This window comes from Centropristis striata, chromosome 10, assembly GCF_030273125.1.
Source record: "Centropristis striata isolate RG_2023a ecotype Rhode Island chromosome 10, C.striata_1.0, whole genome shotgun sequence".
Taxonomy (NCBI): Eukaryota; Metazoa; Chordata; class Actinopteri; order Perciformes; family Serranidae; genus Centropristis; species Centropristis striata.
The window spans coordinates 11,978,082-12,122,260 of NC_081526.1; the positions used below are offsets into that span (position 1 = coordinate 11,978,082).

Below are 144,179 nucleotides of genomic sequence, written 5' to 3' on the forward strand. Positions count from 1 at the left end.
TTCATTTATTCTTCAGAGTACCAGATCACCCAGGAAACTCAAACCATTCCCCTGCTCTTTTAAATTTTCTTTTTTTCTTAATGATAGTTGACTATGGAGAATTTGCGGACCATTGATGTATTTACAGCTAACAACTTGCAACTACAGATGCTGCTCGTTTCTTTTTCTCTCTTTATGCTCTAATAACACAAATATTTTCTTCACATTAAATAAGCTGTTTACAGCAGAGATAGCCAAATCTGCTGCCGTCACAGCTAACATGAAAGGCAAACCCCTGGTGAACCGCAAGCAGGAGACAAGCGTGTAGCCCGCCAGCATGTTTGTCACGCTTAGCCTCGCTTTTCTGTGTGGAAAAAGTACTAGCTTATGTGAGTTTAGATCCTGGTTTACGGTCACTTAACAGCAGATGCTGTCCTTTTAATGAACCACATACTGTATATTTAGCAATGTGTGCTGAGCAAGGAAAGCTATACAATGATTAAGCTGTATCATAACCTTGTGTCAGCATTAGGTCGGGAGAGCTGTACTAGTAGTGTTCTTAAAACAAGCTGCTGAGGGCTGTGATACAGGTTTTACCGTAACAGAACTTACAAGTCTTTCATCCTGAGCGTCTCTCTGCCACAGCAGGCCCATTAGGCTTCATGATGCAGTGTGCAGTAATTGGTATTTCTGTTGGTAAGCAGCTTCTTTATCCCGGAGCTGAGCCTCACACTGTGCTGGAGACTGTCTGATATCAGAGCTGCTGAAAACACATGACTGAACCTGTACAGTGAGCGACGTATCACTCAGATAAACACCTCGGAGGATGAACAAACTCCAATACCCACAAAATTCAATCACACTTTTTTGTCTGAAGAGATATGGCTTGTTTTTTTTGCTCGACATCCTGCTGCACCCATTCAACCCTTCTGTGAATGATAAGTATGGAGCGACAATCCCTCAACCCAAAGGATAATGGCTGTTGCATATTCAAGCATACTCAATAAGATGACCCTAACACAGCTAAAGGGAAGTTCATGAATTAAATTTGTAAATGCTCTGTGTCATCAAATTTGGCGGTTCAGCTTGCACAAATGGCAAGAGGGGGTTGCCCCTTTGATGTGGTAATAAGCTGTTTTGATTTCTGTGTGTCAAGCATGTTTTAACGGTGAGAGGCATTCCCAACAGCTACTACTTCAAAATCAATTAAAACTATTTTGCTTACAGCCCTGCCTGGTTCAAAAGAAGGGGGAAAAACTCACTACTCCTCTTACTATTAAACACACATTCACAGTCATTTGGAGAATGTAGTCCAAGAAGAGCATAGATATGGAGCCCGGGGAAGTTAGAGTAAGTCCTGGATTCAGATAGCTCAGCTGCAATGTTATCTTTACTTCACGTGCTGTTCACAACTGGCTTGAAGTAAAGGATGCATGCATGGGACGTGGGCCAACTGGGCCAATGGTGTTTTTGCAGAAATATGCATAATGCATTCAACTTATTCATGAGTGTATTTGCAATGTTTAGAATGATTGCATGTACGGTGAGTTTGTTGTTGCCAAAGGGGTATAAGCAAGTCTCAAGTATATCCTTCTCACAAAACCCAAAAAGGAAAAAAGTGATTTTTAATATAAAGGCTTAATCCACTTTTGATTGTTTTGCATCACGGTCTAGCTAATGCTCATTAGTCATGCAATCCAAGCTAAATCTATCAACAACAATCTGACTCATTACTTCCCTGAACTTCCTGTAGCATTTACAAGACCTTGAACTAATATCCCCTGGAACATTTAATATACTCGAACAAATAGAACATGACTCGTTGACTCCAAATATCCCATTGATTTAAAATGATATCTTTCTTCGCTAATGGAAGTCTCGTTACCAACAAAAGCAACTTTCCAAACAGTAATTATTTTCCTCTGCAGCATTCGGGACTAAAGGTTGAACCCAAAAAATCAATACGAGCCATAAGAATTATTTCTCGTTTCATGATGCAAGACGAAGATGTCAAGACTTGCAAAATGTTGCATGTTATGATTCTTACTGAGGGAACGAGGGTCCTCTATTGCACAAGTGCTCACAGTAAGAAGGGAGTGTGCGGCGTGGTCGTCTGCAGGTCCACACATGTTGATATTTTGCAGCTTCTTTCTGTCTTTGGAATTGTGTTTTTTTCCAGCAAGACAGCCAGTCACCAGGAGTAAAGATACAGCACCGTGTACCTCTGTTTATGAGTGCTGAAGGACATGAAAAGCCCACATGAATGTTGGTGAGATGAAAAAAGAGAGCAGGCTCAAAGGCATGTTGGGCAAAGTGTTTTTTCATGGGACTGCTAGCATGAGATAGCATTTGCATCAGAGGCTGTGTTTTCTGTAGCAGGTGTATGTGGGTCCCAAACTGCTGTGTGCGCTCGTGTCTCTCTTTGTGTGTGTGTGTGTGTGTGTGTGTGTGTGTGTGTGTCCGCGCGGATGAATATGCAAGTATGTTTGTTTAAGAAAGTGAAGTGCATGACTCAGCCCGAGGTAGGAAGGCAGCTCATGTTTCTTCTGTTTGGCAGGCAGCAGAGATAAGATCAGACTGGCCCAATCATATATGAAGCCCTGGGCTTTACCTCTGCTAAACAACACACACACAACCGGCTGAGAAATCTTTATCTGGGCGCTCGCATTTCCCATCTGAATAGTTTGATGAAGTGTCAGTGGACAGATTGCCTTGATCTAAATGGAAACAATGGAATAACACCTTCTATTGTCAGTTGTCCTTTTCCGTGATAACACTTTGGTAAAACAAGTAGATAGATAGAAAGATGGATGGATGGATAGATGGATAGATAGATAGATAGATAGATAGATAGATAGATAGATAGATAGATAGATAGATAGATAGATAGATAGATAGATAGATAAATGGATAGATAGACAGACAGACAGACAGACAGACTCCTAGACTCCTACATTAACAGCACCAATATATTGTGTGACTTATTACCATCAAAACCTCAATGTGACCTTTAAGAGGATTTAATACTTGTGTCCTGGAGACGGTAGCACTCTCAGTTGTCTCGTCTCAGATTTCACTGCCAGTGATCATGTCACGTAGGTTTCTCGGCAGCGGTGCTGCAGAGACACAACCAAATAACGTCTTGGCCTTGCAAAGTTGTTATTATTTAGATTTTCAGAGGTTTAGGAGATTCCCCAAGGACAGGACATTGTGAGAGAAGTATTTGGAGATTAATGGAACTATATTTGCTGCATAATGGAAACCATACATATTGCATTGTGGTGTTTGAATACAAGTTAAAGGTCACACATTGTAAAAAGTGACATTTCAATGTCTTCTTTGATTATGAATAAGATCTAGGTGCTATATCAGTACTGTTAAAGTATCAGAACTCTCAATCCACAGAGAATGCACAGTGTCCATATCCAAATACTGTGCCCTTATACAAGCCGTCAGGACTTCCATAAGGCTGTGATGCCATAACTATACTATAGGTAGGAAGTGCCACGACAGTAAAGTGACAGTCATTTCCTTGCTGCAATGGTGGCGCAGAGACTCCGAAAGCACAGATGCAGAAGATCTGGAAAAACTGACCAATCAGGGCTTTTATAGGAGGAAGGATTAGCTTGCAAAGCATGGCTATTTTCTTTCTTACTTAGAATTAGGTGAAAAGATTGATAGCACACTCATCAGTATGCTAAGTAATGTATGAAGCTACGCTAACAGCTTAGCATGAAGAGTGGAAGAAATATTTTGCTCAGCAAATTAACCCAATATATCACATTTGTTTTTACATTCCAGTTTTGGAAATAAATTGTTGTTATCGTTTTTTTTGTTTTTTGTTTGTTTTTTACTTTATTGGATCACAGTGAGCTGCTTTTTAGGAATGCACCTGACCACTGCCTAAAGAAGTTGGTTACTGTATAGAACCATTCTGCTTTCCGTTTTGTAACTGGCTGTGTAAATCTCACACACTTTAATAATCTGTATGCTGCAGCTAAATGGCCATTTAGCAGCAGCTTTTATATATAAATGTCTCCTTGGGCTGGTTCCTTGCTATCTGCATACATTCAAGTGTAGAAACCAAAATCAGTATGGCCTGCACTCTCATAATATTCTACAGAAGTTGGTCCCCAAGGTTAGAACAGAACTAGAAGAAAAAGCTTCACTGCCTCCTCCTCCTGGAATAATGTACAGAATGAAATGAAATGATCAGAGTCGATTACTATGAATGAATTTAGGACACTTTTAAAGGATTGAGACAGTTTCACTCTTGGTCAGTGAGATTGCTTCTACATTTTTCACCAACATATTGATTGAAAAATGGTACTTATTTAGAACTTATAATTGTTTTCTTCCTTTGTTGCATTTTAACTGGATATTGGGCTCAGTCATTTGTTGTGTGTGGCAGTTGTTTTTATGTATTTGTATTGTTTGTGTTCACTGCTGTAATGATGTTTATACTGCCCTCTTGTCCTGGTCACAAAAAGTAGATTTTAATCTCAAGGGAGCTTTAATTCGGTTAAATAAAGGATATATATTAACTTCTATGGCTTGTATCCCAGTGTATGTTGGGCCTGGCTGCACCTCCATTGTGACACTGACATGTTAAAGGCAAGATGAGAAAAAAACTGACCTTCAAGCTCACTGTAAGGGAGAAGTGATGTCCATTTTGTTAATTATGAGCCATTTTTCAATAAAATAATTGCTACTGAATGCCCTTGCTTTCAAAAGAAACCCATCTTTTTTCCCCCACTTTCACACACAAACTCTATGTCTGACACAAGTTTGACCAATTTACTAATTAGTACTCTAATGGCCACTCTCATTTAATACACATCACATTAAAATCACTGCATGTATATAAGTGCTAAATTTGCAAAAACAGCGCAATAGACTTTCAGTTAATTAACACTCGTTGTTCAACAACAACAGACAGTGTGAATAAAGTGTGAATAAAATGACAGGATTAAAAAAATAAAAATAAATAAATAAATTTAAAAAAATAAAAATAAATATATATATATATATATATATTATATTTTAGATCTAATTTATTTTAGATTGTCTTGAGAATTCCTTCCTTTTGATCATCTCATGCAACTGCAACAACCTATAATAACGTTGTAAAAATAATGGTTTGGAGGGCTGGAAGTTGACTCCAAAAATCTACCCCTGAGGTTAAAGTAATCCAATAATAAAAGCATATAGTAATCCTATGATTACTGTTAAATACCTTTCATATCACATCAAGCAGTGTCAGACCTGTGTTCAACATTTGTCAGGAGCACGTTGTGAACCCAGGCTGGATATAATGGATGTTGTATAGTTGTGTTGTGTGGGGAATAACAGACATGTTCCCGGCTCTAAACCTGAGATCTTGGTTGAAATGCCTTTTAACTGCTACAATTAAAGTCACAGCTACCCTGTAATTTCTCCAGACTTCTCTGACACCTTAGTAAAATGAAGCAGCCAGTGGTGGTGGATGTATTTGGATCCTGTACCTCAGGAAAAATACAAAAGAATCTGCATCAATATGTACTTAAAGTATCAAAACTAAAAGCATTTGTTATGCAGAATGGCCCCACTTAGATTGTTATTAATATACAGTGCTTAACAAATGTATTAGACCACTGGTTTACGCCTAAATTAACAGCATTAGTAATTACCAAAATATAATTATTATTGTTATCCATGAATTTTCAAATTTACTGTTTTACAAAGAAAACTGTCAAAATAGTAAAGCACATTATTATTTCTTGATTAAGATTATCAAATTATAGTTATTTACTTACATTCCTGAACAGAAAAATTAGTTTTAGTGGTTGAACGTGGGTATAAAAAGGTGAATTCAGTTTGTTATTTGCCAAATAAATAACAATAACATTTTAAGTTTCAAACAAGCTTTTGAAAGATTTCTAAAATATCTGGTTTCTCGTTTTTATATCAGGTGGTCTAATACATTTGTTAAGCATTGTATATTCCAAAATATATTATTTTATTATTATTATTGGTGCTGCAACATAAGCAGCGTTTTACTGTTGTCTAGTTAGGGCTTATTTTAACCTTTTTTCCTTCACATTTTTCACATTAAATCTTGACCTGAAAAGGTAGTAACTAAAGTAACTAAAGCTGAGCTGGTAGCTAAATGTAGTGGATTTAAAAAGTACAATATTTGCCTCTTAAATGTGGTGGATAGAAGTATAACATTAAATGTGGAAATACTCAAGTAAAGTACAATATCGTACTTAAGTACAGTACTTGAGTATATGTACTTAGTTACATTCCACCACTGGAACCAGCACAGTACAACCCACCAAAAAAATGTCATCATATTCCTCAGTTTAGTAGTTCAAGTAAATGAAGTTATGTAGTGAAACAATGTAAAAGTAAAACATACAGGTGAAGACAAGCAAGCATCAGCATTTTGAGTGACAAATAATATCATGTTCTATTAGGATTAATACAATTCCCCATGCAGTGCCCTCCTTTTGTTCCCAGCCTGAATAATGCTGTGATTCATTAATCTAGTGGTGTATTAACTGTGCCTCCAAAAGCCTTTCTTTGCCCACGTACTTCCTCTTCCAGCCATGAGTCATGTCAGCTTTACATGGGTGTGTGGCGAGAATTACCTTGTTCTGCATACACAAAACAAAAGCTCCAGTAAGTGTGACCATGAAAAGCAAATGATGTTTTCCAGCCTGGAGTTGATAGATAGCATCTGCTTTGTTGTTGTTACCCAACAGCAAAAAAAAAAGGACAAGCCTGTACCTGCGAGGGATGATGATGAAATGTGTGCGTGTTGTGTAATGTGGTTTGTGTTTTGGGGCGTAAAGTCGAACAATCTTTGCAGTGTGTTTAAGCTCACCTTGATGCCCTTGCCATCATGAGCTATTCCCAGAGAATACAATGTGTGTGCGCGCGTTTTGTCCGGTGCATTACGGATGAATAATGCATGACACTCAGCTGTGTTTGCACGTTGGGCAACACCCACATAATCAAGATGAGACAGAAAGACAAAGACGGACAGACGGGGAGATTAATGCGACACAAATGTGTGAACCTTACAAAAATTGTTTTTAATGAAGATCCAAGATAATTAGTTCTGTCTCATTCAACGAAAGAACAAGTGCACACAGCTGTCTTTCTTCATGACACAGGAGGATTTTATCCACACTGCTGCCAAAAAACAAGCCATAATTGTATCTGACATTATTCAGTGTGGCCTGGTGGCTCTGCTGCTGACTCTGTCTGTATATTAACACCTGGAGTAACACTGTGTAATAATAACTACAGTAAGCTCAACCATGCTGGGTCATAGCATCTATTGTTTCTCAGATGTTTATGTCTTTGTTCACTTCATACAAAAGCATTTAATTGTCACATTCAAATAGCATAATCATTTGGAATTAAATAAATAGGATATTTCTCGCAACCACCTGTCAGCTAATGGTTGGAAAAATTACACGTGTTGCTTGCAGCATCAGCTCGGTTGTAATTTGGAAACAAAGGAGATTTTAAACATATATTAATGTTATTACAACCACCTGCAAAAGAGGAAGCAAAGAGAGGACATTTTCACTCCAGTGCTGTAATTATTGCAAAAGATTTGAGTTGTTGAAATCTTTTGCACATGTTTTTATTCATGAAAACTATATAGGGGTCTAGGGCAAGGTAAGTCTTACACAATAAATTGAAAAAAAAAAATTGCAGTGGAAACACATGCATGCATGCACTTACAAAAATAAACACTCATTCAGGCAAAAGTATGGGTGCATATAATTATAAAGCAATCATGGCAATCTGAGCTTTCAAGTGGAAAAGGGAAAATAAAACATGAAGGATGAGTAGTATGTAGCACAGAAATGACAAAGAAAGGGAGAGAAACGGGGTAGGAGAGGTGATGGATGGAAGTGGATACTGACAGATAGAAGGCAAAAAAAGTCATTTCATATTAATACTCTACATTAGGAGTCCATACGATGAATAATTAATCTGCTGGAAAATGTAGCGATTTGTGCTCTTGGCAGACTAATGCAATGTAAGAAAAAAAAAGTCTGTGACTATGAATGCATAAGATAAGTTTGGTGTGTGGGACTGCAAGTTTGGATAACAGATTTTTAGCTTTTGAGAGAAAAAAGCAGCTCATGACACTTCGTTTATAACGTAAAGGCAAAATTACATCTCTGACTGCACCAGCCTCGGCTGTATATAATCAAAGGTTATCTGACAATGCAGTGTGTAATCTTCCGAACTGATGTGAAGTGTGGCGTGAGAAATTGGAGTGTATTACTTTGACTGTGCAGTGACTCAGCTCACATTAAATCCTAGATAGAAGAGTGTCACTCGTGAATCTGTTTGGTCCCAGCTGGAGTGTTGCCTTCTGCCTGCTGTCTGTCAAAGTCTGTCAGTACATACAATATTTCATGTTGGCATGTGCGGCTCTATATGAGGCTTCTAACACAAGAATAATCACCCGACACATGTTCGGATTATGAGAAATGTTAGGATGTGTCTGAACTTGTTGATGGATTGCAAAGTGCACAATAGTTGTTCTCCCCTTAAGCAATGCTTTTACCTTATAACCCAGTACTCATGTTTAATTTATATGAAACACATATTGCAACATTCTTTTCTTTGACAATGAAATCTTTCACTTCATCTGCTCTGTCTTTATCTTCTGAATAATTTCTCCATCCCTCTCTGTCTTGCTTTCTCACTCCTCTTAGAATAAATCTGATAAAAGGAATTAAAAAACATTTTCTGCTGCTTTTTAAAAAGATTTCATTTAATTATTTATAATTTTCTCGTTTGTCTCAGAGATCATCTGTGCAACAGCCGGGGCTCATTGTATCACTGGATGCAGAGCTCACAGTGGGTTCACATGCCGTTCCATGCTTGTGTGGATTCACATGAAAGTTTCACGTCATTTAAAGTGACACTGGCATGTTTGCATGTGAATGTGCATGTGGCTGTGTGATAGTTGGCTCCTCACAAGCTGTGTAAAGCTGACGTACTCGTGTGAGACTAGATAAAAATGAACAGACTAGATAAAAATGAACAGAGAAATCCAATAAATCATTCATATACTTTTGGGACTTGAAAATGTGTGTATGATGAAATAAATGAACAAATCTTCCCCCTCCACGTTTGAGCCTCTCGTTGCTATACAATGTAACCTTTCTGACACCAGCTCAACACACAGTGCTGTAAGGGTGCTGAAATATTAAGATAAAAAAATAATAAATAAGTGTGCATGAAACAGTACTGAACAATTACAGAAAAAATACTGGAGAAAAAGATGTAGCTATCAACACTTTATCGAGGTGATGGACCCTGTTATGAAGTGCACACAATGCAGACTCCTCTGTTTCCATGGAGACCTATTGTGATCCCAAGCACCCACTATACTTGCAAACATTCCTGCAAAGCACTTATTTCTCAGAGCAAACATTCTTTTGGATAGTTGCCAAAAAACTGGTGTGAAGGGGTCAAAGGTGATCTCATCTTCAGTACTAACATGATGCCGGGCTCAAACAACATTGCCTTTTAGCTGCCTGCCTGCCTGCCTGTGCAAACTGTGCCATCACTTGTCCATGCAATAAGGAGTCTGTGGAGAACTGAGCTAAATTTAGTTGCAGCGATATGTAGACCAGGTGTAATGCACATGGCCTACCTAGCTGGCTCTGTATTAATTCAGCTGGGTAGACCTTTGCAGAAGCTGAACCAACAGCCCACATGCTTCATACCAGTGTCTAATCCTATTCTGCCTTACTTTTTGTTGGCAGCAATGCCTGCAAAAGCCTTTGTTTTCTCTATATAAACATGCTAAAAGCTGTCTCTCTTTCTGTTAATACCATGACATCGTTTAAGACAGAAGGAGGGGCAAAAAGATCTTTTTTTTTTCATTAACTGTTTGGGTAACTTGAGGTTATTAAAACACTGAAAACATTGTTCTTAGTACCTCAGGGCTCAGACCCACTTCACTGTTGTTTGGGAAGTTTTTTATCAGAGCTGAAATCCATGAGAAGAGCAAAGGGAGAAAAATCATTTCTACTGCGTCCAAAAAAAATGGTATTCATGTTGCATTCAGGCAGTGTTCGGAAATTCCCAGTTGATAAAGAGAATACCAGATGGGTCCATTGCAATTACTTTTTGTATGCACAGGCAAAGGCCTGCTCATTTATTTATGTATTTCAAAGGAGGGAACTTTGGGTTCCACTAACTTGGAGCTTTTTGGATTCTATATTTCTGTCCTTTCCAGAAAAGCAACGCTCCTTCACAGCTTCCCACCAAAGTGGTATTGCCTCATTGTGCTACTTTCTGTTTCTCTGCAAACTCCCATTCACCCGGTCTATTTTGAGATCCTTCTAATATTGCAGCATGGGGACATGCAAATCAATAAACCTGAGGATACGTCAAAATAATGCTCAGTTTAGCCACTTATGATGTAAATAAATGAGGGATGGAATTTGTAACTTGCAATTTCTGAAAGGTGGATTGTGATCTGTTTGGGGGGGGTGGGGTGTTTGTTCTGATATTTCCTACAGTTCCCAAGCAGAATGGCGCCTCATTATGTTGATTGCCAGTTGTGTGTGTGTGTGTGGCAGCGTGGGATAGGGGGGAAATAGGGGGTGTGAGTGATATAAAATTTCTCTATAACACACAGACTGCTGGGTAAATTATGCATGAGAAGGTGACTTTTTTGAAGACAAGTAAACACCTGAAATGAATAGTCTAGTTTTAGAAAATGTTTCTTTTCCCTGTGAAAGACCCTGTCATTCTGCACTTTAATATGCACTATAATGTCATTTTGCACCATAATGATTCATGTGAGCCTCAAAAGATGGTTAAACTTCACCCCTGCAGAAAAAAAATCTGAGAAAATTGGTAGCTTTGGAGGTTTAATTACACTCCACTTCGCTTAACCTATTCAAACTCTTGCAATGTCCTGGCCTAGAATTTAAATTCAGAAATGCAAATGTGGCCTCTCCCACAGTGGACGATGTCCCACACGACCGGGGCGTGGTCTTCTGTAGGGGGGGTGGGGGCAAACCGGGGCAGACAGGCAGCACGCTGCTAAGTTTTCAAACTGCACAGGCACAAACAAAAGTGATTTGCCAAGCAGGAAGCAGGGGAATAACCTTGGAAGAAGAAACGCGGTGGACTGTTGCTGTCTGGGACCAGATCACAGCGTTTGTCAGACAGATTATAATTAAGCAGTAGTGTTTGAACTCATGAGTAAAGCTGCTTTCTTTTTTCTTCTTATAGACATTTTTTTTGCGCATTTTGAATTAGGACAGACCGGGTCAGGTGTGCAGCTGAGAAGCCAGTGTTTGGAGTTAAGTATTCATCGATTAATCTGATTTATTGTGTCAGAGCACAAAGCCTTGTCTGCTTCATCTAGAGCGCCCGCCCATTGGGCTTTCTGCGGAGCGATAGTGGGAGATTGATTATAGTCTCCGGGATTTGCCGTGGAGAAAGCCTTGCCTGCTTGGACTGCGATTTCTCCCATCAGCGAAGAGAAAGAAAATCATAGCAAGGACTTATTTCCAGGCTGACTCCACACCGGCAGCACTCCCAGAATCCCCTCCGGACACATTTAAACCTCTTGTCTGCAATCAGGTTTTTTCCAAATACGCGCAAGTCACGCCGGACTTTTTGTCTTTTACAGAGGAGGCTGCGAGTGGGAATCGCCTCCGCAGTCTCGGATGCGTAGTAAACGGGGAGTGGGTTGGGTCGCCTAGGCGCCTTGCATACGCACACGTCGTCAGCGATAAAAGCGAGATAGGTGAGGGTGAAAGCGAGGGGAAGCGACACCCGAGGCTTTTTAATCAGGAGGACACCGGAGAGGTGAGTCGGACACTGATAAACCCGCCGGACTCACCGGGCTGTGGATTTCACACTCAAGACAAGCTGCTGCTTTTGTCGCTCGGGATTCGTAGATCTTCTTTCTGATTCAGGACCAGCGGTTAACCACATTGTCAAACCCAAACCCAGACATCCCCCCAACCTACCCTCCCTCCGCATCTGAAGGGAATATTGCAAGTGGATCTGCGGGGCAACACACAATGGCAACCGGTGCGCTCCTTCTTGCCTGTGCGCTGCTTGGTAAGTCATCTAAAGAAGCTTTTCATCTCTGTGTCGTGAATCTGTGCTTCTCTGTTTAGATCAAAGAGGCACACCTGTGTGACACTTGTGCAATGTAGTTGGAGAGCAACTAATAGTCATCATGAGTCAGGTGGAAGTAGGCTACATCGATAATCACTGCAATAATGACAGATGCCTATGAACAGCTGTGTCTGTATGTGTGTGTGTGTGCTGAACTAGGTTAATGTGATATTTGGACTTCCAGTCAGAGATTAACCCTCTACAGCCTGACCTCCTGTATTCATGAGCTCATCATAAAGACAACCTGCTATTGTTTGTATAATAGAAACATAATAGGCACACCTGACACATATCACCCAACCCCAGGCTATGAAGTCATCCAGTAGCAGCTTAGTTGTACATTAAGTCATCCCTTGTTCTCACACATTGGTAACTTACCTGCAGTTTATTGGATTTCACAGACAAACGCGAGTTGGTGCATGTACAGCCGGTGACGCTCACTGACACATACAAACACTCATACAGGCATGACTGCTGACTACACACGGTACATCCTGCCTGTGAACTGTCCCAAACAAACACCAGATGGCTTTTCTGTTCCTGGATGGGGAGGCCTGTCAGCGCTGCCGGGTGACAGAGGAGGGGGGCGGGAGTGGGAGTGGAAGTCAGCCCGTTGGAGGCCCCCACTTGGCCAAGAGGATTACCAGTCTGGGCCTTGCCTCACGTCCCCTTTCAGCACATCAGAAGTCACTTTCACTGGGATTTTGGGGGAGGCTGTGATAGACTTTTCCCAGGGATAATGTGATTGTTCCATGTACAGTAGAGAAGACTGCACACAGTCACATTTCGGATCTTATCTACAGTGTAGGCTGGATAACGGAGGGTTTTCATATTACATAATAATCATGAATCATAGGGTGAAACAGGAAGCAGTGTGAGGTGGTGAAGAACATTTCAGGTGTTGGGAAAGAGTCTTTTATGTGTGGTGTGTGTGTGGATTGCATATCAGGGATCAGGATACGTTCTGATGCTGCTATGCCATGGTGCCAGCCTTATTGGTGATATTAGACTGGCAATTTTCCCACATGTGATATGCTGCTAAAGAAATCCTCCAGAGCTGAAAAATTGGTTGATTGACAGAAAATAAACTGGCAACAATTTTGATAATTTTGAGTCATTTTGGAAGAAGCAAAAATGGCAAAATGTTCTGGCTCCAGCTTCTTAAATTGAGTCTTTCATGACTGTACAGTGACTACTTTTGGGGCTGCACTGCCGGCCAGACAAAACAAGGTGTTTAAAGACGTCATAATGGGCTCGGGGACCTTGTGATGGATGTAACATGTAGATATGACATCTTATCACTGCAGAACCACCAAGTCACCTTGACAGAAGGTGCGTCTGACTGGAAAGCAGAGGTTTAATGTGTCTCATGTATGGATACTGTGCATATATATATGGCAATTTATTGCCATATCAGTTGTTCATCACTCTCTTAGTGTGCATGTACAAGCATCTGTGTTGAATGAGTTGTCCATCTTTTGCGATCAGCTGTCTGATTCTGCCTCATGTGTCAGCTGGCACATGTTTGCACTTGCATTCGTTTGAAAAGAAGAATAAAACAAAGGCGGGTGACAGCTGTGTTAGATGGAGACTATCAGTCATTGTTAAACCCAGAGGTGCCACTTACACAATTTTTTGGCAGGCAAATTTCATATCGGGGTTATATCCGCTGCTGAGTGTGCAACCAGGTGTGAGTGGGTGCGCGTGCGTGGCACCAGGGTATATGATATAAAGCATATAAAAAGAGTTGCCTGAAGGAGCGAATGTTTATTAGCTTTACAAACAGGATGTCTTCCTTCCCCTCCTGCAGAGAGTGAGATGTCAAGCTTCTTTGTGGAGTATCACAGTGTGCTTTTTTTGGGTTGTGCTTCTGTTTGTGTAAGAGTGTGTTTGAAATTGGGAGCCAACTTAAAGTACCCAAGACGTCCCAGTTTATATAACTAAATTGAAATGTAATAAATCACGAGGCTGGCTGGTTTAACTGTGAAATGCCTGAGTGGTTTCCATTTGCTGGGCTGACAGGAGAGCAGCCTCCAGTTGACCAGGTTCAGATGAGCTGCCACTGGTCCTGTCCATAAGCTGCACTCAGAGCAGCATCACATTGTACAGAGGGGAAATCTTGAAGCTTATGTTTGACAAGATGCATATTCTGCCACCTGCAGTTATTCACGCATTTGTCATGATATGATGCTATATATATATATATATATATCTTGATCATCTCTGCCAACTCAGTGAAACAGGTGCTGTTTTCACCCTGTTCACACAACATCTGAACTTGTTATGAATGCATTTGCACAAACCTTTGTCAGATGGCTGGTGCCGAGGATAGGATGTGATAAATAATTCATACCAGTTGGCTATGAGATGGGTGTGGCAGTGGGTGTGGCCTCGTATTCAAAAGGAACAACACCAGTAGACAGAATCGCACTAAAAAGCTGCATCTTCATGTCATTATTCATCTCCTTTTTTTATGAACCCTGCAGTAGCATTTCAGTTTTTACTTTATTATTCCTTTCATCCACTGATTTCCATTTATTTCTATAGGATATAAAAACACATTGGTAGACTTTCAACATGCATCATGTCTGCATTCATTTTTTTATTATTGTGTGAGAAAAGTCACAGCAGATTTCAATTAATTGGGTGTAGACGGACTTCCTACCGGTGCTGGCAATACTTGAAAACACTTGGATTTTAATGCAAAAGTGCTTGGATTTTTATTAAAGTGCTTGAAGCTGCTTGAAATTAATGTCAAGTCTACTTACAAACGGGTGACTCATTCTGATACTCAAAACTTTGCAATGTTTCAATTTGTCACACTTCTGCAGAATGCTGTCACGAAACACAATAGCACAATAAACCCATTTAATGTGATGAAGAAGTGAATAATCAGTATACTCAGTGTACTGTATGCAAATATGTTAATTTACCACGGCTGTCAGGTGCTGGAAAGGCTTAAAAATGCACCTTGAAAATACTAGAAAATGTGAAGTTAAACTGCATTACCACACAGAAATAACAGAATATAGTGCAGACTTGATGTTTACTGTGATGACATACACAACTCGAGACTCCATACAGAAATAGATGAAAACCACTGACTTCCTCCACAGTCAAAAAAACAAGTTTAAACACTTTGGGAAAGGTCAGAAATAATATAAGCTATACATGCCTTGTAGTCAAGGAAGTAAAACTTACAAAACAATAGTATGATCTTTTAAAAGCCTCTTCCTCATCCTCCCCATTTATTTTCTGTCTCCCTGTGTACAGTAGATGTTTTCTTGTTTCCTTTCAGTCATCCTTATCTTTTACTGCGACTTTTGATGCTATTTTTGATCAGCGGCTTCAAGTCAGAAGAGGTGCCAAAACAATCGCCTGCTCCGGGCTCATTACAGTGCCATTGATTGAAAAGAGAAAAGTTTGAAGTAGTTGAAGTAATGCCATCAAACTTTGAGTATAAAGCTGGCCCTCCATAATTGGACCAATCAAATAACATGAAGGTACTTAAGAGCTCATTTCCATTTTAGGCACAACTATTGTGTCTCCCCCCCCCCCAAAAAAAAAACTTCTGTGCAGTGGAAGAAGGGCAGCACTTATAGCCACTTAAGTATAGATTTGATTGCTCGTGTGGTGCTGTGACGATTGTCACAAATGCTTGAAAGTGGTTGGAGATTGAAGAATCCCATTTTCTATTTCAGACATTCTCATTAAAATGTGTGCATTTGTTAATCTGAACAAAGTCTATAATTAACAGTGGCAGAAATCTGGGACATGGAAGTGACAACTGGATGAGCCTCACTTATTGCCATCTAGTTTTTCAATATTATGTAAGTTTAAGGAAAAGTTGATAAACTTCATTGGAATTTTAGCAACTTTAATGCTGAAGAGGAAAGAAAGCGATGAACGTCTTAGAGATTTTCGTGAACTTTTTATGGTCATGGGAAGGCTGAGGTCAACCCACAGGCATTTCAATCTTTGTCAGAATTCAAAGTTTGCATTGCCGCACCCCGGCCTCTCCTCTGCGCCAAATGAGAGGGACAGCTGGACTCTCCCGCCCTGAAATAATCGAGATTTTAGCTTGTGTGTGGTCAAGCCAGTGCGTCTTCTTGCTGTGCATCTTGAGTCAGCTGTTCCCACACCAGGAAAGCTTTCAATGCGTTTGTAAGCCTCAGCTGACATAACAGAGAGTGCAGTCTAGACAGTAAGGCAATAACTCACTGTCTGGATATCTGTATAGCTCATGTAGTGATATTTTTATAAATATATGTGGGAAAAGTTTGTCGCGTGCGCATGTGATCGTCCCAAGTTTTGTCACTCATTATTTTTTTTTGCCTGTTGTTGCCACCAGAAACAGAGGAGCCACTTCTCTCTGTTAGGGGGAAATGCAGGCTGGTGCAGCTGTCTGATTGCGGTGCTGTTTGCTCCCCCTTGTTATTTTCTGTGCCTGCTACATTCTGTACTTGCACGCACGTTTGTTTGCATCATAAGCACTAGACCCACGTCTTCGTGTATACCCATGACAAGATGCCTTTTGTGCTATTGTTTTTTCGTATCATAACATTGTTGACTCAACTGACAGAAAACAAACAATAGAAGAGCTGAAACAAGACTGTCAGCTTGGCTATCATCCACCAACTGTGCGGTAGGTTTCAGTAAATATTCATTAAAAGGATGGGTAATAGAAACACAGGCCATTCACAGGCCAGTGTCAGGACTGAGATGTTCTATTAGTCATGGATCAGTAAAGCTGGGTGTGTGATTGTGTTTGTGGAGTTTGTTGCATCAGGTGCAAGTTAAATTCTGGTACCACTCCTCATGGGGCGAGTAATCGACCTGTATTACAGACTTCACAGCCTGCCTCAGAAACTCACACCCAACTACCGCTGCAGTTTTACTAAAACCCCACTGATGTTCCCTCCGCGCTCTGTCCTCTCACAGGTGAAAAGTTAGTTTGAAAGCTGAAAGCAACTTTTCCTGCAATAAAGCTCTCAGAAGAGATCAAGGACAATTTGAGATTGAAATGACTTTATTGCTAACTGAGCGGCAAATCAAAACCTAAAGTTAGTTGTGAATAATCACAGCTAGTCTTCTCATACAGTGTCTTGTTTTTTTAATGATGATCCTCCCCCGTGACCCAGATCTGAGCTGTAGTCTCTCTTCAATCCACATGGGGAGATGAGTGACTGTGTGAAGTGAAGCAAAGTTCTAGAGGGAGACTTCCTGCCTGCCACAGTGAATCAGGAAAGTGGCTGGAGTCAGAGCAGCAGAGGCAGCGTCTGCTTTGTGTCAGATTTTTTTGTCTCCGCAGCAGCACCACCTCTGGTTTTCACTGTCAGGACTGTCCCACATTACGGCCCCCCTGCTGGGATCACATGGCTGAGCCTGCACACCTCGTCACGCCTGAGATCGTATCTCATGTTGTGTGATAACAATCCAACAACAACCCTTTAGCCACTCAGTTGGTAAACTGTTTTACTGTTCTTCTGGGCTGATTTGCATGTATCTCCTCACTCAAATGCTTCTCCTCCTCCTCCACTGAATAGCCCCTGACCTCCCTCCCCCACGCTTTTCTAAACAATACTATGCCCAGCCCACCTCCTCTTCAAAGAGCTCTAATTAGAACCTGCCTTAAAGGTTGATTCAAACCAGATATTTTCAGCATCCTTACAGCGTCAAAGGAAGAAGAATCTGTTTTTAACAGGCACATCTACCTGGGACTGTTTTACGAGCACCAGTTAAAAGACCGGCCCAGCCCCCATCCCCTTGGGATTTGGTCTGCTCCTCCTCTCCTCTGCTGCTCTGTGTTGGGAGTGATGATGACTGGCCGGCAAGAGAATTCCACTTTACTCCTCCACACACACACACACACACACACACACATACACACACAAGCACCCACAGTGCTCTGAGCTGCTGTCCTGCGGTGTAGCCACACTCCCCTGCTCCATGCTTGATCCTCCACCAGAGCATCTCCCACGTTGGTGGGATACACACCAGGCAGTGTAACTATGGCGACCATTCCACACCTGCACACCGCTGATCCATATTAAGCGGCACGCACTCTGTACCGTGCGCACGTCCGAAGGTGTGTGTGAATAAATGCCTACATGCAATTTTTTCCTCTTTTAAAAATCCTCTTACGCAATGATGAAGAGCACTTCACTCACTTTGCCATTATGTTCTGGTAATGCGCTTCTTTTCCGCTTAACACCTAAGACCAAAGAGATGCGTGTGTGTGTTTGTGTCTAATTGCTTATGCATAAATGCATGAATTTACAAGCGCATGTCTTTTACTGCCTGAGAGGCAAAATGACTGACAATGGCAGAAAAAGTCTGTTTGAAGTAGACTAATTAATAGTTAATTAGTTTCCTTTCCAATCTGCAGCTTAATGCGCAAACGTGGGAACTGATAGCAAGCTGCCAGTCATACAAAAACTAACCACTGTACATAAAGTAGATACAGCTGTCAGGCTTAATTGTGCACAAGCACAAGATGGATAATGACCGAAGATAGCTGAGTGTTTTTATAGCTTCACATTCTTTTACAACAATTAACGCAAACATTCAGTCGACTCTGCTGTAACGGCCGACAGGATATTATGAGTTTAGCTTTCTATCTTTTTCTTTTTGTGTAATCTGTGTCTGTGTGAAAGTTTTGTTAGCTGTAGATTGGAGACCACCGTGCTTTGTCATGCAGGCAGGGTGGGGGATGTGTGTGTGTGTGTGAGGAGGAGGAGGGCTGAGGTTTGAGTTTGGGCTGGGGGTTGGGGAGATGATGTTAGTGGGGTAGCAGGTGTCCTTATAGAGTTAATGGATTTGGCGAAGGGAGTAGATTGAGGCGCTTAATGCACTGGGTGTGTGTGTGTGTGTGTGCGCTCATGGGTGTGCGTGTGCGCGCTCATGAGTGTGTGTGTGTGCGTGTGCGCGCTCATGAGTGTGTGTGTGTGTGTGTGAGCGCTCATGAGTGCGTGTGTGCGTGTGTGAGCGCTCATGAGTGTGTGTGTGCGCGCTCATGAGTGTGTGTGTGTGTGTGTGTGTGAGCGCTCATGAGTGTGTGTGTGTGTGTGTGTGAGCGCTCATGAGTGTGTGTGTGTGTGTGTGTGTGCGCTCATGAGTGTGTGTGTGTGTGTGTGTGCGCGCTCATGAGTGTGTGTGTGTGTGTGTGTGTGTGTGTGGGCTGATATGAATGAACCACTTTGACACCTTTGCTCTGTCTCCTGTCTTTACCCCTTTTGTCTCCCACAGAAGATGGGATAATGGTAATCTCAATAATATAATCATTACCAATTTTAATACTAACCTAAACACTTGCTTGTGTCCCACGCACAGAAATATTTAGCAAGCAAGCCCTTGATGACCTACAGAGCTCTACATTTGACAAGATGACATTAAATCTGTAAATTACTGAAACTTTTCTACAATTGTTTTGATATCTTTCACATTTTCCTCGATATTCTCCAAATTTTAGCAAGCAGCAGGCACTGCAGGTTTGATAATTGCTCCTTTTGTCAAGTGCCTTCAATTCACTGCGCAATATTCAGTGATCTGTGTGGCAGAATTTAAGAGCAAGTTGACAGGGGCATTCATGAGGAAATTGATGGAGAGTATGATTACTTCCTGTATACAGTGCTGTATTTTCTTTATGTGCAGCTGTTGATTGATTGTTCACATTGTAACTGCTGGGTTGACTGAAATGCTTGTATTTGTTTATAGTACAGGGTTCATAAAAAGTCTTAAGTTTGAACAATGCTTAATTTTAACCGCTGTGTTTTTAGGGTCATGAATGTGCTCAAATTTGAATATACTGCTTGAAAAAATGCTCAGTTTTCAGCATAATTTCAGCATTTTATCTACACAATCACTCATGTGAACCAAATATATTTCAATATCTCAAATTAAACGTATGAATACATTCTGTAAATTTAGTTTTTTGCAATTGCATTTATAATGTGATGATAAAAGATCTAGTACAAGTGTCTGGAATTTCTTTGGTTGAGGTACATAGAAAGAGCTATAAAAGTGTTTAAAATGTATTCTCTAAAAACTGTCCTGCCTGTGATAGTACACAGCAAAAAGAGAGGTGTCAAAAAACAACACACACGGTTGTGTTGATATCATTTTGACACATGTTGTGTAGGTTTTAGCATACAATGTGTTATTTTTCTTTTCTTTTTTCCCATGCCTATGGATAAATTGACACAATACACGCGTCATCTGACGGGGGGAGAATAGTTTGTGTTTAAAAAAAAAGATAAAAATGTATATGATAGTACATGAAATAGCCTCAAGAAGAATAAAAAATAATAATATATATTAAATGAATATATATGCCTGTGAATATATCAAGTTTAAAAGTTTAACGGCCGTTTTTTTGTCATCCAATGGATTCGGATATGGTTAACACATTGAGTAGTAGTTTTTGGTAATTTTCAGTTACACATTATCAACATGTAATGTGTTAAAATGACACAATTTGTGTGTTAAAATGGCTCACACATTTATTGTGTTACATTTGACACATGTGCTGTCCCTGAGCACACTCACTACACGTGTTAAAATTCTGCACAACACGTGTTATTTTTAACACATCTCTTTTTGCAGTGTATATTATAGTATAGCATAATATTCAAGGCATTTTTTAAATTTATAAATAAGTGATGCAACTTGTTTATGTGTGTATGACCTGGCAGAGCCCGCCATCTCTCAGCCTCATGACCGTAGGCATTATACAGTCCAATGAGTTGATCTCCAACATAACATTTTTTACAGTGGCCTTTTGCACAAAGCCAAAGAGTGGCATGAGAAACGCTGCTACCCAGCTGCTGTTTCTCACCCCCTGTCTCATTGTCTAGCTGCCTCTCTGCCTTTTGAATTATTTATCCATAATAGGGTTGGTAAGAAACTGTCTTAAAGAACACACAATGTTGGGCTTTAATTATATTTATGTGTCAAGATGTCGCTGCAGTTGCACCACATGCGACTATGGTTTACTAACTGAGTTAAAGCTCTGCACGGACTCTCCCCATTGACTGCTGCAAAGCTAAGTAGCACAGTCATGCAATCAATTTCTAATAAAGTTCCAGAGTAATCATGTTTATGTTCCCTGACCTTCATGTTAGGGGACTGAGCGATACAGCAACATACAGCATTTGATAAAGTAGCTTTATAAGTAGCGTTTTATTACAAAGAAAATGTTTTGTCTGGCATCCCTAATGAGACTTTTCATAGAAAGGGTTTGAAAATGTTATTTTTACAAAAGTTCAGATGAACTGCGTGCTGATTATCTGTTCCAAATGATCACTCTCAGGATGAAACGATAAAACTCGAAAGCTGTTTTCCACTGTGGTCAAACTGGAAGGCGAAGCAGCTGAGGGTGTAGGAGGGAGGATGAAGAGGCAGCTGTTCAACAGAGAAAGGATGGATTATTATCTGCTCCTTGTTGTTGACACTATCGACGAATACTGCCAGCACCGGAAGCACAGAGGAGAAAATATGAATCAGCCCACACGGAAAAATCCCATTTGTGCTAAGCAAGCAGTGCCCCTACACTAGCTTACATTTATAGCGTAATGGCCACAGACTACAGTGTACAGTAACACAGTGACACACGCATGAATTAGCCTCAAAACCCCCCATTGTTTCCACCCTGGTCTCACCAGCTGTTATGAGCAACAGTGCAGGTGGGGTCATGACTGTTGTAGCCCAAGGGGCCCATAAATTAGGACTAGTTAGCATGGTGGGAGTGCAGGACAACACGACCCAGGTGTGGCACAAAGCAGGAGACCCAGTTTCGAGCTGTAGACATCGATTCAAGTCACAAAAATGGAGGTTTAAGACAAATCGATAGGGGATTGGATGGCTGTGAGACTTGACTTACGTTGACTTGTCTTCCTAAATGGCACCAGACTTGAAAGAAAAAATGTTCATGTGTAATGTTTAAACATGAAACAGTTTTTCCACTGTTTGGTATAAATGAATCACCTCACTTTTTTCATCAGGTGCATGGCACAACTGCGGGAAGTACCTGCAGCCTTTTCAGGTTTGTCCAGGATATCCAGTTCCAAAATATGTTGTGGGTACAACCAAAATCCCCCAAAACACCCCAGTCTAGTTGAGTAGAGCCGTGCAGTAGCATGCAGGAAAAAACTGCAATAGTAAAATCATTGTAAAGTGAATATAAAGCTGCAGGTTAGCTTAGCTTAACATAAATGACAGGAAACAGAAGAAAACTGCTAGCCTGGCTCTGTCCAAAGACAGCACGTCTTGTTCTTGGCTGCAAACACATTTCTTGATGTCTTGTTGTCAGTAGCCGTGTTTCCATTCACTTTTTTGGTGGGTATGTCACTAGAAATTAAAAAAAAATCTTTATGCTGAGCTTGGATAACCGTTTGCTGTCTATAGCTTCATATTTAGCGCATACAAATGAGAGTGGCGTCTTTCCAGCTAACTCTCAGCAAGTGTATTTCCTAAAATCTCTCTTCAAAACGGCTCTGTCCCTGTTGGGAAGAGAGGGAGGGGTGAAAGCGCTAAGCAGCATTTGCATGTAAACTCTCCAGCTCGAGGTAGTGGAGGGAGTCTCAGAGGGAGTGAAGGCGCATTACATTCATGTACCATACATGTATATGTCTGGTTTTTATGTTCTCTCGTTGCCCGCCGGCTATGATTCATGCGTTCCAAGTATGATGGGGAGTCCTCCTCATCACTGCCTCGGTGCTATTTCCTCTGCATGTATCTGTTCTCATCTTTCTAATCCTTACATATAAACCACTGGCATCACCTGGCTCTCTGTACTTGAGCCATGCAGAGATAAAATAGCGACACATCCGTATATCCACTCCATCTTCCCACTCTCTGAGCACTCCTGCGCTCTCCTGTTCTCGCTCTGATTAGAGTTGCGTGGACGTAATGGGCAGTTGTTGGAACTGTTTGTCAGCTGTTAGCGGCCTGCTGGCCTGTATAACTGGCCCTCTAATGGAAGTTGGAACACTTAGTCTCCTTTTCTCGCTGTATTTCTCCATGTCACACACACAGTGTCACACCTGTTTCCCAGTTGACAGCCTCCCAGCAGCTACAATGTATTCTCTTGAACACTGAAAATCATTTTGATTTCTCCTTCAGCACTGAAGAAACATGCAGTCTCCCTCGTCTGTCTTTTAAACCTCCCAGTTAATAGCTCTGCAGTGGATATGGGATTTGTTGAAGTATTTGAAGCCAGCTAAAGGGTCAGAGGTTGTTAATGACAGCCCCTGCTACACTGATTTTTACATTTTGACGCAGATGATGATTATCACTGCAGGAGGGACAAGGAGTGTTAAAAGAGAGAGTGAATGAGGCTTGAATTGTAATATTTGGTATCGCCTAGAGCCCATCAATCAAAGATCCAAGAATCTAAGAAAGCTGTGGGGAAGAAAGCGTGGGAAATCTCATCACTTCATTACATGGTTTACATTAGGATGACATGCTTACCCAGTGCCATGTACAAAGAGTGAGCAGCCAAATATTCAATTTCTTGCCCAAGGACAACGTGAGTTTTTCCACTGCATCAGCAGAGGCACAAATTCTCTTATGTCAAATTTAGACGAAGAAAATGAGAGGAAATTAAAGAAAAGGCAATTATAATCTTGCAGTAATATAATGAAGCACACGGAGGTTTATTTTGTTGCACCATTTTCGGCATGATTTGTATTGCACCAAGCCCATATCCTTTATGAATGTTAACGTTTCACTTACATGAAAAATGTTTCCTCTTTCTACCGCTTTCATCTTTCTCCCTCCAGTTTTCCCTCATCTTGGAATCTCTCTGTCTCCCTCACACTCGTGCTCTCTCTGGTAATGATGTTAACGGGGTCAAATGCTTTTGGGGGCCTAGAGGGAGAAAAATGCTGAGTGATTTTGGAGAATGGTTAACCAGAGCTGAAGAGTGTAGAAAAGGGGGGAAATACTCTTATGTTATTCATCTTTCTCCGGCGTTTTTCTCTCTCTGTCACACACACATGTGCAGCACATAAGTCAGTGGTGCGCTTGTATATTCACTTAGTTCTGTGCAGTTGTGTGCTGTTCAGCACCCTGGAGGCAGCTGTCGTTTTCTCTTTAGCTTCCTCCTTGTTCCTCTTTTTCCTCTCCTTCTCACCAAGCCATCTCTTCCTTTGCTCGACGCTACCTCGCTGTCTGAGAATCTTCACAAGATTTCAGATCTGTGGAATGAGTCTGAACCTCCCTTGGGGGGATAGGACATTGACTAGGTCCGTTTTTTTTAGCAATCATGTTCATAATTTATTCATATTCTGCTGGCTTTAGTTCACCCAATCTTCAACTTTCCCGGAAAGTTTTGGAGAAAAGTCTGAGGATGACAACTTGGTTTTCACCATCACTTGTGAGCGTTGCTACAAAATTTTGGTTTTGATCTGAAATCGAGTCATGCTCGGGCCAAAATTACTACCACTGATATAGTTACTTATTTTCAAAGCCAAAGCCAAAACTTAGTTTCAAGTTTTAAATATTTATCTTTATCGTTAAATATTCATGACTCGATAAGCAACACTTAAAGACGGACTACGCCCATTTTCAAAATGTATAAATGTTATTCCTATGGTTCAAAGAGTCCAAAAATGCTAGTAAACATGAACAACTCTCTCCATATTTTGAGACTGGAACTGCGCCATAGACAATGAATAGGGAAATAAATGACACTGAGAGTACCCAGGAAAATGATGTGAGTGCACATTTCACAACTGAGAACACTACAATAGAATAAAGCTCATTTGGGTATCAAAAGAAAACAAACATTCAGTGTGTCCATAAAATAAGCCTCAGAATTCACTGTGTATGGAGCAGCTCCCGACCTGATAACATCACAGGTTGGAGATTTACCTCTCTTGTTTCTGAGAGAATGGCTCATGTTCACAAATATCGATTGAACTTTCCTGGAACATATTGGAATTCTTAATTAAGGTGATGATTCACAAAGACTGTTTGGGTCAGGGCTGAAAGTCAACGTCCAGTTAGTCTGACATCGTGTTTTAAGTCCACACCAACACTGAGACATGGGTTTTGCAATGGCATTCATTATGCTGATAGAAAGTAACTTTTCTTAGTCATCAGTGATGCATATTTGTAGGTAGGGCTGGGCGATATGGACCAGAAGTCATATTCCGAAATATTTAGGCTAAATATCTATCTATCTAATATATACAATATATATCCCAATATTTTTATCGCAAAGTGAGAGCAAATGTTCAAATATAACATGTCACAAGTAGTTTTATTGGAACCATTTATTTAAGTGAACATAAATACTGTATAACTGGAGTACCTTTAAAAAAAAAAAAAAAATCAAAGCTCCATAAAGTGCATGTTTAAATAAAAAAATATCTTAAATAAAAATAGCCTATGAAATAAAATAGGCCAATCTTTTTCATAAATAAATATATTTATATGAGAAAATAACAAACATTACAAAATAATTTAATATGACAAAACCTAATAGGTGCAGCATTTATATATAAAGAAAGAAAGAAAATTGAACTGTATCGATATATGCGATATGGTCTAATTCCATATCACATTTAAAAACAATATTGATAGATTTTTTATATCGATATATCGCCCAGCCTATTTGTGGGCGCAACTGAAGGTAGACACCAAGATGGCCAGACACTTTTTTCACAAAAAAAGTTTGAACACATCCAAAGTTAAAGAGAATTTGACTGTTTTGAACCCTGTAGCCCCATGCGGCTTAATAATCACAATCATTCCCAAAACAGTTATTTTCATCAGTTTTAATAGATGCAATTGCTTATTCGCCTCTGGAAAGCATGCACCCATGAGAAAATAAAAACAAAGAGGGAGAGAGAGAGAGAGGGAGAGAGAGCGCTACAATTATTGACAATGTTGAACACTTATTTTAACAGTCTACTGAATGCACTAATTTCTGGCAAAAGAAAAATGGATAAGACGAGAGACATCCAACCCAACGATGGGATCATCATCTATCTTGATATTTTACTGTGGACCGGTCACATGCCTTTTCCGAAAACACATTGCCCATTCAGAAAACACATTGCCCAACTCTAGTTTGTGTTTCAAGATTTGATTGATGATCACCGGGCAACATCAGCAGACAGATTGTGATTAAACTGTTGCTAAATCCTGATTTGAGCACAGAAATGCATGACATCACCTTTTTCCAAATGAGTGCCCCACACACCAAAGCAGTGAGAATAAAAACAGGGAAAAACACACAAAAAGCAGCAATCTCTCAGGTAAAAAAACTCCTAACTTTGAGAAGAAACATTGTTCACATTGTTCAAGTGGATTTTCCGGGGCAGGAAAAAGAGACTTATTTACTATGAGGCAGAGCCGTGTGTCATGGTTTATGAGGTGAATGCATCATTAATCGGCCACCTGTATGTGTTCATTCCCAGCAAATCATTTGCCAAGCACAGAGCATTTCTTTTCTCTCGCTTCCATTACTTAGTCCCAGCCATGTGAAATAACTCCAGCTGATGCTCCTGTTTCATTCAATGTGACTGTGTGTTTTTCTTCTCTGAACTAACAAGGTGACCTCTGCATGCACACACAACAGACTTTTTTTTTTTTTTTTTAATCCATGCGGTCGTCGCTAGTATTAGCACTCAAAGATTTAGTTTGGTGCAGCTGTGTGAGAGGTTGATACCTTCCCTTTTGCTGCCGTTTTCTGTTTTTCTCTCTACATACATGTGTGTTTAATTAGGAATCAAAGCAAAGTGAGAGGAGGTGATGGACAGCTCGAATGTCCACATTCACACGGCTTCACACCAATGTCCTCTATATTACTTACACCCTGCAGTGTTTTTATTGTACACCTTTCTTGGTGTATAATTATCATGTGTCACAGAAGAGTGATGGTGTGAGTAGGCATGAATGCCAGTGGCCTCCCTGCTGTTTCCACTGAGAATAAGACACTGGCCACAAATGATTGGATTAGTATTTAACCCCCCTTCCACTTAGCATAATCCTCTTTGCAGCTTTCCCTGTGTGTATGTGTGTGTGTATGTGTGTGTGTTTGGAGTCATCTGCTCCCATTGCTGTGTATGCTCCAGCCGACAAACAGCAAGGTCAGTTAGAGAGCTTGTCCATGGTCATTCACCAGCATCTGACATGGGACGCATGCTTCCTGCATCCAGTCAACAAGCTAGTTTTGGAAGCGACTGACAGCAGAGATGAGTGATGAGACACAGGAGATGAAGCCGGAGAGGGTGAGGGCGGGTGGGAGAAAGACATCCGTGGTATGCAGAGATGGAGATGAGCGTTAATAATAGAAAATCCGAGGCCTTGTTGAGCAAATATGGGCACTCGGCGATCGAGGCAACGCAGCCAGACGTGAAGAAGTGGGGGAGGTTGCGGGCACAGGATTATTATGGAAGGGTGGTGGAATAGAGCGATCAGTTGAAGGTCTGCAGGGTTTGGTATGTCATTGTCAGCCTTTCTAAACAGCCTGCAGAGCGATGGGCACTTTGAAGTTTCACGGAGCTGCTTAAATCCTGCCTGAAAAGATGCAGAGAAAAGCAAGGCACAGAGAGAAGACAGGAAGAGAGAGAGAGAGAGTGGAGGGGCAGGACGAAGGGAAGGATTGATGATGGGTGAAACATGCAGGAAGGGAGTGAGAGTAATCAGAAGTAAGGAGGCAGCTTGTTTCAGGAGGATGACAGGAGACAGGCGAGCGGAGGAAAGCTCTTAGTGCACCAACACAGTATGAGTAGTATGGTTTTTTTGGGGGTATGAGTAATATATTTCCAGCAGTTCTGGATGAGTAGCTGCTTGCAACGTGAGAAGCAGTGATGCAGCTGTACGGCTCTGACCTGATCTGAGCTGGATGTGGGTAGACCGGGTGCCGCCAGATTAGCACACTGACATCACAGTGAAGAAAGACAGGGAACCAAGAGTCTGAGTCAGAATAGATGGCTGCCTCTTACCTAATGCATCCCATAATATGCCCGGCCAGATTCAGTCAGCACATTTATAGACTTTCTGTCAATCTCACATTTTAAAGTCCAGGGTGTTTGGAAGGATTTCCAATGTTAACTGACTTTTTAAAAGCCAGTGGCCAAATGTTTTGTAGGTTATGGGCTCCAGTTTTACAGCAGTGTGATCGGGCAGCATGTGTAGGTGGAAAGAGATGTGCAAAGTTACAGATTAAAGACTGAAAAAGGTGCCAGCCCAACCATATTAACTGCTGCAAACACCAACTTCCTCACAGTTAAACAGAACTTTATAATAGAACAAATAATGTTTATCCACGGCTTCTGACAGAAATTTGAGGAGGATTTTCTAAAAAGGGAGACATGTTTTCTTATAAATGCTTATTTGTTCAGTTTTATTTCAATGCCAAACAAACAAATACCCCAAACAATTAGTTTGTTCTCCATTATGGTTTTTATTTCTGTGTAAAGAAAGCATCCACAGATGCCTTTTTATTATTTAGCAGGACTGCATGAAAAATGTAAGCAGTGTGCATGTGGGAAATTATATTAAGCAGCCTACAGAATTATTAAAGAACACATTAGTTCACTCCGTTTATCATTTCAGGCCTCATAGTATTCCTAAGCGGCCATATCTGAGTTAAGTGAAAATACATGTGGTTAACATACATTACAGTTATATATGTTATTTCTACTGTGGGGTGGGTGATATGGCCAAAATCCTTCTGTCATATACATCATTTTGCATAAAACACATTCCAAACAAGTTGGGACATTGTTAAACAACACAGGATGCCTATCCTTTGTGACATATATTTAATTAATAAACATACAAAGGCCATATATTTTATGTTAAAACTGCTAAACTTAAAAAAATAATAATAATAATAATTTGATGGATTCCGTTTCGGTCAGAGCTGTTTCACCTTAACTGTACATATCACAATAAAGAAATTGTTCTGTAAATGTAATGATGAAAGGATTTAAAAAGTACCATGCATGGCTTCATATTTGGTTTTCTTTCTTTTCCTTGATTTTCTTATTTGGAACTTTCAACAAAAACAACTGCCTTACATGAGACAAAACTTTGACTTTGAGTTTTGACCCAAAGCAGTGAAACTAAAATCTTTCAAAATCGCAGCTCAAGGTTGATGAAAACAATAATTTAAACCGCCAGAGGTTTTAAGGTTAACAGGATGCCTACTCCTACTCAGTATTCACAACTTCACCTTTTCTGTCCAAATCAAATTACTTGCAGGCAGCTGGATTCACACTAGAATAACGAGATCACGTGTGATCACGGGACCTTTTCTTCTTCCACGAACAACCTTAAATAACATCTTCATTTTAAATTTGTGTCATTCTTGAGTAGAGTTTTATGATTTATATCATAATTAGTCATAAAGGGGCCCTCTTAAGGAGAAATCCAGTCATAACTATTTATTAATTTAATCAGTTTTCACTTTGGGATGCCTCTGTGACTGATTTTTTGAAATCCCATCTGAGTGAGGCCACACACTGGGTAGCAAATTATAGATTGGTGAAGATTTTTTCAGCTTATGAGTGGATTGTGTCTCAGAAAGACAAAAGACCTGAAGCTCCGAGCACAGGAAGGAACAGAAGACGTGATCTGCACACACACACACACACACACACACACACATACACACATACACACATACACATATATAGGCCTAAATGGACTTACACTAATAGCAGTGAATGAAAGGTGGGGGATGTAGTGTAAGAGAAAGTTACTATGACAGGATAGAGGATGTTGAAGTTAAAAAGCTGTTCTGGTGAATTATTAATGCCAAGTATTGTGCCCACAGACACAACATCTTACAGACTTTCCCACACACACACAAATGCGCACACACACAAACACAGCTGCAATCCCCAGTTGCTTGTGCAGACAGGAAACAGCGTAGTTGTCGCTCTGTCTGGATTTGGGGGGGGTATGTGTAAGTGCTCTGTTGTCTCCGGCCCCAATGAGAGGGATGTTTGTAGTTGTTCCCTGAATGGTGAATGCTGTGTGGGTGTGTGTGTGTTTGGTGTGTGTGAATGCCAGGGGTTGAGGCAGGAACCACATATGCTCTCTACCTAAATATAGGCTACAAAGCAACATATGGAATTGTAATAATCAGTCTTCACTGGGGGTTAAATGGTAGAGTCAGCTCTCAGTTTGATACAAATCTCAGTACATGGCTCACGGTTCAATCTACTAGTTATTAGGTTTTAATCATACATCTTTAATGTATGTCATTAAAATTCACATACTGGCATTTCAATCGTATCCACTTGTGCGTATAATTGCATAGATTTAAATTAATCATTTAATAACAGTACAGTGCTGCACATATGACATATCTTAAATACATATTGTGATGACCATTAATGACAGGAGGCAACGTTCAAAACAATGACAGCGAGGGCGATGTAGACGATGATTGACAGATGACTCACCCAATCACCTGCCAAGTAAATTTTTTTTGAAAGCGCTTGTCTTTTTCCAAACACAAAACCATCTGATGTTCTCAGAAACCATCTGGCTGCGTCACATTGCATATTTTAGGCTTCAAATCCAATTTTAAAAAACCCCACTGACTTGAAGACTGGTTATTTCACGAAAAGAACATTTTGTTGCATGACATATATATTGTCCCACAAATGCGATAAACGATATTATTGGTATTTTAAGGCAGTTGTTAGCCACTGAGAATAATATGATAGGATAATAATGGAAACACACCCTCAGGAAAAAAACGACCTGAAATGACAGCAAATGTTTATCTGTATTATTTTATTGCTGTTTACTTGGACATGACCCCAGAATTTTTTGCTAAGCTTGATCAGTCGATATTGTGATTATTATTATTATTATTAACAGGCCTATTTGAGGCGAGGGAACTAATTAACGGGCTCTAGATCTCATTCCTGCAGCACTTTTAATAATTTTTTATGACCAAACATTTTTAATTGGACAAAAGTGTTTATTATCCACTTCAAAAATACCTGCTCTCTGTACAGCTTGACGAATTTCACATACCCTGGCGCCTTGTGTTTTATCAGCTCACACTGCTCTTTCTCCTAACTCCCAGATGGCTGCCTCTCACCTCCAGTGTGATTGAGCTGCCGTGCTGTCCATGTGGTGAGGGGTTAACATGTGAGTGCGTGTAATAGCAGCGAGCGTGATTGGATGACAGCTGTTAAAAAGAGATGCTGTGAATGTTTCAAGTGGTTATCGGTGTTCAAAAAATGTGTGAGTGTGTGCGTGTGCACACCTCAACCCCGGTAAGCACTCTCCAGAATGCTTAGCTGCACATGTCACGCTGTTCCTGTGTTTCCTGGGAGATGTGGGGTGCATAAACTCTGCCAATGCTAAATATTTAAAATGCAGTTTTGTAACCCATGTTCTCTCTTTCCTCTCTTCCTTTCTTTTTTTCTCTCCCAATCTCTCTCACCTCACCTCTGTCTGCAGCCGGTGTTGCCGTGGCTCAGAGAGTTGTAACGGTGCAAAGTGGACCGCTGGTACGGACTGAGGGCTCTCATGTGACCATCTTGTGCAACGTGACGGGCTACAAAGAGGGGGTGGAGCAGGACTTCGAGTGGTCCATGTACCTGCCGTCGGCACCGGACAGGGAGATCCGCATCGTGAGCACGGCTCAGCCGAACTATGCCTACGCTGTTTATTCCCAAAGGGTCAATAATAAAGAGATCTATGTGGAGAGGCTGAGTGGCGACTCGGCTGTGCTCCACATCACCAAAGTGCAGGCCAAGGACCAGGGCCTGTTTGAGTGCTACACACCCAACACAGACGGGCGGTACCTGGGATCCTACAGCGCACGCACAAACCTCACCGGTGAGTCCTTAAGCATACACACACACACACACACACACACACACACACACACACACACACACACACACACACACACACACACACACACAAAGCACTGTCAATGTACAGATACACCACCTGTGCGTACAGATAAACCACATGTTATCACAGATGCTCATGAGGTGATGCAACACATGATTTTAAAACTATCACTGTTCTACTGATTAAGGTGTTAAACACAAAGCTAACACTAGTCAAAGGTTGCTGTATAAATTAATACAATGGGTGTTCACTAATCAGCTGTATACTGTAGCACCTTAGAAACACAAAGGTAATTCCTAGGGCTATATATGAGTTCAGAGGCTTATATTCTGATGCATGTTACTAGGGCTGCCCCCTCTTAGTTTATTTTTGACCATTAGATAGAAGATTAGTCATTTTTATGCTTCTTTCATGCTGAATGACTCATGCATGCTTCTTTGAGGAGAAACACAGTTTCCCAGACCTGTTGATCAGTGATGGTCAACTAAAATATTCTTTAGGACAGCTTTAGTTCTTACTTTATTTCCAAGGCTGGATTCATTTGAATGGGTCCCGTTGACCCATGGGCCCCTATTGACCCCTCATATTCTTTGAATCTGTATCCTCTTGCCCATCTGGTAAACAGTGTACATCTAACAGTACACATGGCAGCTTCATTATATTTTACTAAGAGCCCCAAAAAATCAACCAGCAATTATATTTTCAAATACCATCTTGCCCCAGGTTTGCATATGCACAATATAAGCCAAATGGCAATGATATTAAAAAGGTGTGAAAAGTAGATTTTGACACAGGGCCTCTTCATAAAAAGCAGGGCCTTCCTTGTGTCATTTCAGTATATTTTTTGCCTTAGTGTTTTATATAAAGAACAAATTCACAATAACATTCTCCACTTTGGGGCACATAAAGGCCTGGGGGCCCTCTGTGCTGTGAACCTGAATCTGTTGACTTGTTAAAGTAGTAGTAGTTGAATCACAGTCAGATCAGTGACGGTCACAAATAAGAAATCAATAACTAGAGGCCATCCAAAAGCTACCTGTGATCTGTGCACTCTCTGGAAGCAGTGTGATGAGAGGAAGTGTTGCACTGCGGTTTCACACAGAGTCTCACCTGTTCTTACCGGGGAAAACTAAGCTCTCTCCTATCTCTCTCAATCTCACTCACTCACTCACCCACACACACACGCACACACACACACACACACACACACACACACACACACACACACACACAAACACACACACAAACTCGCATACCTCCTTCCCACACCTACTGGATTCTTCGCTGGCCCAGAGCTGTTGCAATAACGCACTCTGTGTGTTGGCGTGATGTGTGACTGTTTCAAACAGTGGCATTAGTTTCTGTCTTCCACTCCTTCCTGATGTGTCTCTCTCTGCCACAGACGCATACAGATCTGTCCAAGAGGCCCACAGTGTTAGAGCGGGAAAAGCCACAGCTGTTAGAGAGGGAGATTCCATTCTTTTCATAACTTCGTGCCTTTATCCTCGAGATGGCTGACCTTCCTGTCAGGGTCAAAGGGCAAACCAAACGCTTTGGCTTAAAATTTGAGTTATTTGTGGCCAAGTGTGTATCACTCGTTATGTAGCACTGTGAACTAAGAAATACCAATATTATTATGCTTTCTTTAGGGTATATACCTACACAATATGTAGGCAATGGGGCCATATTCTGGTATATTCTGTTTGTAATGCCAAGCTAGGGATGGGAATAATTAATCGATGATCGATTTAATGGTCATTAAAGATTTGGTCGATCACATGGAATTTTAAATCGATCTGCATATTTTTTTAATTGTAATTTTATCTATGACTGCATATCAGTACTCACTGAACTGAAACATGGCTGAGTGTTCAGTTCTGCAGCCGTACGTGAATAAGACAATAAGCTGAGAATTAAGTTTGATAAAGCTATGGTTTGCAAACTGAAAGTTGCAATAACAATTATAAAACACAGAGAAATACAGGAGTATTAATTTGAGCAAATCTAGCTTACTGTATCAAACCTTGCTAGCATGAATTACTAAGTTTAATTTTATCCAAAACTTATTTAAACACAAAACACACTTAAATATGCAAGATTACTGTGAAAACTACCCTCATGCCTCTTCGGGGGCTAAAACATAAAACATTGAACTCATTGATGTTATCTTTACAGTTTAATCTCAGTTGATTTAGTTTTACAATTGACAGGAAGTCTTTTTTTGTCCTTTCAAAATAAAAGCGTCTGTTATCAAAACAGGCTTTTGCATAGTACTGTATATATTTCTTTTATTTTGCCCATGTATGCATGTTTTTATACATACTGGAGTATGTATAAAAAACATATCGATTAATAGATTAATTGATCGTTAACGTTATAGATAATCGAGTTGGCAGGTTTCTTCCAAACGCCCATCCCTAGTCCTAGCAGTATTGACCAATCATGTTTGAGCAGGCTTTGGTTGACCACACGTAAACAGTCTGTGTTTCTAATCAGACTGGAAACAATGACCAGCACATGGAAGAGGAAGTCTTGGTGCGGACATCCATTATCTGTTTTTATGTGCACTGGGACCTCAGATATATCATCCCTTACCCCGAGAGGATTCATTTGTCATCACACCGATTGCCAATGGGTTCCGAGTTAGAAAACAAAAGCTACTGCACGCTCAACAGATCAAAAGGCTCTGCTTTTCATTGCTATTATCAGGACCTCAGCAGTTTCATTTCCCTGTATGAGCAGCATGATCAGAATGTGGGGCAGGGCTCAGGCGCAGGGCACTGTAAAAAAGCACTGCTGATAGCACACAGTATTTATAGAAATGCATGTGAGAGCTGTGTGTGCGTGGAGGTGTTGAGGGACTGTTATCTGAGCCTTTCTGTGTCTCTAACCTCCTAACCCAGTTTCAGAGGTCAGGGGCACGCGGCTGGGCCTCTCACCTCTTTTCTTTGCTGTGCTCTTGAGTCCCTTCTTTGAGCCCCCAGCAGCTGCATGCCTCCTCAGACCGTTGTGGGCAAACAATAACTTGTCCTTCCTCCCCTCCCCCCTCCTATCCCTCTTTCCTTCCTCATCCTTCTGTCTTTTATTCTGTCATCTGTCTGTCTCCATTTATCAGCCCTGGCCTCTTTCTTTAATATGCTCTTGCTCTGTTGTACATAAAAAAACTTTGCTGATGCTGCCGTTGAGAATACTTGTCTTTCAAGGGTGATGTCAAAGGACAACCAGAAGCAGAGGAGTGTTGGAAATAAGGGGAGGAAGGATGTTAGATACGCAGAATATCTGTGTGAGTGTGTGTCTGGTGGCGTGTGGTTGGGTTAAGTGTAGGTATAGAAGGCCACACAGTAAACTGTGTCCCGAGTGCTGTATTAAAGCTTACTCACAAGTATGTATTTCGTCCATTGTCACCTTTCTGTACAAAGAGCAGGGGAAGGTTTTAATGTGGAACTTAATAGCTGCAGCCTGAGGAGGTTTCTGCACCTGGTTGCCATTTCTCCCTGATACTGTGAGGTTGTGTTTTTATGTGTTGTATTGTCTTTCAAATAGTATCTGACACCTCTGCTGTGCATGTGGTTGATTGCCTGGAAAGATGATCCCTGCTTCTCTTTGTACGGATGCTTTTGTTTGTAAGGAAACGAGTAGACAGAAAGTGTGTGCGTGTCTTTGTTACCCTCTGTGATACTAAACTTAGATTAATCAAATGAAAATGTAGCTCTGCTCAGCCCCTGAGTGCCAATACTGCCTTTGGCAGTGCAGTAATATTACACATGTGAGAAGAATAATTGGCCATCATGGCACAAATACTGTATTATGTGCACTTAATCAGGGAGTGACACAGAGATGCAGGAAAATCATTATTTTCTAATACAGAAAAGGTTAGACTTGACATTTCCATTGTTACTTTCCACCAAGACTGTGAATGGTATGAAGGCAGTGGTTTACTAGTTAAAAAGGCTGCATGTTAATGAACTATTGGCCTAGATGCTTAATGTGTATATAACCAATATTTTGAGATTAAGAATGTATTTGTTTGTATTGTAAAAATCACACAAAACCCAAAGGGAATTATCACCCACCTCTGCACTTCACCTGAGCTCTAAAAAGAGATTCATCACATATTTTAGTTTATGGGTTTACAGCCCAGAACAGAACTGGTTCAGTCTCACTGGACTCTTCAACTTCATTTCCAGCAGCTGCAGGCGGTTAAAAAACTCTAAAATCCCCAACAGCAAACAGACACAGTTAGAGACTAGCTGGTAAACATAGTGGAGCATTTAACTTTTCTGACAGATATGTCAACTCGTTACACTCCGTTTCCATCTTCAGTTTGACATTGCCTCCTCTCAAAACGATTTCCGTGGAGAGGGATTCAGTTTTCCCTAGCCAATCATAGAGACTCCATCAGCCAAGCCAGTTAGCTACTGCTTCCTGCTAACTTTAATGGGGATAAGATAATTAAATAATTTAGTGGATTTTTGGCCAGGTGGCGAGTACACTACTGGAGGGAAGTAAAGCCAAGCTACAATGTCCGATTAACAGACTGTGAAGACGTGCTTTCTATGTAAACACACAGATTGACAACACTTGACAACGCCCTTAGTCACACCCATGGTGCAGATTGGCTAACTGTTAGTCCCCGTGGCTGTGATTGGGCTGAATTCTGTTTTAACCTGTTTCATGCATGATGCCAGAAGAATCAACTCAGTGGCATGACAGATTCAAAGGTTTGAATGCAGGCAAGCATTTAGCAGCTTAGGAGGCAGATATTTGCCCGAGGAGTTGGAGGAGACCAAAAACGAAGCAAAAAGGCGGTTTCATGTTTGCACGACTTTACTAGATTGACAAATGCCTCAGTGTGGCACTTTTATTTCTATATTTCATGTGTTTTCAAATGACAGCTCTAAAGCAGTGTGAAACATTTGGATAGATTCCAAACTCCTTTTGTTTTTATCTTTGATAACAGCAATCAAAAAAGATAACACAGTGGCAGCGTTGTCCTTTAACCTTTTACCAGCTGCAGTGGCACCACAGTCTGGCGAGCCATGCAGAGACAAGCGAATCCCTCTTGTTAAATGAATTTAGTTAAATTGAAACAGCATTCTTTCCTTATTGCTTTTTCCCTGAAGCTATTATTTTTCATACACTTTTATTGTGTGTCTTTTTACAGTGGTTTGAAGTGGTTGTTTGTGCTCCACTCTCTGTGGTTAAGTGTTGTGTAAGGCATGCATTTAACCTGGGTGTTGTGAAGCTGTTTGAGGCCAAAGGTCACTTGTAGTTTCTCTGCCCACACCTCCATACTCTGATCTTGGAGATTGACTAAGCTCGGTTTGTTGCATTTAAGTGTGTGTTTCAGTGTCCTTGTTTGCACATGTATATGTGTGTGTGTGTGTTTGACTCCCACCTACACATCAGATTGCAGAAGAAAAGGACAACAGCCTGACATGCCCGTCATGGTTGTCCTTATCCTACGCACCAGCCTGTGTGCGATCGAGTCCAACAGCTAGCAGAACAACAAGCCCTCGCTGAGACAAGTATCACACTGCTCTTACTTATGAAGCTGCCTTATACCCTCACTGTCCTAGAAAACACCATAGGAGTCACCATGCTGGCAGATATACAGATACTAGCCTCCGCATTTGGCAGTAGTCATCCATTCCCAGTTCTGTAGTAACATAGTAATGGATCTGGAGAACCAAAGCCTTGGTGAATTTTCAAACCGAAGCATTCTCCCTTTTTTTTCTGTTATCCACTGCCACCGGACAAGAAAAAGGAAGAAAACGTTCATCTTCAGATGTGTGACACTAGAAAAAATTAAGTTTGGCAGCGAGTGGTTTTGAAGAAAAGGAAGTGAGATGGATGGCGCGAAAAGGCAGAGATGAGGAAATTGAAAAAGAGAGGAATGGGGACAGAAGCAGCAGTATTGGAAATGGGTAGTGGGGCGATGCTGAATAGAGTGTGTGACCAATAAATGATGAGCTCTTCCTCTCGACTCCAATGTGATTGGTTACACCTCCCCGAGGCATTACCCACAATACAACTGGCGCTATAGGGGTGCGTTTTAAATAGTCTCTGCCTGATGTGACTCCCAAGGTTAATGCAGTTACAAAAGGCCATACAAGTTCTAAATGCAATTAGCCAGCACAAATTGAGGAGACTGAGAGAGAAAGAGTCGGAAGGAAGAGGCTAGAGATGAGACCTAGGAATTTCAATTTAGGAAGAAGGGAAACATTTTGGCGAATCATTTTCAAACAAACCGCGGCAAAATACCACAATTGTCCAGTCACACTTTTCATTTTCATCATATTTATGGCCTACATTTTATTTTTTTCCGTTTTTATGGAGAACAGGAATTCGTTCTCCTAATGAAACTGTGGCCCTACTGTTAACTGGTAATCTGTGAAGCAATGCCTACCCAAGGTCAAAATACAGTTTCTGTTTTTCCATGTGTTAGTGTTTTCAAAGGGGGCAAAGACCAGGAGTGTTGGTTTTTCTTTGCATAGCTGAGCCTGTGCACTGCTAAACATACATACAGAGTGGCTGAATCATGCTTCTGCTGAGCTCAGCATAGAGTGTGTGTGTGTGTGTGTATGTGTGTGTCTGATTTGTGTCTCTCCCCTGCCTTTCTTTTTCACGAGGGAGCTGGCGCTGCCAAGTTGCACTCCTCTACTTCACTTAATGAGATAGACCGAATGTGGGGATGTCATCTCACATTCCATCTTTTACACTGGGTGACACCGGGACTCCGCCCCCCGTATCCCTCTTCTCTCTCATCATGTGAATTCAGCTCGCTCCATCAATCCAAAGCCCCGGAGTCGATCCAGTCCGGTCCCCTGCCTCGGCCTCCAGCTGGCGTTGGTCATGCAGGTATATGGGTTTGTCAATACAGCTGCTCTTTGAGCTTTATCACAGGAGAAAGGCACGAGGGTGATTGAAGCACACAGCACAAGACTGTGGAGGGACCCAGTGATTAAATAAAGACGGAGGAGGGAGGACGGGAAAGGGAAAAGATGAAAGTCTTTTTTAGTGCAGGCAAACATATGGGTGAAGCCTTGTGTTGACAAAGAGAGATATAATCGGATGTACTGAAGGAAAATAAAGTGGAGAAAGTGCAGATGAATAGACAAGGGAAGTTGTATCTCTATGTCTGTTGGTATTGATTGGGAGCAGAGGCCCGTGTGTGACTGGAGCATTTTATCTCCCTCGTCTCTCCTTGCGGTGACACTTCCAGCTCTCTCTCTCTCTGGCCTTACCATCACCTCTCAGTTTCATTTACTATTACATTCCCTTCCCTTCCTTTTGTGTATGTGTGCGAGTGTGTGTGTACTGGCTCTAAGCTGCGGACCAGGCAGGACTCCAAATGGAAAGAGATTTTATCACTATGTCTGGCTTGCCATTTCCTTGCACATCTCATCTACTTTAGCGGACAGGGCTTCCTGCTCAATAACATTACTGCCACTCGGACCCACCATACAGAGACGCGCATTTGCATCCACAGAAACACAAACAGTCACAGTCACACTGTGTAGCAAGCTGTCAGTCAAGACAGATGTCGCACCCATAATTGAGTCTGAGAGAGACGGTGCTGTAGTGCTCCCATCGGAAGACATCCTTTCTACTGAACATCACTGAAGAGGGCTTTAAAAACCCACTGTGGTAGGCAATACAACTGCTGAATAGGACATGGAGCAATGTGAATAAAACAGCGCTGTTGAACAGGGCCAACCAGACACCTGGATACTTTGTAGTCCTGTAGGGCAAGCTGCACTTTGCTCTCTGTGTGTGTAGTTTTGGACAAACGTGTGGGTTTTAGCTAAATGTGGGTGGAAAAATGAAATATATTCAAAGTTTGAAAGTTTCACACTAATCCTCATAGGGCCTCACAAAGACCGCGAGGAGAAGTGAATCAAATAACAAATTCTAATCAAGTTACAAGGAATACGTTTTGGAGGAGAAGCTATATTTTTCCGTCATGTAATCTCATTGCAAAACGACATCTGGCTCCCTGACACTAGATACTGTGATACTCTGCAGTCGCTCTTAGGTCTTGCCATCTGCTGGCCGCTTGCAGTGACTTTCGGAAGCACTAAACGGATATTTACAGGTAGTAGGCAATTTGAATATTGGACAAATCAACTGTGTGCATTGCCAAAGTCAAAGAGCACCACAATGACGAAGCTACAGGTCTTTACAGGAACTATGGTAAACATACCTGACCTCCATAAATACATTTTCAAACTAGAATGGAAAGCACACGAGGAAAGCACAGACTTCTGCCGAGGCCGAGGGTGCATACACATGCTTCTTAGAAAGGGTCCCATTGCCCATGCTGAAAAGTTGAAGCTGGAACTTTTGTGTGTTCATGAGCTTTAGGTTGTAATATGGAAACATCATGGACACTACAAAGAAGGTGTGTTGTAATCCTCTGCTCAGTCGTTAAATAATTTGAATAATATTTGCATGACAACGAAGGAAACTGATCAGGTGAGCCATGAAATATAATCAGGAAACTATTTTTTCAGATTGTTATGATACAGCAACACAAATGCCCTATCTCGAAATGTTAAGGGAAGTAAAAAATTAATCTGTGTATCACTGTGATTCAGATCTGCTCCAAAGTTGAATGTGTTCTTCCTTGGCTCATACTACACTCTTCTACCAAGTTTAATGACAATGGGACTCATAGTTACTCATTACCTCATTGGCAGAGGCAAAAAGGGATCTGAAAACAGTCAGGCACACAGACCCTGCCTGATTTACACTTAAATTAATTTGGACCTGGCCCAACTCATGACCCGGATCAGGTCGTTGATATTAGGAACCCAGTGGACCCGTGAAGACCTCTGGGTGAGGTGGCATAGTGTTTCAACGCTGCCTTTGCGCCAGATATTGCTGCTAAAGAGTAGAGTGGGCTAATTAGGGAGCTGTTAGCCATTAAACTTGAATCTAATGCTCTCCTAGCCTACAGACACACTATCAAGCATACACACTGCCTTGCAAATTTTGGTTGTTACCCTTGTGAAAATACAAATGATGTCAGATGCTCTGCATTTAGCTCATCGCCCACGCTACGGAGCTAGGCTAATGAGAAAGGATTTAATGTGCTAACAAATACGTGTGTGTGTTTGTGTGTTGGTGTGTGTTGACTGTATATGTTTATTAATGTTTATATAATGGGCTAAAGATGCGCCACTGTTTCTCTAGTTGATTTGATTAGCTTAGCTAAGCGCTAACCCTCAGGGGCCTGCTGCCTCTTCTCTGTGAGATTAACAGAACACAGCCACAGTTTGAATATGAATTCAGCATGAATATGGATGTGAATGAATGTGCTAACGAGTGTTTGTGTTCCTGTCGTTAAAATGTGCGCTAGTAAAGAGTGAAGCTTGCAGTATAATAGCCTCCAGGACTTTATGGCGTTGTGGAGTGTGGTCCAGGACTCTCACGCTGCTACATTGTTTGATGTTGGCAGCTGCTTTGAAGCTTCATCTGAGCTCAAGGGGGACAGGAGGTTCATTGTGGTTCATGCTATACATCTGATAACCTCTTTTGACACGCACACAACTACACACACAGACATCACAATCAATTTACACATTCATATGTAGCAGAACATGCATAGCTATTGGCAGTCAAGCCCTCACTCACAGCAGGTTATTCAAGCACTTAGAGATGCTGACATGTACACTCTTTTCAGTGATGTATCCAGTGCTTGGAGAGATCTGGCACTGAGTAGTTGCACCTAGGCAAATCATTTTTTTTCTTTTGCAATTCCAACTAGTGGTTGGCAGTGATGTAGCTGCTGGCTATGCAGCTGGCTATGGTCACAAGCACATAAGCTACAGTCTATTCGGCTGTGCCAGCATGCTGATTGTTGAGTATAGCAGCAAGGACGGGAAACCCTATTAAAGGAAGACCAGGCAGCATATGGGGGAGCAGGTATAAACAGCGGCACATTATGAAAGGCTGCAGTAAACATGAATCTCTTTACAGTTTATTTTAGTTGGCAGGGATATTTCAATTGTGTTTATTGGTATGCATCGTTCAACCAAGTATGTCACGTTTTTTCGGCTTGATTAGCATCTTGGCGTTCCGCTGACGTGCCAATGGGAAGTCAGTTTTTTTGGGCTTTTTTTTTTATTTTCAGCGGCTGTAGTCAGCTCAATTAGAGGGCTTTTGAGAAGATACTGACATCATATGAAACTAAAAGATCTAAAGAGTGACCTGCTATCTCCCCCTAAAAAAGCTGCCTATAATCCTCAAATTCTCAATAAGAGGGGGCAGAATGATAACTGGTTAGTCTGTTTATCTATCTGTAAGCAGAATTATAGAAAAATCACATGCCCGATGTTTGATAAAACTTGGTTGAAGAGAGTAGCATCAACCAAGGAAGAACAAATATTAGATTTAAGAGCAGATCCAATTGAAGAGGGAAATGCACATATATTATTTACACTTTTGTAAACATTGCAGTCAAAGTACCAACTTCCAAACTCAGGAAATGGGACCATCCAAGGAGCAGGTAAATGCACCATTGGCTCTTTTTGAGGTCTGCACTTTCCGAGTGCCAAACCAGTTTACCAGGCTGTTGGCATTTTGTTTACCTGCTGCACAAATTTTGTTTGCCAAATTTGAAATTGAGTGGAAACCCTAGACATTCATTTCAAACCAACACTGTGCCGGTGTGGTTTTCTTCGCTACAAGATCCAGCTACTCTTTAGAGAGTCACCACCTCCATGTCCCTTTCTTGGCATGGACCTGTCACTTAAGACCGCTGATACCAGTTTAAAGATTAGCATCGCACCCACCTCATTAGCATGCTAATCACAGCCTCATTATTTGCAATGGGAAACAGAGGTTTAGTTAAAACGTCTGATGTAATGGATTTGAGTGTGGGCTGCAGAGCTAGCCGCAGGCTGTTTTTTGAGTGCTGGTGTTGAAGCAAAAAAGTAAAAGTGGAGGAGCCTCGGAGGCTAAACTCATTTTGGTGAAGCAGCAACAAGGCAAGTAAGCTGATGACCCTCAAGCTCAGTCTCAGGGACGCAGCGCTATCTAAAATCTGTAGTGCAGAATCCAATAACACACACACACACTCACAAATATCTAAAGGCTTTAGCAAGGACTGTTGACTTTGTGTAACACACACACACACACACACACACACACACACACACACACACACACACACACACACACACACACACACACATATGCATACACAAACAGACAGAGGCATGACCGGTCCCTCCCACTCAGTTGACTGAGGGGTCGACGGCAGGCATATGTTGCCACCTGTGCCCTCTTGCCAGTGAGGCCACCTTGGGATGTGGGTAGAATGATGGGAGTAAGTCAGTCTGTGTGTGTGTGTATGTGTGTGTATGAGAAGGGGTGGGGTGGGGTTGGCATATGCCTAATTCCCCTCTGTGCTGGCAGCTCAGACAGACAGTTGCTCCCTCATCTGCTGCCCTGCTGGATGGGTGCCTGGTGATTGAGAGCTGCCCACCTCCCTCAGCTACACTCTATTTGTTTTTCTCCCTCTCCCTCAAAGACACTGTTTCTCATACACCAACACAACACACACGCACACCTGCTAATACATTGGCACCTCTGGCTGCCTTCCACACTCGGCTCCACTCAACCCCAGACTTGCAATGCGCTCTAACGAAGTGGTACTCTAGATCTTGTCATTGTGTGTTTATGCATAATTCAAAAGGCTTTAGATATGACTGTTTTCCTAGACTCCTATGCCAATGTACCTTTTTTAGGGGGAGAAGCCGTGTGGAACTGGCCAGAAGACAAGTCTTTGTACACTGATTAAAACACAGTGATATGTTTTGGTAAGGTTTACTTGCACACATACACACGCAGAAATGGTCAGATGGCTGGGGCTATAACTGGTTCTATCCTCAGGGAAGTCTTTAATTGGTCACAGTGCTTTACCATCTGGGGCTGGGGCGACGAATGGAGGGATGAAGGGAGCTCCTGTAAGGGGTATAGAGAGAGAAAAAAGAGGGGGAGAGGCAGTAAGTGCAGCACAGGGATGCAGCTTATTAGTTTTAATACTTGCACCTCCAGTAATATTAGAATCATAATATACTTGATAAATGCTGTTTATAGTGTACAAGTGGGAAGATATGTTGTGTGTGTGTGTGAATGGTTGCTGTGCTCATACAGTGCAGGTTATTACATGTTGGCATGTGTGAGTTTATGTGTGTGTGTAATGACTCTGGGGTGTGTGTTTGTGCTGATGTTGTCAGACAGAGCAGAACCCTGCACAAGTGCTAACAACCTCCAGGACAGCAGCAACGGAGAAGACAAACAGACGCACACATACAGGGGCGGCGTCTGTATGTATTTCTCTCTCCTTGAGCACAGGGTGTTTGCTGTAATTCATGTTATTTGGATACACGAGCAGACGGTAGACGGAGAATGCTAAAGAAAGCGTGTGGCAGATGAAACGATGGAGAAAGTGGGTCTGAAGCTGGGCGAAGATGAGAAGAGAAATGTAGGAAAAGAAAGAGGGAAGGCAGGGATGGAAGGAATATTTCATGTGTTTAGGCATGATGAGTAAATCTTTGATGCTCTAAAGGATTTCAGTCAACGATAGCTTTGCACACAGCTCTTCTCAAATGCTCTTAGGAAGATTTGTCTTTCATACTCCCACCTCTCTTCAGACTACCCCTCCTCTCACGCCTTGCCTTATAATCTCCCGCTTACTCTCCATCTTCCCAACGCACTCACTCAGGCTCATTTCCTGGCTGGGCCTCAGTGAGAGGTTGTGTCATATTGTGTAAACGTGTGTGTGTCTGCGTGCGTGTCTTAGTTAGTGTTAAATCCTCCTCTTCTGCCTTTGTGTAAACAGCGTCTCATATTTGAAAGCTTCTCCTCACCACGGATCCCTCTCTTATCGCAACATTCAGCCTTTAAACTCCACGTCACCATTCTCCTGCTACAATAACAAAGCCCACTCTTCACCGCTGCCCATCTTTCTTTTTTCTTTCTTCTCCCACTTTCTTTCCCTCTCCCGATCCCCCTTGTTTCGTCCAGTGAGAAAATCTGGACACATGCGTAGAAGTCTAATAAAACAAACTGTGGAGATCTGAGGAGTGATTGAAAAGCACTTTATTCCTATGCATTTATTTTTAGTCTTATTAGGGCAGAGCTATTAATTGAATTTCATTTTTGAATTATGATTTTGGCTTTCAAGGATTATGAAAGCAAGATAATTGAGATACGATTATTATTGTGGCATGTGCTGTTTTCACAATGATGCTCTTTTAGTTTTGTGTTTCTTTACAGCAGTGTGCTTTTATTTATTTTCATTCAGTTAATGACTGAAAATTGTTGAATATCATTTATGATGATCTTAAATATTTGATTTTAGGAGTTTAAGTAGGTTGTGGCAGCAACTTAAAACTTTTTTTAATCTAATTTATTTTGGTTTAATTTATTTTTATTTTATTTTTTTATATTGATTATTTGTTTAATAGTTATTTCAGTTTGTTGTGGCAGTGGATTAAACCTTTTTTTTTGGTTTAATTTATTTTTGTATTCTTTTATTATTTTTGTATATAAAGTAAATATTTAATATTTTTTCAGTAGGTTGTGGAAGTGCCCTAACATAGTTTGTCTTATTTATTTTTATATATATATTTTTAATTATTATTCATTTTCAATTTATATAAATAAAACAAGTTATTTAATTGATTTTATAATTTTTACTTTTTTAAAAATCAGTTTTTAAGTTTTTTATTAAAAGTTCAAGAAAAAGTCCACTAATAAAAAGACACATTTCAAAGTGAATTAATAATAATTATAATTTCCGTATTCACCAAAATAACAATTATTATTTTTACCATAGTCTAGCAGCCTTTATTGTTATTTGATTGAATATCATATTATACAACTAATACTTTATTTTTATTTTTCAGAAATATACGTTTTTTTAAATTCATGCTTCTCGTTGCTCAGTACAGCAGTAATAGTAAAAATACAGCCTCTGCCAGTAAGTCCTGTTATTGACCCACTGTATGTTCTTCTCCAAAAATAATGTTAATAAGCAGCACTCCCCCTTAGGACTGTGTGTGATTCAGTGATCCGGTGCAGCTGAATCACTGCTCTGAAGGAAACGTTTGGGTGAACAGAGGGGAGTACCTCAGTCACTTAAACTACTGTGTGTGTCAGAGAGCAGCTGTCCCCTCAGGCTTGACTATCTGTGTGTGTGTTTGGGTGCTTGGGTGGGTGTGTAAGAAAGAGAGAAAGAAAGAGACTGGCTGATTTTGATGTGCCTCTCCTACCTTTAGGTATAATGAGCTGTAATAGCCACAGGGGCCTAGCTCTGTCTCTCTCTCCCTCTCGCACACAGAGCAGATGTCGCTCCCTTTACTTGCTTTATTACCCCATAGGATTAAAGACTAAATGCAATAGGGTCATTGCCTGACTGACATGTAGACTGCAGGCTGGTTGTGAGTGTGATCAGCACTTGATGAAACGTGCCAGCCTGCGTTCTGAGACAGTCATGAAGAGGACGAACTGGAGGAGGAAGGAGACAGAGAAAAACAGAATAAGTGATAATTGGGTGCTGACAAGCAACTTGTCTCGCGAAAAAGAAACTCACCAGATAATGTGGTAGAGAGAGGAGGCGTGGATGGGGGGGTGGGGGGGTTGCATAGATGGAAGCTCGAATGAGGAGAAAATTGTGAGTAGAAAAATGGGACAGAGCCTGAAGAAGAATGTAAGGAGACAGGGAAGAATGCTTCAGACAGCCCTTTATTAAATGAAGAGGCCCTTTCCTTCCAGTCATTGTGACCCCTGTGTTATAGCACAGGACACACACTTACACCCACACACCCACTCAGACTGATGTTCCATTAGCCGTGGACCTCACAGCTCCTAACTGAAAATCTCATAACAGCATCTGTAAGATCTCTCATATCCTCTCACCCCTTCCCTATATCCCCACCTTATTCCTATTTTATCTCTCTTCACATTTTTAGGAGATTGGATGTGCTGTGTTATGATAGGACTGTGCAGAAGCCTCTTTGATCAGACAGGGTAGTGCGAGACATTCGCACTCATACTCCCTCACTTCACTTAAAAAGCAAATAATGGAGAAACTTGTTTTAATTAGTACCAGTTTATTTCATAAAATCGTAAAATCAAGCTGTTTGTGCTATGGGGATAAACAACTGGGAATAATCCCCAAACAGTGGTCTGTGATCCCGGTATTAAACAGCTGTTAATGCATTCACAATGTTTAAGGAGCCTGTATATTTTCGGAGAGGAAAAATTAACATCTAGCCTGTTTTGACCCGATCGCATGTGGTGGAATGTAACTAAGTACATTTACTCAAATACTGTACTTAAATACATTTTTTGAATTTACTTGTACTTGTACTTGAGTATTTCCACATATGTAACTTTATACTTCTATCCCAGTGCATTTTAGGGGTAAAAATTTTACTTTTTACTCCACTATACCGCCAGCTTTAGTTACTTTTCAGGTCAAGAATTAAAGTGAAAAATGTGATGAAATTTAAAATTATGTTCATAAAATAAACAACATTACAGTTTATTAAGCAGTTAAAATTAGCCCTACCCGCACAACAGTACAACGCTGCTAAAATGAAGGCATCAAAAATAGTAATCCAAAATATATTTGGAATATATAAAACAATCTGAGTGGGTCCATTCTGCATAATGGTACTTTTACTTTTGATACTCTAAGTACATTTATATACTAATACTTATGTAGTTATACTGAAGTAAGTTTTTAATGCAGTACTTTTACTTGCATCTGAGTAATTCTGCAATGTGGTATTAGCACTTTTACCTAAGTAAAGGATATGAATACTTCTTCCACCACTGCAGATTACAGTAAATGCAGAAATGTGTGGTTTTCCCTAATTGCATGGCGATGGTCTGACAGTTATTCCTTCAGGGATTGAAAAAGGAGAGTTACATCTCTGACATCTCATATTCACAGATGTCTTGTGGCCTTTTTAAGCATTTCCCTTCATATGACGCAGGCAGGAAGCGTGAGGAGAGGCAAGGGTTGACATGCCACACAGGCTGAAATCTAAACTGCTTCAGCCTTCAAATATGGAGATTTTTACCTCAACGTGGCTACATTCATCTGCAGAAAGAACACAGAGCTATATTTAAGACTAAATTAAGTCTAAACTAATGGATAATTTAACCAAATTCTTTGACTCTTGGTGATCTCAAAACTTATGTAATCAAGGTCCTACATTCTGCAGATACAGTAATTATTGTGCTGGGTGGGGAAAACAATGCTTGTTGCTTTTGTTACATAGATGGATGTGATATGTTAATGAACGTTTTCCGGTTATGCAAAACATCAATGTGAAAATAACTGATATGTCTCTGACAGAGCTGAGGTCTCGGTCAAAGTTAAATATCTGACAGCTTTGCAGAGTGAGAGCTGTTAGCTAGTTACAAATAATTTCCATCCACACACAGACTAATGAATGTGCCGTTACGTTTCTCAGTGTGCTTCCTCATTAAATAGTTATGTCCCAAGGCATTATCAACACTCCTACTAACAGAACTTGCTGTATGGACTGCAATTAAAAAGTCTAGTAATAACATTTGTATTTTTCAATCTAATAAACTCACACTTCACCATTGTTTTATTTTTTTTAATTGAAGGTTTTTTTAAAGGAAAGTATCAGCTGATACATTTTTTTAAATTAAATATCGCAATCTTTTCAATACCAGTGTTCATACACCTTCTTAAAGATAACATTGCAGCAGATTTCAAGCACTTTCAAGCCTTTATCATAAATTCAAATTATTACTATAAATGCACTTGTGAATAAAAAGCAGATGGTTTCCCTCATGACATGAAAAAACGCCCCTATTCATTTTGGCACCCATGTTAATCAATCTAGTTCCAGTCTGTTCCGCTCCACACTGGGTATACGACGCCAGGAAACAATAAACAAACATGGCCATGGGACCGTTTAATCTCAAATATAAAAACATTTTTGGTTTACATGAAAGATTGGGCAGATAAACGACCAGATCATGTTGAAAACTAAGCATTTTTCATGGAATATATCCACATTCCAGCATATTCCTGACCTTGGAAACATAACAGTTAAAATAAAGCATTTTCTAAACTTTCAAGACTTTGTATGAACCCTGTAATAAATACTTGGAGGTTTGTTTAACCCCTTCTTGGCTAATCATAGCTAAGCAACCACCACCTGGCACAGCGGGCCTGTCAAGCTTTGGATTTTCTCCACATGGCAGCGGTGTGCATGGGGCTCTAGTAAGAGCAGTGCACAACATTTAGAGAGCTTGAAAGGATATCAGCTTTTTTTGTAGCTTTCTAAAACCAAAACCATAAGAGCAAGACACTGGCCAGAAATAAGAAGCAAGCTTTATTCTCTGGCTATCTGAAAATGAGGATTATTGTTAAGAATTATTACACATTTGGGAGGTAAATATATAATAAATCTTTGTTGTTGCGAGGGCAGTGAAGTATAGTTAATACTTTATAAAAACTCTAAAAGTACAGTTGCAGATGTAGTAGTATTGTCTAGTACTTTAACCGTTACTGGAGAATTCTCTAAGATGTGGTCATCACAGAACTTCTTTTATAGCAAACTACAGGCCAGAGCTCCCTTTAGAGAGGAGTCAGGGTAAATATAACATTTAAAACTCCAGGGTACAGTACATTGTGGTTTACAAGAAGAACAAAAAATACTAGAATGGCGCTCAGAGAGTTTTCACTGACTTTCTAAATTCCCATTCGTGTGAATTGTCCCATTTGTAAACACATTTTTCTAAAGAATCTGAAAATACATGAATAGATCACAAAGGTCCAATCTTGCAATCTTAATGAAAGTGAAACACGGTTTCGGTACCTTCTGCATTGTGTGTACTACTCCAGTGGTCCGTGCACCCTTTCACCAAGTTTCATGAAAATTGGGCCAGTAGTTTTTTCTGTAATTCTGCAGACAAACAGACGGAAAGACAAAGAAACTGAGCCAAAAACATGACCTCCTTGGCGGCGGTAACAAACACAACAGATCCTACTAGCAACAACGACTAATGAACTAACTAACGTCTAACCACTAACGACGCTGTACCAAATCCACAAGAGAACATCTTATTAACAAACACATTATGACATCAGAATGTAATAAAGACATAATTGTTTCCCTCCATCAATACAACACACAACACCCTTTCCGTCTGTATTACATAACTCACAAATATGCAAAAACACAGAAGGAGACAGATGAAAGGAATCTTCTATCTGAGAGTCAATAAGGTCCCAGACTCATCTGATCATGTGTGTGTGTTCTATTATGGATGTACCCCCTGCTGTGGACCTAGATCCCACACCGCAAACTTCAACTCCAGTCTTCCTCTCTTTTTCCACTCACCCCTTTCTTCTCTGTTAAAGAGGGCTCCCACATGTCTCCTTTCTGGCTCCAGGGTGTGATCCGCACTCTGCCCTTTTCTTTTTTTATAGTTTTACCCCGTATCCTATCCTTATTATCAGTTATGGCTCTTGGGGATGGTTTGTAGACCTCAGTTCATCAGAGTTTGCTTTACTGGTTGCTCGTGGTGTTTTGTTTGAAGACCGGCTTGATTTTCCTGTCCCCTGAGAAAGTGCTCGCTCAGTGCTGTTCGGCAGATTTGTTTTTTGTGTATGTGTGCCCATGAATTTAGGATATCGAAGTAGTGACAAGTACATTATCTCTATATAGGCTAGAACAGAATAATACTCATCAATCTGAAGTAGTTTTTGCACTTCCTGCACAGGAAGTATTCGTGTGTATGATGCACTGCGTGATACATCAAGCGAAAGAGCACCGTCTTTTCATCTTTGTTCTTTTCTTACCTTTCCTCTTTGTCTCCATCCTCACCTTGTTCTTCTACCTCCTACTTTACCCTTCGCTCTTCCAATTTCCCAGTTGAACCACTTCATCCCTCATTCTGACTCATCAGCAGCTCTCACAGAGAAGAACAAAGGATTGGAGGATGTGAATGGGCAGGATAATGGATAATAAGTATGGAAAAGACAGGTGTAGGCACAGTTTCTGTATTTATCTCTCTTTCTATTACTTCCTGACCCAGTACGCCTGCATGTGTTCCAGGCATCCTGGGTCAGCAAGTGACGTCTGCTTAGCGATGAGGTTGGACTCACATGAAGTGGAGCTGAAGATCGCCCACACGCTCTGTTTTTCCTCTCAGCAGTACTCTCAGTTTCACAGAGTAATTAACAATAATTACCCTACTGGCTGTGCCAAATGGCCATTTGCTTTGCAGCCACACACACACACACACACACACAAACACACAAACAGAAACACTTATGGTCATTACACACTGAAACCGGTAACCATGTCAGCTGTGGCTTCACATCTGCAGTGAGAGTCAGTCGCAATTTGAATGTCAGCGTCTGTATGGCCAAAAGTATGGGGTCAGTTGTGTGGATTTGGATTCGGACGTTTTCTTGTTTTGTTCCTTAGTATCAAATCTACAGTGATATTTTATAGCATAATGCGCTTCCAAGTTTTGAAAACAGTTCTAAGTTGAACACCACAATGCCCTCATGTTGAAGGCGAGGCCCTAAAGTAAACCGCGAGATGTACAGAAAGCTGCCCTGTGTTAAAACTACAGAGTGGGCTGCATTGGTGGCGGCGTGTTGTTCAAGTTACCACTGAGAAAGTAAAAAATATGCTCCAGGAAATCCAGATTGTGTTTAAAGGTTTATCCGACTCCAAAACACTGCACAAGGGTCTTTAATACTTACAGACATTATTTTACGACTCTGGAAAGTTGTCACAACAGCAACTATTTCATAGTGAAGTAAACAGTAGAAATAAGCCATTCGTGTTACTACAGCTGGGTGTCTTTTAGAAATAACAGTACCTTTTTAAAAGTTACACTGATACTAATAGAGGTTTTTTTCTTACTTATTCAGTACCCATCATGTGAAAGGAAGCATTCAGTTGTTTAAAATGCCACAATCACCCAATTGCTATTAGAAAAATCATACAAAAAGTATTAAAGGCAGGTATCAGTCTATATCTTAAAGCTACCAATACTTAGCCCCATGTGTAAAAGCGGTTAGGTATCTTGAGTGGCCTCCTTGCTGAATGATGTGGCTGCAGAAGTCGACTCTAGTTCAACCTTTTTTACTGGATGACCCTGCATTTTTTGCCAGAGATAAGCTGGCACCCATTTACCCCAGTATGCATCCGCTCCAGTAGTGCAGCTGGAGTTACTTGGGCTGCGTTCAGACAGATTTGAGCCCAAGAGTTCCCAGATTTGGTATGGAAGAGCTTGACTGGCCTGCATGGAGCCCTGACCTCCACCCCATGAAAGAAAGATTTCTGGGATGTAACACCAACTGTAAGCCAGGCCTTATCCTCCCAACACTGGTTCCCAACCTCGCTAATGCTTTTGTGGCTGAATTGGAGCAAATCCCTTCAGCCAAAATTCTTGCGGCACTCCTTCCTTGCAGAGAAGGGAATGTTATGGCAGCACATTAATGCCTGTGGGGTAACATCTATAACTATCAGATACAGAATGGAAGGCCGCATACTTTTGACCATGTTTTATAGCTAGTAGGGTCAGCCAAACACCTCTCAAAGGAGTTCCTGTTTACTGCCTTATCATAGAGTTTGTTGCAGTATATGCCAGTGGGCAGAAACAAATTCAAATCTGTCAGAAAAGCTCCATCATGTATTTTGCGATTGTTACACACCTTTGATAACGACTCCCTCATTCTGATTGGCCAGCAGCCAGTGGAAAAAGTTTGACATTTCCAACTGAGGAGAAGCTACCACCAGACTCTCAGAGAAATAAACACAGAAACTTGCTGCACTAACGCTCACATTTAACGCTTAGGCCTTTTTAAATAGCCGCATAAACACGAACATGCACAAACACAATGAAATATCTTCTGTGTGGGTGCATACATGTGCTGTTTGTGTGGTTGAAAGGAGAGTGTGTGCTTATTTGAGCCAGAACAATCGCAGCAGTGATAACATCCAGAGGGCAGTGTGAATCTCTCCGGTTCCTCCTATCATCATCTTCTCCCATGATGAGACCACAACAGAGAGCAAAAAAAGCGTTTGGATCTTCACTCGCCGCTGCTTTTTGTTCCGTCTTTAAAAGACGTGTAACCACAAACACTTACATGTAAAAACAGTGTATGAACAAACAAACACATCCGTTTTATTTCCCATTGTTTTTTTCTTCTGCTTCTGCAACTTCAGTAGGCACAGCACAAACCTCAGAGAGATGTTCAAGGAGTGGGTGCATGCAGAAATGTACAGATCAGGCTTCATAAATTATCTTTTTCTCCTCATGCTTGTTTGCGAAATCTCTTTTCCTCCGTTTTTGTGTCCTCGTGTCCCCCACACTTCTATCCCTGTGTGACTGGACTTAAAAGGCCAGCTTGAGGGATGACAACCGTCGCTCGCTTCAGAGGGCTGAGAGAGTAGGGAAAGATCGGGAATGGAGCGAGATGAAAGCAAAAATTGCAGATGAGGTAGAGCAGGAAGAGAGTAGTTTTAAAGATTTATAAAGGATTGACAGCTTCTGTGTCAGTCAGAAAAAGCCGAACAACACAGATATATTTTTCTTCACATCCACACACGAGAATCTTGATTTCAAAATGCGAAAGATTACCTGATTCATCAGTGAGAAATGTTTTAATGGCTAGTACTTCAGAGATCCCAGTCTCTACGAATGTGATACAAGTGAGGAAAATTACTTTAAATTCCTCAAGTCCTTAAATCAAATGCATTTATTCATTTTCTAGTATTAAAAACGGGCCCATTGGGTTGTATTGAACACATGCATAGATTTTTGCAGTGGTGAAAATGAGTGGTGAGAGTGAATGTTTTTTTAATATTTAAAACCCTCTGAACCACATAACCCGGTGGTGGCAGTCTTGAAAGGCAGGTTTTACTAAAAAAATATACTTTTAACCACAGCCAAAACTGTAAAAACTGAAATTGGTGTCTGCATTTCAAATGTCCAACAGCCCTTGAACAAATCATGTTGCTGCCGTCATGAAAAATAAGCCTAAAAATAATGTTATTTCAACAAAAACACTTCATTATATAAGTCTAATTAAACATTTTGCCATAAATTATCTGTTTGCAGTTTGTACTAACCAGATTTTTAAAAGCAAACCTGGGAAGCTACGAATCACATGGTAAAAAGTCTTTGAAACTTTGACTTAAGTTGGCTGTTTACACAGAGCCAAGAGGAGAGGACAAGAGATGTTTTAAGTAGAGTCAAACTCTAACAGTTACATGTGTATAACATGTGGAGCCCCCATTGTTTTCCAATATAAGATACACTTTTGAGCCCATAGAAAATGTTGTATTTCCAGATTCCATTTTATTCTATTTCTTGTAACATGAATTATCAAAGAAATCCAACTTGCTTTTTAATAATTTATGACAACTACATTACAACTGTGTTCTACCCTACAAAGGGCATTTTTGAGTTCATCCTACTTCTAGACATGATCTTTCTGTTTCAACTGAGGTGCAGGGCTTTATATATTGCAGTGAAATACAAGGCTACTGAAAATACATCCTGACAGGAGCAAAAAACTACAGAAACTGTTTGTGGTTTAGAGGGTTAAAAAATGCATGAGGAGGCATTCCCATCACCTGTAATAGCCTTTCTCTGGTAGTTTAGCCAGGGTGGGTTAGGGAAATAAAATACTTTTATTAAAATGTCCAAAAATATTAATTTTTATCTGGCTCTCAAAAATTCATTTTCATGTCTTAGTTACTCAAGTTACCCAGGTGTAACACTCTGATAAGGATGGGAGCTAGGAAGATGGTGCAGCCACACAGCTTTTGGCTGCATTTTGTTTTGACAAAGAATGAACCCAAGTTAATTGTGTGTTTGTATTAATCCCATTGTAAAGGAAAAAAAAGTCTTAACATTCTGGTGACTGACCGTGTGCAGGTAGGCACAAAAGGCTAGTCTCATCAATGTTTTAGTCATTTATTTCAGTTAAACAGTTGTTTTTGGTTTAGGTTAGGATAAGGTGCAGGATCAGGCCTCAAGACCAAAACAGTGGTTTTGTTGGTCTTTCACAAGTTTCCGACCCTCACAGCAACTTCTATATACATATTGTATTAAAAATCCCAAAATATATACTTTCCTATTTGCAAATGTTGGTATATATTCTAAGCCAAATTTAAATGACTGTAAGCTAAATTGGTAAAGCAAAGTAAAACCCTAAAAGGAACCAAAACAAAACCTGAAAAGAGTCTTCTTTGTGTGTATTCTTTTCTTCTTATTGGTTGTTCTTAAAAGATAACATTTTCCAGTTTACAGAAACTCAAAACATAAACCGCCATCGGTCAAATGACCTACTGTCTACGTAAAACACAAGATACGTGATTAGATGTTTATAAACTCTTTTACTCTCGTAACTAGTTCTGTTAATTCTGCACATGTATGTGTTCGGGTATCTACATGGTTTATTAAGCATTTGCAGCACGATGAACGTTCAGTTGTCAATGCTGTTGCTGGCGAAGGTGTTGAGGTCAACCAGGTACAGCCAAAACTCCAACACATGGTACGTAGCGCCCCTGCCTGCCTGTTGTTCTTGGTGTGAATGGCCCTTTACTCAAAGAGGAGTAAGTGGAGCTTTCGTTTAGATTATTTTCAGCACGGACTGATGCACATTTGTTGTGATAGTGAGCGTTTACTGCAGCAGCATGGTGGATGTCCGTTTTAAAATAAAGTAGAGTGCCCCTGTTCACTGTAATGAAGAACCATTTTACCCAGTGGAGTTGGTTCATTGAAGTGCTGCAATATATTTTGGACAACATTTGAGCTCTTGGCTGCAATTCATAGTGGGATTAGTTCCTACAAGAAATATACAATATTCCCACATTTGTCTCTTAAAGGCTATACAATGTCCTCACAAGTGATGAGTGAATGTGTGTGTTTGTGTGTGTGCCAGAGAATGCCATCTCATCCTGTTCTTAATCCTTCCCAGATTGAGGTCAGTGGGGCTATTGGAGGATCTCAGTGTGTTTACAACCTCAGTGTGACCCTTGGAAATGTTGAGATTGGCTGGTGCTATCTCATTGGTTCTGTCACCCAGACATGTCTGTGTAGGGATCTGATTGGCCCAGAGGACTCGAGATGAAGTCCAAGTGTTAAACATCTCTATAAGAGAGCGGGCTGAGCGACGTGAAGAATCGGCTTGCTGTTTTTCGCACTGTTCCCCAGGTCGGCCCACAGAGGGGCTGGTGTGTGAGTGTGTGTGTGTGGGGCGGGGGGTACGGTTGTTATAGTAACTCCCGGCTGTTCTCAGAGGCCCCCAGCATCATGTGGGAGGGTTGCTATGGCAATGGCAGGTTGTAGCGTAGGTGTGTTGTTGTGGTAACAGTATGTCTGCACGAGGCAGCCGTTCATTCAGTGCTGATCAGAGAGTCGGAGGAAGAAGACTTGGCGACACCATGTCCTTAAAGGGTGGGATGTGACTCATTTATTATTTCATCTTGTCTTTTTTAGACAGAAAACCCATTAGTATCCCAGAGATACTGGCCACTAAACAGATTGATTGGTGATGTGGTTAAAATCCTGATCACAATAATTAGTAGGGATATTTTCTGATATGGGTTCGACAGATATTATCAGTTATCAGTTGACAGATAGTATCAGCTGATATTGGCCTATCAAAGAATAACAGTGTATATGCTGTCAGATATGTGCCGTTATGAAAACTTTTTTACACAATGATTAATGCAGAAAATGTTGCTCGGCATTATTTAGAAAAAGTGTTCCCTTTTTATTTTTTTTTATTGTCAGGAAATTAACTGAAACGGAACAGTAATGATGTTTGCTTGGCTTTTAATTGAATTTATTTTTATTTCATCAGTTATCTTTTATAGAATTGGCTGACAATGTAATACATTGTTTGTAAAATTTGTTTGAGAAAGTAGCTCTCTGGGTACATTTGCAGAGTGGTGAAAAAGTGCACAAGCCACGTAAAAAAGATCTATTTTTTAATTCCAGCTCAAAAAATTACTGTATCACCATATCGGTTATGGATGAATTTTCATCTAAAATCAGTATCGACATCAGTCTCCAAAATCAATCAGTTGAGCTCTAGTTTATACACTTGTAGTGCAACAGTTCAATCAGTTTTATCTGTAATTTTTTTTACATCATAAAATGAGAAAAGTTAGCTCAGTATAGTGCAGATCTCCACCAGGTTCCATCCTAAAGAAAGGGGAGTTGAAGTGTCCCTCCCCACTCCTCCACAAGATAACCAAAACAGATATTTATTCATCTCCTATCATAACCTCACAGGAATGGAATTAATCTGCAGATGCTTCGGTTCAAAATGAGACTAAACCTTTCTTTGAATGACAGTTTTTGGGCCACAGCAGAGCCAAAACTGGCCTGCAACAGACTGCCTCAGATCTGTTTTTAGCCTATAGCTGGAAATGCCTTTTTGCTACGTGAGTTTATGCAAATGATTGTTTGATTATGACTCAGCAGCAGTTAATGATGGTATAAAATGTCAATGAGAGATAAAAAAAAATTGTGAATCACCGCAACCACGAGAGGTCTTTGAGTATAAAGTCATAAATGTGCACAACAAAATATTATCCTAACGAGTCCGGCAGTTTGACAGATGGACATCACGATGCACGATCAAACTCTTCATATCTGTAAAACTTCACTTACCGGTCTTGTTTATTTTTAATTACTCAGGGAGATTTGTTGAACAATAACCTGAGATTATGATTCCACTGAAAGTTAGTGAATGGTAATATTGAGTAATGATTACCCAGCAGTTGCAACTATTAGCAGGGTTTGATTGCGCAGCCTAAACCTGTAATAAATGAAGCCTCGGTATACAAACACTAATACAAGCCCACAAAGACTCCCATGTTAGTCGTTTTATCATACCACAGACAAACAAACAAACCAAAAACAACAGAATAGATTTATTGTTGCTCCTGACTACCATCTGCCTCCCTTGCTGCTAGACTGTTTATCAAGCACTCAAGGTAATGGAGAAGTGTATTAGAGGACATATTCAGTTAGACCTTGTCAGTATTTTTAAGATGCTTCAAACTATTGCAGGAGACTGTTTGTTTATTTCTGTCTGGACGTACTGTATGCACCTCCACAATGCAGCGTCTCATTAGAGTGCCACCGTGTCTGACCCACCTGATTACCCACTTTCTTTTCCTGCCACTTCTGTTTTATAGTTGTTTCTTGCTTTGAGTGTCTTGTTAAACTCCAATAACCAGATGTCAAGCCTCCTCTCTCCGCCTCCTCCTATCTTTTTTCTCTGATCTCTCTGCCTTTGTTCCCCCCCGTTTGTTTCATTAGTGGTGTCTGTTTTCTCTGTTCTCGCAATCCCCATCTCTCAATTTTACTTATGCTCTCACACACAGACACATAAGCACATACACCGAGATGCATGTATGTACTTGCATAAAGTGCCAATTAAAAGTAAAGTCAGTCCCTTGGATTTTTTCCTGCATTAATGCATAAGCTAATCAGAGAATTTGGTCTGAGAAATGATTGGTTTCAAACATGGACAAGCGTCATTTGCCTGACATAGTAACATAAAAAAAAACATGTTTTTAGTGGGTGTTTACTTTACAGCAACTTAACCAAATGTTTCCTGCATTTGTTGATGTGTTGTGTACATTTCCACATCGACCAGGAGGAATTTTGGAGCATTTCCCTGTACAAAACCATTTCATTTTATTGATATTTCAGGAATATCTTGTTGACGTACGGATCTCTTCAGTCCATGTCACAGAATGTCATTTGATTTGAGGCCCAAATTGACCTTAATCATTCTAAAACTATGTTCCAAAGCCATTTCTTACTTTTATTCATTTCACTGTGTTGTGGTGCATTTTGGTGTAACATCTCCTAACTTTTATGAAACGCTCACTTTTTAAGTACTTGTGCAGGTGTAGGTTTGCAAAATTCCAGGAATTTTCAAAGTTGGAAACTTAACATGGGAATTAACTGTCTGGGCAAAAAAAATCCCCAGCTTAACTTCTCATGGGAAGTTTCTGGATATTTCCAGAAATTTACCAGAAATTTTCAACCCCTTTGCAAACTTGTGCACATAAATTTGGGTATCTAGAAGCCCCAACGACCCATTAGCTGTGAAAAAAACGACAGTCAGTAGTTAAGAAAACATGGGATTCAACAAGCCATCAGATGGAGCTTCCCCTTTCTATGTCACATACAGGGTCATTAGAATATAACCACCACCATCCGAGTATCTCCATCTACCTTTGAAAGCAAATTACAGAAGACTGGCCTTTTTCTGGAATAGGACCTAAAGAGACAGGCACTAGGACCAGTATATTCAGACAGACAGAATAAAAAAAAAAAGATGTATGCCTTAACATCAAAGCTAGTAAAAAACAAAAATACAACCTGAATATTAGTATAATTTGTCCCCTTTTAGGATCCAAGGAGTGGCAGCTACCCCGAAACTTGTGAACATTATTTTTGAGTGTATTGTTTTTTCAATGAGTAATGGTGGCTCAGGCCCAGAGGCAGCAAAACGACTCCAGACCGCGGTGATCACTACTCCATGCTTCACTTTAAGGATGATGTTATGTAAGGCTATTGTTTTGCTTTATTACCCAAACAAAGTGTGAGTGTTTTTGTAATAAAATATAGCCTTTTGTCTCAAATGTTAACAGAACATTGTCCCAGTAACATAATAGAAAACTCGGGTTGTAATTTGCATTGTACAATGTCATCAGTTTTTGCTTAAAGGAGAACTGTGCTTTCCGCCAACTTGCCTTTACATTAACACCATTGTTGCCCCATATTACTCTTATTGCAGAAACATAATTACATCTGTAACCCTTTAAGGGTTCTCTTACATGTTTTTAAATCTCTTTCAGTTTCTACATCTGAAGTACAAAAGCAGATGTGAATGAGGGATGGATCCAATCAGCTTTTTTTTTTGTTTCGTACAGAACAAAGTACAACTAAGAACTAACTACGGTTTAAACTCACTTATGAGGAATCCTGACTCGAGGTCATTTGTGCAGGGAATGTTTTTAGTTTAGATAGAGTGTGTTCGTCTAATAAAGTGACTTTGACTTTGTGCATAAATGCAGGTAATTTCAGAGGGTACATTTCTGGCACTCTACTTAAAATGATTGCAGGAAAAAGGGCTTTTTTTCTGCATCAATGATTAGTCATAGCAGGTGACTTGAGGAGAAGCACAGACCTCAAACATGCTGAATTGTAGTCTTCACAATGACAATCCCTTAAGAGCCTGAATAGCCAAACATCTTGACAAAGCACTCCACTAGCATAAACCCATACAAAGCACTTCAATTTTCTGGTTTCTAAGAAGGGCTCACAGTCACCACATGGCAAAGCAAGAAAGCCTCTCTCTGCATTATTTGCTCAATTCATTTTATCCCAGCCTCGCTTGAATGGTTGACTGCTGTCCATTGTGAACGCTCACGCATTGTATATTCCCTGTTTCTGAGATATTGTATATATGTGCGCCTATACATGTGTTTGTGTGTGTGGTTGCAGCATCCATAAGTAAGCAATGCAGTCTCAACCAGAGAGCTCATGCATTGCATCAGTAATAGGGAGGCAGACAGCTGAGGGAGCTAACTGACTAACATACTGGAACTTTTTAAATCATCACCTATGACCTTCTCTTTTTGGTTTTCATTAATGCCTGACATTTTGAAATCTTGGGTCCAGTGCTATTTATCAGTATCTTTCTTTTCTGCACACACTCGTACACAGCGGCGCCCTTGTATATCCAAAAATACTCCCTTAGCTTCTTTTAAAAGCTATACGTGTTTATTTCCGTCCATGTGTGGAGTTTTTCCAGACTGCTTTCTGAAATGATCACATCTTGATGTCTCAGTTTCTTCCCTGCTCTTGACTGTCCCCCTCTCTCATCTCCACTGTTCTCAACCATTCGGCTTGAAGTACGTCCTCTGTTCTCACTTGTATTGTAGATAGAAGGGCCGGGATGAATTCATTACAGCAATTTTAACTTGCTGCTTGTATATTTAGTATGTGTGATCAAAATAAGCGCTGGGGGGAAAAAGTTAAATAAAGTAGTGTGGCTGTTAAGATGGCAGTGTGGAGCTGTTATGTTTGCTATAGCAAAAACCAAATGGGATATAATCAGTATGAAAGAAGTGCCAGGGCGGTCTCTGGAGGCGTCTGGCTGTGTGAGATAGAGAAAATGTCATCAGCGCGTGATGACATGTGAAAGTCATGTATGGACGAGGAAATAGAGGGCAGTCACCTCAAAACAAAGACTTGCCTGCATTAACACCTTTTCCTCACACCGGGGAGCATATCTGATTTTGAACCACTTACAGCAGAATGCCTGTTTATTTGCACTTCCATAATAGTAGGCGTCATCAAAAATAGTCTGCTTTGTTATGGCCAGTACACCCACAACATTACATGGTGTTTGAGATTCCTTTTATAGACAGGTGCAGGGTTCATTATGCTGTTTTAAAAGGATAGTTTGGGGTTGTATGAGGGACTTATCCATACTCAGTGTATCACCTACAGGAGATGACAGCTGACACGCCTCCAGTTTGGAGAAACAGGGTGGAGTGTGGATACAAAAGCTAAGTAATGTATTGTAGCCATCTAAAAAAGTCAGAATCAGTTTAAGTTTACAATATATTTAGAATATTTCCACCACTTTACCTTGAAATCAGGCAGCTCTGTTGAAGATCATGCAGGGGAAACAGAAGCCAAAATCAACACCAGCCTCCTTTGCAAAAACAGTAAATTTACCTCACAATACAAGACAATTGTTGGGGTTCCATTGCCTTGATTAGTTACTTAGATTGTGTTATTGTGGGGCCCATAATTACACGAACTAACTGATCGAGGCAGCGAAAATGTACTGCTTTTATCAAAGGAGTGTAATGGCTTTAAAGAGAGCATCAATAATGGCTTCAGGTCCCTGTCAGAAAAGGCTGTCTGATGGAAAGTTAAAGTGAAAATAATCTAAAAATAGCATACACTCAAACTTATATTGATTTTTATTTAGGTGGGCCTTTTCGTAGGTTGTTTAAATATGCTGCTGCCTCTGTCCCCAAAGGTACATTGCTCAACTTCTGTGATTGCTTCACTAAAATGGGGCCGTGCCAACTACCATCTCATGTAGATAATACACTCATTATGGATAAGTACCTCATACCGGTCCACTTCAAAAAAGCAGAACTATACTTTTAAGGGACCAAATAACACTTTTATGGAATGAGTAATTTTACCTGCAATGCCACCTCAAATAGCCTCCCCACCGTGTCTTGACTCTGAGTGCTTATTTTCCCTCTTCTTTTCTTTCTCTTCTCAGTCATCGCTGACTCGTTGACGGTAACAGCTCCAGCCCAGACTCTATCCAAGGTGGAAGGTGACACACTACAGCTGACCTGCGAGGTGTCCCGGACCACACTGCAGCACACTCACTTATCGGTGGGTTGGTACCTGCGTTCCCCAGAGGATGCAACCGCTGCCCCCCAGGAGCTGGTCACCCTGTCAAGGGACTTTGTTCTGCGCTCCGGGGGACCGTACCGGCAGAGGATGGCCGCAGGGGACCTCAGGCTGGATAAAACCAGCGCTACGGCCTACAGGCTGACCATTCACAAGCTGCAGCCCGTGGACCAGGGCCTGCTCTACTGCCAGGCTGCTGAGTGGATTCAGGACACAGACGGCAGCTGGTTCGCCATGACCCGCAAACAGAGCGACAAGACTCAGCTGCGCATTCAGCCCACTGGTGAGTAACGGGAAGAGATTCTGTTAAACGGGAGGGGGAGAGAGGGTAAAGATGCTGCTCTGCTCTTAGGTCCCCCCTGTCCTTTTGACAGACGCACACGCACGCATGTGGGCCGGCTTCCTCTGATTGCTGATCAGTATCTCACGCTAAGCTCATTAGCTCACTAAAATGGGCTTAACTAAACCTCCACAGACTCCCCACTTTTGTATTTGTGTCTGTTTGATGGGCAACATTACAAGCACATCCGAGAATAATTTAACCAGCCCCAAACAGCGTGGGTGTTAGACAGGGGGAGACCTATGACTTCCTCATATACAATTTCCAAGGCAACGAGTGGCCTAGAAATCAGAAGCCATGAATGTTTTTTTCAATTACTCGTCGCCAACAATTACACCATTGTTTGTGCTCGAGTGCATTAGTGGGAGAAACCGTGCTGGTTTAGCGTGGTTGCCAACTCTGAAGGAGGGGATTGTCTAATGGAGGGGAGGAAGGGAATTATCATCTCAGGGAGGAATGGGACAGAGGAAGGGGAAGGGGGGGGTTGAGTAAGAAACAAGGGCTACACGATACATGCGAGACAGAAAGAGTTTGTTGTGGGGTGGATGATTGAGGAGTAGGCCTCACATGATAATGATCTAACGATCTGTCATCCCCAAGACTTGATCGACCTGAAACAAAGACGGCTTTACGACTCTTCACATGTACTCATAACCTCCCACCCGACTTGAACTCTTCATACCGGCTGCTCTGTATTCCGCGTACATAAAGCGTCTCTTTGTATGCTTCCAAGAAAGGGCCACGGAGATGGGTGATAAACCGCTTTGACATTAGCTCAATTACCAAGGCAGCACGCAGTGGCGAGTGTCTCATGCCAGTAAATCACTTCAAAGTGGAATCGTTTTGCCTTTCCCCATTAAGCATCAGATCCGCTCTGGACCAATACAACTTGATGGTGCCCCAGATAGTGCTGGGTGGATGAGAAGGAGAGAAGAAGCTCAGATGTAAAGCAGGTTTGCCAGATGAGTTTCTGCTACTTCAGGGAGGAGACAAAAGGCTCAAAGAGCTCCCCTCTCAGCACCCTTCGTCACTCTCTGTCTTCTGTGTAATCTATAATAGATGGAGGTGTTGTTACGTGACAAAGGGAATACAGCAGAGTTGTGCTGCCTCGTGCAGCTCTGAGTGTTCCAACTCGTGTGTGTATCCATTGTGATTCCTCCTTGTGTACCCACTTATTGCATGATGCGTGCACAACTTGCATACCTTTAGGCTGAACTCGTGTATTTGATGATGCACCTGTCCATGTGCATATTTGACAGACGGAGAGAGAAATTTTAGGAAGGCGATAGAGCAGCTCCTCCATTAGGCCCCTATTATAAAAGATGGAGTGGATCTCAAGACAGCCCCATCACAAGCTAATCACCCACAGCCAGCATCAGAGAGAGCAGCAACGGACAGAATCCTAATGTAACTTTCGCTCTGGGTTTATACCATCTTTCTCTTTTCTCTCACCTCCTCCCTTGTTCGCCACTCTCACATCACCTCTCATTTTCTGCAGTCATGTCTCATCACTGCATATTTTTTTTCCCTCCCTCAGACTTTCTCCATCTCCCACTTCGTCCTTATCCCTTCTGCTAGCACCACTTAGAAATAGCGCTATAACTTACCATTCATTTAATTATCGATTCATCTCCAAATTATTTTGTTGATTTATTGACGAGTCATTTGTCAATAAAATCTCAGTAATAATGAAACGTGCCCTGTGTAGAGGCCCAACTGGCATCTTCATATGGTATGTATGTTTTATCCAACAAGCCCTCCAAATGATCACAAGTGTTGTTACTACCTCAAATACGACAGACAGCATCATTTCCAAAATTAGCACCCCTATTATGGCAGGAGACCAACATGTCCCCATACCTAAACGTAATAGTTGCTGTACAAACGGTCGCAGTTCTATTAATTTTAGGAAACAAAACTACTTCTTTTAGTTTAGAATAAAAAAGTACATGTTAAGTGTTACAAAGGATAGTTAAAAATGTAAAATAAATTGACTTATCAACCTGAAGTGAGGTATTTGCGCAGTTGTTGGAACTACCGGAAGTAAAGTTACAATGCGATATCTGTAAGTTAAGAAACTGTGTAAAAAAAAAAAAAAAAAAAGTATTTGGTTTCAAATTGGACACCAACGTATTCTCGTGAAGTGATTTGTATGATTTTTTTCAAAAAACTTTTGCGGCAGATATCTGACTAAAATGCGACAGCGCAGATCACCTGGTTGAAAGTTCTGTGTTTGTTTGAACCATCCACCGCCCCGTCTGCTCTCCAAAAGTGAACCTTGTCGCTCTTTAGACTGTATCCTCACTCCCCCCTTCTGCCATCCTTTATAATTACTAACACAAACTAAATATGTAAATATGGGCTATTTGAAGCTGCTATACAAACAACCTCGGGGGACCTTCTGATATTAAGTACAGTCTCGTTTTATCCAGTCTATTCAACTGATTGTTGCAGCTCTACTTAGGACTCTTTCTTGGTGATAATTAGCTCTAAACACTAACACATGCTGAACCTGTGAGGCTGTTTTCTTTTGTATCCATCTGCGTCCTTTTCGGTTGAACTCTTCCAATAAAAAAGGACTTAATGGAGCTCCATGCTGAATGGGGACCAATTCAGGTCACAGCCCTTTTAGCTTTGCTCCCCTTCCTTCAAAATTAATTCCATTCAAATGTCATAACACAGCGTCTTGCTGTCCTTGTGGTATCAGTAAGTACTTTTTTTTCTTTATGTGCATGTTTGTATTATCCCTGCAGATTAGGGATGGACATTTGGAAGAAACCTACTAACTCGAGCATCTATAACTCTAACAATCGATCAATTAATCGATTAATTGCTATGTTTTTATATATACTCCACTCTGTATAACATGCATACATGGGCAAAATAAAAAATATATATATAGTACTATGCAAAAGCCTGTTTTAATAACAGAAGCTTTTATTTTGAAAGGACGAAAAGAGACTTCCTATTGATCGTAAAACTAACTCAAGTGAGGTGATACTGTAAAGGTAATGTCAAGGAGTTCAATGTTTTATGTTTTAGATCCCGAAGAGGCATGAGGTTAGTTTTCACAGTAATCTTGAATATTTAAGTATTTTCTGTGTTTAAATAACTTTTGGATAAAAATTTTACCTAGTAATTCATGCTAGCAAGGTTTGATACAGTAAGCTAGTTTTGCTCCAATGAATATTCTTGTATCTCTGTGTTTTATAATTGTTATTGCAACTTTCAGTTTGCAAACTGCAGCTTTATCCAACTTAATTCTCAGCTTATTGTCTTATTCATGTACGGCCGCAGAACTGAGCGATCGTCCGTGTCTTCACTGAGTACTGATACGCAGTCAGAGATAAAATTACAAATAAAAAATACACAGATCGATTAAAAATTCCATGTGATCGACCATTAATCGATCACCCCGACTGCAGATAATGATTATTTGCATCTTCAATCATAATAGTGAATATTATCACTTAATCAGCTCAGAAGGTATTCAATTACAGTAATATATAAGCTGATTCCATAATAAAAACATATATATTTTAATGTTCATTGATTGATTATTTCAGCACAAGTTGCACATTAAGACCTAGTCTGCTGTGATTTATATGCTGTTTGTATTTAAATAAAAGTCATGTCACTATATGTGTTTGTATGTCAATATTTAGTGTGTGTGTGCCTTTACATGTTTGTGTATGTGTAAACAGTGTCCCTCTCTCTCCCACTACAATGTTCCGCGGCATAACGAGCTCTATACCAACGGCAGGCTTTGAACTTTTCCACATGAGTGTGTTTCTCAGGAAGTCTGTTTAAAGTCTTTGTAATTACAGCTCGGGGCGACCACCTCACTGAGAGGCAGAGCAGCAGTCTCTGATACATACCGTGCTCATCATCCGGAAATTAATACAGCAAATAAAACTGAACTCACAGACGCACACAGACACATATACAAAAGCCCAGTCGCACATGCGCAGGCAGCAAATGTAATGTGTCCATGCTGAAGAGCCAGCAGTAGCTGTGTTTACTTTGTCTGCTCTGTCTTAGACTGTGCAGGAGGAGGATAGTGCCTGACTCTGTTTCAGACTGCTGAAGAGAATTTTAATTAGATGTGTTTTTTATTGCAGAGGTGAAACCAAGGGGGGAGAGAGAGTAGAGCTCTCTGAAAGATCAGCGTTTTACCGGAGTGATGCACCCCGTGACCCCAAGCTTCTCTAGCCTCTGTTCTCTCCCTCCCCTTTTTCTTACTGTTATTTTATTGCCCCTACCTATTCTAGACCTCCTGGAATCCCACCCCTAACACCCACCCACCCACCCACTCAATCTTCTCACTCACATTCTCTTCCAGCAGGCAGGTTCAGCTTCCCAGACTGTGGATATTAAGTAAAGGCAGCAGTGTATTGCATTTCAATTGTAGCCCACATTTCAACATCACTCTTGTTTTAGACATCAGAGAAAAGTTGTTTGGGAACATAACAAATATCACCTCCTTGAAGAGATCTCTCCCACACCTACGCTCTTTTCATTCTGCTGCTGTATTTAAAATCTAGTTCTGTATTCAAGGCTTTTGTACATTTACTGGTATTGGATAAAATCCTTATCTTGCTAAGCCACGAAGATGTGCAACATTCAAAAGGAGATTTTCTTTTTTGGGTTCATACATCATAGTTATATCACTGAATTCTTCTCATGCCATACATAACATTTTGCAGCCACCTGACATAATTTCTTATTGTTCTACTAGACATCTCTTTAACCTTGGTTGTCTCCTCTTTCCCCTACTCAGATCGGGACTTCAGCATCCAGGTGAGCACGGAGCGACGGTCCTTCACGGCCGGTGAGCCGCTGGAGCTTCGCTGCACCATTGACGCCCAGAATGTCCCAGAGCGCTTCTTCTCGGTGTCGTGGGTCTTCAGCAGCTCACCGGTGGCCGTGGTGGGCCCCAGTGCTGTGCCTGTCCTGGGCCCCGATTACATTGCACGGGAGGCGGCTGGCCACATGACGGTGCGTAAAGAGAGCCCCAATGTGCACTTGCTCAAGCTGCAGCACCTACGCCCCGACGATGCTGGGAAATACATCTGCCGCGTGACGGAGCGAGAGAAGACGCCCACGGGAGACTTCATCGACCGCAGCAAGAGGTCCCGCAATGTCCAGATCACAGTCCAGCCGCTCAGTGAGTAATAATCTGTTCACGAGGCCACTGGCTTAGTTGTCTTGTCCTTCGTTGTCAATTACACTAAGAACGATGAGCGACTCATAATAACAGTTTTATCTTCATGTAGGCAGTATGAAATGTCATGCTGTGCTCCTCTCCAGCCTCTGTCTCTCCGTCTCCCCCTCCCTCTTTCTCCAAGGTGGCCTATAACAGATAGCTGCACAGCCTCTATTGTAAACTGAGAGCAAGAGGGGAAAGGATAATGCTACTCTTATTCCTGATGTATTTTCTGTTTGAGTGGATTGCTAAGGGATGGTAATGCAGCATTATGGTCCTTCCCATTTCCTTGACTTACAGAGGGGGGAAGGGGTGGGGAGGGTAACACTATAGTAGGATAATGGAGAGCAGAAGAGTCCAGACTCAAGGAGGCTGAGCTAACAGCCATGAAATTAAAGCGTGGAGAAAGAAAAGAAGCAGAGAAAGGCGCCTAGCTCTCCAGGGCACTCTAAGTGGTTCCCCGGGCTAAATTAATGTGTTCTGCTGGGGCAGACCTCTTCGGCTGGGTTAAGCAGGGCTGGCCAGAGGGGTTGAGTCAGCCTTGGAGCTGATCAATGCAAATTGACAGTCAAAGCCCTTCTTCCACCCCTGTCAGCTTTTTCCACCAACATGGGACTGGTTATGTTATGGTTTGCATACCTATATTTGAACCATTCTGAGCATTTTAACCAAAAATAGATTATTTTGGAACCTGAAAAGTTGGTTTACAACTTTGAACTGATTTGAGCGTGTCATATTTTTCAAGTCATCATCATTAATAGCTGGTCCATGAATGTCCATGACTTTAAGCTCACAGGAAATTTAGTACGATCTGTTGTGTTGCTTCTACTGTTCACAGGGTTCGTACAGAGTCTTGAAAGTTTTGAAAATTTATTTCAAACATTATGTTTTCAAGATTAGGAATGTGCTTGAATTTTAATATTCTCTTGCTTTATTTTCATTCACACATACCTAATGCCTCATCTATACGATCACTCTTATATACCAAAAGTCTTGTGATATTTGAAATGAAACAGTTTTCCATATTTGTTTGTTGTCTCCTGGTGTCTCACACCAGAGAGCTAAGCTAGTTATTAGCCCCATAAGTCCTGTTGATCCCTACTCAAAACAACCAGTCAGAGCTAATCTAAACAGCTGGTGAAGAGTCAATATAAAGGTGCATCTCAATAAATTAGAATGTCATAGAAAAGTTTATTTATGTTCATAATTAAATTCAAAAAGTGGAAATAACACATTATGTAGATCCATTACACAGAATGAAACATTTCTTGTCTCAATTTATTTAATTTCTTCTAATTATAATGATAAAAAGGCTTACCTTTAATGAAGACCTAGAATTTAATGAAGACCTAGAATTCAATGTCTTAAAAAATGTTTAATATTGCAAAAGACCAATTTTAAAAAGTATGTTTATAATGGAAATGTTGGCCTCTGAAAGGTATGTCCATCGATATGCATTGAATACTTGGTTGGGGCTATTTGCCTACTGGAAATGGACTTTCCCATGATATTCTAATTTATAAAGATGCACCTATATAAGGCTATGGGTACAAATAATTCTGTAATTGCATCTTTTGTAATAGTTTAGATGTGATGATAAGTAAGTCTTTGAGAGTGAAATTTTTTTGGTTTAAGCACCTTGAGAGTGCTTGAAACCTGCTAAAATGTGCTTGAAACCTGCTAAAATTTGACTCTTGACAATCCCTGTGTTGACTCTCCATTTGTGACACATCCTTGATTACAATGGTTCCCATCCAAACTGGTGGAAATACAGGCTGGTTTGCTAAATCTCACCAAGTTTCCAAGAATCCTGAACAGAACCGATTTAAGATCTTCTGGTTTGGTAATAATTTGGTGGAAAAAGGGGTAAGATGGTCTTCATCTCCACCAGTCTGGATCATTCACTTCATCCTCTCTTCTCTATATACCTCCATGTCTCTTAGGAGTGGAACAGTGTGTGGAGCCAGCTGCTACCAGCATAATAAAACATAATAACCACAGAGTAGTATCTGCTCTCAAGCAGCCAGTGCTACCTTATCCTGACCGCTCTGCACCCCCTGCTAAATCAGCCCAAAACAATGGCCCCGAGCCTGCAGCAGTCTCCAGGGAACCTCTCTGTATGGGAGGTTTTGTTTTTCCAACAAAAGACCTTAATGCCCCATAAAGGATGTTTATAGGGTTTACACAGCATAATGGCCATGGTTATTGGAGGAGAACTTCCATGAAATACAGCAGAAGTGGTCGGGGAGAGGCATGTATTTGATGCCCAAACTGCCCTCTCTTGCCTGCTTTCTCACACACACACACACACACACACATACATACAATTTCAAGATGTGCTTCATTACTGTAATTGGTGGGATTGGGTGAGAGTTGGTAATAGGGTGTGACAGGGGTTAAAGTTGATGAGTCAGAGGCAGGCCGAGGTGACAGCGAAGGAAAATCAGAGGTAAACACTTCTGACAAATCAGTGTTGATGGATGAGTTTACCTTTGCAATGAGAAAGGGAGGGAGAGTTTACATGCCACACTGAATCTCTGTCATACAGATAGAAAGGACAAGTGCAAGGGTAGGACTAAAAAGAGAGAAAAAAAGGAGAAGACAGACCCTTATAGAGAGAAAATACGTTCCGAAGAAGGGGTTGGTGGTGGGGAAATTAAAAGATTAAAGTTCAGAGAGATGGAAAGTTAAAGAAAGAAAGAGCTTTCTGGAAACCAGACAGTTTTATAGGAAGGCGGATGTTTGCATCTACTTGTGTAACTGTCTTAAAACCCTCTCCTCAGTGTAAAAAAGTGATAGAATACAATATGTTCTTAGCTGTGGAAAAAAAACTATCAAGCTGTTTCAATGAAAGACAGAAAGGAAGAGGAAAAGGATGAAGGCTTTCCTTTGTTCATTTGAGCGTGATAGAAGTAAGAAGCCAGTTTATTCCATATTCCCAGAGAGCTCATGCTTATTAGGAGGGCCGGCAAACTGAGAGGGAAGCAGCAGAGCTTGGCCTGAGGGGGAGAGAAAAAAAACCTTAAGCCACATCTCCAAGAGACAGCAGCACTGGCCCCGCAGGGCTAAGAGTGCTTTTGGGTCAACCAGAGCTTCATGATGTTTGATGGACGTCGAAGTGATGAGAGTTGAGATAAAGCAGAAAAACAGAAAGGAAGAGCCAGTAAAGACTTTTATCCTCCTCTTCTGAAGGATGCTGAGCGCTGTGATCTGAGCCTTCTTCCCTGTGCCCATGTGGCCTTGGTCAACAAGCCACACAGGGTTCAGAAAGAGAATCTCAATTCACACAAACTCACCACCGTCTCCTCTGTGGCTGTCACTCTGAAGTGCCTGAGGGCAGTTACAAAACCACACTATGGTCCTCCCACACATGCACTTGCATACACATGTGTATTTCCAAACACACATGCACAGCACTCGCACAGGACTCAGTGATACTGTCCTCTCGGGACCAGGCTCAGCGATTTGTTTTATTGCCCCTGGCCTCCATGTTTTAACACAGAAAATGTGATTCTTGTTGTCTCATGAATTCAGCGTGGAGAAGGAGTTCAGATTTTGGGGAACTTTTTCTAACTCTTTTCATGTGTCTCATGCTGACCTCCATGTCTCTCTCTCTCTCTCTCTCTCTCTCTCTCTCTCTCTCTCTCTCTCTCTCTCTCTTTTGTCTTCCTTCTCAGAGAGCAACATCACAGTGTCATTGTCCAGCAACTCTTCAGAGGTCCTAGAGGGTGATGTGATCCAGTTATCCTGCTCAGTCCAGACCACTACAGGCCCCCTGTCTGTTGTATGGCAGTGGATAGACAAAGAGGCGACTGGGCCACCCGTGGAGGTGGCCAAGGTCGATCGGGATGGCACTGTATGGCACAGTCCCTCCTACAGGGAGCGCTCCAGCTATGGGGAGATCCGGGTGGAGAAGGTGCAGGCCGACACGTTTTCTCTCTCCCTGTATAATGCTTTACCTGGGGATGAGGGCGAGTACCGCTGCGCAGCCACTGAGTGGCTTCAGTCCGGCACTGAACCAGAACTCAACTGGGAGGTGATTGGAGAGAAGTCAGCCACCAAGACAGTCAGTGTCAAGACCGTTGGTAAGTTACTCCAACTTAACATAGCCTGAATATAGTGTATATTCTAATCAAGTCAGTAGGACACATTGTAGGGAATGGGAGGATGCTATGGGGCCTGCAGCTCCCCCTGCTGGCAAATGTGAAAAAAATACATTTTTACCTTTTTAAAAATATAATTTGTAACATTTCCAAATATATTTTGTTGAGTTATCAAGGTAGTAGCCACATTTGTACAATACACTTTTTGTTTTTGATTACATATTTTAAGCGGATGAAGGATTTTAGCCGTCAGACGTCCGTAGTTTATCAGAAAAACAAGCTGAGCAAACGTAAGCAGCAACTCAGCTCCAGCCCCTCTGCCAGCATGCCAGGTGGTATCAGAGAATCAGATAACCTAAACAGATTTTTTTTTACGTGAAACTGTTTCGTTCAGTTTTTTTTTACCAGTTAAAATCTCCGGGTCCATTCGTGCACAGTGTTAGCAGCAGCTCAGCCAACATGCTAAGCAACATTGGAGAAACGTTGACTTTTCAGTATTGTTTTAACTGAGAGACCCTTAGGGCAGAAAATTACATCTTGCACATTTAAATAATTTCTGATTATAAATCATTTAAAAAGTTTATGTTCAAGTGCTTGTGGATGCATTATTCAGTTATAGTTCAAGTGTGAAAAATCTGGCATATTTGAAGAAAAAACATATGGTTTTCTAATTAAGTATCCTGACATGACTGTGTGCCTTCGCCTCAGCTGAAAGTTTAGAAAGCTATTTAACATAACTCTGCAGAAACTAACATAAAATAGCATAATTATTCACTTTAAATAGTTCGAAACCAACTAAAAGAAATCTTCCATATGGATAAAAGGAACACAGTTCCCAGTAGCGATCAGGCAGCATATGCTATCTGTACATCCCCAGGTATACCAGTTCTCATGCTGCGTAAAGAAGTGGTAATCAGCCTGTATGTGCTAAGCCTGTCTGTTGAAGATGAGCAGCTGAGCTTGTTACAGGTCTGAATATCCTTGATCATATAGACCATACCGTTTATCCTGCTGTAATATTACTCCCACTGATGGTTCAGAACATGTACAACATCTTTTAGCTGATTATTCTGCACATTTACATGTAAAATGTCGAGCACATGCACGTATTGAGGGCACCCCTCTTATTGAAAATGTGTTCCCATGTGCATGGTGAGGCGTGTAAACTCCCTTGCAAGATATGATGTCTGTACACATGCACAGCAATTCAATGAGAGACATTTGGTTTGTTATATTTGCTAAAGACTAATGATCGGCACAGGCAGAACATGTAGTCCACATAGTAGAATATACCATTCTTTATTCATGCACCGCTCAGGGGAAAGAGCTATTATGACACACACACACACCCTCACACCACCTGCCACACGTCAAAAGCAGTGCTTCCGTGACACCCATCATAGACACACACACACACACACACACACACACACACCCATATGGATTAGCCAGAATTATTAGAATGGAAATGCAGCGGCAATGTGTTTCACAGTCTGTGGGTCTCCTCTGTCAGTGCTGAGTTAAGCTGAACATCCTCGGTACAGGCTGAGGAAGCCACTGGAGCGGAGCAAGCGAGGAGCTGGCAGACCAGGAGCACTGGGCTCAATACACACACACACACATCCACACACAACCAACGGATTAGCTCCCTGCAGCAGCACACAGCGGTGCTGCAGAGAAGAGATGTCAGTTTTTAAGTGGCCATTTGTTAAGTTCGGGCAACAACAGAAACATTAGTTTGAGGAACAAGGGACGCATTATGCAAATTAGGGAATAGAAGTCCGAAGCTGCTTGTCTCTTTTCAGTTACACTCCTCAACATCTCCTCTCCCTCTCCTCCATGCTTGTTGATCAAAGGATTTTCTAAATGTGCGCTGTTGTGTGACGGTCAACGTGTGTGTGTTTTACTTCGCCTCAGATTTTAGTTCTCGTTTTTCTCACTTTAGCTTCCAACTTTTATTGGACCTACACCTGTCATGCAGATGGGGAACTTTTTTCTCTGCGTTTAAGCTTTTTAATCCTCTCGTACTTTTTCCTAACTTTTTTTAGTCTTTGCGCCTAATGACTAAAAAAGGAAAAACTGAAGCTACACTTTCCTACTTTGCTTAGATTAGTTTTCACACCGACCTGTCCTCTAAGTGTACTGTTCTACAGGCCGAAGCTCAAGATACTATATATGGTCACTGTACCTTAATTTAGATCACCTTCCTTTATGGACTCCCTGTGCTCACTGACAAGTCTGGGGACATGAGAGGGATGGCCTCTGGGAGCTGTGTGTTTTTGTTGCCACGGTGATGACAAAGATGCTCGGTTGAGAGTCTTGTTTCCAGCTGATTGGCTTAAGGGGCCCTCAGGGTGTCTGGGGTAGCAAGTGTGTACAAGTAAGAAGCCTATATACGCACCCACAAGCACAAGCCAATGTATAGTAGTCTCCCACTCAATTTGAAGCACTTTACACAGGGAACGAAACAAACGCTTTCATGTTTATTCACACAAACAAAAAGACAGCGTTGTATAGGGAAAAATGGATCGGCGTGAAATCCTCTTTGCTGTCATAGAGTCATGCAGACAGTGAGGGAAATGGATGGATGCAAGAGGGGCATAGACAGGGAGATGAGAGATAGAGTGAGGGGAGAGAGTTATTGTCTATTAGAGAATTATGTCCCCAGGCAGCTGTCCCAGCAGTAGCCAAGTCTGGACAGAAAGCCATTGATTACACACCCTGAAGGACACCGGGGGTGATGACTGTCAGAGGACGAGAGAGGGTGAGGGACAGCGACGGGGCTGTTGACAAGAACATAATGGAGAAATCTGCAAAGTCTCAAGGAAATGAATTATCTGATCTGGCAAAAAAATCAGACTTTATCAACATCTTTCCATTTCACCTCCCTCTGTCTTTTTTTATGTCTGTGTATGACTATCTTTATCTCATTCAAGTTCAATCATTCAAATTCATTAAAATGCCCTGGAATAGAAATAGGTTATTAAAGGGTCATGGAGTCTCTGTCTCTCTCCCTGGCTCTCCAGCGTAGACGTATCTTGGCAATAACATATGGAGTTGGGTGAATGTTTTTAGTTTAATGAGGATAGTTTAGACTTGGCAAGGAGTTGGGCGTAGATCGAACATCGGCGCTTAGAGGAAATCTCTCCCCTGGGTTTTCTTTGTTGCATCACCCATTAATTTTGAGGCGCACTCACACAGTCAAGCATTCAAACTCATACTTAGGCACAAGCATATTGTAGTTCATGCATACACATACACATGCATAAGCTAAATTGCTGCCTTTAGGCACTTAATGGTTGAGGGAAATGCTTGTGGAGATTTAGAACTGCTTTACCATCAAGTCAGTGCACTCTAAGTAAATGCCGTCTGTATTTGTTCCAGCAGGGGGCTTTGTTCCTCTTGGTAGCCATGCTTAAAAGGAGTGTTCCTTCCTGAAACGATTATGAAACCTAACATTATTCACTGAGATTTAAGCTTTTAGAGAGCAGAATCAATCACACTGTGTTTTTATATTCGTGCAATCAGGTACTCCTTGTGTGAAGGGTTTATCATTAGTCAAATAAAAAAGGCAGGTTTTTCACACTTGTTAACATTTTCTCTCTATTTTTCCACCATCTAGAGTCCTCCTTCATGGTGTCGGCCTCATCACGGACGCCATCAGTTACCTTTGGAGACTCCTTTGACCTCCTGTGCCTGGTGAAGCCTCGTCACAACCCTCGTGTCCCCACCTCTGTCACTTGGCGCTTCATGCCGGCTGGCGCAGAGGCCGGAGACGAGGATCAGGGAGAGTTCAAAGACCTGGTGACCTTCACCCGCGAGGGCACGCTGCAGTGGGGGGAGCAGCTGCTGGGGCTGGGTACCCGCACCACGGTGGACCGATCCCACTCCAACACCAACTTCCGGTTGTCGGTGACCCGGGCAGGGCGCCGCGAGGCGGGCAAGTACCAGTGCACCGCCGTCCTGTGGAGGAAGAACTACAACAACAGCTGGAGCAGAGTAGCCAACCGCACCTCCAACCTGCTGGGCATCAGTGTCCTACAGCCAGGTAAAGCTGCATGGCTGCTTGCCAGCCAGACACACACTTAATTGGAACGGACACAGACAGACACACAAACAGGGATATACACAGATTCAGACGCACACTCACACACATACACAAGGAATGAATTCAGCAGAGCTTAGAGGATGTCTGCCTGCTCTAATTGCTCTTAGTCTCTGGTTTAGGCACTAATTGGAGTGTGTGTGAACATGTGTGTGTGAAGGCCAGGGTGGAGTCTGCTAATGGATCGTAGTGAATGGATTGCTAAATATCCCACAGGAAGGGAGAGAAAACTATGTGAAAGAGGTAGAATAGAGGGAAGCAAAGGACGGCGACAGAGAGAGTGAGAGAGTGTGATAAAGAGCGATCTGTCCTTGAACCTTTTTCCTCAGCGGAGGCATTAAACTGTCTACACCGCCCTCATTGGCCCTCTGTGCTCCACACATACACAAAGAAAAACCCATTCAGACGTGGGCCAATTAGTGGCTGAACACAAACAACAAACACACACAGACGCACAAACACACACTGGCCCAATTTAGCCCAGTCTGGTGCACCTAAACAGTATGATACTTCATTTATTCAGGTGAATGTGCCTGAGGCAAATACTCATCCTGCTGATCTGGAAAAAAAAGGAAAGAAACACTAGTGTAGTCTGGCTTTCAAAGCAATTCAGCAAAGCATTATGGTAGCTGAAGTACCAATGGGGTCCAGATTTGTTGGATTTGGCTGAAGGAATATGAGTAAGATGCGTGGGTGGGATGAGACGAAGGTTTTTATAACTTCTGAAATGTTTTTCTGTAATGTTATATTTGTAACCATGAGCGATGCATCAATAGATATGTGCTTGCTTGTGTCTTTGGCTGCCTGCGGGTCCCTTCGGCTTCCAGGTGAGGATAAGTTAGACGCTGTATTGAGTTCAGAGGCAGACCGGGGTGATCAATAACACTTTTAAATTGAGGCAGTGGAACGCAGTCACATGTACAGTATAGATAGTCTCTTGTTCCCTGCGGCTATTGATTCAGATACGCACACAACTGATGTAAACACACACTCGTACATAAGCAGTTTAGAGACAGTGCTTTCACTGACTGTGCTCTGACCTTAACCATTCATGTAGAACTCAGAGTGTCCCCGGGCACTTCAGGAGTTATTTGGAGTTCGACTTATCATCCTAAATGCTCATTTACCTCCCTCCCTCCTATTGGCATTTTACATTCTTTATCCTTAACCTGAAAAAGGACACACACACAACCACACACATTTTGCAATGGAATATTTACTCCTCCTCCCACTCGTTTTCTAACAGCGTCTCCGTGAAAAAGTGATCAGTTACCTTGGTAATGCCATCACTAACCGTGACGATGTGATCAGTTGCCGACTGGAAGCCAATCAGTAACCGTAACGGTGCGATCATTCTGTGTGTAAGGGCACTATCTCACAGAGGAGGGCGAGTGAGTAATTCCTTTATCTCATTGGTTGCCAGGGCCCGGCTCAGTCTTGGCCACGCTGCGTTCGTCTCCCCCACCTCCTGTGATTTTTTTAGTTGTGCAGTCAGACCTTCATTTAGACTGATGATTCATTTGTCAGCATGTAGGACGTCTCTCTCTGCCTCACGCCTCTCCTCCCCATCTGCTTTTTCCTTTCTGTTTTCCTAAATGTTAACCACTCCTGGCTAAATAAGCGGCTGGCATTTTCACTTCCTCTCTCAAAGAAGTGGGATAAAGGGGAGAGGGTGTAATGAGGTGTGAGCAAACACAGCATCTGACCAGATTCATAATTGAGAGACTTTAAATCATTCCAGAGGTACCTGCTCAATATGTATGAGCTACCTCACCAGCATTACGTGTGCATATACAGTATATACATGTGTGCATGCTGAAGTTCTTGCATGAATGCCCCTGCATCCGTGTGACTTGTGTTCGTCCTCTGAGAGCTTTCATATGCTTACAATGCACAAATACAGAAGCCCGCCTCACCCCTGATACCCAGCAACACAACAGCTTCTTTCAGCATTCCGATGGTCCATTACACCACCAACTTGTCTTCAGAAGAAAAGCGAGTGCCTCACATAAGAAGGTTTCAAATGCAGAGTGACGCTCCTCATTAAATTATTGGAGAACTTCAAAGCAGGGTGTGAAAACCAGCATCAGAAACAGGGCCCTTGATCCAGCATCTTAGATTAGAAGCGAAGTAGTTGGATGTTGGATGGAGATAAAAGCAGGACCAAACCCAGAAGCAGGCAGCAGGCAGCAGGTCAGCGTGACGTTTCATCACTGTGAGGTGCCTGCAGCCCAGCCCGGGCCTACTTCCTGTTCCAGGTCGTATTAGCAGCACACCGCCTGTGTCCAAGTCCCATGGGTCATATCGGAATAGTTCACAACCACATCTACACACGCACATACAATATTTTTATGTTCACTGTGAGGGCAACCTCGTGCTGGAATTATCCACCACAGATTTCATGCAGAGGAGCACAAACACCACCATGTACACACAAATATGCACTACATACACACTAGGGGGTTTACCTCCCAGAGCAAAAGTGTAATTATCGTATGGTGGAGCCCAATTCAATATTAGCCCTCACAGCAGAGAATCCCAACAAACGCACACATAAAAAAAGAAACATAAACACGCCATATACAGTTCCACATACAGTGGCAGTAATATTAGATTTCACCTGATTGAGTTTTCTCTTTGTCTCTGCCTGAAATGCAATAATGGCAAACACATGTTCAGCATGGCAGATCACCGGGGAAGCCTCAGTCTCTACAACACAATCTAATATCATCTACTCATAACTCAAACCACACACACACACACACACACACACACACACACACACTAAAACACACTCCTCATTTCTCCAACACACACACAAGAAAATGCGCAAAACTAATTATGCTGAATCTTCCCTAATGGAACCGGAGTTCAGATTAATGATGGTTTGGGGAGTTCAAGACATTTTTCTCATCATTTGAGTGTGTGCACGTGCGCATTTGCGCGCGTGTGTCTGGCATGAGGAGCGGGATATTAAGAGCGTCTGGTTATTGGCTGAGCTAGAATGATGATGGTGATGATGGAGGGGACGGGTGAGGGGGGAGGGGGGGAGGGGGGTGTCCCACTTAGAGTTTCTCCTCATTTCTCCTCGCACACCTACGCTCGCCTGGCTACCTTTCACTCACATGATCAAACATCACGATGCAGGAATGGATGCCTTTTTTTGCTTATTCTTATCCTCCTCTCTTGTTTTGCTCTCCTGTGGTTGCGCTTTGAGTTAGAGGATATATAACTCCTACTTCCTCCTACTTTATCTTGTCCTGCCATATATGCTCTCTGCCTCGCTCTTTCTCTCTCTCTGATAGTTCTTGAGGGTATCTTCCCATTTAATATGGGCTGGCACAAGCAGATGCTGCATGTACTCTCCTTTCATGCCAGTGAAGTACTTGCCACCCAGCCGTTATTGATAGCGTTGGCGCCATGGCGGTGATTGGAGATTCCTGCTTATCAGAGCATGGAAAGGAGCTGTCTATCTTCATTAAGGCCTGTCCTATCATCCTCATGTCCTCCTTTCTCAATCCCGCTCCATCTCTGTCTTTCTACATTTTGTTCTCACTCTCCCCATAAGTCTCTTTTAATGTCTTATTTCCCCTTCACTCTCACTTAGCTGCATGTTTCCCTCCCCGCACGCCCCCAGCTTCGCTCTCACTCTTGTGATTTTTCAATATTTTATAATTCCCTGCCTCCCTCCTCCTCCTCATAATTCTCTCCATTATGTTTACATTTTTCTTCAAATAGCTTCTTCACCATTGTCAGTATTTCATAAATAATAAGTATATGGCAGCCAAGCTTGTTTGCACACAATATCGGCTTAATCGCAATGTTATTGTTCGTGTCGGGGTTGTACATTTTTTCTGTGTCCTGTGTTTCGGCTGCAATGAATGTAGTTTTGGTTTGCCCACAAGCTCACCTGAGGCAGCACTCTATGTTAAGGCTGCCTGTATGTGTGCAACCTGCCTCTACATGCAAATAATCAGAATGCACTTCTGAAAAACTGGTTTTGTCTGTTGCGCACACACACATGAACACGCAGGGTCGTCATGGGTGATAAATGAAGAGCCTTTGAGGGGTGCACTGAAACAGAAAATAATTTCATAAAAGATTTTTGATTAATCACGCCTGTTCCAGACATTCAAGGTCAGGCTCCCGCCCTGTGTCTTCCTCCTCACAAGGGCAAAACCCTTTCCAACACTCCCTCACAAGAACACAGGCATATATTTCTGTCAAATCCAATCCAATCTAGGCCTCATTTCCTCGTTCAGACCAATCCGAAGACACAATGAGATTCTCTGTGTTGTGTCTCTCCATCTCTCTTAAGCACCTGTGTGTGTGTATGTGGGTGTGCGTGCATGAGTGCACCCGCGTGCTTGTGTGTCCTGCTGCTGCTGTAATTGAAGTCGTAACTCAGCTAGCTACAGTGCTGCTGTTCCCCATGTAAATCAGTGGCTAATAGTGGGAGCAGAGCAGTAGAGGCTCAGCAGTGCCGCCTCCTGAATACATACACACAGACGCAAATACACCAGCCTCTAGCCTGCACCAGCTGAATGACCACTGTTCTCTGCGGTTTAATGAGCATAATGTGTTTTATGTTTATTGGCAGTCTTGCTTTTAAACACACACACACACACACACAGAGGCAGGCGTGCACACAGATGCACGACTCCATCTGATATGTCTTTATGCTCTCCCCTCCGTGCCAGCTTCTTTTGGGCCATTAATCTCCCAGAGTTCCCCTGCCCTGACCCCCTGTCTCACCCCTCTCTTGTGCATCCGTTTTTCCGTTGGGCCAGCCTGCATCCAGCAATCACTCACTCAGACAGGCAAGCACAAAGACGGAAAATGCAGTCGGTGCATCATCGTGTTCGCACTCATGGTAGAGAATAGGAATGATATGGGTGGAGGTTGCATGTGTGTGTGTGGCTCCATCTGGGTGTGTTCAAGGCTGCCGATACATGCACAGATCCCCATAATTAGCCCAGACTTAATGATATTGTAGTGGGAGTTTGAGAGAGACGGAATGAGGAGTGGTAATATCCCTTTGACACAATGGGATCATAGTTACATCGCAGTCATTAGCATAGAAATTAGGCTCCCAGTTCGGCTTTTCAGTCGGGGGAACCCCATCGTTCATTGCCTCTGACTAGCAGCGCGTCCTGATCTATGCCCCCTGTGACAAAGGTCCAGCCAGGCGGAGGCGTGCAGCATTGTGTGCGTGTGTTGTTGTGTGTGTGCATTTGTTGAAGATGGCAAGGAGCAGCAAGCCAGGGTAAGCTGTTCTGCTGGGGATCAGGGCGTGTCTAAAGCCCTCAGTCCTGACATGCTTGGGGTCCTGGCCGTGGATTAGCCCATGGCTGTGCTAATGCTAACGCTAAAGGCGGAGCAGGCAGCCATTAAGACTATAAGTCCTCTGGAGTGGAGCTGGAGAGACTGCCTGCTGCTTTCCGAAATCCCCCCAGGAGCATGTTCTCACTTTCTGTCTTTTACATCTCTCTCATCTTTTCCAGGCTCTTTCCCTCCCCCTGCACACTCGCTCTCATTCCTCGGCTCTCTGTTGGTTGTGAATATCCGTTCAGTTTGCTGATATATCCCTTAACTCTACTATTTTTCTCCCCTCCTGTCTTCTTTAAAAAAAGTCTCATCCCTCTCTTTGAGCCTACCTTTCTACTTTTATTCATCCCTCTCATCTCTTTATGTCTCTTTTCTCCCAGTCTCCTGCCCACTCAGGCCTCCTCTAACTAAGTGGAAGCATTACATCTGTGGCCTAGTGGATAAGATGTCAGCTCAGTGGTCATTAAGTACATATTAAACCATATTTAAAAAGAGCCAAAATGTTAGGCAGAAACCCCACCAGCACCTCTACAGTTTCACACTTCATTTGGGTCTCATTAATATTCATGAAGCCACAGGTGAGGCTGCTGAATATTCATGTCAGTGTCAGGCGATTAGGCAGAATGTGATCAGGAGAGATGTAGATCACGGTAACGCAGAAGGGAGGAAAGAGGTGAGGAATGGTCAAAACAAAGGCTGTGATGGAGGGGAAATAAGAGGCAGAAATTCCAACCTTAACGTTTAAAGCCAGTCCTGTATTAAAAGACTTCACCTGGAGCAGCAGAATGAAACAGAGATGGAAGATGAATTGAATTTCCTCTCTATACAAAGAATAAAGGATTACATTCTTTGATTTACAATCTCGCGCTGTATTCTCCTCCTCTGAACACTCGGCCAAGCAGTTTCTCAGCTCCTTTGAAGTCATCCTAAAATTCTGTTATGAGCGTGTGAGTGTGTGAGATGTGGTTCGTGTGCGCTGACATGCCACAATAGCATCCTTAGCTTTACACTCCTCCTCCCCCCGGACTCAAACTTGTTTTCATCTGCTCATCAACAACAGTTGTGTGGTGCAGCTTTTGGGGTTTGGGGTGCACTTTGTTATCTGTCTTCCTTATCAAAACTTGGCTGCTGTTTGTAGCCTTTGTGTACATACCTCCACTGATAAATAAAAGGAATAAAGACAGCTTTGTTTCAACTCTGCAGTTTCTGTAGCTATTAAACAAGACAAATTGGGCACACATGGGAAGGGGGTGAGACAGAGGTTCAATGAGCCAATTAGTGACTGTACTGTGTGTGTGTGTTTGTGTGTGTGTGTGTGTGTGTGTTTGTATATGTGTGTGTCTGTGTCTGTGTGTCTGTGTACTGTAATGACACTACATGCTCAGCAAGCTACAGAAACACAAGTACCTCCAGTGGAGCTGACACAGTTAAGGGTGTGAGGTGCTCTGTTTGGACACAGCTCATACAATTACATCTACATACTATTTTTCATGCAGAGCAAAGCAGATAACTCAGTTTATTTAATCCAACTTGGTGATGTAAACAAAAAGCTCTGGCCTCCTTTAATTGCCCTTTCTATGTGGAAAATAGGATCAGGGAGGTCCTTAAATATATCACAGCCATGCTATGTTGTGCAGGGAGACAAGGTTGCCCTGGAAACCACAGTGGCAGGTGACGTGAATGAGAGGCTGTCAACACTTATTCTCAAGGTTATCAAAATTCTAATCACTTTTTAGCTTCTTCTTGATTGTACAAAGACACAGGGTTGATTCCAAATTGTTAGTTCGCGTCATTGTTTCCCTCACTTGCATGTCTTTGTTGCGTCTGAGCACCTCGTTAGACGCGAGGGAGGGATGCAAGGATGAGGAATATTCACTTTTAAACAGCATCCTTTAATGCTGTGTGAACAGCTGTATCGCCTGTTCCCTAGCTTAAAAAAATATGATACTGACCCTCTACAATTAAGTTTTCATGTTTATTGAAATTGTATTAATGTGATGATTAAATGTATCAAATCTGTGACTGCATATGAGATGTACATTTTGTGCCTTTAATAACTAGTATAGAGTGCAAACAAAATTAAGTATTTTTGTGTTTATTGAGAATTCACCAGTGGGATTTTTGCATTGGATTTTGGATCATTGTAGAAATAAGCTCTGTGCCAAACACATGTTTCTGAGGCATGTCATATATGAACACTACTTTTATGATCTTTGAAGCGCTAATGCAGCTGACCAAAGTAAAAAGCTAACGTTATGCTATAGGGAACTACTCCATGGTCACATGACTTGAACGTCACTACCGTTAGCTTCTGACGCTCTCCAACAAGCTAACCAGCCATTTGACAAGCTAGCAAAACTTTACTTTAACGTTTAATTTCCCCAACAACCACTATAGTCTCTTTAGCCACTTGTTAACAACCGCCTTTTTTAGGACACCTAAAAATTCACAAGTGGAGGTATTTAGTAACATTTTTTATGTCATATATAAAATATGTAAGATTGTGTTAACTACAGACCTTATTTTAAGGCATCTAACCAAAAACCGATTCAAAATCCTCATTGAGTTTGATAGAAGAGACCCCAGGGTGCTAAAATGCTAACCTACTTCCTGGTTTAAGAATTACATTACTCTGGCACCCTATAGGCCTACCCGTATTAAATTAGTTGCCGATAATGGTTTCCACGCAACTGTTAGCAGTTATTGTGAAGTGGAGCTTGTTCCTGAACTGCTTGTTACTTTCTTCCAGGTGTACAGCTTGGGGGATGGAGCACTTATAGCCATGCTGTGCTAACACTTAAATGCTGCACATATTGTTGCTAATCTCTGTTCTCGAAGCCTTCCCTCTCCTTGACTCCTCTGGGCGTATTTAATAGCTTTTGCCCCTTTTTTGTGAGGAAATAAAGTGACCAAAACATAAAAAGAGCAATCAAAGCAGGTGCATATAAAATGAGCATGCATCTTTATTCCCACCAGGACCCAATTTGAGTGACACATGAACTAATGCAAAGCAGTGAGAACAAGTACGGATTTGCCTTACTTTGTGGATGCACCCTTGAGGCTCATTAAAGAAACACAGTTGCACAGAACATGTGATCAAACTTAAAATAGGTATTGACAGCCTTGCTGAACACAGTACTACTATTGCTGTTGAGGGAATTCACATACATGATAAACAGGCTTGAGGGCGATGTATGATTGAATTTGCTTCCTACGATGGGTCTCTTCAAACATCTGCCCTCATCAGGGCAAAAAGAAGACACGTATCATATAGAATTTTTAGCCTGTTTTCTGCTGCTTGCATCAGCAGATGAATTGACATAACTGTAGTGTATAGCTGTGCTGAAGGAAGAATCTCAGTCTCAGAGGGAATGGACACGTGTCAGAGGATGTGACAGGCTGGTCTGTGAAGTCGCTGTTCTCTTACTGAGGCATTTCCCAGAGAAGGAAGACAGGAGGGGAGTGGAGAATTTAAGGTTGTTTTGGGACATAACAAGATAGCATTTCTCTTCCTTGTTATTTCTCTTCCGCCTCTCTGCCCATTGCTCTTTCATTTTTATTTGTCCTTCTGTCTCTGCTTGAGAGAGAACTAAGTTATGATAACTTGTAATAGCTCTTGATGCCACTTAATAGGGCTTGAATAATTAGGCTATTTTAGCTTTGAAAAGGCATTTCTGTAAACACTGATGTACGGCGGCAGCCTCCAGTTTCTTTCCTGGCTGCGGATTCAAACTTCAAATGGGAACGGCAGAGAATTGCTTTGTCCTGTGCCAATCCAATCCTGCATGGTTCCACTTCAGGAGGTTCGGAGGTAATTCTCCTGCACAAAAAAAAAAAGATTGCCAGGATTCCGCAGGGCTCGACAGTAATTCCGGATGGGGAGATTGTCAGGCTTCCTACCGAGTCTCTAGCGGGTACCCAGGCAATGATAATGACTCATTTCAGATGCTCGCCTGAAATGCCGATGCACAACAGGGTGGTCTGGTGAATGACTTGAAGCCATGCATCTTTTAAATGTAACCAAATGTGTAGATACTGTATGTATAGTGCAAATATGCAGAATTACAAACAAGCATGCGCAGCAATCTGTTGGTAAGGGTGAGGTTTTCAGGGCAGATGGCTGTGACCCTAGGCAGTCAATCAGTCAGTCAGTCATAGCAAAGCAAAGCGTGAGCTATACCAGAGGAGGGGACAAGGAATTGGAGATGCATGGGGTTGTTTAGGAGAGCAGGAGAAGCATAGAGAATGAATAATGTAGATTTTTATATTGGGTCAGATTTCGATCAGTAGCTTAATCAGAAAACAATTTTTACAAAGATATTACTGATCAAGGCTTGATATCGTTTGAAATGTGCTGCACCAATATATTAGTCTCTTTAAATATTCATCAGTTACTTTTCAAAAAATATTTATCTGTTACTTTTTCAAATCCACATGAAACAAATTCAAATGGGCATAAACTAGGGTTCACCACACTGCACTTATTTAAAAGGAAAACACATCACTTTTAAAGCTGGTTCGTCTGCTACTCCCATTATTTCCATCTCCCAAAAACAGCGGTGTAGAACACCAGGAGCAAATGCCAGGAGTTGAGTTTCATTAAAACAGAATTATGATTGGTGTGTTAACTGGTTGCCAAATGTATCAGTGCATACAAGGCCAAATTGCCTCCTAATTTACCAGACTGGTTGCTGACAAGCAATGTAGCATTTAATAGTTATTTTTTTAAACAGAGTCCAGCACAGTGCTAACTTCACATAAACTGCCCCAGGGCTGCGTTCATCACTTCCAACAAACTTCATGGAGAACAATTAAGGCAAAACAGCATCACTGAGCTGACCAAATATTATCTGGTATTAAAAAATACAAAAACACTGAATCTGTCAGCACATTAGTCACGACCAAGCCTGTTTTGACACCGGCAGATTACAGACAGCATTGTCTGTAACTGTTCAAATGACTTTAGCAGTTTAAATAATAGACACTGAACTGCCCCGCTGTCATTGCAGAAATGTGAGCCAACTACACTTCATGGACTCACAGTTGTGCGTCACTGCAGAGTGATAATAGGGGAAACACTGAAATTGATAATAAGCATTATTTTTTGGCATTGAAAAAAAAATATGTGGGCCCTGGCGGGATTTCCTTTTGGCCTGACAGCCTGCCAGGCCTACATAATTAAAGGGAAAACACTGCTTCCTAGAAAATGCCAAAATTGTCAAAACATAGGTAGGACAAGAAATGTACCCAAATAAAATTAATTTGCATCTCCAAATGGGTCAGTTTTTTTTATCAGTAATTCTGTGAGAGGCTATAAATCTGAGTAAGCATTTGGTAAATTTTGCAAAAGAAGTTTGTTTTTACCAATTATTATACATTAAATTGTATTAGAAGCTACATTAGATGGGCTCCCTGTGTAAATATATGTTTAAAGTGTCTTATGTAAAGTCATGGAAAAATGATTAGACCACCCTTGTTTTCTTCATTTTATTGTTCATTTTAATGCCTGGTACAACTAAAGGTACATCTATTTGGACAAATATAATGATAACAATGAAAATAGATCATAAGAGTTTAGGAGAAGAATTTAGGAGCTGATATCTAGCCATTTTCCATGGTTTTCTTGATAATGATTTTAGTTATTATTAAGAAAACCATGGCAAATGGCTAGATATCAGCTCTTGAATTAAAGTCTTATGAGCTATTTTTGTTATCATTATATTTGTCCAAACAAATGTACCTTTAGTTGTACCAGGCATTAAAATGAACAAGACATTGAAGAAATAGGATGGTTTAATATTTTTTTTTCCATGACTGTATGTATTGGTTGTTGTGTGCATTCACAAACAACCTCATGTGTGGGTTATTTTTGGATCAGCGCATCGATATATCTGCCAGAATTGTAAAATTTCGGTGGGAAGGGGTGACAAAATGACATTCTGCAGTTGCGTGTCTGCTTCTGAGATCAATTAAGGGAATTTGTTTCCCCAAATTGGGCTCAGCCGCAAACAACTCTTGGCTCGCTGCCAGTGTGCTAACACTAGAAAGTGCTAACAATCCAATCGTGATTGTAGATCAAAGATTGTTAAAGTTGCTGATGGTGAGGTACATACACGTGGAATTGTTCAACATTTATTCAAGCTGCGAGGTATTTGTTTGATTGTAGCTAAATACACCCTGAGATCAGCTTGTTTGAGACAAAATGGCATGGAAAATATATGACTTTATGTTTTGCGATTTATTCGGTGTGAAGTCTTTTTTGCTTTGTCACCATGTGTTTTTATACATGTAATGTTAGGCCTGTGTGTGTGTGTGTGTTTTCTACATCCTCTGTGCTGAACTAATCCTCCCCCCAAGCATTAGACAGCGGGGCCCAGGCCGCGGTCACACCTGATGTACCTGCAGCTAATCCTATCCCACAACCGATGTCACTGTAACCAATCCTGTCACAGCACTCAGGGCAGCCTCAGCTCCTTCCTGACATCTCAGTCACACCTCTCTATCATCTCCTCCCCCCTCCTATCTGCTCTCTTCCCATCCTTGTTCGACTTTATATAAATGTGTTCCTTCTTCCTTCTCTTTCCTCCTCTTTTTGGCAGACTGTCAGACCCCCTGCCCCGTTTTTGTCTTGTATCTTAGCTCATAATACCCACAGCCAAACGTTACAACCCACCCCCCCCTTCTTCTTCACCCTTGTCTCCTCTGTTGTTCTGCATCTTATCTTACATTTCTACTTTGATACCAGCAGACCTACCATCCCCTCAGCTTTGATTTGCCTGACATTTCTTCCTCCTTTCCCTTTCCCTCGTATTTCTTTCTTTCTCTTTGTCACCTGGTTCACCCGCCCACACTCCACTATCTTTTCTTGCCCTGCTGCCACCAGAAATAAACCCAGCTACAGGTCGTCTGTCACAAAACAGAAATTGCATTGTGTACCTGTCACCAGAGCTCACATTGTGCTCACCCAAAGGAATGAGTGTCTGTTCTTTTTCCTTCCCTCCTGAACCCCCTCTCTCTTTCCTAATTCTTTGCAGAGAGCAAGCTGCGAGTGCAAAAGACGAACCAGTCTCTGGCATACCTGGAGGACAGTCGCGTCAGAATCAATTGCTCCATCAGCTCCCAGACCAGCCAGGACTCCCAGCATGCTGTGCTGTGGTACGTGAGGCGTGCGACCGGGTCAGAAGCCGACGAGCTCCTGCTGAGGATTGAACGCACGGGGGCCTTCGAGTACGGCGCCTACGCGGACGAGGAGAGGCTGCGGCGCAGAGTGCAGGCCGAGAGGCTGTCGCCCCGTCTCTATGTGCTGACCCTGAACAGAGCGGAGAACAGCGATTCTGGGACATACTACTGCCTGGTGGAAGAGTGGCTGAGTGACCCAGATGGAGCCTGGTATCGACTTTCCCGGGAGTCCTCGGGGTTCACGCAGGTTCTGGTCAGACAGCCAGGTGAGCACGCGCTCTGAACTGCTGTTGTCTTAAACAAAACGCTTATTTATTCCCACTGCAGGGGAGCAGCAGCTGCCACTTTAGCCCTGCATGCTGTCCTGCTTTACATCAATTGAACATTGTTAACCCAAACCCCCCCCTCTCCCCTTCCTCCAAATTGCTTTGCCCTCACCTAGCCTCCCGTTCCCATATCCTGTGCTCAAGGCCTCAAGGCCGTCTCGCTCTGATGACCTTACACCTGCTCAGGGCAGAGCTCAGGTGGCAAAAAAATGGGTTGAAGTCATGCCAGCTGTCATATGCCACGCCAAAGGCCAGAGCCAGGCTCAGACGGAGGACCTAATCCTCTTGTCCAGTACTCAAAAACTTCCAGAACGCTTAAAGCCATGATGTACCCCCAAACCCTGACATCTCACCTCATGACAGTAATCTTAAGTACACATATCACATATCTTCTTCTGTCCTTGACTAAATTTTCCTTTCCAATCCAACGCCATGCACCTGAATGCAAATAAATAAAAACAACGCAACCTTGACACAGCCTTCTTTGTATGAATCTATTCCACACACCAGCTGAAGGTGACTTTTCTCAGACGTCTCTGAGAGCACTGTTCAGCTGCCAGGTGTCCTGTTTATAATGCAGAGTGAAATCCCTGATATGGCATCTGTTCAACTAGAACGTGAAGATCAAAACGGTTGGTCACAAGCCAGTAGGGCAAGGAAAAGGCTTGTATCTTTATGTAGATGGAGAAGCTGACAGTGCTCAAACAATTAACGGAGCTGCTGCACCCATACAAATGTAGAGATCTGGGAATATGGGCACCTTTTATTAGGCTCGATTTGGTGGCAGGCACTTTTTTTCTGTCATGCTTTAGTTTAGTTAAATCTCAAAAGTTAACACAAGGTTGTTTGTAGAGGCTCAGTTGTGGCCTCGGTTATTATTTAACACTTACTGAGGAAGGTATATTATACATGACTATATAGGTTTTTACTTTTAATGATACATAAGCTCCACATCCGATGAATAGAATATGCTGTATAAACATCATGGATATTCATTATGGTGCTAAAAAATGCATTCACCTAGGAAGCTATCCAGAAATCTGCCTGTCGGGAGGAGAGATGAGGGTTGAGTGCCAACACTCGCCTTTTTTTTCTGCTCTCCTGCTGTCTTTTCTGTTTCTCGTTTTGTTTTAACAAGAAGAGCATTCCAAACTGTGTGTGAGAGCAGCCCAAGTAAACCAGGTCTTCACTGCCATCTTTTTTTTTTAACTGCAATGAAACTGGGTCATTGTACCACCCCTGAAGGGTTGAAGCATACCCACACAGACAGAGACAGACACGCTAGCCTTGGGGTAGGATCTAACCTTGCTGGAAAGCTGAAAGACCGGTGGTAGCTGTGGGCAGCACTGTGGGATTTTTTTTTTTCGTCTTCTGTTTGCACATTTTGAAAGTTTGGTGTCCCTGTTTGCTGAAGCATTTGCTGTTGTTGTCGAGTTAATTTGAAGTTTGAAGATGGAATGCCTACCACAAGTTCCCAGAGGCCAAGTTGACATCTTATAATTGCTTGTTTTGTCTGATAAACACACCAAACACACAGCTATGTTTTAGATGTTTATCATACAAGACAGTAAAAGATTCTTTATTGATTCCCCTATTGCTTACTGACCAACTCTGTGTGTGGACAAGTAAGCCTAAAGTTGTTTAATGGTGAAAATAGTACAGCAATTATTTTTCTATGCATTTTTTCTGCCATGACTGATTCTTGATGCAAGTTTTTGCTTAAGAAATGACTCAAATGATTAGTCAATTATTTATGAAATAGTTAAAAAAATAACTGACATCTATCTACCAGTTATCTCAGCTCTAGTTCAAATAGATTCCTAAAAAGGTGCAGTTAATGTATTTTAAATTGTGATTTGGTGTTCTATTGTTTGAAAAACTGTACATTTCAATGCATCTCTTTTTTTCTCCACCACCTGTCTTTCTTATCTTCGTGGACCTCCGCAGAGATTCGATTGCAGGTAGAGGAATTAGAGTCGAACGTGACGGTGGAAGAATCTGCCTCTATCCGGCTGGGCTGTAGCATTCCCTCCCAGTCCTCCCGAGACTCCCGCTTCTCTGTGTCCTGGTATGTGGAGCGTTCCGAAGAGGATGAGGACAGCGACGATGAGGAGCAGACAGGCGAGGGAGAGAGGGAGTGCGTGTTCTCCATCGGCCATGATGCTGTTTTTGGAAACGGAAACTGCATCCCTAAAGAGGATCCGGGGCCAAATTCCCGCCTGCAGTTTGAGAGGATGACCTCTGACCAGTACAGCCTCACCATTCAAGGAGCACGGCCGACAGACGCAGGCCGGTACTACTGCCACGTAGAGGAGTGGCTACTCAACCCTCGCAATGCCTGGTACCGCCTGGCTACAAACAACTCCGGGTTCACTATTGTCAATGTAATGCAACAAGGTAAGCCCCTTCGAATAATTAACTAAATCCTTTAAGCTTCTCTGAATGCAGGTGAAATGAACACTGTGACAAAACTATACTTGTGTCAATGGCTGTCTTTTCACATTATACTGGCAATTTAAGAGCGGGGAGCTTCTCCACAGATAGCACAAGATGTAATTAACAGCTGCTTCTTTGGATGTTTCGTCTCGTAGTATATATTGTCATATTTCCCATTCCTAATAGGTCCTCAGTGTTACTGTATATGTAACTAGAGAATATTATGGGCCAATTAAGAAGCTCTCAGGTACTCTATATGTCAGGCTTGGATGATATGGCTTCCCCACTTGCAGCATTTATTTTATAGATAGGAACAAGCTCTGTTAAAAGCAGAGCGAGAACGGCCACCCACTGCGAAGCATTAAAGCTGAGTGATTAATGGTGTCAGAAGCAGTGCTTGGATCTAAAGATGTCAAACAGATTCATTCACCTGAGTCAACAAAGAGATGAATATCATTTTAACTGCACAAGGACATTATACGTGTTAAAGGAGTCATGAAAACCAGAATACAATTACAAAGTCCATTTCAGTCCACAGTGTGATAACCATCATTATAAATCGTAAACTGGTAGTTAATTAGCTTTGTTCATAGTATTCACATCGCTTACTTAAGTAATAGTCCTGCATTCAACCTTACTGAAGTAAAAGTACAAAAGTATCAGCATCAAAATGTACTTAAAGTATCAGAAGTAAAAGTACTCGTTATGCAGAATGGACCCACTCAGATTGCTATATATATTCCAAATATATTATTGGATTATTATTATTGATTATAGTATTTATGTAAGCAGTGTTTTAATTTTGTAAAGATAGGGCTCATTTTATCTACTTAGTACACTGTTATGAGGTTTAATAATACAAATAAAAAATAAATATATATATACACACACTCAAGTACAGTACCTCAAAATTGTTCTTAAGTTCAGTAAATGTACTGTAGCTACATTCCACCACTGATAAATAGGCATTATTGTAGAACACATTATAACATATCAGTATGAAATGATTTGTAAACCATCTTTTTACGTTATTTGAATAGCTATTAAGAAGTTGCAACTGAATATTATAATACCTTGTTAAATGTTTAATAAAATGACTACTAACGTTAGTTTAATTAATTATAAATGCATCATTAATTAACCATGCTTATTATGAAATCTTACAAGCAGTTTTTTCTAAGTGTTTCTTTATGATTTTACCAATTCCATCGGTGAAAAAAATGTTTAATTTGTCAATTCTCCGTCAACAGAGTCCACCCTCCAGTCAGTGGTTTGCTCCAACGACTCCCTCTTCTACTTCGTCTTCTTCTACCCCTTCCCCATCTTCGGCATCCTCCTCATCGCTCTGCTGCTGGTTCGCTACAAGAGCCGCAACAACAGCAAGAGCCAAGAAGGCAAGAACGGCGCCCCCCTGCTGTGGATTAAAGAGCCTCACCTCAGTTACTCTCCCACCTGTCTGGACCCGCCCGCGCTCAGCCTGCACCCCGGCTCCGTCGACTAAGCGAGGGTTCTTCCCCCTCTGCGTCACGCACATCGTGGATCCAGCCAACACAATGCCAGGGAGCAGATCTGGACTCCACTTTCAGACTTACTGTCGTTCACTGCTGTGTTGAATTAGTCCATCAGTTGATCAGTTTAAAAATCCCTACCCTGGTGGCTGCCTGTTTTACGTTAACAACTGTGTGTGTTTGTGTGTGTTTGTGTGTGTGTGTGTGTGTGTGTGTGTGAATGTGTGTGTGTGGACTAGAATGGGTGTGCCATGTTAGCACGATTAATTGTGTGAGTGGGAATTGAAGGACAAGAGAGTATCATGAGCCTCTCTCATTTTTGTTTTCTGTGAAATTCATAGCTGCATTTTTTTTTGTTTTTTAATACTCTGAATATTTGTCTATTTTTCAAAAGAGAAGAAAAATAAAAAAAACACCGCACACACGAGAGATCCAATCCGGGAAGAACATTTAAGAGAAGAAACTCTATAATCGACTCCGGCACTGGATGTCAGTGGATGCCAAAAAAGTCTCTATACTGATCCAAGAGCAGCCACAGCCTGGCCCACTATGTTGGTTGCCATAGTGATTCTCTGCGCCCACTGACTCCGTAGCTGATGACTTGGTTGCCAGCCTGCAAAGAGACAAAGGCAAGGACACACAAGTCTGTGTCCTAAGTGAGGATGTGTGTTTGTGTGTTGGCCCACCTGCCTCCACAATGAATTTGCCTTGGCAGACAGAAACAGGTCCTCGTGCGCCACTTAAACACTGCCAGACACTCTGGCCTTAGTGAGAGACTGCTCCGCTCTTCTCTTCTATCCTCCTCCTCCTCTCCGACAAGAGACAACAAGAGAAAGAGAGGGAGGAACGTCTCCCATGACGGAGAGTAAATGAACAGCGCTCTCCCGCTGAGGATATACGTACTTCAGCATAAAGGATTTTGTTTTTTTTCAGTGCCAAGTCCTCCTTATTTCAACGCTGTTCTCTTCAGCTAATGTTTGAAGTTTTAACGAGAGTCGGAAAGCTGATTGGTTTCTGAAGCAGATTGTAAAATATGTCTGCTTACCTCCTGCTGTGGGTTTATGGGTCTTGAGGGGCAAAAGGGCAATTTTTACACTCATGTTGAATCAGTTAATGCTTCCCTCTTAAATTACACAGTGGGGGTTATTTACTGAAATTAAATTCTTGCACATTTCTTTAAGTTGCCCAGTATGACCACTCCGTCCAAATATCAAAAGATGCATATAAGTTTTTTTTTTTTTTTAAAGATGTTTGTTAGAGCCACACTGAAAATTACTAATGTGTAGATGTGTAGTAAAACACTCTGTTATCTGCACATTATAAGAAAACAAATTGACAGGCGGGGGAGGCAAAATGTTTGACTTTTGTGTTTATTTTAAAGAATTTTCTATTTATTGTTTTTTACTACTTTGCATAGCTTTGTAAGATTTTCTTTTTGCTTTGAAATTCTCTAAGAACTGTGCTGCTTGTGTTGCCAGGCAACTGCACCAAGCAGATAATGTCAATAGCCTGTGTGTTGGCAATGTGGTAGATGTAGAAATGCTAGATTTGTCCTGCGCATTGCAGTCTGTAGCATTTCATACCAGATTGTCAAGTTTGGTCAGTGTCAAAACACTGTATATCTATACCTATAATGAACATGACTGTGGCTTTACATGTACAATAGTTGAACAGACAAGTCACACAAATGAATTCACTTAATGCTTTTTGCTTGAGTCGCGTTTATTTAGTGAAATGTGATGTATCACCTAGGTAGGATGTTTAATCAAAGACGGCTGAAACCGAACTGTCAAAACGTCTTCTAATCATGGATTCTAGCTGACGGCGTCCTCCTCGGCTCCCCTGATGCAAGGCAGAAGGGTTGAAAATTTGTGTCACCTTCCCTGGAATGCAACAGCCAGGAGAGGTGTGAAATCCTCTACCCAACCTGGGCCTAACCCTTTCACTGCCAGACTGGACATGAAAACTCTTGGAAAAACTTGTTGTCTCGACCGTGTATATTGCATGACAATACTGCAGGAGGAATTTTGATGTTTTGTAAACTTTGAACTCTTTGAGCATTGTGTTTGTGTGACAGAGCAGTGCCCAACCCCCCCTCCCCTCCCCTCCCTCCCCCTGACCGACTTCCTGAGCCAAGAGTCAACACAAAGCCCAGTCCCTCGTCATCTACAATATTTGACTGCCGATTCCAGATGCCCTTTGAAACCTGTGAAGTAATCTATTTCAAGAATGGGTGTTGTGGAGATTGTGTTTGATATTACTGCTCATAATTGTCTTTTTAATGCTTTGCTTTATGCAGCACTTCATTAAACAGATTTATGTCAAAAAAAAGTACGTACAATGATACTGACACAAGCCACCAAGTTTTGAGATTTCAACTTCCTCTACTTTTTCAAGGGTCCCGGTCCATTTTAAGCAGACCACATTATTTCACTTGGAGTGAGTTTGGTGCTTTTTAGTCAGGGGAATTGGAAATGAAATGCAAGTGCAGCGAATTCAGCTACAACAAGGTTGATCAGTGTCTTCAAAAGGAAAGGCCCATCGATTAGCTGCCAGTCTATTCATTACTACCCATGTGTTTACAAGTGTTTTAAAGCGGAACAAGGCCCCAGACTAAAGCAGCAGGCAATGGGAAAAGACAAGTATTACACACACTGAATAGTGCATGCTCTCAAGTAGTTAAGTGGGCTACATTTCGACCATCAAAGTCTTTGTCAGGCAAACATCCAGAGGAAAACAGAAACCGGAACTCCTACTATAATTACAAGAACACACATATATTTAGATAACAAAAAGCATATCCAATATCTAAGCTGCATAAATACACAGAGAGACAAAGAGCCCGACCGATATGGGATTTTTGCAACCAATACCGATTGTAGAGGGGGAAAACTACTGATATGGTGGTGAATATCATGATTTTTTGGGATTTTTTTAATGTTTAGCTGGAGTGAAGAGCTATTTTCTATGTCAATTGTGCACCAATTTTACACTAATATAACTATGCAAAGGTAAACAGAAGGCTGTTTTCCTAAGCAAAAACCTTTATGGAATATTTAACATTATTATACTTTTTTATACAATATACATACAGTGTATTACGTAGTCAACTAATTTTAAAAATAAACACAAAGAAATAAGGATAAATAGCTAAATAAACACCAGTACTGAATGTTCAGTATAAGTCAATAGCTGACCATGTAAATGTAATAAAAAATACAAATAAGATATATAACTTATTAGTACTGTATGTTCAGTATCGGTGCTATAAGTGCTGACCATTTAAATAAATAATAAATACAAATTAAATAGGTAAATAGTACTGTATGTTAAGTGTCAGCCAATTTCTTACCATTTAAATAAAAATATATATAAAATAAAATAATTATATGAAACAATATGTCTAACTTTTTCTGGATTATATGTTCTGTAAAAAGGTTTTTATATTGGTGCTTATCTGAAAACACAGATACCAGTAGATACTGATGTGTCTGTGATAATCGGTCGGGCTCTACCCAGATGGCATCTGTGCTAAAGCTGGCTCAGAGCCTATGCAAGGTATAGATAGACTGTATATTTCTGTATAATACACATTTGTACAGTGACGGAAAGATGTACAATATCGTGATTGTGCATGAAAACAGAGTTTGAGTATAGTCTTTGGTGATTTCCTCTTTGGAGGTAGAGTTGACTTTTTTTCTGTATATATCACCTATTTTTTCTCACACACGGGTGTTTGCTTATCAAAGACCTTGGTGGTCATGATATTGCCTTATTAAATTGCAAGATTAAGTGTGTGGACTACCTCTCTTTTTCCATTATAAACAGTCTTTAGCCCCCTGTGATGCTCGTGCTAGTTCAGTGCATATACATCAAAACTGCAGTAAAGCCTCTCTGTGCATTTTCTGGCCCCAGTATCACCAGGAGTAATTTATGAAGCTGTTGGAAAGCTCTTGTGTGATTTGACAGTAATGGTTGAATATGTTATTGACTTGCATTTGCATTGGCAGTAAATGCTAATAGAAGGCTGATTTCAGTTTTTCATGAGCAAAAGAAAAAAACTAGAGGAGCGTGTTTGTTGGCTGAATGATTGCCTTTTATAAATCTTGAACATTCCTAGAGATGCAGGTTGTGAAAATGGTGCCACCGAACAGCTGCTTCAGCCTCAGTGTCTAAATCACATAATCCTACACTTAATTCATGCAAAATTCATTTCATCTTTCTAGACTTGCATCAGGAAGTGCAGGGCGTTGGTGTGTGATGTCACAGCGCTGTCGCCATCATGGGGCTGTTCGCTCAAACTTTTTTTTTGTAGTGATAATATTTAAAACATCCATAGCTGCCTCCTGAGATTCCTCCCAACGGTTTGACAGTGTTGTAGCTTCGTTTTGAGGGCTGCATGTATTGGCTGTGTGCTGGCTCCAAATTTAGCTGTAAGATAGTTTGTGGTGATGTTTTCAGTTCAGCCAGTGATGCTTTATTTTCAGTGATGTATTTTTATATGACCATGGTTTGTTTATTTCTTCATTTGTTATTCAAATAGTTGCCATCGTGACCATTAAAAAGGCACTTTGCTATTGTCAGTTTATTGCAATAAAATACATTCAGTGCAACTTGCTGTTTTCCTTCCAACCTCATGCATTTTGCAGGATTTGGAGATAGATCATTAAAACAACATATCGATCCAGATTTCTCACAACAACCATGATGTACTAGCAGTACCTTTCCCCATCATCTAGTTCTGCTTTGACTCAAGGTTAATGCCCTGCAGGCCGCAGTCGGTGTTGGATTTTGACCTCTGAGCCCCTCAGCAATGTGAGGGTTTATTTACTCCGCATGTTCACTTGGGTTTGTGCGTGTGTTTGTGTGTTTTTGAGAGGGGCTGAGAGAAGGATTGGGTCAGCATGTCAGAGGATAAATGATGCTTAGAGGGCCGACTGCAAGTTAACCAGGCACTTTTTTGACAGCCTCAGCAAATCACCATCTCACCATTCATAACTCACCCAATGCAGATGTACTCTCTCACTCCTCTCTCTCTTTTAAGCACACACACACATACAACTCCCCAGCAGTAAACTGCAGTCTCGCAAAAGTCCATGGCATTCATAAACTTCTCTCCGACTCCTACTCCCATGAATTCATATTAACTCATATTGATGCACGCATACCCAATGAAGCCAAGAACAAATGCTGCCACCCGTTCCGTAAATCACGGTGCCACAGAGGGAAAACAGCATTCACTGGAAGAAAAATCATAGTTTGGTGTTTGCTTGTGGAGTTACTGGATTGTTTTTCTGGGCCGTGATGCATGCAGGTTCCCCTGAAAGAGCTTTTTGGTCGACTCTTGACAAAACAATCTGTCTTGACTGAAAGAGCCCAAACATTCAAAGAACTATTGATGCTGCTAGTGCTGATAGCAGGCACACTGATACTGCTGATGTTATTGTCAGCCAGCTCAGTCACAACTTCACAGGATGCAACAAAAAAAAACACTGAAGCCTCCCCCTTTGAGTGCTGTCTTCCTGTCCCACTTTCCCCCCTGATTTTGTTCTCCGTCTCCATTTTCTCAAGAGCACACACCCTATGAGGGAAGATCTGTTTTGCATAAAAGTAAGCAACACTCACGAATCCATAGTCCTCGCTGAGGCGGATGCAGACACCAGAGGGCACACATGGGCAGACAGTACTTAACGATCCAGAGCAGCAGGGCAGCAGTCAGGCAAATAGATTATGATTTATTACCAGTGAGGGAAGAAGCGCAGAAGAGAATGCAAGGACAGGAAGTGTCTTCTACTGCTTTCACTGTTTCACTGTGGTGGGCTTCAAAACATTGTTACAAGGACAGAGAGAAAAATCTATTAAGATTGATGCAGATCAACCAGTGGTGGGTGGCTAATAGGGCCCACATCCTAGACCTTCATTGAATAAGACTGACATTAAAAGAAATACTTTAAAATATAAAGTAGTATAAAAGTGAGCAAGGTTTTCTTAGTGAGTCAAATGTATAATCTGCAATAAATTGTAGATTCTAGCTTGTCTTAAATTTCTGATGGTTGTTTATACCATTGGGTGCAGGAATCTCTGTAAAGTGTACATGTGCAGTTTACTCCTCTTCAATACACGACATGGGAGCTTGTTGGGGTGCACAGCTTTTGTGCTCTTACAACATTTATCTGAATGCTGCTGATTTACACACCGCCAACTCAACAATGTGGAGCATAGAGGTGGAGGAGCCTTGTGCAGCAAACGTGGGTGTTGAGCTGGATAGAACTGTGAAAGAAAAAGCAGTTGAGTCAGTAAACAACATGCCTTTGAGGGAGGAAACTGAGGGGCTAAGAGTTTGTGCCTGATCAGCTTGACATCGTAATTCAACAACAATCAGAGGAACAAAAGATTAATTTATTCTTTACTTTGTGAAGAACTCTGCAGATGTTTATCTCAGCAGCAGCTTGGCAAGAATCACCACTCAATGGACTCAGGTGAACTATAGAAGACAGATACGTGTTAAATGTGGGGTGTTGGTATTTGCAATGTTTTTAATTGTAGTAGTGCTGTATTTTGCACAGAAGTTGGCAACACACCTTTAATTAGGCCCTATATAATACAATAGGTTAGTTTTATAGTGGCGCATTAATTTGCATTATCCTTATCAAGTATACATATATTATCATATAATATACTGTATTATTATTGACATATTGTAATGTGATGTATAGGCTATGTTATTGAGCCACTTTTTGCTTACTTAGTCTTTCAACAAATTTTACAAAAGAACTTTCCAAAGATTAAAGTACCTTTATTACATTTCCTAAGCATTTTTCATTATGGTAAATGTTCATTCAGCTTAGTAAATACATACAAAAGTATTTTGATTCATTTAAAGAGCTTAGTACATGTTTACCTGGTTCTTCATACAACTCCCCCCACCCGGAGAAAAACACATCAGCCGCCACTGAGATCAACAGCATACAGGTGAATAGTGCTGATGAACAAAAACATGACTCACCAACACACAATGTTCAGCAACCACTGTGTATAAGCAGGACATGTATTGTTCTTGGTAAACATAAAAGAGGCAAAATTAACAGCTTGTAGGGTGTGATTGGTACTTTCAGGGCCTGTGCACAGCTTGTTGCACTCAACCTTTGTATGATTCTAGTTTGCTCTTTGTGCTATGATTCACTATGATGTAAATGTGACTCAATAAGAACAGCAAGAAATATTGTTCATAGAGAAGCTGCAGTATTCTCATCTCAAGACATAGTCAAAAGTAAAGAAAATATAAGTGTGCCATAAGTGCAGATGTACCACCTGCACTGCTGGAAATGCCACTGCAATTTGCTTGTGATGTACCAGCAGCGGTCAATAATCTCGGTGGGGATGTGATTTGTGTGAATTATGCAGGGAAAAACAATCAATAGTTGCATTACGGGCCTGTTAGTTAAGGCTGTTTATTGGGAAAATGTTAAGCGGTAGCTGTTAATTTTCACAGAAACTGAATCACTTGATTCTCAAGGAGCCCAAAACACACAAGACACCTACTGACATAAAGACAACAAAAACACTGAAAGTCCCACAGCATTCATTATGGATTCAAAACATGCACAAATGTACAAACACACACTGGAATATTCTCACTTCATCCATTATTGATAAACACTAAAAATGTGTGTGTTCTTTCTCTGGCTCTGCCTACCATAGAGTAAACTGATGCTAAGGTTGCTGCTAAGGCAACTCTCCCCCGGGAGCTCCGCATTTAGTCTCTCTATTCTCTGAGGCCCCATGAAAGCCTGGAGATTCAGACGTAGAGCTAATTAACTGTTCCAGGCATTCATTGTTTTATTTGTTTTGGTGAGAATTTAAATGAACATTTAAATACCTGATAGGTGGGATGACCTTGCTATAATGTGTAATTTATTAGCGAAAATGTGCCATTTTGTCCTGACCTTTCCAACAAAAGCCAATCTCAAGCTCTGTCGATGCAATTTTCACAATCCAATGGTGGGTTTATCAGAGGTAGTTCCAGTAAAAAAGAGCAGATGGAGGGAAGATTCTAGTCCTGAGGCATTTTAGAAACAAGACTAAGAGTCACTAAGAGTCATGCTACAGACTCTGTGAGGCTGCACACAGACACAACAGTACTTTGGGCTAGATGCTAAAAATATGGTTACATGTTCACAATGATGCTTTCTAAGTTTACCAAATTAACATTAAACACAAAGTACAATTAAGTCTGATGGGATTTAGATCAGTTTTACTGTTATCATAAACCAAAGTATTGAACTAATCATGATACTGACCTGATAGTTGCGCAGGGTGTAAATTTAAAGGAATACTTCATTTTAATCCTTAAAATTATCATTTATATATCAATCATGCACACTGTGTTACCTTAACCCCTTAGTGGGCCCCAAATGGGTTCGTCCCTATAGTAGTCATTTCATTGACTCACTTTCTCACTTGACCTCACTGTAAAAAAAAAAGACCTGATGTTTCTTGCAGAAATCTCCCATATCAAGTTTTTGACATCAAATCACAACATAGATTTTTCTATGGTATACCTCAAGGACTTGATATCCTAATGTGGTATTCTGGAGGTATTTAGGACCATTAGCACAAAATCTGTGTAACAAATGGTATCAGCCTGATAACAGCTGCAACAACTTTTGCATGACAGAGAATGAGAATAAACTTCATATAATAGCGTTCTAAGTTCTTACCCACCATACATTTTGATTGAGTCATTTTTATGAATCTTCAGGTTCCCAGCTTTCAGATGGTGTACATCTTGTACATCTTTTACTGTTGACCTGCTGTCTACCCCTGAATACCCCTGCCCCCCATCCCAACAGCTCAAAAAGAAAAGGGGGGTTGAATTCTGAAGGACTAAATTATTGAAGATAACTGTGTTAGCTGTTGAGACGTTTCACCTCAAACCACAATTGTCAGCCTCATGGTGGCACTACATAACATTCTGGGAGCCCTTACAGTCTGTAAAACATATTAGTTGTAATCCATCCAATTGTTGGTGAGATATTGTAGCTTGAACCAAAGTGGTGGGCTGACCGACATTTCCATCCCCAGAGCCATGTTGTTAAAAACCCTGGCTTTGATATACTGTACATCTAAGAGGATGGAGTTCTGACTTTCATTTCCTTTAATCCATCCGAGACCTGCTAAGCAGGGTTGCAACTATACAGTGAGAGATCCATAGAAGCAAATAAATACAGTAATTACCATGTGTAAGAAAAGATAAGCTCATAATATAAGCACCACAGTATATGCCTTAAGGCATTTAACACAGTGGTATAGAAAGTGGATGCTGGGAAGCAGCAGGGCAGAGAGCTGATCTTTGACTGCGTGCCCTGTTGGGTGAATCACAGCTCAGTTCATATAGATGCAGTATATACTTTACTGCAGCAAACCTTGCTGCAGGGCAAAGCAAAGAGATCTTTTCTCATATTTTTCTAAGCAAGTTGTTTTTTAATTGTTAATAAGACGACGCACTATCAATCAGATGAGGCCTTTATGCATAAGTAAAGGTGGAAACAACAGCGAGCTAATCAGCAGCGTGCATCTTGTTCTCCTGTGGGAAGACAAGTAATTATGAATGAGCAGGAGAAGGCAATGTGAGTTCACTAATGTGCCTTTAGTGCTGAAGATGAGGGGAGAAGTAGAAAGATATAATTTTACTATATAATGATCCCAGAAAAGGCGGAAGGGTGAGTCACGGAGGCAAAGAGAACCCAGAAGGGAATAGATGGAAACAAAATGAATGGCAGCAGAAAGTGCAAGAGATGAAAAAAAGAATAGAGGCAACATAGAAACCATGTTCTCCTGGGACAAACAGCTACTTCAAATAGTATCTTTGGTTAAAGTTATTTAATATTTGACAGGACATGATATAAAAAAGGTTCCATCTCCAGTGATTTATCCCTCATAATCATGGATGTGGTTAAAGATACTAGTATCAGAAACCCTGGTGTAATTTCCAGATGTGGATTTTACACTTACTCTAACCGGGGCGAGGCTGTTCCCCGTAGTGGTTTATGTTCCTGCGGGTGAGTAGCAGCCACTGTGGTCCATAAAGACATCGTTTGGAGGGACCTGCTGTTTGATGATGTGACCGCCATTGCTGTGGTTGTAGAACCTGTGGTACTGTGTTGAAGTCAGCAGACACCCCTGCCAGGGACTGAGACATTCCCTCACGACTGCGCTCTAAAGATCAAAAGCTCCACATGATGGCTGTCTGACTCATTTCTGGTGTAAAAAATCTTTTCTGGACGCTCAATAGCAGCTCACTCTTGTCCTTCTCTCTCTCTCTCTTTCTTTCTTCCTTTCCCTCAGTGTGTGTTTATTCTCAGTTTTCTTGCTGTGAAAGACGTAGGCAGTTCACACGTGACCAGGAGGAAAAGGCCAAGTACTGATGGTTATCTGACCATTTTACTCTCTGTCCTCGCCATCCCCCATCTATTACTGCTTTTAACTGCAAATGACAGTACCTGTGGATATGGTTGTCATGGCACCAGAGCCAGTAGACTCTCATGTGTGACTTTGATGTATAAGTTAGGGCCTAGTATGTGAAATACGTCTCCAAGACTCTTTTATTGTCAGCCTCGCTGGTGCTCACATTTCTCTTTGTGCATTAATAGTTACATAATAAATCAACAGAAAAATGTGAGGCAATCAGGGGAGAGAAACTGTCAATTAACTGATAATGAGACTGCGACATGGCTTAAGGAGTGTGGAGCATGTGTAGGTGCTGACTGTTCCCTCACACTGAATTGTGTCCCTGTCTTTGCGAGACAGCAGCGACACTGGCATACAAAACGCCTGTCATCATCTATTAGAACACAAATCGGTCACAGGAGGTTTCCTCGTGATGTACAAACGCATGCATTATACACAAACTCTCCTGCCACACGCTCCGTACGGACCTCTCGAGCACATATACATAGGATAGGATAGGATGAGCAAAAATGATGACATTATCTGTCATTATATGTGAGGTTTAAAATGAAAATACAGATTTCAGGCATCAATATTTCAACTGGTCTGTGAATTGCCTCCAAGACATATGCTGCATTATTAAGAGCGAGCTGCTTGCAGTTGGAAGTATGTCATGGGTGATTCTCATTGACAGCAGGAATTCTTTCAGCACACAAAGAGAAGAGAGATGCTGCAGACATGTTTTTAGTCTTTCTGGGTGTCCTCGAGAAAAGGGTTCCTCAGCTCAGTCTGGCTCAAAAAAACAAAAAGCAATATTACTTATTGATTCCTGCATTCTGCTCACAAACTCGCTTTTCCAAATAAATGGTCAGTGGCAGCACTAGTGCACATGATTCTTGACGAAGAAGAACACAGCTTTATTAATGTATTGGTTTAAACTGACTGGTTGGTTAGAGTTTTTAAGGAAAAGGGCAAAGCAGTAGTATCATACTGCAGACAGACTGTACACTTGTGTTCCAAGTCATTTTGCCAAACCACTCTGCAGCAGCTCATTAGGTCGCCAATTCTCTGCTGTGCTGTTAGTGGAGCTGTTCACACTACAGTATTGAATGCATTATAGATTACAGCACTCTGCTTATGATGTAGAGCTGTGTTAAATATTTGTTCATGCCTACAAATTAATAACATAATTGCAATTTATTTATATGATTTGTTAGACTGACGTGAATGTTTGTCCGGACTCGCCATCTAGCGTATGAAAAAGGAGTAAAGGTCAGTAACATACATTGTTTTTTTATTTATTTATAAAGTACTAGTGTAGTGCCCGTAGGAAGTATGTATTCATATAGTGGGAGGTTAAGTAGATTTTTCAATTATGTCCAAATGAGGTTGTGTGTGAAAGTGGGATGTACAATGAGGTGTAATACTCTTGCGTAGTGTTAATATATAAGTGTTTATTGGGTAATACATGGATTTATACATTGAGATATAAAGACATGCAAAAATAGCTATTTTAAGAAAAAGAAACTTAATCATTCATCATGGTTAGACATATATACAGACACAGATATAGGAGGGAATAAGTTTACATGCAGCACAAACAGATGGATGTGAATAATGTGAGTAAGGGTTAATAGGTGTGTTGTGAAATATGTAGATTGATTGATAACAACATGAATGTCATCCCTGAATTACATAGTAATGCAACATAAGAAGTGAATAAAGCTAAATCTCTGCTTAGCATTCTGATCGCAAATAACAGAATTTGCACATTATATGCAGACCACTACAACGTCTGCAACCCCATAAAACACTTACTTTTCATAAGGTACCACACCATCCAGCACATACACATTGAACATTGATATTCTCTGGAAATTATTAGAATATTATTGGAAAATCGAACCTTGTAGTGCACTTTAAAACTCCCAAAGATAGGTAGGCTAAATAGACTAACAGATGAGAGTGAATTGTGTTACTGACCAGGTGTAGGCCTATCACACAATGGGGCGGAGCTCCCCTAAAAGGCGTCCAATCGGAAAAACAAGTGCGTCCTACGTAAATAATGATGATATTTTGAAAAACTAATTTAAAAATCTTCAAATTCGAGGATGGACACCTTCATGTCATGCGCAAGCCAAATACCAAATCTTAGGTCAGTCTGGCTAACGGTCAGCGAGATATGCCCTAGACACACACACACACACACACACACACACACACACACACACACACACATACACGCTTCTTGCTTTTATAGATAGATATTAAGTCCAACATTAAGTTAGTAGAAGTGCTGAAGAATTTAGAGCCAAAGATGCATTAAAAGTGAAAGAAATAGATATCTCCTATTTATTTTCCTTAATCATGTTATATTATTTTATTTTTTGTAGTCCAAACGAGATGAATACAATTGTTGATGGGTTGCTTCATTTTTTAATTCGTCTAGGTCGTTTGTATAGCGCCTCAAAGGAATATCAAACAAAATGGTATTGGTTTATTCATCTTAAAAATACTTTCATCTGTTTTGCAAATAAACTCTTCAAATGCCTCTTAGATAATCATGTTTAATTATAGATTATAATATTGGTGTTATTACTTGCCTCTTACTGATGTATTTGGTCAATTGCATTTACTGTCAGGGAACTTAATCTACAATACATACTTTTTGTTTTCAATGTATAATCTTAATCTTCTGAACAGCTGGAAACAATCAATGTCAGATAAAAACAGTGGAGTACAAAGTATTATTAGTAATATGTAATGTTTCCCTCTGAAATATTATATAATTTGAAAACACCAAGTATAATGTATTTAGGTTGAACACTTAGGTTAATGTATTAACTTACATTCCCACCACACCAGTTTCTAAAGTAAATTGTTTTCGTGCATTTCTTCTGGTTTCACTTAAGGTCATGTCTTCAAATGTAATCGTTTTTTTGTATTTCATTATCAAAAAATAGTTTATGCATGCCTTTTTAAAGACAAGGTATATATTCTCTGAGATTGTTTTGTTACCTCAGAATAAAGAGACTGGACAGTAAGTGAACCACTACTTCAGTGAGAATTTATAGGAACGTGAATCTGCCAGGCTCAGTGTAAAAGATCAATGTGCTTAATTCAGTCCATGTAATAAGTCTGCCAACACTTTATTTCAATTTGGTAGTATGACACTCCAGGGTAAAATGCAAAGAACCCACACATCACTTCATTGGAGTCTTTTAATCTGCAAAACCAAAAATCATGGATTTTAGAAGTGTATATTTTTATGCTCAGTAGTGCAGCAAATTGTAAATGGTTAATTTAAACAACATAGAGAATGAGATATGAAACATAATTTTGGATGGAAGTCAGAACATTATTTGCAAAACTGAACATATGCTAAACACGGTGCTCCTTGGACCATTTTATTTCCATAATTATTTTATAGTTAAAACAGTGTCAAACAATACTCAGGAATGTTTACAGATGTAAAATCAGCATGGCGTCAGCTCCAGTCTTAATGGTTGTCCCCGTGCTGCGATGAGACTCGCTTTGTTTTAACTGTTCAGAGAGGAGATTGTGGCAGAACAGAATGAAGTTCAAAAAGTTTTGTAGAGGCACGGTGCAGCTTCACTCACACCAAAGTGATTTGAATTTGGCCAGCAGCCCCCTGCTCCGACCGTGACCCCTGGCCTCAACCCCAGAAATGTCCATATTGAGTCGTTCCACTGGCTGCTGTGTTGTGTTGCAGGGACGGGCGGCTCGGCTGTCACAAAGGCGACATCTCAGCGGTCCAGCGAGCGTTTCTGGATTGCTTCGGCCACCACGGTGCGCAGGAGAGCGATGACAGAGCGAGGGTCCTCGCTGCCGATCACAGCGCTGCCTGACACGATCATGTTGGCTCCTGCCTGGAGAAAGCATGAGCATCAACTTAATATACAAGGAAATTAAATTGAATTGTATCATAGTGATATGTGCGTTTGTATTCCTTACCTCTGCACACTTGTGAATGGTGTCAGGGCCGACTCCTCCATCGACTTCAATGTCTAATGAAGGGAACTGACTTCTCAACCAGCTCACCTGGACACAAGCACAGAAATACAACAAAGAGCTTAAAATCTGCATAACACCACATCTACAAAACAATTTTAGATATTAATAGGACTGCAAAATGAAACACAGTGCTGCAGAATTAATCATAAAAACATCTTCTGGACTAAATTTGAACACTAGTCAGACAAAACTCCTTTGCTTTGGTGTACAAGGGCTTCTATCTGGGCTGTGAGTTGTTATAGACATTTTAATGACATCTAAATGTTCCTCGCTTGTGCTAAAAAGAGAAAAAGCAAGATGAGGGAAAAAAAGCACTGAATTTGAAATTCATATTTGTCCCTCATTTAAAAACAACGGTTTAGGATTCGGTGAATGGAGCGTGCATCTGTACCTGCAGTGGCTCAAAGAGGATTGGCCTGTAGTTGATTTCTTTCTCACAAGGTCAGCTTGTTCATGCTTTCTCCATAATGTGATAGCAGCCTTGTGGTGCTCCAAGGTTAACATGGGGCACAAAAGTGCAGCACAGTGTGCAAATGGTTGCATTTTTGTTTATGTGCTGAGTATTTGTTATGTGCTCTTTTGTTGGTAGTTGTTAGCTTTATATTAAGAAAAGGAAATATTGCCCAGTGGTGATTTATCTAACCTTATTGCTGCAGTAAAATGTTGAATCAGTAGGCTGCTTGTACTACACTATGGCTCAGGATGTGTCTCATTATGCCTCCAAATAACACTGTATCAAAGAGGCTTTAATATTCAACTTATGGCCCACAGGCCAGATAGGGTGCAGGGTGGCCTCCCACACATTTTCTTAATCAAAAAAAAAAAAAAAAAGATATTTAATTATTTGTACTCTGTAAATTAGTTGCCACAGTGCATAAAAGGCATGAGTACAGAGCTTGAAAAAGTGCTGGGGCAGGATCCCTCAACCTCCCTGATAGAAGTCTGGGCAACATATGCTGTTTATTCTGTGCCTGGTAGGAGCTGTTTATGTTTATGATTTATGTTTATGAATCAGCATGATGGAAGAGGATCCAGCTTTGTGTAATGGTGTATAAACTCTTTTAAATGCAAACAAAGCAACTAAAATGCAGTAAAATATCTGATTTATCTGTCACATAGGCTTATAGTGTCTATCCTTGTGCCAAGATAATTTAGTTCATAAATTATTTAATTTGTTTATCAATGAGCTGCGATCCTTTTGCAAAGGTGGCCGATGGGAAAGCACCTCAGCAAGTATCCCTGCTGTATGATAATCTTTGGGGCCCAGTTTTCTTTGTTGTGGTTGTGTGCAAGGTTCCGTTTTTTTCTTCCACTATCTGTCCTCACCTTGGGCATCATGTCCTCCATGAACTTCTGTCCTCCGAAGCCAGGCTCAACAGTCATGACCAGAGCCATGTCGATCTGGTTAGCCCAGGGTGCGAGCTCTTCAACAGTGGTACCAGGCTTTATGGCCAGACCCACCTACAGAATTCACACAATGTTAGAATGACGGTGTATAATTCAAAACCACCTCTGCACTGATGCGACTACTTCAGATTTTTCACACTCAAGCACTAATGCTTTGCAGTGTTATTTTCTCACCTTCATACCACTCTCTCTTATCTCCTTGATGAGGTTACCAGGGTTGGTGGTGGACTCTATGTGGAATGTATACTGGTTGGCTCCAGCTGCAGCCATGGGCTTCACCCACTGCTCCGGCCGAGACACCATCATGTGCATGTCTGCAACAGTAACACTGTCACAATATTGCACACAGCAGAGGCACCCATAATTCAATTCAGTGGAATAATTAGGTTATGGTAAATCTAGTGTATGTTTGGGGCTGGGTCTTCACTCACCAAAGAAAGGGTCTTGGCCTACTGACTTCCTTAGGCACTCTACCATGGGATGTCCAAATGTGAGGTTGGGGACAAAGTGCCTAAAGAGAAAAAAAAGACAAAGGAAAAACAGACATTTAACACCTGGCTGTGATGAAATTCTCTCGTCTTACATGATAGTTGCAAACAATGCCTTGCATAACAGTAGAGGAAGCTAAATAATGACTGAAATAGCAGGCAGAAGGAGGAAGTCTGCTGTTAAAAGACTTGGAGGACATTTTAATATTTGACACTGAGTTTTTTGAAGCCTCTTCATTCACATACTTAAGCCATTCAGTTACATAAATATGGGCATCCCCAGCTTAACTTCTGGCACGTTAGCTTAGCTTGTTGATGTTAGCCAACTTTAGCTCCCACGCACTGAACTTCCAGTCGGCTCGCTAGTCGTTAGCATGCTAGCTGAACTGGCAATAAACTGACCCGTCCATGACGTCGAGGTGCAGGTAGTCTGCCCCGCTCTCCATCATCCGCACACACTCGCTGCCCAGACAGGACAGGTCGCTGCTCAGGATGGACGGACCGATTTTCGCACTGTAAGCCATGCTGGTACTGCTGTTGCTGTCTGCATGCAGCAAGACTGAAGCTAACACCACTTAACCACAACATAGAGCTCCACTTCCGCTGACAACCTTCAAAATAAAAGCCATAAACAGCTACAATATCGTCACACTGTTAAAATAATCGCCTAAGTCATTTTTTGTCAAAATTGTTCAAATTTTTTTTTTTTTGCATAAATCATCTCCTCATGACGCCAGCCACATATGGTAAATTCGCCTACATCCTCAGTTGATCAGATCATGTGATTTTACCCCTTTAAGATTCTCTTCTCCTTTAAGAATCACTTCTTTGACAATTTGCCACATTCATAGGCATCAGATAAGAACCCAGCAAAGAAGAAATAGAGGGAGATTGTTTAGTTATCAGTTTAGTTTATCAGTGTTTTATTGTTGATAACACTGGAGAAAAAAACAAACAAGTTCTAATTTCTGTTTTGCTTTGTTAGTGTAATATGTAATATGTTTCAGGTCATAAAAAATAATTACAATAATATCTGTTGGTAACAATTAAATAGTAATTAATTAAATAGGTTCTATTATTCTTCCTGCAGTCTGAAATCTATTATTTAAGACAAAATGTCATCACCGGTCTTACTTTCGGTGTCAGTTGGTAACTTGATGCAACTCTAACTGGCTTCACACTTCAGCCTACCAAAATAAAACTTCGCCTACTTTTTAACACTAGATGGCGCAAAGCTCATGTGGGGGATGAACTCTCCTCATCTCAGCCACTCACCATGAGTTTAATCTTACTGGCTGGGTGTTCATTACAGTAGACAACCTCCCGTCAGCATGCCTCTATGTTATTTTCAGTACTTGTTATTAGACTTTTACTATACCATAACGTAATTATTCACTGCAAACATTTTTTGCTTCAACATAATCCTTAAAGGTCTAGTGTTTCTGTACCATGAAAAGGAATAATGGCAGATAAGCCATAACACATTTTGGAGCTCTATAACCCCTTTTGTTGCATCTTATCTCACCTTAAAACGGTTCATGCTTTTTATTTGTGTGTACTTTCAATCTTCAGCTAGATAAACTGAAACAAACTAAGTGAATTGCTCTTTTTGCTGTAATTGATTAATTATCTAGATTATTGTATCCAATTTCTCTGAGGGCTGGGGGTGGTTGAGCTGTCTGTGTCTGTATGTGAAGAATATAGTTGTTTTGTAATGCTTTTTTGTTTTAATACATTTTATATGTGTTTATAGGACCCAAAACCAGATTTATTATAGGACATGTTGTCGGATAATATGGGACATAGTTTTTTAATCAGTGTATTGTGTTACATAGGATATGGTAAGTATTGTGAAACACAGTTTACAAATTGTGTAAAAGGTATGCAATTGCCAAACCCTTTGGATCCTTTCTCAGATCACATTTTGCTTCTATTTCACTCTCTGTATTATATTTTAACATCTCTCAGAGATTTCACAGACTTCTTGTTAGCCCTCCATCTGTCTCTGTCGTTCTGCTGTGCCATCACTGAAAATATAAGTTGTGTGTCAGTATGGCCAGATGGATAGTTTAATGGCCCCACAGAAGACAATATTTCTCACACTTGGTTCTACAAGGACACAGGCATTTAATAATATAAAGTTGTCTGGGTTTTAGAGAAATAGATTTTATTGATCCGAGCAGTTGGCTGGATGGAGAGCAGGTTGGCCTGCAGGGTTATATTTGTCTGCCAAAAGCCTTGGATGAATCTATTCTTCAAAAGAAAGAAAACCTCTTGCAAAAAAAAAAAAAAAAAGTAGCACTCTTATCTTTGGAAAAGCCTTTGATGCCTGATAGTATCCCATTTGAAACAAACTTGATATGATAACACAATGATGAAACAAGGATATACATTTCCAGTAAAACAAACCAAAAAAGAGAAGGATGTCTGGGTCTGTTGAATCGTAGGTAGCACTGTGTAAAGTTTGTGTATTGATAGGGGACCCTAAATTAACTGCTACACTTGTAACTGTGCACCGTTAGCATTGTGTCAAGGTTAGCACAACAAGCGGATCGACATGTGCCTTGTAACTACGGCAAGGGCAAGAGAAATGGCGGAGCTGGAAAACTTTGCTGTAGGTTCACTATCAGCAACAACAGCAACGGAGACAAAGTTAATAGGACGAGGACCGTGTGTCGGCGGTACTCCGTGCGTGTGGAGTAACGTTATGAGGATGAAACACATCGGCGGCATTACCCAGAAGTGCAGAAACGAGCAAAAAACATAACAGGAGTCCAACTTCTTATCAACGCTGCATCAGCCAAATTCAGGATCAGCTTTAATGGCCAAGTAAGTGTACACACACACACACACACACACACACACACACGAATACCCGGAACGAGTCTCCCTCCTAAGCGGCCGTTTGACCAGCCTTTTTTTGGCCCTGTCAAAGAGCAGGGCCATTTTTCTCCCCTGAAAAGGGCCTAGTTCCTGATTGGATGGACGGGATGTGACGTAGTACTCGATGCCAAAACAACATGTTGCCATTTTTAAAAGCTGGCTAAGTAGCGAGTAGTCCTCTTGTCCATAATCATCTCTGCCATGTGCATGAACACAGCGACAAGAAACACAGCAAGCTGTGCTCATTCCATCTCAGCGTCTCCTTCCTTATTGTTTACATTTGGTGCTGGTGCGTCTCCCGTCTTAAATCTGTTGCGTATGTGGTCACGGTCGAAACTGTCGCTTAACGATTAAACCAAGGACGAAAAAAATGGAAAAAAGGCAATGAACATGTCAATACAATGTGCAGATATAATTATAAACAATATAAACAGAGAAAAACATCACTGAAACTTGTAAACAATGATACAGTAGTGCTATAGTGCAGAGTGCAAATGGTGCTGCAATAAATGGGAGATTATTAATGCAACAGGTTATTTTATATAAATGATGTAGGTGGACAGTATACACATATTCAAAGTGATGATAACATGTTAAAGCCAGTACAGTTGGCTATATAGATTTCTGAGTTGATGCTGAGTTGGCGTAATGGCTTTTTGCACAGTGATGTTTGTTTGTTAACTGATCGTCATAATGTCGGCCAGCAGAAAGAAACCTCTTGTGTCTTGTTTTGGCACACAGTTTTCTTTGGAGAGTACCAAAGGGGAGAAGTTTGCACATCTTGTATCCAAGATGTGAAGGTCTGCACTGATGTGACCATGTACTTTTTGGAACAGAAAGACAGTTATATTAGGGTGGAGTTTTCCCTATTCCTCATGCTACAATCGACTGTAAATCCACATTTTAAAGCCTGATATTTAAAAGTTTGGTTCACAACTTTGTCACCCTTTTCACCCCTGATGAGTTTGCACTTCTGGATGAAACGCTTATCAACAAAACCCTCTAGTCTTAAATGATCCAGTTACATACTATTAAGTTACATGTAACTTGCAATATTGATTATTTCACTGCTTGCCTGCTTACTTCATCCCATTCAATCATGTAACAACTGTGATGATGTTAATTCTAGATGACACAAGTTTGTGTGGACAGCTTCCAATTCGGGAAATATGCAAGTTTAAATTAGTCCTGGATGTAACATTATATCTGTATAATCCTATACTTGGCATGGCATTTTATCTCCTACAGTTTGGTGTAATTATAGCTCTCCAGAGATAACGTTTGCTGTATCTTTACTACTCATTAGTTATAGCTCTTCTTCATTGTCATCATCTTAAACACAGTCTACTGAAATGGTATATGAATATTTCTCAGATGAGTGTGCAAGTTGTTGTGATTTATAAGAAGCAGATGGCTGAGGTTTTAAAAAAAGGCTCTGCTGAGGCACTCTACTGAGGCTCAGCCCACAAAGAGCCACACTCATATACCCAGACTGGCTAAACAGATTCTGACATTTACGAGTTTTACCCACGTTTTGCATTTACTGCGGCAATGATGGAAACACTGGTGGCACGGCGCACTCTGGCAGACAGGAGGATGATATATGTGATTTTTGAGTAGGGTTGAGGCAGAATGCATTGGCTCCACAATGGACTGGGGCCTCAACAATCTCTGAGGACGGTAGTTAAAGAACTTTAGGCTTTGACAGTGATTTTGTGGACCAGCGCCATAGCTGCAAGGGGCTGACTTTTATGAGTCTGCCCGTACAAAAGTCTTCCATGGTGTCTCTCTGTCTTTAGAGCAGAGTGGGGATGACGGAAGATTCACAGCAGCTTATTAAGTGACAATTATCTTCTTAAAGGGGACATAGTATGGTCATTTTCAGGTTCATAAGACATACTTGCATTTTTAGTTTAAACTAGAACACATTTACATGCTTTAATAATTAAAAACACATTTTTCTCATACTGTCCTTCTGATATACCTGTATTCAACCTCTGTTTGAAATGCTCCATTTTAGTGCCTGTCTCTTTAAGCCCTGTCTCGAAAAAGAACAGTCTGCTCTGATTGGTTGTTGTTTCCAGGTCTGCAATGGGCGCCTAATACAGTGTGTTACATTGTAGCTTCTCCTTTTTTTACCCTCTTTGGTCTTCTGCATTTGCGCTCTTATATTCTCTGCACCATCATTGCAGCCAGGGAATGACTGTAACCAGTGTAGCAGCACTCTCTACCTTTTATATAGTTTAGTTGTGACATCACAATCTCACAGAGTCCTGACAGCTTGTTTAAACACATCATTTCTGAATACAGGATGGGTGTATTTCTCAGTTGATTGAGCATTTTGATACTTTAACACCCAGATCTGCTTTATAATCAACAGGGAAACAGAAGTTTTACTTTTTACAATATGGGACCTTTAACTAAGAAAAAAGTCTGCTCTTACAGAGGTCGCCTTCAAGGTTGAAGCATTGCACTAACTTGGTTGATGCATTTGTGTTTTGTCTTTAAGAGGGGTCATTCTTTCTCCTTCAGCTGAGACTAAAAGACCCATTCTTCACCTTTACTGTAAACAGCTTTAACACCAAGCACATCGTTTCAGTCAGCCACAGGCCTCTGCTTTCTGGAGGTCCCTATTAAAGACACCTTTTTTAGTTTAGTACAGCTCAGGAATGTGGCTTGGACTCATTTTCAGGATGCTGTCAAGCTGTTCACTATTACTCATTGTTGACATACTCTCAGCTTAAAGGTACTGAAGTGCCACATATTTTCACGTTTGCCCAATGATATATGTACAATATTTTTAAAAAGCACTATGAGAAATAAAATTAATTGTACTATTTCTCACTCTGTGATATGTCACTCTGTGTCTTTAGTTATTTCCAGTGCCTTTGTGGTTGTCTAGCCCCTTTTTTATAGTTATTTTTTGTGTCTCTTTGCAGCTGCTTTGTGTCTTTGTAGATGTTTTATGTTTCTCTGTGGTCATTTTGCATCTCTTCGTGGTTGAAATTGGCATTTTTCCAGGTGAAGCCCAAAAGACACAGTAATCCATCTACATGTGGCCAAAAGCTGATTCACCAGAATTAAACTGTGGATTGAGCTTTAAGTTTTTGCCTCTTTGTAATACAATCTCCTCTTGCAGGAGGTATAGGGTGGGCTTTCCATATTTAATGGCTCAGACTTTCAGTATTTATTTGGATGATCAAAAATCCTCAAGTGTGTGAATGTACTGTATATATTCTGCTTCTTTGTGGCGTGTATGGTCTGTGGTCCTAATGAGCTTGTGGATGAAAGATTTCTTGTTACATGCATTCCTGCATCTCAGCCATCTGTGAAGACAATTAAAACATGTCCTTTATGTTGAAAAGTTGAGGACTAATCAATTCCATTCCTGGTTTTACTGAATTGGTGTGTGTTCATTTTCATCTGTACTAGCTGTTGTCATTTTTACATGTTTCTAGTTGTTAAACTGCTAATTATTGTGATTGTGATATTTTTTTGAAAATGAACATTTGCTTTGTAGAATATTCCCGCAAGGTACTAGCACATTTTCTGATAAAGTTGGCAGATGACGGCAGCACTTTCAGTTGTGCCCTTGGAGTTTTATATTTAGCCGTTACGGGAGGCTAATTAACAGCCAGACAGCAGCAGGTATTAAACATGTTTCAACTTGTTTAACAGTATTTTTAAGTGCATCATTTACTGACTATGAATTCATTATCTGGTAAGTCCATGGATAAACTAAACTAAAGAATGTGCTGAAAACAATGTACTGAAACAGCATCCTATTTTACGATTGCTAATCTTAAGGGGAAATGTTCTGTTGATTCCATACAGGAAAGAATTCCTGTGTGCTTTAAGTGCTCTTCAAGATGTATACATTTGCATTGAGCAGTAGCCTATATGAGCTTTAACCTCGGATAAGTTGGGTTTATACGACCTTTGACCTCTGCTATAGAAGGCAGGAACAGGAATGGACACAGTGCTGCTCTGTTTTTCTGTTTTTTCCCCCCTCTGCACTGGCTGATTATTAAAGACTTGGTACAACTCCAAACTTTTCATGTATTATCTTGATTGAAACCTTCCTCCTGCTTCCCGTCGCCAGTTGACTCTAGCCTCCTGAGCAAACAGATAGCGATAAACTAGCTTCTTGTGATGGTCGGAAGGAGAGTGCTGAACATGTGTCCTTGCAGTATCTCCCTTCCTGCGCTTTATGTCACCGTGAACGGGATTCATAAGTGGAAAAGGGAAGGGTGGAGTGGGTGCTACCTCCCTCTGATAGGTCAGTGCTCCCAATCAAGTTTGTTTTCCTGACAAGGAAGTGTGGGGGCTATAACAGCTGTTCAGTATTAATGCTCAATGTGCAAACTTTAGTTGGATTAGTAGGAACAAGCACAGTACATCGTCACTATTGATCGTCTGTGCAAGCAGGTTATTACAACCCCTATTTACATTTGTTCCAAGCACCGAACTCCAGGCCTGAAAAGTGAAGTAATTGCCTTAAAGCTGCATTCTTACTAATGGCCAGCAGAGAAGGATTTCACTCATTGCAAAAGAAGTCTGATTGTAAGGAAGTCGATAAAAAAATGTACCCTATTTCTCACATGATTTATTACCTCAGTAAACATCCTCAAAATTAGTTTATGGTCTCAATTTCTAGTTTCAAGCCCTTTTCCGTACAGCACAATGTTTATTTTGTAACTTAAAATGGATAATAAAACATGGTATACTTTTGGGTGGTTGACAGGTTGTTATCATGGTGCATTTTCAGGTTTTAGCCTAAGATAATCTTTTCTGGAACCTAACCAGGTAGTTTTGGTGCCGAAACATAATCAAGCAATTTAATTTCACAATGTTAACCATGTGACCACTGACCATATATTAATTGTAATATTACAGTTGCTTTGAGTCTCTTTGTAGATGTTTTATATTTCTCTGTTCTCATTTTGCATGTCTTTGTGGTTGGTATTGGATTTTTTCGAGATGAAGCCCAAAAGACACAGTAATCCATCCTTATGTGGCCAAAAGCTGATTAACCAGCAATAAATTGTGGATTGAGCTTTAAGTTTTGCCTCTTAACCCTAACCCTAACCAAAATTAAGCAATTTCGTTTCACAATGTTAACCATGACCAAAACGCCGTGTGACCCTTTCTCAGTATTGAATAGTAAGGTCAAATATGTCAAATCTGGCAAGTCTCGCCCATTATATCTGTCAATGCAGACATTATAATTTAGAGTTTACATTATGACGCACTAGCAGGGAATGCTGCAGCTGCAAAGACTCATTGTGGCCACCAGACCTGTAATCACTAACCACGTTAAATGGAGACTTTGGAGCGAAACAAAATTGATGGTCTTGATTCATGTTGGTTGGCCTGCAATTGCAGAATTTGAGATTCTTTATTAATGTATGTTGTATATCACACTGTATGTTACACCATTAGAAGTACATAAAAATACAAACTGAAACCAGTGAAGGGGTCCTTTAACAACCGCATATTTTTGTGGTTAGGTGTATTTCTACATGTCCAAATCTGTTAGTGTCACCAGGATAATTAGCTTTATGTCAATTATTTAGACAGCTTTAATTCAATTTATGTCATGGTGCATATTTTCTGACATGACCTCAGCTTTATGTACCCTGACCACAGCACACTTCAGAGGACTAGCGGCCAGCAAATAGCAGTAATTGACTGTGAAAACCCCCTCTAGGGAGAAATGGACCCTTCCACCGGTCATAATTTAGTACTTAATGGAGGACAACGTGCCACTTCAAAGGGCCAAAAATGTGAGCAAAGGGGCCCAGGTGACATTTCAAAATGACAAAATGAGGTTATGAAAGAATAAAATTATGGATTTACTCAGAATGTATTCTTCTGATTTAGTACCGGTAGCACACAGAGTAGGTTTATATGAGCAAAGCTTACCTCCCGACTTCATAAAAAAATCTAATCCTCCTGATTTAATCTTTAATATTTGAAGATTGCGGATGCAAGGAGGCTGCTGAAAAAAACACAGCGGGGTTTAATATTTTTCTCACAACATGTGTATTGGTTTGGTTTATGAAAAGGGAAATCCAGTTCTAATGAAATTGCCTTCTGAGATCAGACAGAGAGATTTTTATTGATCTTACATTTTATATGGTTATGTTTCCCCTTCAAACTGGTGTAAGCCTGTCCAATCTAGGGCTTTAAGATATGTTTTCAAATAGCTGGTATCAACCAGCCTAAATCTGAAATTGCTCTGGTTCATTTTTTGCATGTATACGATACAGAGACATGATATAAACATGGTCTTAAAGTCTTACGAAGCAAAACTGGCAACAAATGAGAGTATTTGTCCAATATCTGTAGAGAGCAGCCTGGTCTGTATCTATGTTGGGGCTGAACTATGAGTCATGATGATTCTCTCATCTGCTGGCGGTGCTAAGAATACAGCACAAACATCAGCTGCAGCTCAGAGTTACTCAGCTGTTGAAAAAAAAATAACATGCAGGAAACTCTTTGGCACTGTGATTCTATCGCCTTAGCAGAAAATATTGTAAAACCAAAAAAAAGAAGTGAGAAATGTCACTATCACTATCACATGATCTAAGTGGGAGTATGAGTCCTGACCCCATCTGTTTGTTTCTAACAGCTGTTGGACCCACTGTGGAGAATGCTTGAGAATTGAGCGGTATCGAGAAATTCTCCAGAATCCTTGACCTCGTAAAGGGTCATTAAGGGATTTTGACTGCAGGACGCTGACATGTGGGATCCACACAGATGCAGTTACATACAAACTAACTCCTGTGACGCTCTCTCTTCCTGTCTTTAAGGTAAAAACAGTCCCCTGATTGTGATTTGACCACGATGACTCTCCTGGGAGGACTGCAGTCAGTGAATCACACTGACTGACTAGTCGGGCTTCCATCAACACATTTTTTTGCACATTTTGAAGATTTGCATTAGAAAAGCTTGATGGGAACACCAAAAATTTGATTTAAAAATGCAGGTGTTTTTTGTCTTTTTCGAAAAATAGTTAATGTGCTAAACAGGAGATGGAATTGCCTTTTCTGAATAAATTCTGACATAGTAAACCTTTAACTCACATGACTGATCAGCTGCTTTCAAGCTGACACAAATTATAAGTTGCCCAATTTAATTCAATTCCTGAAGACTCTCCATTTTCTCTTGTGGGTGGTCAAAGTTGTTGGATTTTTTGTTGTTGTTGTTTTTACCCTCTTGCTCAATCTCTACTTCCTCCACTGTTTACTGACAGATTAGCCCACATTACACTGCCATCTTCTGACCATAAACCAGTTTATAAACAGAAACGTCCCTAATTAGCATTTACTTTAATGCAACATTTCTAAAATTTGCTTTAAAATTTTCTTTCAACTCTCCTGGAAACACGGCTACTGACTGACATATAAGTTACATATAAGGTTGTCATTAATGATGACAAACACACCTGAAAGCTGAAACTTTCCACAGCTATTAAAGTATTTGTTAATGCAGGGCTGTGTGTGTGTGTGTGTGTGTGTGTGTGTGTGTGTGTGTGTGTGTGTGTCAGAATTTAACACACAAAGTTCTGCATTTTGGATTAGAATCTGAGTCTGAGTGAGTGAGTGAGTGACTGAGTGAGTGATTAATGGACTGAGTGAAGATGTGCAGATTAAACTATAAGGAAAACTACAGGAAAAAAATTCCACAAGATCAGCTGTTAAAGTACCACCCAATGCACCTCACTGTAACCGTTCATTTCTCCGTAGAGGAGGTGTGGTTTACGATCCTCCAGAGCCGTTTATTGGGCGCTTAGAATGTCTATCAAAAGCGTCTGTAGGTAGCTCTTAGCCAATCAGATCAGTTATACCAGATGACGTAGTAGAGCAACAGAAATGGATGTTTGTTGTGTGTGTGTCTGTGAGAGAGTGTTGTTTGCTGCTTTGCTCCTTCAGTTCTCGCTTTCTGCAAGATTATTTATTTTCATGCTTTATTCCCCCTCATGTCATTCAGCCACACACATCCACTGATTTTATGGGCAATAAACAAGCTGCAGCGGGTCTCTCGGCGGCTCCGCTGTCCCCCGGCTCGTAGCGAGATCACCGGCGGTGATTAGCGCTGCTAGCGGTGCTACGAGCCGGCGCTACCGGTGATCTCGCTACGAGCCGGGGGACAGCGGAGCCGCTGAGAGACCTTTCGCCTTTCAACTTTCGCTCTAAACTATTTAAAACACAATCTACAGCTAAAGAGAGTTTCGCGTCTGCAGCAGCCATGTTGGATCCGGAAAACTACAAGCTTCCAAGTGCCGAGTAGTACGCGTCATCGTCTTGCCGTCCCTCCCCGCTCTGTGATTGGATCCCTAAAACAGGGCTAAGAAAGCTCTCTGGTTGCCAGACCGCCTGGAGGTTCGAAATTAAATTTGAGTGTGCAAGGCAGTCTGGGTATACCCAGGCTACCTCACTGTTTCAAATTTCAATCTTTGGTGGTGTTTTTCTTAGACAGGCTGATGAGTCACCAAACATGCTTAATGTCAGGGTATTTTTGATGCATTAATGCTCAGGCACTTCAGTCATCAACACTAAATCTGAGGTTTTCAAAATAAAAGAGCAGAGGGTTTTCCCTCCAGCTTCACCTTTGTTTATTATAACCTTTATGTAATCAGGTAATCTCATGGAGATCAAGATGTCTTTTGCAAGAGAGGTCATGACTTAACAACCAAACAGGGTGAAATCCAGCAAAGACCAAATACTTGAGCTTCAACATTCCATAATACCATAAAGCCACAGCTCGCGTGACACATGACACGCCAACATGTTTATCATGTAAAAAAAAAAAGCCATAGCACTATCAATCTGTGTACATTCAGCACCCAGAGGGGAAGTTACTCTAAATGTCAGAGAATAACTTCTTCAAATGTGTTAAACAACAAATCTACGACGGCTGTCACTGTAAGAGTATCACAGCTTGGATTTATGTTTACTTTATACTCCATCTGAGTCTTCAGTTCTGGCAGTGAAGCATGTGAGTGCTGTTATCAGGGGAAATTGCTTGTTCCATTAAAACAAAAAGGCCCATGTGAATGACTCTAAAGACTTAACACGCACATCCTGACAAAGTGTGTCCCACTATCCAATTAACCTCACACAGAGAACGGAGGGAAGTGAGAGCATGAGTGTGATGGGTTACAGCTCCCTGGAGACACACAGACCTACAGGCACTTCACCAAACTCCAGGTTTCATTGTGGCTCCTACTATCTGAGTGTTTTCATTCATTCTCTAGATTTACTTTGAGGTATTTTTTGCTTCTGGTATTCTGCTTTTCCTGCTGCTGCTTGGCTGCATAAAAGGCTAATATTGACTTTAGTGATGTGTTTTTGTTTGGCATGGGAACCCTTCAGGCTTTGGCTGGCGTTGGCCTCTTAGAGTGGCTTACCAGAGGGGCCTGGCAGATAGCCAGCATGTAAGGCAGCTAATAATGGACGCTGCTATACAGCACAGCTCTGCTCATCAGATGACAGAAGGAGGAGTGTAAAGAAACAGCTATAAAAGCTGCTGTAAATTGGGTTAGATGTTCATACACAGCGTTGCATTAAAATGTGTTGGAGTAATGGTGTCATCCATATGATATCCATGGAAGGCAAATAAAAGAGATTATTAGATTTCAGAGATTAATAGGGCATTTTACCTGCCCCCTGTTCGTTTCCTGAAATCTGAGCAGCTCTATATAGGAAGGTACTTATCTTCTTCGCCAGGAAACATCCCACGGCATTGAGAGAGAAGAATAAAATGCAGAAAATATGGATCACAATTGAGGAGCAAGGATCAATGGGCCCTCTGCCAACAGATTTCGCGAGCTACTCTATCAACAGGAATGGAGGCACGATAGGGAGTTGTGCAGCACAAATAAACCACAAATCCACACGAGCCTTGACAAATCTTTTTCCTCGCTAATGCAGAAACTATCCAAGAGACAAATAGAAACACTGGCAGTTTTGGAGGAGATCCACCCAGCAATGAAGTTCAGCAATGTAACAAATCAATGTTGTTTTTCAGGCTGCGACAGGGTGTTCCCTCACTGGGTTATGTAAGGTCTAGAACTGGAGAATTGAAAAGCTGTTAGTGGTTCATCAGGGTGGATTTCCCTGGAGTAAAATAACCAGTCTTGTGGGTAACTCATTAATTACATTAACCATGTTACTCTTAAGATTACGTTTTACTTTTGCAATGACAGATTGTTTCCCTACCATATGTTTTAATTAGTGAGCTGCAAAGAACATGAGGTAACTCTTTCTATGACACCCATGTCTATAACACTTTTTAATCATACTTATAATGGATTAACATCTGCTTTTAGCACCGTATAATAAGAGTTTGAAGCACCCATATATATTCATATGTCAGGTACTATAATACTTTATAGCTGCTGATGAGGGAGCAACTTTTTTGGCAAGGATCACCGTGTATTATGGTTCTTATAGTTGTGATACATAATAAGTGGATTATAGTGCATTATAATGTGATTTTTCACACATGTGTTAAGAGGTCATTAGGTGCTTTAAGTGAAGTAATGACATTCCTGAGGTATAGGTGGATATAATACATAACAAGCTATAAGTCACTTGCAAGAAAAACACAAAATGCTGTAAAATTAATTAATTAATTTTGTTTTTAGGAAAAAGATTAAAGTTTTCATCATTCAGCTGCGTCAAGTTGGACTACTCAATTTCTGTTAACCACATCTATTTTGTGTTCTTACATAGATTTTTTTTTCTTTATGGAAAATTAGTTTTTTTTTTTGTCATTCTATGACCTCAAATTACCTGAAAAGTAATGCATATAGCTTCTGTTAATGAAAGGAGTCCTTTAGTTTTATGATGAGCTGAATGATGATTGGAATCTTCCTCATTGGCTGAATGCTGTTTTTAAAGACATTGTTTGACATTTTGGGAAATATGTGCTTTTTTGAGAAGATTGATATCTATCCATTCGTTATGTTCAACAAGAACATGAATAAACATATATCCTAAAATGTCAAACTCATATAGTTAATTTAACGTAAAGGCAGACATGCCAGAATTATAAATGCAACACAAAATGCAGCACTAATATTACCTTTATCCTCGTTTGAACTGAAACGACCGGAGTATTCCATCTGGAATTAACTTTGTTGTTTAAAGAACTACTCTGGAAAATGTCTGGTTTGTTGTCTTATGATAAATGAGATGATAAGATTTATTTCATTTTGTTATGATGTTTTTCTGTATGTCAACATAATTACAAATCTTGTTGCGAGACCACACACATTCTGTGATGATTGCTTAAAAGCTTGATTGCTCTAAACAGACATCAACAAAATAACTTTTACAACTTCAAGTCTTCACATTTAACAGTGTGATAAAGACGAAAACAAACGCAGTGTGCTGCAGCTTCTCACTAACAAATAAGAACAAACAGTAACGGCAGCAATAACAACCACGATGCTGCGTATCTGTCGTTGTCATGACAGTCATGTAAATTTCACTTGTGCATTCCTGTGGTATTAAGACACTCATGGATCCATGGCAGGAATTTCCCCTGGCCCGCTCTCTGTTTTCTCTGCTGTGTCCCTGCCCTGCCTCGGAGGTGAGGGAAAGTTCAACCACACCGAATCTGGAATCTGAAACATCAACTTTATATTTATTTTTAGTGTGTCTCTGCACTGTTTTGGGCAAAAAAATCCACCTCACTATGAGAATTTCATTCTTATGTATTTCACATACTTTTTGCAGGTTCCTGGACTTATAATGAAAGTAAAAAATGATATGTTTGCATTTTTGCATGTGCCTACTTGTGTGGGTTTGTTCGCAGTGAACTCAGATCCCTATCAAGTCTTTTGTGTAATACAAAGGCAGAATATAATATTCAAGAACCCCATGAGTACATAAAGGAATAGGATAACTGTTGCTATGATTCTGGGAGTAACGGTGGGAGAATCTTATTACATGCAGACAAAGGATAAGACAAACACATGAATAGCATCTTCAGATAATACCAGGAAACAAGGAGTGATTCGTGTCATTGCCTTGGCAACATCTCAATGTTCTGTACTGGATTTTTTTTATAGCTAAGAGCAGCTTGTTGCCATCAGGGGCCAATTTTCATCTTTCTGTCCAGGGCTGTCTCTGAGCTATGTTCCCCGAGTGATTTATGGGTAAACGTAGACTATAATCGATATCACCTTCACCGCATAAGGTTGTGTGAAATTTTTCCATAAGGGTTTGACATATTCAGTGATGGCAAAGATCAGGAGGATGGAGACGTGGGTTGTGAGGGTGGGACTCTTGGTTTTCCTTCTGCGTCATTTTTGAGCAGCAGCGGTAGATATCATGTCCAGATGTTTTCTGCAGGTTGGACACTGTCATATTTCTCTCTTTGCCCCACACCTCTCCCTCTAAAAAAATCATATTTTTTTAAGTAACAAGTCATCAAATTACTATGTGTAGCATGAAGGGGTTGCTCATGTGATAAACCCGTAACCTGTCTGCAGCTCCCCTCAGCTCTTCAGAGTTTTATTGTCTTGTGTGGGCCTTCAACTTTACCTTTTTGGTTGATTCTCACTGAGGTGTCCAGAAACATAACTCCAAAATAATGCTAAAGTTTCTCCATGTTTCCTCTATGTGGAGAAAGGCCGCCGTTTGCTAGCTAAACAGTGATAAATGTCAATGTTGTGTTGACAGCTTGTTTTCACTTGAATTGGGATGATTTCCTGTTTTGCAGATCCAATCTGCCATATACGTTATATAATAACACTCTGCATACCTTCTTGTGCATAAATAACAGGGTCTATGCAGGTTACAACAAGTCAAATTTAAGACTATTTAAAGACCATAAAGAATACAACTTAATACTCATTTCACATCCATACTGGCAAAAAAAGTACAAACGACTGAAGTTTATGCATTTGTTTTAAATAAAAGTAACGTTAATACATTTTTAGGACCTTTCAACATCACATTTAAGATATTTTATGAAATTTTAAGAGAATTAGACATTTTAAGGCCTTAAATTCAAATTATTGGATTTGAGACTTTTTAAGACCTCGCAGATACCCTGACTAACCTCCACTGTTCTTTTTATCATTACTGTTTTTGTTTTGTTTTTTTGTTTTTGGCTGCGGCTGGAGTCAGCCCTACACATGGGTGTGTATGTGACTGAGTGAGTGAGTGATCACACTTTGTTCGGGGGCGGGGCTGCTCGTTTGCAGTGCTTTTCAAACATGTTGTCATTGGCCTCATAAGGACAATGTATACACTAAACTAATTTAATTCCAAAGGTATTTCACACTTGGAAGGGATATCTAGCAGTTCATGGATAATACAATGGCGTTTATATACATGTTACAGGAATAGTTGGGTCAATGCAATTTTGCGGGCAATGTGTTACAGGAATAGCTAATGTCAGTAACTATTCCTGTAACACATTGCCCACAAAATTGCATTGACCAAATGCGGTCAACCATATACTTGGTTGTGACCTTGTCTTGTTGGTTTTTTTCCCCCTTTTTTATTTTGTGTGTCAGATGTCAGTACTAGAAGTTACTATAAACTCGAGTCAAATTCTTCTTATGCATGAGAACACCAATGAAGATGATTCTGATTATGTATTCTGGCAAATTAAAAAGAGGTCTACATCAGCAGTGGTAAAGTGGTACAATTTGGTATCCCTGTCTGGTGTTTATCTATATCAAACTGGTTAGAACATTTTTACAACGGCCCAACCCTAGTTTCCAATGCCCCCAAATGGACAATAAATTGGTTATTAAAGGTTTGAAGATGTCAACTCAGCTGTCTTGGTGCTGTCAGATCTCATAAATCAACAACTACATACATTTCATATATGAAATTCTCTGTGAGGCCTCCATGTGTGTGAGCAAAGTTATGATTCTCCTTAGACTGTAGTGGTGTCATTTTACTTCTAAAGTTTTGACTTCATCCTGCACCAGAGGCCGGTTTTAGATATTTCCACACTTCTGCTTCTATTTTACAAGTCAGCACTGTGTCCCAGCAGAATGGCCACCTAGAGTACCACAGTTCTCTATCACCACTTCCATCACCACAACATTCAAGTTAATTTTATTTATAACTGCGACTGTCACTTCCCTAACTGGACTCTGACTCATGCTGGAAAGCTACACAGTAACTAAGTCACAAAACATGATGTAACCAGGCAAAAACTACGCAAACGATGACATTTATGTGATTACTTCCTATTTGTAGAGTCATGAAACTCTGTGTTCCAGCTTAGAGCTTTTGGTTTTCTCCAGGCAGCTGTGGCAGCTGTGGCAGGACCCTGCTGACTCCATGACGGTGAATGAAATGAAGTCATGCTGAAAACCACGGTTACCACAACAGTGAGCCCAAACTGTCAACCCATTTATCTCACCTTCGCCTTGCTGACATCACAACAGGAACACACTCAGATACAAGATATTACACCCATTAATCATTTTACACCAAATGTTAGAACCTTACACAAGCCCTGCAGGTATGATAGGAGACAAGATCCAACAACACTGTTGGATGTTGTTTGAGATGGGAGAGCTGGCAGAAACTACATATACATTGTCATCCAAAGTAGACTTGATGCTTAAAACAAAAACTTTTATGACAATATAGAGATAAAATATGGCTGTTCTGCAAGATAAGACCATGCACTCTGATATTTGAGAAGAACCAGGTCATGGGAATAGGATCAAGAAAGAGGGACCAAATGTACACTAAAGTACACTAAGCGTCTCATGACTGATGCTAATGGAAGAGCAGAGTTGATAAAGTTTCTCAGGGCTGTATGCCATCAACACCTTTGCCTCGGTATTGAGTTACACTCTCGTTTCCTTCATCACACCTTAACTTGTGAATGAAACAGGCGAAAGATGTTGCATGGAAGCACAGATCCGTGAGTTGATTGAGGTATGCATTTAAACAGCTTTAAGAAGCTTTTACCTGACTGTGCCTTTGTGAGAGTGTAAACTGTGCTGCCATGTGTTCTCACCCGCTGGCATGACATGCACTCACACATTTCCACACGGGCATGCACGGGTGCACGCTGCACATTTGCAGCCACCGAAAACAACGCACACATGTGCACGGACATCTGTGAAACACAAGTCTTGATTAATGTGTGTAGAATTTGAAAGAACGGGGCAAAGCCTTTGATATCTGTATATCTGTGTTTCCATTACAAGGCCACCTACTCAGCACTATTTATACACCGAATTGCAAACATAATCCTCATAGCAGGAGAAGCAGGAGGAGGGGAAGAGTCTGGTGAGAATGGGTGGAAAGTAGTGGAAAAATGTATGAGGATTTTTAATTAAGAATGTGGATTAGGGCTGAAAATAATTACACAGTGTAATGACAGAGAGGGAAGTGTTTTTAAAGCTTGGAGCAATGTAAAAGGGCACCTGTGTGCGCTTGTAGGTGACCTGTGTTTTATGTGTGTTTGTATTTGTCCACCCCCAGAGGGAAGTCTGTGTGTGACCAGTCTGTGGCCTGGTGTGGATCAGGTTCGCAGCCTGTGTGTGTCCCTGCCATGGACCCCCCCTGGTGGGCCGAGGTGATGGATGATGCCTGGAAGCTCTGGAGCTGCAGAGTGTTCATACGAGTGCCTGTCTGAGCAGCTACCAGACATTTATAGATGATAGATGCTTTTGCGTCTATGTGCATGTGCAGAGAAGTCTGGGTGTGAATGAGTGACAGGTTACTGATGGCTGTTGTGTTTCGGGTGTTATTCTAGCATTATTGATTACAAGGTGACAGGGACGTGAAGGAAAGCTATTTAATACTGTAGCAGAGAGTGGTGAAACACACACCTATACACGCCTCCTCCCTAAAACTGGTGTTTGTTCAAACCCCCCACTTCTCCTATAGAATTACAACTCATATACAAAATGTAAGGCCAGGATGGAAAGCCCAGTTTGGGTTGCAGCCTTGACTTGTGACATATCAACCTCAGTGAAAGTTTTCATCCATCAATCTACAAACCCAGACAGGAGTTCACTGACCAGACGTAATTACCACTTTTCATTTGGTGAAATGTATGATGCGTGGAAGGTGATTCCTGACAAAACCAATCGTATATTGAGAATACTTGAACAATGAGCCTTTGTTTTATAAAGGTAAGTAATGTAACATGCACCTTGACTACATCATTGTTTTAACAAGATGTATCTATTTCTTCAGTGCAAATTCCTCTCTATGTTTGGCAGCTTTTACATTTTGATTTTTGTAGAGTGACAGCAATGTGAAAGTGCCTTAAACCAGCATTTTTTTAATGGCCAGCAGGGGGAGACTATACTGGTTGCAAAAAGATTACCATGACTTAAGTTTTGATACTTGAGTCAGCAAACTTCTGCACAGTATAATGTGTACACTATGTACTTACTTGCAAAATCAGTTAATTTAAAAAAGGTAGTGTTGTCTCAAATTGATCCAGGGAGTCATAGTGCACTTGAAATAATCAGAATAGAAATACACAAATTGAAACACAGAAAAATTTGGATTGTATGAAAGTCTATGAAATAAAACATTTTCCTAATAAGTTTATGGTCTCAATCGCTAGTTTCAAATCTTCTTCAAGACAGTATGATGTTCATTCGGTAAATTATGGTGCCATTTAGATTAAAATAGACAATAAAGCAGGGTTTGTTTTAGGGTTAGCTAGCACTAGCTACGCTGATATTGCCCTCCTCTCCAGTTCTATCCTCTCATCCAAATCAATCACTTCTTGCTCCAAAAATGGCAAAGTCGAGGACTCAAAACCAGTGGATGATCTCATAGTGGCTGCACCCACTACTTTATTAAACAGTCTACAGTTATAACAAGCCTAACAGACACCAGCCAAGCGAGTGGCTCTTTGAGGTTGTGCTCCACAGTGGTGCTTAAAGCTAAAATTAGCATGCTAGCACAATGACAATGCCAACATTCATTCATTCATTCATTATCCTTAACCGCTTATCTGAACTCGGGTCGCAGGGGGCTGGAGCAGATCCCAGCTGACATTGAGCGAGAGGCGGGATACACCCTGGACAAGTCGCCAGACTATCACAGGGCTGACAGACCTGTGATACAACCACTCTCTCATTCACACCTACGGGCTATTTAGAGTCATCAATTAAGCCTAAGCTGCATGCTTTTGGACTGTGCGAGGAAGCAATACCTGGTGAGAAGCCATGCTGACATGCAAACTCCACACAGAAGAATTGCAGGCCAGAGTCGAACCGTGTGTTACATAAGGGTGCTAACCACTAAACTACCTTGTAGCCCACAATGCAAACATTCAGATGCTAATTAGGACATGCTGTGCACATGTAGGTTTAATTTGAATCTTTATTTGAATGTTTGCCCAGTGTATGATTGCTGTGTCTCTTTTCTGTGATAAAAAGCAAATCACTCAAAGTGAAAGTGCACCAAAATAAATTATGTTTCTCAGTCATTTTTCTTCCTTTCATGTATTTTTTCTTGGTCTTTATTCAAAGGGTCTTCGTTTTAATTAAGGGAGTTTCCATGTGATTTAGAAAAAGACTTACATTCCATCTAATGCTCACTCCCTCCATCTCTCCTGTCATCTTTCTGGCATTTTTTGGCCCCGAGCCCCAAATGATGGTCCTTTGATGTTCCAGGTTACTATGGTAACTTAATTGGACAGTGCTGCAAATGATCAAGATCATACATTTTGTTATAAGGAGACGAGATGCAGCAGAAGAAGCTCTGCTGCAGGGTTGTTTTCATGTCGAGTGAATCTTGAGCATGTTCTTAGATATATTTTTTTCTTATAACTTGAAATTTTGCACCACAGTTCAGTACAATTACTGTAACTTAAACGTTCATTGTGGAAAAGAAGATGAGATCTGCTACACAAAGAATCTCATTTACCACAACATCCGATGAATGGCCTTCTCTAGTGGTGCTTATAACGTCATACATATTCTAGCGCTTCAGAATCTTTTGAACAATAAAATAGCTGCAGCTGTGCCAACAATGATGACTTGGAGGAAATAAAACTTGTAATTTATACATGAGGGTGACTCAAAAAGCACTGCATGGGGGAAAGGGGACAGAAGAGGACAAAGCAGAGTTCAACCCCAGAAAAATCTTCCATTCATGAGTAAAGGCCAGAGGGGAAATACAATCCGCGGCATGTTTTCATTTGGTCAATTGTGTGGGTGAATGCTGAGATTTGGTGTCATACACACAGACATTGGGCGTGTCAGCTCTCAGCTTCCCTGCCCTAACCACCCTCATCCACACCCGGAAACTACAACTTCCTCCCCCATTCATCTCACTGTGATTTTGTTTTATTTCTCAGGAGCTGTTTTACAAACTCATTTGTCAAGCCACACAAAAGTTTATTGAGCTCTGTGAAACCAAGCTTAGCAAAACAGTGGCAAGGAAACCCTCTTTTTTTTTTCCTACACAGAGAAGCATTACAGAAACCTCAATCAGTTTGGTTTTGAGGTTATTGTATCGAAGCCAATGGCAGCAAACCTTATCCACAATGGGATGCAGAAGTTTCAGGATCAAAGTTGGTTTATATTTGAAACAGTCAAATGTAGTTCCTCTTGTTTGTGTGGGTGTGTTTGTGTACCTTCATTATGAATTCCTTTTTATCGCAGCAGGGTGCATGACGTGCATCAGGGGTGGCTCGAGTTAGAGTGAACCTGCAACCACAACAACATGATGGAGGAAGAGTTGAGTGAGTCCCAGCGGCGCAGTGAAAGTTTCACTCCTGCGGGGGGAGTTACTGACGGAGGATGACGAGTACCTCTCGTTAAAGCCAAGACGCTCTGAGGAGGTGGTTGCTGAATGACATACAGACGTTCGTTTTCACCTCAGGGTTTGAATTGTGTATGTGAGAGAAACTCCCTGTAAACTGATACCGTGCAGAGATCTATCTGTCCTGCTATACAGAAAATAAGTTGAGGAGGAAAGAGACAGGGATGCTTTTCTTTTCTTTGCAGTGACAGACAGACATAAACACTGACACATCTTCGTGACGATAATTGTTAAACTAACATTTGGTGTATACAATAGAGTGTCTGTGATGAGCAATGTGAATAACTTATGGGTAATGCTGGAGAAATGCAATGAAACCACAACTGCAGCAATAATATCCTTAGTGACGACATATTTATTTTGTTTTCCCTATAATATCTGCGATTGTGACGCAGTAGTCATTCATAGCAACAAAACTATGAATTAACCTTTTAATGGTTATATTTATTTAATGACTCAGAGCTCTTGATTACGGTTAGGGAAAGATCATGTTTCATATGGAACAAGTCAGAACTAAGGTTGATTCCACAAAACAATCTCCATGAATTAAAGTATCACAAGTACAGAAGCTATAAAATAAAAAAACAGATCTTTAATAATACTTTCAACCCAAGAAATAATACTATTACATACCATTCATTCATTACAAATGTGTTAGTGTGTGATGTTTTCTGTGTGGGTGCCAGGGAGATGTTTCAAAGTCAATGTGACCTCACACAATGTTTTTTGGCTCAGCTCAAGAATTAATGCATTAATTATGAAGGCATTTCGCACAATTCTCTAATAGGATCAAACAACAAATTGTTGGCACTTAATATCCAAAAGGTCAAAGGTCAACTTCACTGTGACATCATGATGTTCTGCAAAAACACTTGGCCATTATTCAAGACCATGACTCAGAAACAGAAGAGAAGATTGTGAGCATGTTCTACATTTCATTGATACTGAATTGGTGACACTAATCCTGGCTGTCCACCATGAAACTGTGGTGAATGTAAAGATCTTCTGTGCTGCCGAGTTAAAAATGTGTCTTGTTTTTTTAATTTGCAACATTTTCTACTTTCATAGCTCCATATGAGTCTGGACAGACATTAATGTTAAATGCAACTTGACTGGTTGGTGGAAGCAGTGGTGGGAGAAGTATTCAGATCCCTTACTTAAGTAAAAATGCTATTATCACACTGTGAAATTACTCAACTATAAGTAAAAGTCCTGCATTCAAAACTTATGCATAATGAACCCACATAGATTGTTTTATACATCCAAAAATTAATATTACATTATTTGTATTGGTACTTTTATGTATGTATTGTTTTTATGTTTATAAAGACAGGGCACCTTTATATACTGTTACAAGATTTAATTTTTAAAAAGTCTAATCAATTTAAATTGATCGTGTTTTCATGTTAAATCTTGACCTGAAAACTAACTAAAGCTGTCAGCTAAATGTAGTGGAGTAAAAAGTACAATATTTGCCTAAAAATGTAATGAAGTAAAAGTAAAAAGTTACATAAAATGTAAGTACAAGTACCTCAAAATTGTACTTAAGTACAGTACTTGAGTACACGTAGTTAGTTGCTTAGTTGCTTTCCACCGCTGGCCACAAGACAGTAATGGCAAGACAGTTTTATGAGTACCGTAATATATCAAACTTTTTTGATTCTGGAACACTGAGATATGACATTTTTAGCCTTCTTTACTAACCATAATACTTTCCTTGTTTTAAAGAAGAGTGCTTCTGTTCTATCATACATGTGTAGCTTCCCACAGTATAAAAAGCTGAACCAGAGAATATAGTCTAGGCAAAATGTTTCCCTACGAAACTTAATCTACCGTAATGTCAAGGTAATGGCAGGAGAGACCACGGTTTGATTCTGGATCTTTGTTCTTTTAGTATTAAGTGAAAAACTGTGAATGGCTTTCACAAAGCATTATACAAGAATAGTGTCTGCTCACCCCTGTGACCCAGTAATGGTGTCTGCAGGTGTAGAGAATAAGTAAATGCAGTCATATTACAATTATGAATTCATGCCATCTCATTCTCTTTGTTCCCCCCATGATTGTGTTGGGAGAAAACTGACTTGGGGATATTGCTTTACATGGAGTATGTTTGAGGATTCAGATGTTCGAATGACATTTAATCATTTCCAGACAAAAGTCAAATAAGATGAATTACATATCTGGCAACATGCAGTATGCTCTGTGTAGTTTTGTATTCTGTGGTGAATAAATGGGTGTTGGCATGTGTTCAAATGGTATGTATCATCTCGTGTAAGAAACGGTCAGTGATCATAATGAGAATATCAGCATGCAGAAAACAGAATTGCTATTGTGTGCGCTGAATTAATTTTTGAAGGAAAAGGCTGCTAACTTGTGTTCTGGGGATTTCCATGTTTACACCTCAGATGTAGGGTTTCATGCTCCAGTGTTTGTTAGTTTTATATAGTTTTCAAAGACAATATGAAGAGTTAATAAGCAAAAACAGATAAAATCCAATCTTAAATGATTAAACCAACACTAGTTTGAGTGTTTCTTTCTCTTATAACCCCCAATTCCAAAAAAATTGGGATGCTGAGTAAAATGCAATAAAAATAAAAATGCATCAAAAAATCATCATAAAAATTCAAACTGAATGTGAATAATGACAAGAAAAACAGAAGTGTATTAGTTTAATCATTAAATGTCTTGTCTTTGTTCTGTATTTAATTGATTGTAGGTTCAAAGTATGTTTGCAAATCACTGCATTCTGTTTTTATGATATTTTTCAGTGTCACAACTATTTCAAAATCAGGGCTATGTGTTTACAAGAAAAGTTTGAAAACATTCGGATATCTTATAGAAACAACCCAACCAACCAGTTGTATTGCTAGTCACTGACTGCACTTTCTGCAGTTCAATAACATAATAATTTGAGTTAAAAACAGCCATAATGTAAACTTCTTCCCCTACATGGTTGGTGCTTTCTCAGAAAGCCTATTTTTCAGGGAAAAGCTCATGAATGTGGCATGTTTTTGAAAAAAGTAAGACAGATGAGTTTATGGAGCTTATTAAACTGGGTTCTGGTGAAATGATGTCATGTTTGACTGGGACGCCCTGCTTTTGTTTGAATAAACAGGCGTGTTTTTTCAGCCGAATGCCAGAGGCTGACCCCAGACAGGAACCAAAGGAGGACATTTGTCTGCCCAAACATTACAGACAAAACATCACACGCAGCCAAAACTTGGTGTTTTGTTATTTTGTCACTTCAGTGAAGCGCATAAATCCTACTTTTGATTCCAGCTGTCACTGTTAAGACACCCTGTCAGCAGAGATAAAAGAGTGTCAACACCTTCGTTCTATCATTTTGTCCCGCGAGCCAAAATAAGCTATCATTACATGTAGCCAGTCTCAAAGTGCTCTGGGTAAGTCATTCATTATCCATCTTGGAAAAAGGAGTGATTTGATGGAATGAAAGACTGTGATAAACAATACCAAACTGTGTAGTAAAGCAAAGTTTTGAGCTTAACACATACAGTATTGTAGCTCTTTGTGTGCCTAAGTCCTTTGTGTTATAATCCGTCCTCATTATCCACACAACAGACATAAAATATTTAACACGAATATATAAGAAGACTGATTAGTTAAATAAACAGTGGCTTATTATGAGAAACTTTCACATTTATTTCTAATCAACCTCTTCCTAACTCCAAAGACATTATCAGGAGCTTATAAAATGCATGACAGATATTTAAATAATAACACAGGCAAATGGTTTGGATTTGTGTGCCTCCATAAGCCGTAAAGCAGCTGCCTTCTCCTCTCTGACACGTCTCTGAAGTTTCATCAGCGGCTCTGACACGAGCGTGCCGCTGAGCTGATGGAGTGGAGGGTGAACTTAAAGTTGCACATCAGGCTGAGCTCTTAAAGCCGACAAGATGGTGGATGAATTAGGTGATGTCTAAACACCAGAACTGTAGCTTGGGCACGGAGTGGGGTATAAATCAGGACCCCGAATATCAAGCCTTCACGGCCATGTGTGTGCTGCCTATACAGTTACATTTGTGGATCTGGAAGAGATTAGAGCTTTCACACTAACAAAAAGCAACGGGATGGTTTATGAGGGGTTCAGCCTTATCATGCATGGGGTGGTAGGTAACAGGAGAGAACATCACAACCAATTATTCATGTGAAGCTTATTTTGGAGCACTCTGTGTCTAATCTGTTTGGACCATAAATAAGATGAAGAGGTGCAGCCCACAGGAGATCCGCTTCAGTGGATATTTTAGCAAAGCAATCTAACTGGGACTATAAGAGCCATAGATCAGGTCTTGTATGGTTTTTTGTCATACATAGTTATGCTTTTGTAGAGAAATTGCTCCAGTACACCTTTTGGAATGATTGTTAAAAGCTATACCATCTTTAAAGCTGCACTAAACAATGTTTTTTCATACTAACAGTTAGTGGCAAACCAGAGAATTATCATCAAGCTCAGCAGTTCTTTTTAAGTCTATTTCACCTCACTGTTTTTGGTTTTACAGCCCATTAACCTGTTCCCAGCAGCAGTTGTTTTTTTGTTTGTTTTGTTTTGTTTTAGCTTTTACCAGCAGCTCTATAGGTTCTGTGCAGTTGGTCGGTTGGTTTCTCTGTCAGACAATCAGTTTGTTTTCATGCCAATTGGCAAAAATGGGGAGTGGTCCAAATGGATTCACCTATGATGGTTACACTCTTGGGATGCATCATATTCAGGGGGGTTCCTTTTTTATTAGTGACGGTTTGTCCCGCCCATCATGCTTACGCCACATCCCTCTGACTACTCGTTAACAGTTTGTTTTAGACACTTGTGAGAGGTAACAGTGGTTTCAGCAGAGTTCCAGTTTCGAGTGTGAGTTTGCCCCACCCATCCCCCACTGTAGCCACATCCTTTTAATAACTCATAATCCGTTGAAGTCATGGATCCTTGCAGGAGGTGTGAGTGGAACCAGTTGAGGGCAGTTTTTATCTGCAAATAGCAGCACCATAGCTCGCTCTGTCTGTCCATTGGTCAATCCACAACAGTTTCATCCTCTGGCGGCCACAGTCTTCACCCTAGGAGGCTGAAATTTGGCATGAAGGTCAAGCGTGTGCGTGTGTGTGTGTGTGTGTGTGTGTGTGTGTGTGTGTTTGTGATTGCATGAATGTCTGGAAGCTTCTGCATACATAGTTGCAACTATCTTGAATTTCTCAAATTACAAAATATCATATTTTATTATCTCCTTTTAGGAGGCATTTAGCCATAAGAAAAGTTTTGGTTTTATGTGCCCTAGTTTTGAAATCTCTGGTTCCACACCCAATACAAAGGCTGCAATAGGAATGTAGGTTGTCGTGCTAACATCAATGAAAAATGTAATAAAAAAAATTAAACATTGACATATTTTTTAGGAAACAGTGTTCCCGTTTAATGCACAGAACAATCTGTATTCTCACTTGATTCACTTCCATTTTATTGTGGGGAGGAAGATATCGCAGAGACAGATCTCAAATATTGGACAAATAAAACATTAACTTTGCATGGCTGGATAAAAACAAAGGAAAATTAGGATATGTATTATTATAATTTGGTTTACCCGATCCATTAAAATCCATGAAATCCCCTTTTGGGTCTTTAAACTCCAGGACTTTTCGCTCAGGTTCTCCTTGTCTGAAACAGAAAATATAGTGTGCATGGTCCATTTGCTCTCAAAGACCCAAACAGTATCATCATTAGCCCTGAACACAGCAACATAAATTCCAGTTTGGGTTTTAGACCTCAGTTTCTGTTGATATATTCCAGTGCACACAAAGAATCTGCCCTCAGCTTAATGTTATCAGGCCTGCGCCTGGAAGGTTAAATAAGCCGTGACTTTATAAATTGACGTGTGCCATTGGTGTTGTTTGATCCAAGCTCAGGATGGTCTTTTAACTCTAATTTTCCCTTTCCCCTTTGACTGAACATCTGTCCAACATCTGGCTGTAGCACTTGTCCTCCTCTCCTGACGGGAGGGGAGTCATGAAATGCTGCACCAACCCTATCCTCTGACTTTTTTTTATATATTCACAGCAAAAACTCCCCGTGAGCACAAGCAGCTGCTACTTTCCCCTTCTACTTCATTAATATTTCAAGACCCCTTATTCGACATAAGTCCTCATGTGGAATTCCTGCCAGACCGAGCGAAACAAGCGCAGACTTGATTGGGATTTGAGCGTATTCTAAATGCTTGGAAATGGGCCAGAAATAATGGAAGTTACATTAACACATGCATGCATAGTATGTATAAATATAGAGCGTGCTTTGTGCATTTGCAAAGTGTGCTCCTCCACCAGAGAACTGCTCTAAATTACTCTCCACCTCTGTACCTCCTCCATGTTTCATCATTCATTAATGTTATCTCTCCTCAGCATATGGTATAGATTAGCATCATGCTGTAAAGCAAAACTCCCTTAATTGACTTCATCCTTGGCCCATTTCCTTTGCTTTTTAAATCAAACTAAAACAGATAACCCTATTAAGAATATACTGTAACTTATACAAGTATGAGACGTAAGAAAAAACAGGAATGAGTTAGACGTCGGATGATTTAAGTGTTCAGTTTCGGGCCGCTGAGCGTTTGCAAATTTCCTCAATTTTGCTGTAAATCTTGCATTTGGTTTGGAGAAGACAGATTTACATCACTGTATGCCTTCCAGATAATGACAACATAACACTGCAAACAGTGAGACTGTCTTGGGAATAAAGTGCTAAGATAGGAACCTTTCAGAGTTTACTCCTGTGTAGCCAGTTTTATATTTTACACACAGTAGAGTGTTTGGGTTTGCGTAGAAGGGCTCAGTAGTGTGTTTGACACGTCCTGTATAAGCAACTTATAATGGGAACAGAGGAGAATCATAACTGGCAAACTGTAAAAGGAAGCAAAGCACTTCACAGCATATGTGCCTGCCAAGTAAAACACAGGCCGTTCAGTCGTGGAGCAGAAGGAGTGTGTGTTACACTGTGTGTATTCAGACATGACTGCAGCACCTGAACATCTACTGTATGGGTGGAATATTTTTGGAATAATGCTATGAGATTTGGGATTTGGTCTGATCTGAAAATATAATTAAAACTGCAGTTGACTTGCATGTAAACGTCAATCTATAGTGTGTGCATGGCTGTGTGTGTGTGTCTGACATTTGGGAAAATATTTGCTTGCAGCCGTGTAAGCCAGCTACTGTATATGCATTAATGCTGCTTTTGGGTATTTTCAGCCTGCAGCATGAATTTTTTTAAAAAGCAAGTAGTGTCTAGGGCTGGATTACCAACTGGGAAAAGCAGACAACTGCTCCAGGACCCCAGACTCTCAAGGGCCCCAAAGCCCTCAGGGTGGCAATTAGTTTGTGGTACTTTGATGTATTGGTTAATGTAAACTGGAATGGGTGGGTTTTTAAGGGGAACTCCATTGATTTTACACATAAAAGTCTGTTTACAGGTCTTGGGGAGTACTACTGCACAGATTTTTGGGCTCCAGAGGGAGACGCACAGAAATGGATGAATTAGAGTTGTCAGTTGGTGCTGAAAACTACAAGAATGAAAATGAAGAAAATGTGTGGAGTTGGGAAAAAAAAGTGAGCTTACCAGACCACTCCTCATCTCTGCTTTCAGCTAACGATTCAACGCTACATCAGCTGCCACTCGTCTAACACGCCTGAATTGTCAGCTGTTGTCAAAGTTGTATTGTAACGTGGCACCAGGTTTTGACAAGTAAGAAGAATGTGTGGAATAAAGAAAGACGATATCTCTGGTTTGGGACTTTATTCTTTGCTCAGGATGCCATTACTCCACTATATCTTTACAAACCAAATATTTTGTACTGCTGTGTAAACTCTCTTTTTGCCCGGGGCCCGAGTTAATCGGGTACTCACTTTGTCAGAAACAAAACAAGCTGCATTCCAGTCACTACAAAGCTGTTTCATTTACACACGTCATCTTGTTTGGTGAATGAGTTGGTGGAGGTTCACTGACCTGGAGCAACCCATCAGCAGGCTGCAACATCAGGAAGTGATCGACGGGGTTCGGGTCAGACTGGTAGGTCTTCTGTGGGGAAAATCATTCGCACAAGAAAGAACAAGAAGGCCTTGGCTGTGGCAGAGGTGACCACCACACACCAGGAGCGCTGCAAGATCAAGGCAGTGCCATGGCGAAGAAGGAAGGCTTCATCAGCAGATCAATCACTTGGTTTGACCTTTGTAAATCTCTGCACAGCTTCCTCATCAGAGTAACCTATTACACCCTGGTCTGCCTGCACCAGTGGTTCAGCAGAGAGAAGGACTGAGCTGCCCCTTTCTTGCTAATACAAACATTCAACACATCCTGTCAGCAAGACTACACTATCTCAAGGGCGGTACAGCTGGTGATGTGACCAGATAAAGAAAAAGGACACTAAGAAACTGGAAATATGTAGGCAAGGAAAAGAAAAAAAAAAGATTGTGCAAATTATTTCCAGATGTTAGAAAGAGGAGGCATACAAAACAAACATGTTACGGTGAAGGACTTTTTTTTACGACACAATTGACAGTGACTCTAAATTAAAAAAAAACAAAAAAAAAACATTTCCGCAGGATAGGAGGAACACTGGAAGGAGCTGCATCACTACTCCTTTCCTCAGGCAAAGATAGCTTTTGACCTTAGGCGGGGAGATCTCCCAGCGAGTTCACCACATCCCTCCACCCAGACTTTGTGGTGTGGTCCTTGACCACCAAGATGGTCCTTTTTATTGAGCTCATCCTCCCAGAGGACGAGTGGGAAGAGGCTGCCTGAAGGGCCTGAAGTGCTCACAAATGGCAGCTGATTGCAAGAAGGCAGGCTGGAGGGTTGTCATGTGTTCTGAGGATAACGGTGGCAGGGTGTTGAACCTCCCACAGGAGAGTAAGTCAAGCACCAGGGTTAAAGGAGCAAAACACATCTGACAGGATCTATTAATGCCTCTGAGTTGTTGCGGGAAGATTGGCACTTTTTTTAAGACCTATCTTTATAGACAGGCATTTGGATGACCAGCTTGCATTGTACATATTATTTTATAATTTTACGTTTCATTGTGTTTTCATTATGTTTAATTGTCTTATGTTCCCCTTTTTTCTGTAAAGTCATTTGTGATTTTATCTGTGAAAAGTGTTCTATAAATAAACTTCACTAACTTATTTTTTCAAGTTAAAATGTTTAATTCGTGTCACACGTCATAAATCTGACTAAATTATGTATTGGATGCCAGTGAAGAAATAATCTCATCTGATCAGCTATCAGACTGAAGATCACTAAGCCTTTGGGGTTGAACACCAATATTTCTGGGGTTCCAGTGTAGACAGCAGACATCCGAATAACGGCAGTTCATTTAAGTAATGGCTTGTATGACATGTGACGAAATATGACCATTCTTTTTGACGTTGTGAAACAGTCACACAGTCGATTTTAACATGACAATCACTGTTTTAAATGCTTTAATGTTGTGAGACTGAAAAACATGGTTAGGCTTAGGCACCAAAACTACTTCGTTAAAGTTAAGAAAAAGATAATTTGTTGTAAAATAACTACTGGACACGGCTGGGAAGTCAAAAGTTGCAACATACAGAAGTCCACTTAAACTTACAAGTTGACTGGAGGTTCCCTCCTATAAATAATTATATGGATTTTATATGAATTTAAGTGCATTATTTTTTCATAGGTTTACCTACGAACAGTGAGTGAGATCAACCTGATATCACTTATCTGGGCCAAGACTTTGGCTTCTGTGAGCCGGTCATTGTTTATAGTCTCATTAGCAACTGGAGACATGAGAATGGAGTTGAATTGTTTCTCTGCATATGAATGAAGCTCTATTTTTTTTAAAAAGCTAACAGAACGCCAAGACATCTTCAGATGATAACTGATGGCTTCTGAGATTGCAAATATGCTCCGCCTCTTTGTTGTTCACATTTGTTTTTTTTTACTTGCATTCAACCAATGCCTTTTCATACATGCTGTTCAAAACTACTTGGACTACAAACCAAAACCCTTGAGATACCAGACTCTCACCCTGTTTCCGCATTCATGTGCAGATATCTGTTTATGGAGATTACATCTGACCCTGATGGTAGAAATAAAAAGTCAGACCGTAACATCTCTGTCTTCTTTAGTCTGAAAGAAAGTTTGTGTGACAATAACTAAAAAATGTGGATTCTCTGTCAAACTAAAGCGTAGCTGAAGCATGACTTGCCTGGAGTGCATAAATCCATAAATCACATGACAGCTGGGACAAACCACACAAAGTGATGTTGTGTTTTGGCTGCATGAGTGTGTTTGTTATGTATGAATTCAACGCCTCGAATGAAGCAGTAAAGGCATTTCCAAAACACATTCCATTGCAGCTTCACAGTTAAAATACATTTTCGGAAATTCGGGGCATGGAGGACATTAATTTGTGAGATTACTTTAACAATAGGCAAAGAAACTGAGACAAAACATTTTCCTTGTATTTAATATATAACAAAACACATGTTCCACATTACTATACCAAAGGAATGCCTCTGTTCCTGTCGACACATGTTCGTGTCTCCAGTCTTTTCTGATCGCAACATGGAATCTTTTCAGTGTAAAAGCATACATGTGTAACCAATCACATGACACAATGTGTTCTATGTCAGCATATCAAAACAATATGTTGCTTCCTACAACAGACAGTGAGTAAGCTGTATAACTCAATGTTTATGACACATAAAATATCATGTCATGATATCAAGTTGTGGCACACACACATACACGCACATACTGTATATACACACACAACTCTAAATTAATGCAATGATGTATTTTTTGTTATCCTGCTCCCTAATAAACACTTGGATTTTATACACCACAGCTGCTGCTTACATTAGCTTACGAAGCTATTAATTCATGTTATTTGGTGATAAAAGTTTTTGCCATCTGTGGCTTTATACCACATGGACATGTGCATCCTTTCCACTATTAGCACTGATGCAAAATATAGTGACTGTACAGTATATTAGGTAATACGGTATGTTTCAGAAGACACAGGAGCTACATCTATCTGCTCTTTAAGCTCAGTAGTCCCACTTGAAGCCTTCAGACAATGTTTGAAAAAAATCCAGAACCAAAAGAAAACTAAAATAGTTAAATTTTGCTGTGTGGATGATATAAATCAGTTGAAACACCTCACACTAATGTTGAAGCTAAAGCCAGCATAATGATTACGTGAGCTTAGCTTGGTGCAAAGACCAGAAGATGACAGAAAGTCTTCTGTCCAGCCAAGACCAGTCCAGAACATAATCCTCCCCCAAAAAAGTTTTTTTTTTGTACAGATTAAACAAACAAATATAATCTGTTAATTAGCAAGCTTTGGAGGTGCTGGTAAGCAGATTTTCTTTTTGATTTTGGACAGAGCCAGGCAAGCTGTTTCCCCCCGTTTCCAGTTCTTATACTAAGCTCAGCTTATCAGCAGCTAGCTGTAGCCTCATTTTTAGTGAGAGAGCGGTATCCAGGATTTACAAACCTTAGTTGTAAATCAAGGGTGGAGGGTGTTTGCTTGTTTCTATGTTTTGTTATTTTTATTATTACTATTATTATTACTTTCTCCTTTTTTATGTAAAGCACTTTGTGTTGCCTCTCTCTTGTATGAAAAGTGCTATACAAATAAAGTCTGATTGATTGATTGATTGATTGATTGATTGATTGATTGATCAAAATTGTATTTTTTTATTTGTCTGAAGGATTCAGCGTCTGTAACATGAGGTTATGATTAACAATGAGACAGCAGGACTAAAACACTGAGCCAGTCAGTAACTCGACTAAAATGATGAAGCAGCCTTGTATGAAGTGGAGCACTGAGCTGACATCAGTGTGTGAAGACTTTGATTTACAATATGAAAGAGGCAAAACAGTTAAAATGTACAGTATATAAATACAACTTGATAGAAAAAAAAGATTAACAATATTTCTTTGCTGATACTATCAATATTCAATGCCTGTCAGAAATAACACACCACTCACACTCACAAACACACACATACACAGCACAATCCTACATACACAATACAAGAATGATTTTACACATTAACAGACATTGTTTTGGCTTTACATATGGGTGACAGTATTGTGATTGCAGTATCAGCTGTATGAATAAAGCTGCTGTCTAAGTGCTTTTTAAATCAGTCCATCAATCTGATATTAGCCTGCCTTCAAGCTTTTCTACATGACTCAAGTAGATTTCTGGACAGAGGATGCTGTGTGTGGACAGATTCTGATAAGAATAAATCAGTTAATACATTTATATTGCATTATAGTCATTTAGATTTAGAAACAGTGTTCAAGAAAGTTTCAGATCTGTGGTGGGTTGTCTACAGCTACAGCAGAGTACTCGGCCTCAGACATGTTGGAAGCATCCATGAGGCGTGCCAAGCCTGTACTTGTGGAGTATTTAAAGATGAAGGCCTTCATGAGGTCATAGCGGTAGTTTCTGTTGATGAAGTTGTACAGGATGGGGTTGAAACAGCAGTGGAGCAAGGACAGGCACTGGGTGAGGTGTAAGGCCACGTAGATCACATTCTCCAGGCCGCAGGTCAGAGGCACCAGGCCCAGCTGAGACAGGGCATCGACCAGGAGGACGCCGTGGTAGGGGCCCCAGCAGCCCAGAAACACCACAATGTATGCCAGGATCACCCTGCGGCTCAAACGGCGCTCCTGCTCCACTGTGGATGAGGATGAAGAAGAAGAGGAGCGGTTGAAAGCTGTAGCTAGCAGGGCGTAAAACACAGCAATGACGGGGAAGGGGAGAACAAAGCCCAGCAGGATGAAACTCAGCTGCACGCCCACCATCCACTCCCTGGGGTTTCCCTCTGGGTACACAGGCCTGCACAGCATGGCGTCCCCGTGTGTCGACTTCACAGTACGCAGGAAGTAGGTGTCTGGCAGGGAGGCGACTAGAGCCAGGAGCCACACCCCTACACACACTCCACGGCGGATCAGCTTCCTGCGTGCACCTCCCTCGTTGTCTCTGTGCTTCGCCACGCTCAGGTAGCGATCCACGCTCATGCAGGCCAAGAAGAAGATGCTGCC

General features: G+C 40.9%; 3 protein-coding genes across 3 annotated transcripts in view; 1 reads left to right on the plus strand and 2 right to left on the minus strand.

The window, feature by feature from the left end:
• Positions 1-11,094: 11,094 nt before the first annotated feature.
• Positions 11,095-97,631, plus strand: igsf3 (immunoglobulin superfamily, member 3). Its single transcript, XM_059342559.1, has 9 exons — positions 11,095-12,090; positions 31,594-31,974; positions 62,381-62,800; positions 67,638-68,024; positions 71,741-72,148; positions 75,789-76,214; positions 88,634-89,044; positions 91,052-91,501; positions 92,791-97,631. Exons 1-9 carry the CDS (start codon positions 12,051-12,053, stop codon positions 93,039-93,041), a joined length of 3,174 nt encoding a protein of 1,057 aa, XP_059198542.1. The 5' UTR covers positions 11,095-12,050; the 3' UTR covers positions 93,042-97,631.
• Positions 97,632-106,704: 9,073 nt separating this feature from the next.
• Positions 106,705-109,989, minus strand: rpe (ribulose-5-phosphate-3-epimerase). The gene is made up of 6 exons (XM_059342956.1): positions 109,830-109,989; positions 109,371-109,450; positions 109,114-109,253; positions 108,859-108,993; positions 107,473-107,559; positions 106,705-107,387 (listed from the first exon to the last, which is right to left on the minus strand). Exons 1-6 carry the CDS (start codon positions 109,949-109,951, stop codon positions 107,265-107,267), a joined length of 687 nt encoding a protein of 228 aa, XP_059198939.1. The 5' UTR covers positions 109,952-109,989; the 3' UTR covers positions 106,705-107,264.
• A 31,580-nt stretch (positions 109,990-141,569) lies between these two features.
• The window catches only part of LOC131979504 (atypical chemokine receptor 3-like), a 6,397-nt gene continuing 3,787 nt past the window's right edge, over positions 141,570-144,179 (minus strand). Inside the window, exon 2 of the mRNA XM_059343504.1 lies at positions 141,570-144,179. This exon is cut by the window's right edge and continues 450 nt beyond it. Coding sequence (XP_059199487.1) covers positions 143,442-144,179 — 738 coding nt within the window. The 3' untranslated portion in view covers positions 141,570-143,441.

Bases quoted from the DNA above. Each gene is read 5' to 3' on its own strand.
- igsf3 (XM_059342559.1), top strand. From the start codon at position 12,051: ATGGCAACCGGTGCGCTCCTTCTTGCCTGTGCGCTGCTTG. The intron at 12,091-31,593 runs GTAAGTCATCTA...CTCTGTCTGCAG, and splicing joins TCTTGCCTGTGCGCTGCTTG to CCGGTGTTGCCGTGGCTCAG. The intron at 31,975-62,380 runs GTGAGTCCTTAA...TTCTCTTCTCAG, and splicing joins CGCACGCACAAACCTCACCG to TCATCGCTGACTCGTTGACG.
- rpe (XM_059342956.1), bottom strand. From the start codon at position 109,951: ATGGCTTACAGTGCGAAAATCGGTCCGTCCATCCTGAGCAGCGACCTG. The intron at 109,451-109,829 runs GTCAGTTTATTG...TTTTCTCTTTAG, and splicing joins CACCTCGACGTCATGGACGG to GCACTTTGTCCCCAACCTCA. The intron at 109,254-109,370 runs GTGAGTGAAGAC...TTACTGTTGCAG, and splicing joins AGGCCAAGACCCTTTCTTTG to ACATGCACATGATGGTGTCT.